The 144179-nt window shown below is 40.0% G+C and overlaps 4 protein-coding genes across 4 annotated transcripts; all 4 read right to left on the reverse strand.

The window, feature by feature from the left end:
* Window positions 1-44838: 44838 nt before the first annotated feature.
* On the reverse strand, window positions 44839-49057 carry LOC121394314. The gene is made up of 2 exons (XM_041564996.1): window positions 48807-49057; window positions 44839-47490 (listed from the first exon to the last, which is right to left on the reverse strand). Exon 2 carries the CDS (start codon window positions 46873-46875, stop codon window positions 45670-45672), a length of 1206 nt encoding a protein of 401 aa, XP_041420930.1. The 5' UTR covers window positions 46876-47490; window positions 48807-49057; the 3' UTR covers window positions 44839-45669.
* Window positions 49058-50031: 974 nt separating this feature from the next.
* On the reverse strand, window positions 50032-74139 carry copb2.S (COPI coat complex subunit beta 2 S homeolog). The gene is given in 22 exon segments (NM_001086752.1): window positions 50032-50379; window positions 50464-50568; window positions 50916-50981; window positions 52529-52709; window positions 53271-53363; window positions 54902-55116; window positions 56720-56830; window positions 56937-57144; window positions 57610-57740; window positions 57962-58105; window positions 59169-59275; window positions 59501-59589; window positions 60120-60230; window positions 60651-60850; window positions 61703-61845; window positions 61942-62041; window positions 62236-62382; window positions 62500-62648; window positions 63555-63681; window positions 66932-67018; window positions 67137-67274; window positions 74124-74139. Coding segments are annotated over 22 exon segments (2748 nt in total). The 5' UTR covers window positions 74127-74139; the 3' UTR covers window positions 50032-50286.
* Window positions 74140-78246: 4107 nt separating this feature from the next.
* rbp2.S (retinol binding protein 2 S homeolog) lies at window positions 78247-82096 on the reverse strand. Its single transcript, XM_018264810.2, has 4 exons — window positions 81948-82096; window positions 81110-81288; window positions 80483-80584; window positions 78247-78427 (listed from the first exon to the last, which is right to left on the reverse strand). Exons 1-4 carry the CDS (start codon window positions 82018-82020, stop codon window positions 78374-78376), a joined length of 408 nt encoding a protein of 135 aa, XP_018120299.1. The 5' UTR covers window positions 82021-82096; the 3' UTR covers window positions 78247-78373.
* A 9492-nt stretch (window positions 82097-91588) lies between these two features.
* On the reverse strand, window positions 91589-106547 carry rbp1.S (retinol binding protein 1 S homeolog). The gene is made up of 4 exons (XM_018265871.2): window positions 106379-106547; window positions 103469-103647; window positions 94494-94595; window positions 91589-91798 (listed from the first exon to the last, which is right to left on the reverse strand). Exons 1-4 carry the CDS (start codon window positions 106449-106451, stop codon window positions 91742-91744), a joined length of 411 nt encoding a protein of 136 aa, XP_018121360.1. The 5' UTR covers window positions 106452-106547; the 3' UTR covers window positions 91589-91741.
* Window positions 106548-144179: the final 37632 nt, after the last annotated feature.

Genomic DNA, 144179 nt, shown 5'->3' on the forward strand with positions numbered 1-144179 from the left:
GGCCATAAATGTACAGAAATATACATATTGTTTGCTATTTAGTATAATGAATCATTTACATTAAGACTGCTGTCATTTGTAGGAAAGATTTGTCTTTAAACCACAAGCCTCCCAAAAGCTGGTTGGATTGTACTATTGTTAAAGGGGTGGTTCAGCGCTTTTAGTACAGGTATCTGGAAACCCATTATCCAGAAAGCTCCAAATTACGAAAAGGCCGTCTCCCGTAGACTCCATTTTATCCAAATAATCCAAATTTTTAAAAATGATTTCCTTTTTCTCTGTAATAATAAAACAGTACCGTCTTCTAGATCCAAACTAAGATATAATTAATCATTATTCAATGTCAAACCAGCCTTTTGGTTTAATTTAATGCTTACATATTTTTCTAGTAGACTTAAGGTATGAAAATTCAAATCATGGAAAGATCCATTATCCAGAAAATCCCAGGTCCCAAGCATTCTGAACAACAGGTACCATACCTGTATGTCATAGAAATGAAAATTGTAACTTTTCAATTGGTCTTTATTTTTTATCGTTTTTGAATTATTTGCCTTCTTCTTCTGACTCTTTCCAGCTTTCAAATGGGCCATCAAAAAAACAAATGCTCTGTAAGGCTAACGATTTAGTTGTTGTTACTATTTATACCTTGTTTTTCTATTCATGTCCTCTCCGATTCATTTTCCAGTCTCTTATTCAAATAAGTGCATGGTTACTAGGTTAATATGGACCCTTGCAACCAGAATGCTGAAATTGCAAACTGGAGAGCTTCCGGATAAAACGTTAAATAACTCGAAAATCACAAATAATAAAAAATTAAAACCAATTTGCAAATTGTCTCAGAATATCTCTTTCTACAAAATACTAATGTATTATTTGCCTTTCAGGCAAGATTGGCAGTACATATAGACATTTAGTAGGAAGGGGGGTATATGAACACAATTTTCTAACCTTTCTGATTACAGAAACTACCAAAATCTATGGTACAAAAATATCTGCAGAGATTGTTCGCGCAAGTCAACACACACAAAAAACCTTTTACCTAAAGGCAATATCCGTATGTCTATGACCACCTTTAGGCTCTCCATGGCTGCTGCTGTAGAACTTCACAACCCTACTGCATGGGAAAAGCTAAAAGTTGCTGTTGAGCTTCAGGAGGTTCTCCCCCCCAAACTTCCACTCCCTTTATATCCCTTTATCTGATCCAAGTGCAGGTTACCGATGTGAAAACACAGGGGCAGATTTATCAAGAGTCGAATTATGAAGTAATGAGTTTTTTTGAACTCCCATAAATTCAAAATTAGAATAAAAAAAGACCAACTGAAATTTATTACGTTTTTTTCTGCGGGTGAATAGTCAGTTTTCGCTCCAATTCGAATCGTATGAATCGAAGTAATAGCACATTCAATTCGAAGTGTTTTAAAAAAAACTTTGATTTTCATAGTCCACCAATTGACTTCAAATAGGTTCTAGGAGGCCCCCCGATAGGCTAAAACAGCAATTCGGCAGGTTTTAGGATTTTTAAAGAGACAATACATGATAAATTTCGATATTCAAATTTTCAAATTTTTTCAAATTCAAATCGAATATGGACTATTCCCTAGTCAAAGTACACAAAAAATAGCTCTAAATTTGAATTTTCACTTCGACCTTTGATAAATCTGCCCCACAGAGTTGGTTCCGCTGCTCTCAGTCTGTGTTTTTTTTGCTGGCTGAGAGAAGTGGATAGCTAAACCAGGCCTCAAACACTGCCCACCTCCTGTGCATCCATGTAGATCAAGCAGCAAGCATGGAACAAGCTCTAATAAATCAGGGGTCCATCAGAAACACCTCTATGAACGCATTACTTGTTCTGCACTGCATCAGCACCACAAGCTACAATCATGGCCACATAGAAGTTGTCCAAACAGTGTAGTGTGGAATTGCACACCCTCCTTTTCAATGGATGACGATATGCCTGCTGCACGTAGGTGGAGGCTCGGCAACCTCAATTCTAAAATTCTGTAGAAAAAACCTCACGGCACTCAGGTCTAGCATGTTTCACAAAGAGGGTTACCACGAAACGTTGCATTGCACTCCGCTTCAATAAAAGATTGAGATTTTAACGTAGACCTGAGTGCCGTGAGGTTTTTTCTATACATAGAAGTTGTCTCAGAAGACAACTGAAACTAACATTTTATTTGGGGTTTTGCTTTCAAAAACTTGAACATTATGTCTTACACCTAGGAGTAGTAAGACATCATCTAATGATAACTTGATTGACGATTTTAAGCAAATCAGTAATGAAAAAGCATTTAAGACTGACAATAGGCAAGAAACCCTTTGGCCCTATTACAATGACAGGCATATCAGCCAACAGACCAGGACCGCATCACTTAGCCATTGTGGGCCTCGATTGGGTGGGAAAATCAAACCTGCCCTATTGAAATCTGGCTGATTTTTGGCCAGATATCGGCCAGTCTTAAAGGAACAGTAACACCAAAAAATATATGTGTTTGGATTCAATTTGAATGATTGTGAAGGAATGACAATATAATGTATGTATTTGCTTCAAAAACACAACTAGAGTTTATATAAATGAGCTGTGCTTCTGAATCAAATACAGCAGTTTTACCAGTGTAGTGCAACATTACATATTATTGTCATTCTTTTAAAACACTTTCATTTTTTGTTTTCCTGTTCCTTTAAGGACCCGAATTGGTAGCTTAAATCTGCATGTGTATGGCCACCTTTAACTGTAAGGGCAGCCAGCTTATGGCATTTTGGTACAATGAGAGGTGGGAATAAGAGATTTCTATGAAAATCACTAGTACAGGTATGGGATCCGTTATGCAAAAATCCTTTATCCAGAAAGCTCTGAATTACAGGAAAGCCATCTCCCTTACCTCCATTTTAATCAAATAATTACAAAATTTTAAAACTGCTTTCTTTTTTTTCTGTAACAGTAAAAAAGTACCAACTAGGTGATCCTAACTAATATATAATTAATCTTTATTGGAGGCAAATAAATCATATTGGGTTTAAAGTCCAGATCATTGTGAATAACAGGTCCATTACCTTTAGCTCATCTCGGGAGAAGATCACCATTTTGGGGTAATGGTGGAATGTTTTTACCACCGTGACAGCTGGCTTGCAGGCACTTTTGTTTTCCTATCAATGGATCAGTTTTTCTGGAATATTTATGAATGGCTGAACTTGATTGCTTTATACCGTGTATGTCTTCTTCTTTTATAATGAAGTATAGGGCTTATTCACAAAAAAGTGCAAGAAAACGAGAAAGAAAAAGAAAGAAAAGTAAGGTCATTAGTTTAGGGTGCACAGACCTAAGTGTAAAATTATCATTTGCCTCAAGGAGATGTCACTTACAGGGCTCACTGTGTGTAAACTTGGATCTTCTCTGATTTTTGAACGAATACCACAAAATCTTCGGATTTTTGCAGGAAACCCAGCGCAGATAAAGATATCATTGACTTATATGCAACCTTGGCAGTTCTGAGATGCCGGATTTTCGGATTCATAGCAAAACAAGAGACCTGTGGCACAGCTGATGCAATTGATCAATGTTTATTCAGCTCACAAAACAAAGCGACAACGTTTCGGGCCTCTGCTGGGCCCTTTATTAAGCCTGGCTTATCAGGCTTGATAAAGGGCCCAGCAGAGGCGCAAAACATTGCCGCTTTGTTTTGTGAGCTGAATAAACACTGATCACCAAATCAATTGCATCAGCTGTGCCACAGGTCTCTTGTTTTGCTATGTACAGTTTTTGGGCTTTGGGCAGCATTGGGCCCGATACCGGACGGTGTTTCAGGCCTGGAGCAGCACTCCATTGTTGGGATTTTCGGATTCAGACTCTTTTCATCCTCGGGGTATAATAAATCCCGAAAAATTTGTGAGTTTTTTTTTCACTACAAATTTGGATTTTAAAGTAAAAAAACAATTTTTTTTCTCGTGTTTTTGACTTTCGAAGTTTAATAAATAACTCCCAAACAATTAGTAGCTGTGATTGCACAGTTCCCTGTTCTTCTGTGTTGTGTATATGACTCTGACAGATCTATTTTAGGGGTGCTACCATAGACACATTAGACCCAGGGGCTGCCATGTCCCAGTTCAGCATATGTGTGTGTGTGTAGCAACAGCCCGTATGCAACTAAGGTGCTCAGCCTACTTTTTTGTGTCTGTATTGCTTGATAACTATGCATCACCTATCATACAACATATAGTGTCACTGTATAATTCATATATATATATATATATATATATATATATATATATATATATATATATATATAATTCAATGAATGGACCCGCACTCGTTCATATTCAGTGAAATAAATGTGTCTTTATTCACAGGGTCATTTCCATCAAACATTGACCAACGCACCACCATCGATTGAATTATATCCGGGAGGAGTGCGTTCACTGTACTGACTGAATATATATATATATATATATATATATATATATATATATATATACATATACATACAATCAAGGAGAGATGCTGTATATTAACAGGACTGTTAAAGACATACTGACAATAAGCTTTTTTAATATCATGAAACATTGTCTTTGAATGCTATTTATAATTTTGCCATAAAAGTATTTGCCTGATGCTTTTACATTACCTTTCTTACTATCCTCTTCCTCTATGAGGGGGCTGCCATATTTGTGCAGCAGTAATCCGTTAGAGAGCATTAGAAACTCTAACTGACAGGTTGAGAAGGGACATTCAGGTTGGCAAAACAGTCAGGTTTAAGAACTTCAAATAACAATTACTTACAAAACCAGAACTATCCACGAAAAACGATCAACATGACCGATAGGTAACTTTTAATGTAGATTAATATTCTGAAAATAAAATTTTTAGGGTCGGTATCACTTTAATGCTTTTTTTTATAAATATTGGACTAAATTTTGTTAATGTAATAAGTTGCTTTCTGTTTGTAGATAAAGTTATATTTTTCTTTTTTCTTTTGCCTATTTTTTATATCTTAAAAATGTGTGATTTAAAACCCTTTTTCCAGTTGGGTGGCCAACGAAAGGGTTAAGGTATGTTCTTACTGCAAACCTCCCGATAAACCTGAGTAAGACTCACCCACTCCACTAGGTCAGCTTTTGAGCCTACCGCCATCTGTTTGAAGTTAGGGCTCCTACGGCTCCTAAAATTACTTTCACCTCTAGCTTTATGCTGACCCACCTCAGTGTCAAAAGAGATTAGACTCCCGGTCACCCAGTTGTGAGCTTGTAAAGTTTGGCTGCTTGGAATGACGGTTAATTGCTAATTTTGAATATGTCACAACGTGAGTGCTTCAGGAAATATTAGGCCCCAATCTACTTAGAGGTTATGTTATGTGCAGAGAAGCCCTTATACGGATACACAGTCAGAGTTATTGCCACTAGATATATGGAGCTAGCGGTTAAAGGGAAATACCTGTAAGACATGTTTTGAGGAAAGGGTATGTAATAAAAATGGAAGAATAGCAAAACAAATAGGCTGTAAGATGACTGATTATTTCTAGGTAGAGGTTAAATACAGTAAAGCAAGGACTTACATGGGGTTGGGATACTTGTGATCTGCAGTAGGTTAAAGGGCAGTTAAGTTCAGTTCTGTATGGAAACCATTGTATGTTTGCTCAGCTGTACCAATTCAAAATATGCATAGCTGAATCACCATGTATATTTGACTGATCATAATTAACATTTGCATGTGCTTGTCCTTAGTAGAAGAATGGGGTGCCCTCCTAATATAGAACATTAACATGGGTTTGTGGAAGCTATTACAGTACAGAATACATTGATATACTGACATTATGACAAAGGGTAGAGTGGAATAATAGTAGGAAGCATAGGAAAGTGATAGAGTCAATACTTGCCCCCTACATCCCTAGAGTAGAAAGTGGCCCCCTATTTGCAGACCTAGATTTGTGGTGAGGCCACAAAGGCGCAGGCCTAGTGTAGCATAAGATAAGGGGCGCCAGACGCAGGGGTAGTTTGCTGAAGGACGCCAGACTATATGCTGTACCTGTTGGGGGCACTCCAGAATTTCTATGGTAGCAGAGGTCTTCTTGTACAGTGAGGGAATGCTCCAGGAACTAGAGACGCACCATTTAAAAATACCATGTAATATTGATCTTAGATGGAGCAGTACCCACGGCTTCTATATGACAACACACTAATAATGGGGATAAATCATTACACATATTGTAGACTCGTTAGAAAGCAATTATCCTGCAGCACAATCAGACAAACATCAAGCTGGGTATTTACACCTCGGCATATAATGTTCCCCAGTTATCAGACCTGTTTGGAAAGTGTGGTTCTGTGCCTAATTCCAGAGCCTGTCTGGGCTTCATTACTAGCAGTGAGAGAGATCAGGCCAGGGCTGAAATATCTCTGCTTGAAAGCAAACACCACTCAGGACAGAATATTATTCTCTATGCCTAGGTTGAAGTACATTACGAGTTTATTGAATTAATTATGATAAGGATCATAACGTTAAACTAGGGGTGAGGCGCTGGCTTCCTCCAAGGATCGCTCCGAGCAGTTTTCATCTGAATATTTCTGTGGACTTATTAAATCTGGCAGCTCTGAACTTTCTGGCGGAGCAGATTTCTCCCTGACTTAAAAGGGATTGGACGTTGAACGGACCAAAAGTTCTTCGTTCTGCCCTGTCTCTCAGGGAGCAAAGAAAAAAATGCAATAATAAGTGAGATAGAAGGAATAAGGCAGAGGAGAGAATGAATACCATCTTGGGGATCAATCACACAATCCCCTTCTCAGTGCAGCAGGTCAGGGTGAGAATGAGGAGGGGGTGGGATAGGGGGGTCCCTTGGAAACGTGATTGGGAGTTCACTCTCAGGCCGAGATGTGAGCCGGGAAATTTGATCTTTTTGCAAAGACTGATGCCAGCTCCTGCACAAATTTAATAAAAGGGTCTCTCCTATCGGGGGGTTTCATTAAAGTCATTTTGGGGCCCGGGAACTAAAGCAGGTTGAGAATTCAATAAATAGTTGATGCAAACCTTTGGCGCCCGTATTTTGTATGCCTTTAACTCAGTGTGTGCCGAACAATATAAGTCTGATATTCTAGCACACACCAGACATTAATGACATTAATTCATATGTTCCTGTTCCAGCTTCAATGCAACTCTGCATTTGGCAAAATAATTAGATGCAGCCAAACTGAACACCATTGCATAGCTCAATAATATATATGTATACAATTAACTAGAAATCAGCATGTCTGGTTACATAGGTTCGTTTACTAACCTAGGTGCTAATTTGCAGCAGTACTATAAGCTTTATGGACCAGACATTTGAGTTCACTGCCTGACTTGCAGAATACAAATCAAATTTAATTGCAGATTGCATTGATTGACTGCTTTTGGTTTACTACTCTTAGCGATGTAGGGGGGCAAGTATTGACTCTACTTTCCTATGGTTCCTCCGATTATTCCACTCTACCCTTTGTCATAATGTTGAAATTCAGAATTTTAGTACCTGTTAGAAAACAGGTCTGATGTAGGAAAATCTAGGAAAGGTGTGTTATTTGTCAGTGGATAATATTTTGTTTTGGAACAAAATAAATTCTCATTAAACATCTGTTTACTGCCACTGTATCTTGGGAAAGCCGATGGAACATGGCTCCATAAACTTATTGCACAAGTAATCAGCAATGATGCACCTTAAGGACTCTTACACATGGGCGTTTTTTTCCTGCACTCCCCTGCGTTGCACTTTCTTCTGTTCAGCCACAGGGGAGCGCAGGAGTAGAGTTGCTCAATTATTGTGAAGGGGGCTGTACTCACACAGACGTATGTAAGTGTCAAACGCAGGTGGGACGCAGCATGTTGTATTTCACCTGCATTCGGCGCTTCACAATAATTGAGTGCATCTACTCCTGTGCTCCCCTTCGGCTGAACGGAAGAAAGCGCAACACAGGGGAGCGCAGAAAAAAATGGCCGTATTTAAGAGAACTAACTTAACTTCATAAAGCAGAGTACAATGTGTCATAAAAACAAATCAAGCTTCCAATTTCATAATTCATCAATGTATTGTGCCCATTATTCCCTCCATAAATGATACTGTGATCATAGGTATAGAATAGCATTGCCAGCCACATGGCACACTTTTATAGTGGAAATATCCCTGCTGGAAGTGCTGAGAACTATGGAGGGCTTAATAATCTTTCTGATTGATAAGTAGTATCTATATACAGTAAGCGTGTGTAAACCGGACTATCTTTCCTACATTATTTGGGCATCCAATACTGCATAGTTTTGCCATGTATGAATACATATACATATACAGTATATATGGGAATATATTTCCCAAGGTACAAGACAAGAATATAAAGCAAAAAAAAAACAACAATAAAACATTTGATCTCTAAAGCTGGGCAAACAGGCCAACAATGCCTGCTGATTTGACCTCATTGACTTATATTTTATCAGATATCCATTAGGAAGGTAAAAAAATAAAAGAAAAATAACATTGGCGGTCAGGGCTTTCCCCCATAAAAGTTAAAAAAAAAACATTGGTGGCCAGCCTCCCCATGTTAAAAAAAACATTGGTGTCGATGGTCCCCCATTAAAGTAAAACAAAAAACATTGGTACTCAGGGCTCTACCCCTATGAAAGTAAGAAAACACTGTAGCTAGGGATTTAAAAAAAAGATCCATTGGTGTTCAGTGCAAGCAGTCTTCTTCCTCGTAGAGAACAGCAGCTTCTCCACTTTCCGTCAACTTCTGCTTCAGCTCCCCCATTTTGCTTCGGGGACCCATTCAGCTTTGGCTCCCATCTGCTATGCTTTTCTGGCCCAAAATGGTGAGGACCACCGGACATTTGCCCAAACCGCCCAATGGCCAATCCGGACCTGGTATGAAAGTATCTAAAAGGCCATCTAAAAATCTCATGATTATACTGGTTCTAGTGAGTATGTCCACAACAGCAACAGAGCAAAAAATAGAAAGGTTACATAGTTCATTTGGTTTGAAAAAGTCCATTAAGTTCAGCTCCTACAAATGAACCCAGTGCACATATATACACATATCTAACAATACATGTGCTGATCTTAAGATCAAGATATTATGCTTCTTCAACAAATCATCCTGTTATGTTTTGAGTAGCCGAGGATGACTAGAGTATAACAGTACTTTATTAGCACAGTATGTCTGAGCACAGTGACATCTACAGGCCATTTTTATAAACGCCACATATTCCCCCTATAGTAGGAAAGCATTTGGACAACTATAATAAACAGCAACATTAAACAGTATGCATTTTAAAGCAATAATTTACATTATTCACATCACATAGTCCTTGGTCCATGCAGGTAGTTTTCTGATTCTCTCAGTACGCCTTATCGGTTCAATTTCCTCAGACCTATTGCAGTTGACATCAGGAGTAGGAAAATATCCTTCATCAAATGAAGCTTCTCCAAAGTCATATCTAACAGGAGCAAGACGACTTGCATTCCACATGCGTCCATCAGACAGTTCATATGTGTATGGTCCTCGCTGGCGTCTCACTTCAAGTGGTGTAGTAAATTCAGATTGTTCTTGTTTCAGTTTTCCTGGTTTCTTACCAATGCAGATGCAAATTACGCAAACACTTTTGTAAATCACGTGCATGGGACCCAATGAACCCCATAGGGAAGCAGGGCTTGACTGGGCTTAGGAGAGTGCCACTCCCGCCCCTTTTTTGTAAGGCCCGCTGGCCGCACAGAGTACTAACCAGCGCCAGGACGTGGAAGCAGCAGGACGCAGCATCCCGCCCCCCCTCCCTGTTAGAAGGGTGTGTTTGTCGTCGCAGTTGGCGGAGGGTACCTTTACAAGGAGCCCCAGGGGAAGTTAAAATGGGGTATTTAACAGCAAGTGGAAGTAGCCTGGTAGGCCTGGGTCCTTATGGGAAAGGTAAGCAGCCCAGTTTAGGGCCGGGTAAAATGGAGGAGTAACCAATCTTACCAGTTGAGGCACAGCAACCCCCCTTTCCCCCAGGGGGGGAATATTATAAAGGTTGGGTAAAATGGTTTGTTATACAAACGGTTTGTTAAAAGTTGAAAATGTTATACATGTTAAGTATGGTATTATTTTGTTAAATAAACAACTGCGGCCATCTTTTTCCAAACCAGTGGTGTGTGTGTATCATTGGGATAGGAGGTATGGGGTTTTGCTCAGAGGGAAGGGGTGCAGACTCGACGCTGCACCTGTCATGTTGCAGACCTAAATTTTCTTTTTGTAAATGGTGCCAATATGTAGAGCGTCAACAACAGCATTAAATGCAAGTTTGGGTAGGTGCAACATGCTAAGAGATCCACCTCATCTCCTCAAGACAGGTGTACATTCCATCTTATTTATGGAGTTTATGGTTCTTCAAGCTTGGACTGGCCAGCCATGACACTGGACATGGAGGAAATCCTGGTGGGCCCCACTGCACTTATCTGCTGCCTGCCCAGGATCTGTAGGATGGAGGGGGAAGTGCTTTGCCCATGGGCAGATGTCTCCAGCACCAGGCAGTGGTGGCTACCAGAGGAACACAGAGGAGATGGGAAAATACTTGGGTGGGGGGACCTTAGCAGCAGGAGTGGGAGGCTCTTATGGTGAGGTTTTCAGTGAGTCTAACATTGTGGTTCTTCACTGGTCAGTCCCAAAAACATTTGCCACAATCCCAGTCCTGCATACAATTTCTTATATGTAAATACAGTAGGCTGGTTACTGTCATTCCCCTGTATGGTTTACCATCTAACAGTACTAACAAGAGAGAGTTCTAAATAATCTGGTGGTACTTGCCACAATCAATGTTATTATGTATAGAGCTTGGCACAGCCCCCATATCATAAGCAAGTGGAATCTGTTATCCAAAATGCTCGGGACCTGGGGTTTTCCGGATAATGGAGATTTCCATAATTTAGATCTTCATACCTGAAGTCTACTAGAAAATCATGTAAACATTAAATAAACCCAATAGGCTGGTTTTGCCTCCAATAAGGATTCATTATATCTTAGTTGGGATCAAGTACAAGCTACTGTTTTATTATTACAGAGAAAAGGGAAATCATTTTTTTTTTAATTTGAATTATTTCGATAAAATGTAGTCTATGAGAGACAGCCTTTCTGTAATTTTGAGCATTCTGGATAACAGGTTTCCAGATAACAGATCGCATACCGGTAGTAGTGTATACAGTTTAGAACAATGCAGAACAGGCAAATTAAAGTGTGGCCTGCACTCACAATACAGCAGTGAGACAGAATTTACAGATCCAGCTAATGTTTGGGACCTGGGGTTTTACGGATAAGAGGTCATTCCGTAATTTGGATCACCATATTTCAAGTCTACTAAAAATTTAAACATTACATAAACCCAATAGGATTGTTTTGGGAGTAATATCTTGTTGGGATAAAGTACAAGGTATTGCTATTATTACAGAAAAACAGTTCATCATTTTTTCAAACGTGAATTATCTGCTTAATATAATTCTTAGCTTTCAGAATAACAGGTTTCTGGATAAAGAATCTTATGCTGGTACAGGTAGGTGTAGTTTAATATGAATATTTTTCAGATTTGCCCTATATTGTGTACTTGTGTTTCAACCCTAAGCAAATACTGCTGGCACATACTCCTTTTCCTACTGCATATATATTTATGTATACATGGTGAAAATTGTACAGCACTACTGATGTATGGTCATAATAACAATAATCCTGAACCTTGCTGCACTGGGTGCACTGCATTCCTCCCCCTTTGAAACTAGTTTTCCCTTTGCTAACAGCAGAACTTGTGCTCCCTCTATGTCTGCCAACAGTGCATCCTGCTTCCTCTCTAATATCCCCTTCCCTGCCAGCCTGGCTTCCCATGCCCGCTGCACATAAAAGGCTGCTCTGAGCAACAAAGGGTTAAACCCGAAGTATGTGCAGCAAGGGAACGTGGTGATGAAATATGGCATTCCTGCGTGCAAAGTTATCACGACCTTCCTCGTCACTGCTAATTGCAGGAAATGCAGCTGTTTATCTGCACTGGGAATTTCTCCCTTTTTTCTTCTGCCATGGAGATGCCTCAAGCCCAATTCTGTTTTCTCTTTGATACCAAAGAAAAGGTCAAACAGGACTCTGACCCCTCATCATGGTCACTCGGAGCCTCTGTTGGAGTCGCCAAAACGAAAAAAGTAAATGACTGCGCACTCTCTCAAAGAAGTAAATGGGTTTGTTTATATTATCCATCTTCACTGTTTGGTGAGAAGAGTAATATCTAGTGATGGGCGAATTTCTTCGCCAGGCGCGAATTCGCAGCGAATTTGCTTGTTTCGTCGCGGCGAATACATTTGTGAACTGTTGACGACGGTTCCGATGCCGGCGCCCATTTTGACGCCGCCGAATTGTTGCTGGGGTCAAAATCTCAGTTGTGCCGATTCTTCCCCAGTTTTGCCGATTTTGCAGGAAATTAGCGAAATTCGTGGCGAAGTGAAACAGGACAAATTCGCACATCACTAGTAATATCTTCAACTACCCATTATAGGAACAGAAATCCATCCAATCTATATTTGGCAATAAACTTTTGATTTGAATGATTTTTGTTACATTTTTTACAGAAAAAAAAATTAATGGAAAACATCAGGTTCAGCGGCAGCAATAAATGGCTTATTCCACATCAAGGGCTAATGCAACTAATCCGGAGTAATTTTGCTCCTGAGATATACTACTTAGCAATTAGCGCTGATGAGACTGAAAGCAAAATTTGCAGTGGGTTAATGGTACTTTTGTGATTCTCCTGTATATCTTTGTGTTTAATTGTACCCAACAAAATTTCTCTGTATAGAAATGATCAGTGGCGTAACTAGATGATACTGGGCCCCACAGCAAATTCATTTTAGGGCCCCCAACATATCCAGGGGTTGAGCGGTTTTACCAATATATATTGAAATTGCTCATTAATTAGGGCCCCCTGTACCTCCTGAAATAATGGCAATTTAGTATTTAAGATTATCCAATGGCATAAACTAGTTAAAAGATATATTATAAATAGTAAAGCAGGGTTTAAATAAAGCAGGGTTTTACATATGAGCTGTTCTATGAAATATATTTATTAATGGCTCCCATTCAAAATGGTTAATAAATAGTGATGGGCGAATTTGTCCCGTTTCGCTTCACCGCTTCAGAATTGTCGCTGGGGTAAAAAAAAACCTTTGACGCCGGCGAATTTTCGCTGCAGCTTTGTGAATTTTTTGCAGGTGGCGAAACCAGGCCCAGATTTGGGGCCCGGGCCTAGGGCGGCAGGATTTTAGGGGGGGGCGGCATGCTGCCTAACCACACCCACATTGGTCCAGATGGTGAAAATTTGCACGAAAAAAGGGGAGGGGACAGGGGTGACAAACGGCAGTAGGCCTAGGGGCGGCCACTATGTAAATCCGGCCCTGGGCGAAACGGGGGAAATTTGCAGTGAATTTGCGCCTGCCGAATAAATTCACCTATCACTATTAATAAACACTGGTGTAACATCATGCATAAAGAGAAACACACAGCTTTATAAACATGCCCTTTCTTCTGCCTAGTTTTTCGTTAGGATGTTGGATTTTATTATTATTATTTGCATATCTTTCTATTCATGCTCTCTCCAATTCATATTCAACTTTAATATCACTACTGTACATCACACCAAATTTTAAAATGAACTTACCCTTAAAAGCTGCCAGGGGACAATTTGAGCTGCGAGGCATGCTTATCCTGTTATAATAAAAATACAGCTTGAACTCCCATTAGAATAATTATAAAAAAAAGTTGGTTTTTTTTAAACTTCAAAACAGGATAGAAGCAGCCGATGCTAAGGGGCCATGCTAGTAAGAGCGACCAGAGCATCACAGATGGAACCAACTGTTCAGCAAACAAATGTAGGAAAATGGCTACAATACCTGTTGGCACATGCTCGGTGCATAAAGCAGCTGGTAAAGGAATGAGCACCACTGGCCAGATTCCATGAGCTTATTCACTGGTCTGTACTCAATGGCAGAATGGATAATGTTCAATATTTACAGCCTGGCCAAAGGCCTTTGTTTTGTGCCAAGCACTATGGGCACTTTTACTGCCATTGATAAAAACTGTAGCAGGTATTATTGCATTGCCACGAGCAAGAACATTAATGTTAGCATTTATTCGCTTATATCGGATCAGAAAACAAGCCACATAATCTCCCAATAATCAAAGGAAAATACATGAAAAACCAGGCAATATAGTAGCAAATCAATCTGGCCTGCAGCTAGCAATTTGAAAGTCAGAGGTTGCTACAGCTCATTCTCAATGCCGATTATTATAAAGCAATTTACGGTAAATTCTTAGCTTTTCTGTACAATTCCTTTAAACTTGGCCCAGCCTAAAACCTTAAAATTGTGGTTTAGAAGGAATCAAAATGACACATGGATCACTGCAGGGCCCACAGGCATGTAAGCAAAACCGCAGTCGTGTTAGAGGATAGAGAAGGTGTTATTTTAACCACTCCAGTACTACAGGGGGGACACACCCAACATATAATCAGCATTTCCCGGGTTAAATCCATTCAGAGGAAGTATAGATTTCAACTTCTCAGCTCTATGGCGCCATTGAAAAGCTTCTTAATTTGCTCTGTAGAATTTGATAGATGAATGATTACTATTTTACCTACTTGGAAACACTGGGAATAGAAGCAAATGTGTATCACTGGGCCTTTCGTAAAGGCAATTTCACCCATGGGAAGCGTCTCCCATGTTGCCATAAAGAACCCGAAAATACCTGCCCCTCTTCATTCACTTAGAGTATTGCATGTGAAACACTTGTGTCCACCCAAGGTAATCGTGCAAAAATGCCTCTTTCTGCATTTTCGGCCAGTTACCAGGGATCACCACATGTAAAGTGTTTGCAGGGGATATAAATAGATAGAATGAGTAGTAGTCAATAGGCTAAAATATTTCACTGTCAAAGAGACATAGGGGCAAATTCACTATGCGCTGAAGCTCCTAACGCTAGCGTCAATTCGCTAGCGTTGGTCATTTTCGTTACTTCGCAAATTCACTAACGAACGCATAAATTCGCTAGTGTTACTTCGCACCCTTACGCCTGGCGAATTTGCGCAACGGACATAACTACGCAAATTCACTAAAGCCCGCATTGTACTGAACGCTACCTTTTACGCTAGACTTCCTTCGCCACCTCAGACCAGGCGAAGCGCAATAGAGTAGATAGGGATTGCTTCAAAAAAAGTTCAAAATTTTTCTAAGTCCCAAAAAACGCTGGCGCTTTTTCTATATTATGGGCGATAGACTGAAAAAGATCAAAAAAAATTTTGGGGCTCCCCTCCTTCCCCCCTACATTTACTAACTCATGGCAACTTAACTATACAGGGGGCACATGTGTAGGGCAAAAAAAAAAAAATTATTTGTTGTTTTGAAGGTTTCCCATGCATTTGTAGTGATTGTACGTATTCCTCCAAATTTGAATTTGGCGCCGTATGCAAATTAACCATCGCTATCGTAGCGAATCAACGCTAGCGCAACTTCGCAACCTTACGCTACCCCTGAGCGCAACTTCGGATTTTAGTGAATTTGCAGAGCGCTGGCGAAGCTACGCCTGGCGAAGTGCGGCGAAGTCACGCCTGGCGCAACTACGAATCTTAGTGAATTTGCCCCATAGAGACACATAGACAGATAGCAGATAAAATGTACATAGTAAAGTGAAGGTAAATATATGTAAGCATACAGATGAAGAGATAGACAGAGACAGACTAATGGTGACACATACAGAACAAGAGTTTCGTTTAGTGATTATACAGACGTGCCCTTCTAACTAAGTGGCTGATTAACTGTAAGGAATTCTTGTCCAATTAAATGAATGGAAAATATAGTTGGGTTCTGGCAAAGTAACACAATCTGTCTAGGGCCGCTGGACTCAGGGCTGTTCTATCCCGGGAAATGAAAAGAGACATCAAGCCTCCTGCCAACTGAACCTCCTTCATCTGCCAAAACTGGGATTAAAGTGACAAGGACTACTGACAGCCAACAACCTTCTCTGTATCAGTTGAGGAGAGGCCAAGATAAACATGCAGGTAAAATGAACTTGGTTGTATGTGAATAAAAATCTTCTACTACTGGCTAGGATCAAGAGTGTAAAGCCAAGAATAAAACAGACCTGGAACTGAGCAAGATAATCGATCGTGTAGAAGATGGTTTTAAGAAGAAGGTTTAAAAGTCCACTGGGCCAAGGACTGAAGTGAATAAAAAGCACTGTGGAATATGTTGGTGCTATAAATATAAAGTATAAGAATTATAAAGGCAAGCTCCTCAAGAAAAATGTATGAGATACATCATTTCTCATATGCAGCAGTTCTGTGCATGAGGATTCTCTGGTTAGGTCCTTGTCCTTCTGTCCAGGGGTGCTGCATCAGCAATTGCTGAAACTCTAGAGGAGACACTTGAGGGTTATTAATAAAAATCAATTTTTTTCGGATTTTTTTTTAAAAAAAATGTCAGACCAAACTAGAATCCACGATGCATGCAACCTTATTTATTATTAAAAAAGCACAATTTAATCGGATCGGGGACAAACTAGATAAAACCGAGCACGGACCACAGAAACTTCCAAATAGGATAGGGACCTCTCCCATTGACTTATATACAACCTCGGCAGGTCTGAGATGCCAGATTGTCAGATTCTGACTTTTCCATATTCGGGGGATATAATAAATCTTGAAAAATTTGAGTTTTTTTTTTTTTAAACTAAAAATTCTAATTTTAAAGTTAAAAAACTAGAATTTTTCGAGTTTTTGCCATTTGGACTTTAATAAATAACCCCCTTAACCAGTAAAATGCCTTTATGCAATTCAGTGCTTTTCAGACCCTTGCAAAGGGTCTGATATGTTTGAAATATATATAATATGTTAATTATATCTGCCCCACAACCCACATTTCACTGGTTCTTAAACTCATTTAGAAATCCTGTGGACGAAAGCTCTGGAGCCCTAAGAAGTGCAAACAATAGAACCCATCAATGAAGCACTCATGCCCATGGCATTTGTGCAATCTGAATTCTGTTACTCTCAGTGGATGCAATTTCTGCATCAAAAGCTGCGCTCCCTCGCTTTTGCATCTCAATTATTCGCAAACAAGGAACTTTGAATCCATGTGTCTTATCCCACCTCTTCAAACACTGTAATTGCCAACAGTAGCACAGGGTTGTTTTTATTAACGGAGGGCCCTGCAGGTGACATTTATCAGAGATTCTAAAGGGAAAATTCTTAGCAAAGAGGTTGTTTTTTTATATAACTCACATGCTGTTCCTATAAGAAGGCTGCTGATTTGGGAAAAACATGAAAAATAATTATTTTTAACCCATTTACCCAGATAACAATGTACAGATAGTCTGTGAGTGTTACTCAAGAGTCAAAAGCTATCTAAAGAGCTACATGTAAACAGGTGACAAATCTAATGCCAGGCGTGAATTTGCGGCGTATTTCCACGTTTTGCTGCTGGCGAATAAAGTCACAAAACTGCAGAGAAAATTTGCCAGTGAAAAATCTGCTACGTCCAAAAAATTTTGGGCGTGCGTCAGAATAGTCACGCACATAAAAATTTGTCATGCATCAAAATTATTCGGACACTCATTGACTTTAATACATTTGGACGCGGACACCGAAATTGACGCGCATCAAAATAATTTTGACGCCAATTGACTTCAATGCTTTTGCGAATTTTTTCGCGCATTTCACTGGAAATTGCTAATTTTTTGGCAGAGCAAATCGGGACAAATTTGCCCATCACTACTAGTAACCCATGGCAAATAATCATACATAAGTGCTGCTTGCTGATTGGCTGCTATGGATTCCTAGAGCTGGTGCAAGCTGTTGAACTTTAATTTAGTTAGATCAGGGGTGCCCAAAAGGTCAACCAGGATCTACCAATAGACCTTTAGCTGGTGATCAATAGATCTCAAGACACTGTCACCAAACAGCTTATCTATATCACCCTCCAGTTTCATGCTTTTCATTCAGTTATTTATTATGTTAAGGTTACATAAGTAGTGATGGGCGAATTTATTCGCCAGGCATGGATTCGCTGCAAATTTCCGCATTTAGTCACCTGCGAATTGTCTTGTGAAACTGCTGCAATTTTTTTTTCGAGATTTTTGCAAATTTTTCGGTTAGGCAAAACGGGACAGATTCGCCTATCACCATACATAAGAAATAGCTGTTTGTTAAATTTAGCAATATAAATTCTCTAATACATCAATATAATACTTAAGTAATATTTTCCAAGGAACAGAATGCTAACAATACTTTTATGGAGTAGCTCATAATGGGACAACATCCCTAAAAGTAGACCCTGCGTTAGTAAAGTATGGGCACCACTGCTAACTTGCCTAATTGGCTTGGGAATGTGTATTGGTGTGTTAACTGTAGGGATGGCCCTTATCCACAATTTAGGGCTCTTAGGGCTCTTACACATGAGCGTTCTGACCTGCGCTCCCCTGCGTTCCGTTTTTTGGCGTTCAGCCGCAGGGGAGCGCAGGAATAGACGCAAGTCATTATTTGAAATGGGGCTGTACTCACTCAGGCGTGTGTAGGCGCCGAACGCAGGAAAAACGCAGCATGTTGCGTCTGAACCTGCGTTCGGCGCCTACACGCACCTGAGTGAGTACAGCCCCATTTCAAATAATGACTTGCGTCTATTCCTGCGCTCCCCTGTGGCTGAACGCCAAAAAACGGAACGCAGGGGAGCGCAGGTCAGAACGCTCACGTGTAAGAGCCCTTACAGACGAGCGTTTGAAGCTGCGCTCCACTTCTTTCCGTTTTTATGCGTTCAGTCGCAGGGGAGCGCACGAGTAGACGCATTCAGTTTTTTTCAATGGGGCTGTACTCACACAGGTGCATGTAGGCACCGAATGCAGGAAAAATGCAGCATGTTGCGTCTCAACCTGAACTTCACACCGAATGGGAACCCTAATTTGAACATGCAAATAAGCAAAATCCCTCCAACAATTGAGTATGCAAAGAAAAGATGAAAGATGAAAAGTCGTGATATCAAAGGCTCGGATTTCGTTAGGCCAGGCACTGGGATTTGACTGAATCAAAATTCTACATAAGAAGACTGGGATTCAGACAAATTCTGAAACAAATCCAGGGTTTGGTGCATTCCTAGCTCACTGTCAGAATGAAAAAACCCTGAGCCTCATTTTCTTACCACGTCCCAAATTTAAAATATTGGTACAGTTTACTTTTTTTTGCCCAAATGTATTTTAAACAAGCATTCCAGCTATATTATGCTTAAAGCAAAATTTTGCTTCTCCCATCATTCACATGCTATGCATAAATAATATTGGCACAATTGCACCCCTTTGTAAATTGCTGCAGTGTTTGTAATAGTTGCCAAGTCAAGTACACAGCTTTCATTTGCATGCTATTCAGTTGGACCAAAATAATTTAGGGGTATACCCTGGGCCTCCAGCAGTAACGGAACTATGAGCGCCGGAGCCCAGATGCAGGTGGAACATCCAGGTCCCCTCATCCCCTATCGGATACAGTTTTCAGGGTGCCTCTGCATCGGTGTGAGCATCCGGAAGGCCCTAAAGGGGTGCGGGCAGAGGTGTGATTGCACCCCTCAAACCCCCAGTAGTTCCACCCCTGGCTACAAGTGCAAGAGGGTGCCCCTTATTGCTCACATAGCAATCACTAGTGCCTGGGGTAAGATGCAATCTGGATAAGCAATGCAACAAATGACTGTTCTATGGCCATACTCGCTGGCCTTCTCTGAAGGGTTTAAATAATAAAAATTAACTGGTAACTGTTATACAATATATATGTAAAAGCACATAAAAAAATGATTGGTTCTTATGAGATTAATTGCAGTGTTTTGGACAGAAAACAGCAAATAAACTGGATCCTAGTTGGTGAATTATTGTTTGTAATTGCTGCAGCTGCACTCTATCCAGGGAGTGTTTCATACATTTAGTAATTAAGCTACAAAGCAAATTAGCAGAGAAAAACAGCTTTCTCAGCCGTAGTCTTATCAACACGCTTAAGTCAACATGGGGACTTTTCGATGGGAAATTCTCCCTTTCCAGCCAATTTAAGATAATGCCATTTAAGGGTGAGAAATAAAAGGGAGAAACTCAGCAAAGTAAAAGCAACGCGTGCCAATACCTGATGGGAACTTTATTCATTGAGGTTACACATACACATAACCAATATGTACCGTTCTTGGAACTATATCTAAATTCTAGACCATAGGCAGCCATCATGTACTAGTTATTAAATACTAGGAATAAACCAACTAAGAAGCCTGGAGCTTCTGGATTCCAGGCAACAGTTGCTCCCAGAAACCATTCACTATCCTGTACTGTACATGTAGCCCCTGTCATCTGCCACTTGCACCCAGCCTGGAGCCCAGGTATTCATTCCATAGGCTGTGTATGCAGTATGTGGTGACTTACTTTGCTTTGATATTAGCCTTTTAGCTGAGGAGCTGGAGTAGATAAAGTTTATATGTATAAAAATGTGCAAACTATTTGCAAAATGTTTCACCTGTGCAACCCTATGTTACTTTTTGTTATCTAGCAGAGGGAAGCTTTGAAGTGTTCAGACCAACACTACTAAACAGCAAATCTTTATATGATTTGGTCACCCATATGGTAGGCCAAAGCAGGTTGATCTGGCCTGGCCCCTGTGCAATTCGTTGGATCATAATGATGGCCTATTTAGACTTGTTATGAGAAAAATCTGCTAACAAATCCATAATTATCCATGATATTTTTTGTCTAAATTATTTAGTCTTGTTCCACTTATGGAAACATTGCTTTTACAGAATGATACTGCCTTTGAGGCAGCACTTTCTCATGGTGGTCTCTCTCTCTCTCCTCTCTGAAATCCCAGAACCATTGGACTCAATAGGAGAGTTGGAATTATCTCCTCTCGCTGTCAGTTCAAACCTATTCCTATTTCTCCAGCCTTCTCATTTAACTCTTTTGAGGTGCATTCCCTTCAGATCTTCCACCCTTTCTCTGGGCGGGTGGCTGTCATATACAGACCAACACCAGCCTCCTCCTCTTACCTTCCTTTCTGACTGACACCTGGCTCTCTTTCTTTCTCTGTACTGACAGCCCTGCAATCATCCTTGCTCATTATGTACTATCGATGATGCTTCACAACCCCGGCCCTCTCGTCTTCCCTGCCCAACCTCGTTCTTTGAGCTCAAGTAGTGGATGAACACTCCTATTCATAAGAATGGCCATTTTCTGGATCTAGTCTTTACTAAAAATCTATCTGTCTCTGGTTTTAACAGTGACCCCTTCCTCCTTTCTGATCATTTGGTTACATTTTCCATCTATAACTCTCCTTCCCCACATGCTCCTTCCCTCACTGACATTGACATCCTGGCCTTAGCTCAGTCTTTTAGGTCCAGCCTCTCCTCCTTTAGGGAGATGACTGATCCTGACACCTTGATCAGTGAGTATAATCACATACTATCTCCATCATTGGCTCATTTGCTTCCTTACAGGCTAAATGCTCAAACCAACTCCCCTGGCTGAATTCCCAAACCAGATCCCTATGCACCTGTGCAAGATCTACTGAGCATATGTGGAAGAAATCCTGTACGCAAGCAGACTTTATTCAATTCATTCTACTGTCTTGCCTCAATTCTGGCCTGTCGAAGGCCAAGCAAGAGTACCATTATAAATAATTATAAACAAGGTTGGACTGAGCTAGTGGGACACTGGGAAAAAACCCGGGGGGCCCTGGCCCTCATTGGCACAATTTTCCGGCTCTTCTGTATTCTGTATTCAGAGCAGTGTTCTGGTTCGTAGCAACTGCGCATACACCAAAGTGCCGGAAATTGCCAAAGGGAAGGAAGAGGGCCCGAAGAATACCGAAGAGCCAGAAGATGGCACCCATGAGATCCACTGCACTTACTCTGCACCCATACATGATTAATGAATTAGGGGCACTTTCAGGGGTAATCACCTATGCTGGGGGAAGCTGGGAGGGAGGACTATGTAGGATAGGGGGTTTTTATTATTGGGGGAGTTTAGTTCTCCTTTTATGTAGGGGTGCTGCAAAGCTCTGTACTTTTTCAGTTGTTCTCCCTGTAAGTCTTTGGGAGATAAGCAGTATGTGTCATGGGATGGAGGTAGCAATTCTAGGAGCTGGATCTTGTGACTGGGATGGCAGAAGCTTTCATCATAGGCCTGTAAAGACACCTCACTAGAACTCATGTATAACAACAGCATGTATGAGGGCTGATTTACTAACAGCAATCATATTTTAGTTTTTATATTCTATCTTGATGAAAGCTCTGCGGAACACAGCATTCACTGATGGTAACCCCCACTGTGTAATTTAGGATCTCTGCTAGTATTTATGTGAACCGCAAATGCCCCATGTTGTACAGGCAGAACTATTGCTTTTTGTGAGAGAAATTTATGGCATATGCTATAAGTCAATCCTCAAAAAGCACTGCTTTTGGCCAAATATTAAAAGCACATTTTCAACAAATCTGTCTCTAGCAAATGTGAGGAATATGACGCATATCCACATGTACTGCTGGGATCAGGGAGGACTTTAAAGGTAAAGTTAGTGGGGGTGGTAAGTTGTCAGAAATTGCCTGGGTGAGCACATGCACAGAACAGAAATTCTTCAGTACCCAGTTCCGATCCTCTTCCAATCATGGTGATGTACAGTATTTCGAGAGAGTCCGAGATCTACAACAGGTCACCCACAGGGTTGATTCTTAGTCAGTAGAATGTTGAGTATGTGTTGTCATGGTGTCAAGAGCGCGCTGCAGCACTCCCGTCCGCGACTAGTCCTCATCCAAAATGGTGGCACCCATGGTCACCACGTGGGTTCTGGCGCCGGTGCGCCAACGTCAGCATACAAATGTGTGAGGTCATGATGCCGTCATTTTGGCGCCAAATTTGAAATAAAAGGAAGCCCAGGATGTCGCTTCAGTGCCCAATTATAGGATTTGTTTGTTGCATTCCTGGGTGTTCCTAAATTCCTTAATTACTGATTCTTGGACTTTTGACCTTTGTCTGAACTCTGGACTTTGATTCTTTGCTGCCAGCCTATTGAACTATTGCCTGATTCCTGACTACATTTATTATTGATCCCTTTGGTTACCGCGAACTTGAACTTTGTCCTGAAGCTTCCTCCTTGGTCCGGACTTCTCCGATAGGAGCCGATAGGCCCCTGACACAAGGATTTCTAAATGTCAAATGTAATTAGTCTGGTCGCATCAGTGGGATTGTATCTCTACCAGCATTCCCTCTCTTTAACTATAGGAAAGACTATCTTTGTACTCAAAGATCAATAATACCAATGTTGTCCTTCACCACTTCTTTTAGTGACCTTCATAGACACGTTTACATTACACAAGTCTTCAAGTTGTCTACCATTTTTTGAACAGACCTTAACCTTGATATGGATTTGGAGCAGCACCTACAGTAATTGTATTTTAGACACTTTATAAATTGGTGGGGGTGAGTATATCATTTCTTATAACCACGTGGACATCTTTTTGCTATTTATTTTTACTGATTATTTTATTTTTAGCCCTGAATGCCCTTACAGTAATGGCACAAGGGGTGCTTTGTGTGCCACAATATTATTTAGCCCCGAGAAATGATATAATGAACCCTTGTTGCAATTGTCTGCAAATGGGATAAATGCCTGGAGAAGTCTCCCACTACTACTATGTTTGCAGATAACTTACCCAAAGTGATTGTAAGGCCATTACCATTAAAGTCAGTGGGTGGTGCTTTTGGGCATTTTGGCACTCAAACGACCAATCCTTCGAAATTATCGTACGGTTAGTGGGATTCGAACAATCGTACATCTTACGATTTTTCGGCCGACATCTGTAAGGAAATTGATCGGTCAGGTCAAAAAATCTTTGTCCGCCCCAGTGCAATCTATCTATGTTTGCAGGGCCAAGCAGGCAGCTCCCCTTTGTTTTCCTGGCAAATTGGTCTTTTTAGTTGATGGTCAATTCATACGATCGTTCCGAGATAATCGTGGTCTCACGATGAATATCGGATCATTTAAAAATCTCAACATCTATGGCCAATTTTAATCATTTCATTTAGGTACAATCCTTGGGCTCTGTGTTTCTCTAGACCTTTTACTGCCAAATAAACTGGGTCCAGGCAAAGTGCTTGACATTGTTAATCACATATTCAAAAGATAAGCCAGTTATTTGCTATAAACTTACTAACATAAAATGCAACCAGAACTAACATACTGTATTAGCACGCTAGTTAGGGATCGTATTTGGAGCTGCCAAAATGTCATGCAAAGGACTCAGCTGGTAATTTTATGACAGAACTCAGTTCTCTACATAAGCTTCTCTTAGAATAACAGCCTGAATGACAGTTCTAAGGGCTTTATTTGGTATTCTATTATTAAAACCCTTGTGGGCAGGAAGAAAAAAACACACATAGCCCATTCTCATGGGGTTTCCAATAAATAGCATGTAACCTGATTTTCAAATGATATTTGATACATATTGCAAAATAATACAAATGGGGGGAGGGGGTTGCACACGATTTTACCAGCTCTTTAGCCATTTCACATTTGGGTTTCTATGGTATGCAGCGCTTGCAACATTTCACTGTATCAACGTTTATTGGTGCTTGCTAGGATTGACTCCCTAAATATTGCGGCACATTAAGAAGATCTGGATTTCCTGCCGGATAAATGTACAATGGGATTTGTAAGGTGAAAGCTGTAGGGTTTAATGTCAGCCGATCCTGATTCTCTCTGTATTTTTCTTGCAGATCTGATCTAAAGGAGAAACACATGGCGGCAAATTGAGCAGCGTCAGAGACTGGCTCAAGTTGTTAGTGTTTCGGAATGAGGAGATAATGGATCCTGACCTCATTAGCTCTAATCTTTATCAACAAGTTAAGGTTTTAAAGATTTCACTTGTAAAAAGAAACAGTGGAGTCTGCACCTCGTAAAGATCTTAATTATGGATGTGTGGAAAGAAATCCTGAAGCATCTGCACAAAATGGAGAGGAATGTCTAGTTGATCAAGTACATGTGATTGTTTGAAGTCTAGGTACCACCTACTGTTCCTTATAATCCCTCCTGCTTCTCAGCATGAACTGACAGTATGTTCTACATAGTATAACTGCTCTCCACTCTTGCTCCTATTGCTCAATATCCATGTACTTTGTACTGTTCCACCTATAGTGCCCTACAACTACCAGCATATAAAAACTCATGTTCTATTCTGATGTTAATTCAGATTCAATCCCCATCCACTATCTCAGCTATTGGCTTCTTGTTGAAACTGTTCAGAGACAATGGGCTCTCCAAACCCTTTACTCAACCTGTTTCTACAGCCAAAGCCAATGGAACAACTTTTGAAAGATATACACAAAGTAAGTTCTAAAGATGTCCACATGGCAACAAGGCAAGTCCCAATGCAATACATAGACTCTTGAAATGTCTACATCTAATTGATAGAAAATTAGTTGAATGCCAATAATTTACCTAAAACCAGCTATGCACCTAATCCACTATTTTGGAAAATTATGGGGACTGCATGCTGCCCAGTCGCATTCTAAGAGCACCAGGGATGAACAGCTCTTGAGTGCTTCAGCGCATGGGCGCGTGCAGTGGGGGTTTCGGCACTAGGACCGTGTGGCCTATGGGCTCCCGTGTAGGAAATCCGGGCCAGACCGAATCTGAATTTGCATATGCTATTCAGGGCAGGGAAGGGAAGAAGAGAACGTTGCAGTGAGTGCACATTAAGAACCTTTTACTTTCTTGTTTTTACGATTTTAAAGGGTTACTGTCATGGGAAAAAAATTTTTTTTCAAAATGAATTAGTTAATAGTGCTGCTCCAGCAGAATTCTGCACTGAAATACATTTTTCAAAAGAGCAAACAGATTTTGTTATATTCAATTTTAAAATCTGACATGGGGCTAGATATTTTGTCAATTTCCCAGCTGCCCACAGTCATGTGACTTGTGCCTGCACTTTAGGAGAGAAATGCTTTCTGGCAGGCTGCTGTTTTTTCTTCTCAATGTAACTGAATGTGTCTCAGTGGGACATGGGTTTTTACTATTGAGTGCTGTTCTTATATCTACCAGGCAGCTGTTATCTTGTGTTAGGGAGCCGCTATCTGGTTACCTTCTCATTGTTCTGTTGTTTGGCTGCTGGGGGGGGAAAGGGAGGGGGCGATATCACTCTAAATTGCAGTACAGCAGTAAAGAGTGACTGAAGTTTATCAGAGCACAAGTCACATGACTTGGGGCAGCTGGGAAATTGACAATATGTCTAGCCCCATGTCAGATTTCAAAATTGAATATAAAAAAATCTGTTTGTTCTTATGAGAAATGGATTTCAGTGCAGAGTTCTGCTGGAGCAGCACTATTAGCTGATTCATTTTGACATTTTTTTTTTCCCCCATGACTGTATCCCTTTAAAGATTTGGTTTGGCCAAGCACAAGGATTTGGAAAGGGGGGGGTGCAAAGTCGGCCCGAGCCTGTCTGATCTGCGGGTAAACCAGCGGGTCCCACAGGTATCGGGGCAGCCCGCATATCACTTGTTACAAGGTTTGTTCCCCTTTAAGTTAACTGGGACCCGTCACCCAAAAAAATTATTCAAATCCTATTTTTATCATGTTAGTCAAGCAAAGTTAACTTAAATTACGCTGTTTAAATTATTTTGTGGACACTGTTATTAAGACAAGCCTTGTATCATCTCAGAATCTTGTTTGTGCACCAGAATGGGGGACCTGATGTCCATCCCCATGTACTGGCTACACAATTAAACGGTGAACAGAACGGGGGAATGTGGGGAGAGCAGTGACATCTAGGAAGTGCTGAATGGAAAGTGAAAGTAATTGTCTGCCCCACCTCTATGCCCATAGCATAGTGGAGGGGCAGACAATATTTGATTGACAGCTGAGATTTTTAAACAAGTTTAAAACAGCTATGAATGCTTTAATAAAAACAAGAATTTGGATTTCATGTTTAATATGAAAAGGACTTTTATTATACAGTATTTTTTATCTGGGTGACATGTCTACTTTAACTTTTAGTATGATTTAGCGAGAGATATTCTAAGATAGTTTACAATTGGTTTTCATTTTTTATTATTTGTGGTTTTTGAATTATTTAGCTTTTTATTCAGCAGCTCTCCAGTTTGCAATTTAGGCAATCTGTTTGGGTCAAAATTACCTTAGCAAACATGCAGTGATTTGAACAAGAGACTGGAATAGAAATATGAGTAATCAAAAGCAGCAATAACAATACATTTGGAGCTTTACAGAGCATTTTTATGGGGTCAGTGACCCCCGTTGGAAGAAGGCAAATTATTGTTATAAAAACTATATAAAAATAAATAATGAAGACCAATTGAAAAGTTGCTTAGAATTGGCCATTCTATAACATACAAAAAGTTAATGTTAAGGTAAACCATTCTTTTAAGCTCATTGGCCCATTTTAAATCCTCACATGAACTCTGGGACAGAACTTCTAAACTGTTTTCCATCAGAGAAAACTTAAGGAGGCCATGCACGGGCAGATTAAAGATGCCAATATCGGCCCTTTAAACCGATTCGGCATCTTACCTGCCCATGTGTGGGGGCTCCCGACGGGTCCTCCCGATCGATATCAGGCCAAAAATTGGCCAGATATTGGCCAGATATTGATCGATCAAGTTTGATTTTTTGTACGATCCAGGACTGCATCGGCTAGGTTATGCAGTCCTGCGACCCTTCTGAGCACATTCGTAGTATTGTAATACGATCGTTCGGCCCCAGGGCCAAACGTTCGGATTCATCCGATATTGCCCAGCTGTTAGTGGGCAAATCAGGTTAAGATCCGCTCATTTGGTGACCTTGCCAAACAAACGGATCTTATAGTGTATGGCCACCTTTACGTATCTCAGTCTGCATGGCTAGTAACTATTAGTGATGGGCGAATCTGTGGCGTTTCACTTCGCCGAATAATTTGCGAATTTTCAGCGAAATTCTCGAAACGGCGCCGGCAACTCGTTTTTGATGATTTTGACGCTGGCGTCCATTTTTTACGCACATTCGCTGGCGGAAATGCGCCGGCATCCAAAAAAACGGACACCGGTGAATTTTTATGCCGGTTTTGCGAATTTATTCACCGGCGGCGAATCGCGGGAATACGCCCATCACTAGTAACTATCCAATTCTTTCAGGTAACTAATTAAAGTCTCTAGGTGATTACCAGGTTGACTATAAGACTAGGCCATACTGGGAGGAGAGCTAAATGATGTCACAGGAGCTTATTGGCCTAAAACTGGAATAGTGACACTATAAATTAGTACTTGGAGGTCAATGCTTGTTCAGGGCCTTTAACACATATTTAAAAAAGTTAAAACACTGACATAAGCATAGATATGTATATATAATGAATATATAATTTTCCTTTTGCAGTTTTCACTGACAAGTGTTCAGCCTAAACAAATATGTTTTAATTAACTGTATTCACTTTAAAAAAAAATATAGATATATATATAATTTCTGAGTCATAAAAATCAGACCTTGTGGTTTCATATTGCCCAGGAAAGCAAACCCACAAGACTTCATATCAGATTGCACGTATTTTCCTGTATTAGTGTGCGCCAGAGCCAACAGTCTGAAAACAAAAGGCGAGCTGGCTCCGTACTCTCAGGGGCTGCACTCTGAGTCGAGTTCTCAGCTTCATATGGGAAATCAAACTTTGCAGCATCACAAGCTGTCCTTGTTGCCAATCATATTCTAGATGAAACAGGAATGGTCCTTATTGCTCCTTCTATCACTTACAGAGAATAACTGGCTCTAATAATATTTAATTTTTAACTTAAAACCTTAGTATATCTCTAACATCTCTACAAACCACCATCCTGGTATTCCTTCTACTTGTCCCGTTCCAAAATCTGTTCTGCCCTAGGCAACCCAGCCGACTATGTTGCCCCTCCTTGTGCGCTAAAGAGTGCACACACAGTCTATACCTGCCACAGGTGGACTGGGACACCAGGGACTCACCCAAAAACCTTTGACCAGGGGCCCACCAATTAATCTTAGACCAGGTGTCCACTCTTAATACTATTTTTCTTCCTCTCCTCACTCAACCTCTATTCTCTTAATTTCTTTTCATACTATACTCTATTTTTCCAACTATTTAGCCACTATGTTCTCATAAAAATAGGGAATGGACATGAAATAGGTCAAATGTTTGGCAGCATGAGGGCCCATTGACACCTGGGCCCATCGGGACTTTTCCTGGTATCCCGGTGGACCAGTCCAACACTGCACAAGGGTCAGAAATAGGGGAAGGCAGCAGAAGAAGTACGTGTCTGGCGACCCTCTGCCTTTCCGCCCCTAGGCACTTGCCTCATATGCCTACCCCTAGTTCTGGCCCTGAATATCATATTATACTTATTGCGTCTCGCTGGCTCAGAGGTAATTTAAATATCAGGTAGACGTCATCAGATAAGGGGTATGAACATGTCTTGATCTGGCGGCTGCATTCAGAAAAGTCAATCTAATAAGCGCAGAACAATGGTGTAACTAGTTGTTACTGGGCCCCAAAACAAATAAATTTTAGACCCCCCCAACAAAACCAGAGGTTGAGCTGTGTTACCAATATATGTTGAAATTGCTCATTATTTAGGACCTCATGGGGGCCACTGTAATTCCTGGGCCTCCCTGCAGCCACAGGGTCTGCTTCCTCTGTAGTTCTGCCGCAGACTGTATCTCCCTGACATAAGCCACTGCTAAAACAGTGCTGGAGGGCTGACAGATGAAAAAATTAGAAAAGTGGCACGGGTCCATTTATATTAATCAAGTGACAGGCTTTACTTCGTTCCTGCCAGAAAACAGCAGCATTTGCATGCTATATGGTTGCAAAACCATGCACCTTTCTTAGTGCTCTAGCCTCAAATTAAAAGACACAGGATCAGATGCTCCCCAGATGGATTGTCTGAGACATACATGCATATAGTCACTGCAACCAGCGTGCTCTCAGATAACCCCGGAGAAGCAATAAGCCTACAGTGCTGTCCTTTTCTAATGTGCCCTGCAGAACATCCCCCAGCCTCCCTCTCTGCTTCTGCTCCAGGATTTTGTGCAGGTTTTGCCGCAGACTGGGATTTGGTGTTTACCGATCTGGGCAAGAATTTTTTTTTGGTAGCCTTTTTGAAATACTGTATACAATTTCTGCTGGTTTTACAGCCTTAAAGGAGAAAGGAAAGCTATGGAGGTATTTTATTGCCAATAGATTAGCTGTAATATTGCAAGCTAGAATGCTATATTTATTCTGTAGAATGTTTTACCATACCTGAGTAAAAAGCTCTAGAAGCTCTCTCTGTTTGTTTAGGATAGCAGCTGCCATATTAGCTTGGTGTGACATCACTTCCTGCCTGAGTCTCTCCCTGCTCGCTTATAGCTCTGGGCTCAGATTACAGCAGAGAAGGGGGGTGGAAGAGGAGCAAACTGAGCATGCTCACGCCCGGGGCAAGGAGGTTTAAGCTTAAAACAGGAAGTCTGATGTGTACACAGTAGAAGGAAGGAAATGCAGTGTTTCTTTCGAGAGAGGACTCAAAGCAGCATTACTTTGAGGGTTTACTGGTATATTTAAGTGGACCTTTCTGATAAAGCTTACTTAGCTTTAACCTTTCCTTCTCCTTTAATCCTTTCCCTGTCAAAGACACAAATGTTACATAGTTGGCAGGGAAAATGGCAAACTGACATTAACCCAGTACCATATATACCCGAGTATAAGCCGAGTTTTTCAGCATCCAAAATGTGCTGAAAAAGTCTACCTCTGCTTATACTCGGGTCAGCGGCCGGTACCCGACCCGAGTAGCTGAGATTGCAGTCACTTTTAATCATTCCTATACCAACAGTGCACTTGGGGAGAGACTGCAATATCCCACAATGCCCTCTGTTGGTTATATGAAAGAATAACAGTGCGCCCTCTGTTGGTTATATGAAAGAATAACAGTGACTGCAATATCACACAGCGCCATCTGTTGGTTATATGAAAGAATAACAGTGACTGCAATATCACACAGCGCCATCTGTTGGTTGTATGAAAGATTAACAGTGACTGCAATATCACACAGCGCCCTCTGTTGTTATATTAAAGAATAACTGACTGCAATATCACACAGCACCCTCTGTTGGTTATATGAAAGAATAACAGTGCGCCCTCTGTTGGTTATATGAAAGAATAACAGTGACTGCAATATCACACAGTGCCCTCTGTTGGTTATATGAAAGAATAACAGTGACTGCAATATCACACAGTGCCCTCTGTTGGTTATATGAAAGAATAACAGTGACTGCAATATCACACAGTGCCCTCTGTTGGTTATATGAAAGAATAACAGTGCGCCCTCTGTTGGTTATATGAAAGATTAACAGTGACTGCAATATCACACAGCACCCTCTGTTGGTTATATGAAAGAATAACAGTGATGGCAATATCACACAGTGCCCTCTGTTGGTTATATGAAGGATTAACAGTGATGGCAATATCAAACAGCACCCTCTGCACATGGTAGTGGGACAGTGGGACAATGCACACAGTAATCCGTTTGGCAATTCTCTGTCACCATCAACTTTGCAAAGAAGTCGGGTTGATCGCTGGGGGGGTCGCTTTGGCAGAATGTGCGCTGCTGGGAGACAGGGCTGTAGTTGTGTCTAGGCTTATACTAGAGTCAATAAGTTTTCCCAGTTTTCGTAGGTAAAATTAGGTACCTCGGCTTATACTCGGGTCGGCTTATACTCGAGTATATACGGTACCTATATTTCTGGTTTTAATACAATGTTACAGAAAAAATGTGTTGCCTGGCCAAAGCACAACCAAGCCCAACAGTTTGCCAGGGGGTAATGGTTTAAAAGGGAGGTAAACTAAAATATTTTTTTTGGTTAATGATAAGCTACTTTCCAAACTACATTTATGACACACTTATATGTAAATGCAACTGCAGTTGAAAGAAGTGTTTATCCCTCTATTTTCTGGTTCTGACTCTTAAAAACAATGTAGCAGAAATCAGTTCACCAGAAGAAGCATCAGCTGGTTTCTGCTACAAAGTTTTAAAGTCAGAACAACTAGTACAGAGAATAGCAAGGGACAGACATATTCTGATTTCGATTGAGATTTTACAATTGACTTTAAAACCACTAACACATTTTCAAATTGCCGTATATTTGAACATTGCTTAGAATTGGATTTTTTTCCATTAGGGACATTTTATTTTTGGGTTGCATTCTCTTTAACATTTTACTTCAACGGAGTCTACACACTGTGAAGAGATACTGATATGAGAGCGATATGGATTTATTTATGCACAGAGCTGTTTTTCTTGCAAGAAAGAGTTAAAAGGAGACATTGTTTGGTGAAAATGTCCTTTTAATAAGGAATAGAAAACGTAAGGCCAATCAAAATTGGGTTTGTTTTCTCTGGAGAGAGACGCTTGCAAGGTGATCTGGTAACGCGTGACATATGTTAGAGGTCAGTACATACAAATCTCAAGGGGGTCTCCTTATTCACAGAAATGTACAAAAAACAAGAGGTCACCCCTCAAGGTTAGAAGAAAAGAGCTTTCATCTTCAGTGTGCTGAAAAGTGCTCCTCGCTGTGGAGGCAGTACAGTTACTATCAGCGGCCAGGTGAGGCACAGAGGGGTATATCCAGCGTCAGACTGGGACGGTGGGACACTGGGAAAAAACCCGGTGGGCCCCGCCAGCCCCAACCTGAGCCCCGCCAAAGCTCCCCCAGGGTGCTGATCTCCCACCCTCAACGTGCTAAAGGTAAATTTCATTTATGTATGTTTGGGGGAGGGCAGTTGGCAGGCTTGGGGGGTAGGGTAGGGGGGCCACTTGGCGGATGCTGGGGCCACTGGGGTGGCATCCCCGATGGGCCCTGCACCCACCAGTCCAACCCTGGGCATATCTCCTTATGCTAGCGATGCATCACTACATTTGATGCCACTTTCTGCAGGTGGCACAGTCAATAAAATGCATTCCTGCTGTCTCCTGAATTCTCCTCTTTTTGTAATTTCTCCATTCACTCCTAGAGAGTCACTCTATTCGTTTGCAAAAAAGAAACCTGGTTTCGGTACACAATTTCCAATGACAACAAGTTTGTCTCAGAACATGAGAAGAATTTCAGTCATCACCCCCCAGGGGGTGGGCTTGGCACTGATATCTGTTATCATTGGTCCAACTAATTTTCCACAACCAATCAGCATTCTTTTAAACCCAAACAAAGGCACAGCCCCATTCACTCCACTTGCATTTTCCAAGGCACAGTCCCATCCACTGAACTTGCATTTTCCAAGGAACAGCCCCATTCACTCCACTTACGTTTTCCATGGCACAGCCTTAGAGTTACCCGGCTTATTTACACTCCTGCACAGTATCACCTGCAGTGAGTTTCTCTACATGCCCAATGGCAGAAATGGCACTGTTTGTTACTCGTGTTTTTTATAAGATTCAGTTGCTCTGATGTTTATATATCTTATCAAATATTTGAACTGTAATACTTTTTTAACAGTATTGCCAAATATTGCCAAATATGGGTGCCACATTTTGCCGGGTGCCAAAACCAACAGTAGGATATCGAGCAAGAAGAATTCAGCAAACAAGCTGAAATACAGTGAAATGCATTTATAGACCAGGACATTGACCTTACCTGCTGCACAGCTTTATACACATTTGCTAAACCTCCAATTTAAAAATTTGATGACTTTATGTCTATGTTTATTTGTTGATGTTTTGGTGCAGCAACTTGAACAGGCCCGGATTTGTGGAAAGGCCACCTAGGCCCGGGCCTAGGGTGGCAGGATTTTAGGGGGGCGGCATGCTGCCCAACCACACCCACATTGGTTCAAAATCACTGGGGATGCGCTGGAGATACAATCATTTTTTAAATTTCCTATGCACCAATCCCCATTGCTCCAGTAGAGATGATGAAAATTTGCACAAATAAAGGGGAGGGGACAGGGGTGACGAATGGCAGTGGGCCTAGGGGCGCCCACTATGTAAATCCGGCCCTGAACTTGAACAGAATTGATCCTTTCCCAACCAGATAAATTCCACCCATAATTATGCCATTTTTACAGCATCAAATATTTCCTGTAGCGCAGGAAAAATAAAGCAATAACTTACTCTGTGGCTCTGTGTCATTCAGCCAATGTTCAATTCTAACATGGAAATTACAATAGGAACTGCCAAACACCTGAGATGGCTCTGAACACAGGAACTGGCAATCTAGAAGATATACAAGTCTTACCTGTTATATTCAGTATGAGTTAGGAAAGTGGAGATCAGCAGCAGAACCCAGATCTATATGAGAGACATCCCTGGGAGTGTGAGTGGGGAGTGCTATATAGTTTCTCTGCTGGGAGAGTTGCTCTGCAACAAGATCATTTTTATGACTGTAATGTACTAACAATACTGGCTTGATTGTCTTGTTTCAGATTAACAACAATATAGAGAAATGAAAAGAAACAGTTCAAAGAATCAGCTCTAAGAGAAGGCATTTAAGGCCATAAATAATTAAATTAGTGGTGAATCTGACAGCACCACATTAAAATATATTTCATATCATATATATATATATTATATATCAACAGTGATTCATTTATTCACATATTTCAGTCAGGCTGTCACATTGCGTCTTTTAGGAAACAGGTCCAGTAGAATCTGTGAACTCAGAGACCCTCACGTTCCAAATGAAATGTCAAAGAAATGTCATAAAGAGTGCTTAAAGGGACACTGTCAGAATACAAACGGTGTCGTTTTGCTGTAAAACAATTGCATATATTATGTTGAACAGTGCCATTTTGGGATGATCTTTTTCCCCTGTTACTTTTTATGCTTGTGTGGAGCAATCCATTCTCCAACTTTTTTTGGTCAAAACTCACAATTTTGAATTTAAAAACACCAACTCGAATTTGAATGTGAGATTTTCACACCTCGACCCTGAAAGCAGCTCTAATTCGACTATTCTCCACCTAAAACCTGCCGAGTTCATGTAGAAGTCAATGGCAGAGGTCCATTAAACTATTTGAAGATGTTAATAGCAGAGATGAGCCAAATTTTTGCCAAGTTTCACTGCAACAATGTAGCCCACAGAGCTTAAAAAAATAGTCATCCGTCAAAATAAAAATCGTCACACTCAAAAGTTGAGTTTCTTCCAGGAAAAAAAACCTCAAATCAAATTCAATTTGAGTTTTTGGGTCGGGACTATTCGATCCAATTTTAGACATTCAAATTTGTTTCATAAATAAATAATAAAATTTATTAGAGTTTTAAAAAATTTCCATTACAAAATTTGACCTTTATTAAATAACCCCCTTAGGTGCATATTTATCAAGGGTCAAATTTAGAGTTTATGGGAGTGTATAAAAACTCCCATAAATTGGAAATTTCAACAAAAAAAATGACCAATCAAAACTTATTAAAAAATTTGATTTTTTAAAATTCAGGTAAATAGGATCGACCTGCAAAGTCAAATCGAATTTGAATCAAATTCGACTTGAGTTTTTTCCCCAAAAAATACATTTAGATTTTCAAAAGTCCACCAAATGACTCCAAATTTATTGAAGGAGGTCCCCCATAGGCTAAAACACCAATTCGGCAGGTTTTAGAAGGCGAATAGTCGAATTCAAATTCTAAAAGGGACAGTATGCTAAATTTCTAATTTTGATTTTTTTTTTTTAACTCGAATTGACGAGATGATTCTTCTTGCCGAACGACCGATTTTAGCGAAGTCCGACCAATCCTTCGAAATTATCGTGCGGTTAGTGGGTTTGAAATGATCGGACATCTTACGATTTTTCGCCCGACATCTGTCAGGAAATTGATCGGCCAGGTCAAAAAATCTTTGTTGGTCCCAGTGCAATCTATCTATGTTTGCAGGGCCAAGCAGGCAGCTCCCCTTTGTTTTCCTGGCAAATTGGTCTTTTTAGTTGATGGTCAATTCATACAATCGTACGATCGTTCCGAGAAAATCGTGGTCTCACGATGAGGATCGGATCTTTTAAAAATCTCAACATCTATGGCCAGCTTTAGTGTCACTGCCACCCTTTCCCCCCTAATACTCCCTCTAACATCCTTGGAAAGAAGCAGATGGCAATATAAAAGAGCAATATCAGTATGGCTGCATGCCTGGTATATATGCAGAGTGATGACTACCTAATGAAGTAGCCCTCAGACATTTGTCAACCCTTTGAAATCACAAGGTTCAAGACATACAATATCTATAACAGCAGAAAAAAAGTGTTTACGCCTGACGTTTCAGCTGGGCATCTTGGAGAACCAATTAGAATTCTCCCAAAATCTCATCTAGCTATCCTCCAGGCCGGGCCACCTCTGGGGAGTAAGCCCCACAGTTTGGGAATCCTTGCCATGATGGAACTCACACTTACACAAGTGTTGGGGTTCTGGAATCTGCATGAGGTCCCCCAAGGTACTCTAGCTTTCTCCCACACTTTAAAAGTAAGTATTGAATAAATTAACGCTGCTGTGTATGTTATAGGGACTTTCACTAATGTGCATGATGATCAATCTACTTGCGACAGCAATGTACAGCAGCACTACTGGCAATGAAGGGGATAATAATAAAGGCTAGAGAATGCAACTCCCATTAAATAGAGACAGTATTTGTTTCAATTCTGTGGGGGCAGAGTGACACCTGTTGGCAGCTTTTGGTTAATGCATCACTCAGGTTTCTACTATCAGCCATAGTCTCAATATTCACACAATTTAGACTAGAAAAATTAAACAAACCAATAAAAAAAAACAACATATGTCTGTATATAGGAGTCACTGCCTCCTCTCCTGGCTACATAATATATGTGTACTATAATTTAGATGCTAAAAAGTTTTTTCTATAAAGGTCGCAGATTCCTAACAGGCTTTTAATGCCAGGGGTATAATATCCTTTATGTTCTACAGTGTTCATGTATTTCAAAATATTAGTTACATTCTAAAAGAAATGATAACTATTTGGAACAACTTTCTGAAATGACATGCCCTGTCTTAAATCAAGCCTATATCACTTCTTCTATCCCCGCTGCTAGAATGACAGCAAACGAGTTAGTGACACAGAATGTGCTTCAGACATTGTGTTTGGGCAACTGGAGACCTTGGTCCTTGACATTGTGTTTGGGCAATTGGAGACCTTGGTCCTTGATCATTTAGCTTCTGTAGAAATCTGTCAGCTGGAGCCGGGGATGATTGTCCTTCAGTATCCATGTATCTCACCATAAAAAGGGAAAACCAAATCTGCAGGAAAGCATTTCTTGAGTGCCCATTGCTGCAATCTGCTTCTACTGGCAATAGGCAGTGTCATGTAATATACTTCTGCTCATACTAGGGATGCACTGAATCCACTATTTTGGATTCTGCCAAACCCCCGAATCCATCATGAAAGATTCAGCTGAATACTGAACCGAATCCTAATTTGCATATGCAAATTAGTGTTTGGAAGGGGGAAAATTTTTTACTTCCTTGTTTTGAGACAAAAAGTCCATGATTTCCCTCCTGCCCCTAATTTGCATATGCAAATTAGGTTTGGGTTCGGCCATGTAGAAGGATTTGTCCAAATCCGAATCCTGCTGAAAAAGGCTAAATCCAGGCCGAATCCCAAAACGAAACCTGGATTCGGTGCATCCCTATTTTTTAAAGATGCAATTTTCATAATATCTAAATTGTAACTGCATATTATATATATATATATATAAAGGTATTAGGTTAAAGAATAAATAAAAGATATCCACCAACTTTATTTTTTAGAGATGCAATTTCCTTCTCAAGGTCTTTGTTGGCATCAATAAAGTCACTGTGTCATTTAGCAAATTCCCCATTTTCCGTTTTATATGACCAGCTCGCACCTGTTTGGTTTAATTCATCTTAATTATGAGACATCTTTTTTTTTTATTTCCTTCAGTAGGAAGCCTTTCAGATACTGCAGTCGTTAACTGCCATCGTTTTACCCTCTGTTAGTGGAAGCTCGGGGTTGTTAGTGGACTTGCAGAAGTAAAGGATTCACTTGGACGCATAAGTTACCTGCACCATCTCTTTTTTTTTATGGTCTATGACCGCTGAGGGAAAATGTAGCCAGAGTTCATTTGCAGTGATATACTGTAGAAGCAAGATGCTGAAGGAATCTGCTAAGCACAAAGTTTGATAGCAATATCCCCCTCTCCTCTTTTACACCTAGGGTCGGCTTGGCCTGGCACTGCCCTTCCCTCCTGCCTATGTGTCTACCTGTTCTTAGCCTGCTCCATAGAAAAACTCCCTGCATCTTATATTTTGTTATGCACTTTTTTTTTTTATCGCCCAATATGATACCAACTACTATATTAAAAACACATTTGCAACAATTTATAACAGTTAAAAAAGATCAGGTTAGAAAAGCCCAGGTAAACCTGATCTTTTTTAACTGTTATAAATTGTTGCAAAAGTGTTTTTAAGATAGTATTTTGTACCATATTGGGCGATAAGCTGATTAGGTCGGCTGTACAGATACTTTGTTTCAAAGGACTTACATGAATAAAGTTGCAATGCTTCAAACGGATGGGCAACTTAAGGAGGCACTTTAGAGGAAACGTCACTGCTCTTGGAAGAAGCCTGAACGGCGAAACGCGTCAGTGGTGACGTAGCAGGTGTAGAAGCACACGGACTGTGAAGCTGGGGCAAGCGCAGTGGATCCAGGCGAACGCTGAACAGACACGCTGGATGCGCAGGAGAGACTGTGAAGCTGCCAGCAGCAGGACTTGATTTTAAAACGGATTTTATGCGAACGAATATTCCATGCTTGTGAGTGTAAACTTTTACTTACTATTAAAATTATAATTACGTTTCTACACATGCTGCCTTCTTATTGCCCATAAAGGAGAAAGGGGAAAAGGAAGATTTAACTTGGGAACGGAATTCACGCTGTGATAAGCTCTGTTTTACTGGCTTTATTGTGAGTATAATATACCTCCAGAAACACTAGGGGGCCGATTCACTAAGGGTCGAATATCGAGGGTTAATTAACCCTCGATATTCTGCTAGGAATTAAAATCCTTCGACTTCGAATATCGAAGTCGAAGGATTTAGTGCAGATAGTTCGATCGAACGATCAAAGGAAAATTCCTTTGATCGAACTATAAAATCCTTCGAATCGAACGATAAAATCCTTCGAATCGAACGATTCGAAGGATTTTAATCCAACGATCGAAGGAATATCCTTCGATCCAAAAAAGTTAGCCAAGCCTATGGGGACCTTCCCCATAGGCTAACATTGACTTCGGTAGCTTTTAGATGGCGAACTAGGGGGTCGAAGTTTTTTTTAAAGAGACAGTACTTCAACTATCAAATTGTCGAATAGTTGAACGATTTTTACTTCGAATCCTTCGATTTGAAGTCGTAGTCGAAGGTCGAAGTAGCCCAAAAAAAAACTTCGAAATTCGAAGTTTTTTACCTTCGAATCCTTCACTCGAAGTTAGTGAATCGGCCCCCAAGATTTTAGGTGGACAGGTTCCACCCCATCTTTCTACGGATCCCTTGTCTGCTGTATTTAACCCACTGTTCACGATAACAAGTTTATGGGACACATATAATGAACATTTGAAAACTTATATGGTGTTTTTTTTTTGTATACTATAAAATACTACACTAGATTACTTTTCTGTTTTTTTTTCCCCTCTCAAATCACTTTGAGGTATACAGCGTTTTTTTTTTTTTGAAATTTATAATTTTTGGAGGTGGAAGAGAGCCTGGTAATCGCTGGATTGGGAACACACTGAGTTTGGGACTCGTTTTGTATTTATTGGTTTGGTTTATACAACTGCCTCCCCCCAGCAATATCCTTACTATGGTGGTTGTCGTGGAGAGCAGGTTTGGCAGTGATAATGGATGCAGTCAGGACGGGTGGTGTGGGAGGAGAGCTGGCGAAGGCAGGATGGAGGGCTGTCTGCAAGGAAAGACTGAGTATGACTGGTGAGTCCACCTCTGCACGCCCACGTCGTCCTTACTGAGAAGCAAGCAGTACAGCCTGTGTTGAGGTGCCAAACACTATCAGATCCGCTCGTTTAACGAGGTCGCCAAATGAGCGGATCATAGCCTGATATGTCCACTAATGGCAGGGCGATATCGGGTTAATCCGAACGTTCGGCCCTGGGGATTACACTGATGTGAACGAGTGTTGACGGCATCAACTAGCTGATGCGGTCCTGGATCTAAGAAAAAAAATCGAACTTGCCCGATCGATATCTGGCTGGTATTTGGCCTATTGATCAGGTGGACCCGTCTGAAGCCCCCACACACACGCAGATAAGTTGCCAAACTGGTCTAAAGGATGGCCACCTTTAGAAAGTCTCAGCGGCTCCTACAGAAATCTATCCGAGTCGCAGACCAGAAATATGGAAAGCGGAGGATCAGAGCACTATTGAGGATTTTATTCTATTTCAGATGAGTTGATTTGTTTTTGTCCATAGTCAAAATATATGCTACATGTTCCCTTTAATCTTTCTAGGCAAGATTTGACCTTAATGTTCTCTCATTAATTCCCAACATAGCAAAAACATTGGTGATTGTGTCTTTCCATGTCAGGTTGGATGATGCCGTCCATTTAGTGCGACTCTATCACATGCTGTATCCAGATTAGGAATGTGCAAGAGCGTCCCAGGGAGCTGATGGGGTTGAATTGATTAAGGCGAGTCTAAGCATGCTCACCTGTATCAGATAGTTTGCTCCACACTTAAGCCTTCTAATGTTTATGCTTCTTAATATCTTGCAAATCTATGTGAAGATGGAGGCTCAGAAACCTGGATACATAGAATTGGCTCTGCATGAGTTTTAGGAATCTCTGCATCGCAGCTTCACCAGGATCATGAAATAGCCCACTAACATTGATTTCTATAAAATAACCAAAGGCCCAAATTCTTCCAACTGAGGGAAAGGCAATGCCAGAGGGAATGTGCAAGGGGAAGCAGCTGCTCTACAAGGATTTGCGTATAATAAACATGATCAGAGCTCACCTTGTGTGTATTTATTATGTTTCTTGATAAAGATACTTTATGCTTCTCAGTACTTGTCTAGTATTTGCCCAAAAGCTTTTCAGAGGCCACCCAGTAGTGCATGTGTTGATTGAATTCTACCACATAGTTGGTGCAGCTCTAATCCAATCTTTCATACAGACAGGAGGGAGAGCCATGTGCTGACTGGAAGGAGTGACCCAGTCAGTGGGCATATGGCTCTCTCTGCTGCTAAGAAAAGAGCTCTTAAAAGAAAGAAGAATAGAAAATTAAATCTATGTTGATTGTATGATGGATGCACTCAATCCACGCAAAACAAACCCCCAGTTTACGTAATCAATAATGATCTAAATGCATATGATTTTAAGAGTTCAGATCTAGTTCAGCCAGACACTTGGAGGCACATTTATCAAAGGCCAAATTTCGAATTCATGCGAGTTTTTTAAACTCTAATAAAAAGAAAAACTCAAAGGCTAGTAACAAGTTCAAATTGGTCTCTTCTGTTGACTTATACAGGTATGGGACCTGTTATCTAGAACGCTCAGGACCTGGGGTTTTCCGTATTACAGATCTTTCCGTAATTTGGTTCTTCATGCCTTAAGTCTACTAGAAATTCATTTAAACATTAAATAAGCCCAATAGGTTGGTTTTGCTTCCAATAAGGAATAATTATATCTTAGTTGGGATCAAGTACAAGTTACTGTTTTATTATTACAGAGAAAAAGGAAATCATTTTTAAAAATTTGGATTATTTGGATAAAATGGAGTCTATGTGAGACAACCATTCCGTAATTCGTAGCTTTCTGGATATCGGGTTTCGGGATCCTATACCTGTACATAAATTCAACATGTTTTAGGTGGTGAATAGTCTAATTCGAATTTTTAAAAGGACCATGGTTCGATAAATCTGGAAATTTGAATTAAAATTCGAAAAGAGTTTGGATTATTCACAATTCGAATTTGAGAGTTTTGATCATAAAAAAAAAAAAAAGTGAAAATTCGACCCTTAATAAATCCGCCCCTTGGATTCATCTGAATTCTGCAAAAAAAAAAAAGGCTTGGCATACAGCAGAGAAGTGCGTAAAGGAATGGGTTTGTAGGTCACAGTGTTAAAAGACCAGTAACATCAAAAAATTAAATTGTTTTAAAGTAATAAAAATATAATGCAGTGTTGCCCTGTACTAATAAAACTGCTGTGTTTGCTTCAGAAACACTACTATTGTTTACATAAATAAGCTGCTGTGTAGCCATGGGGCAGCTGTTCAAAGGAGAAAAGGCTTAAAGGGATCCTGTCATCAGAAAACATGTTTTTTTCCAAAATGAATCAGTTAATAGTGCTACTCCAGCAGGCTTCTGCACTGAAATCCATTTCTCAAAAGAGCAAACAGTTTTTTTTATATTCAATTTTGAAATCTGACATGGGGCTAGACATTTTGTCAATTTCCCAGCTGCCCCTGGTCATGTGACTTGTGCCTGCACTTTAGGAGAGAAATGCTTTCTGGCAGGCTGCTGTTTTTCCTTCTCAATGTAACTGAATGTGTCTCAGTGAGACATGGGTTTTTACTATTGAGTGTTGTTCTTAGATATACCAGGCAGCTGTTATCTTGTGTTAGGGAGCTGTTATCTGGTTACCTTCCCCTTGTTCTTTTATTTGGCTGCTGGGGGGGAAAGGGAGGGGGGTGATATCAGTCCAACTTGCATTACAGCAGTAAAGAGTGATTGAAGTTTATCAGAGCACAAGTCACATGACTTGGGGCAGCTGGGAAATTGACAATATGTCTAGCCCAATGTCAGATTTCAAAATTGAATATAAAAAAAATCTGTTTGCTCTTTTGAGAAATGGATTTCAGTGCAGAATTCTGCTGGAGCAGCAATATTGACTGATTCATTTTGAAAAAAATGTTTTTCCCATGACAGTATCCCTAAGTTACACAGCAGATAATCTCTGTAGAACATAATGCTATCTGTTATCCATTATTTATCCTGTGCCATATAGCCGTTTTTCAATTTCTTCCATTGCTACTCAACAGCTTGTATATATGAACTATAGTAGTGTTTCTGAAGCAAACAGATCAGTTTTACCAGTGCAGGGCAACACTACATGATATTTTCATTACTTTAAAACACTTTTAGTTTTTGGTGTTACTGTTCCTTTAAGAGAAGCCAGAGTAGGAAAAATAACAGGGATAGCAGAAGGTGGAAATTGCAAAGGGAAGCCACATTCAAAAATAAAAAGGGTTGGAGAGCAACAGAGGCATGCAAAAAAAAAGGAGATTTTGTGTACTCACCGTTAAATCTCTTTCTCTTCAGTCGCTTGGGGGACACAGGGACAGTGGGGTATAGCTGGAACCACTAGGAGGCAGGACACAATAAAAAAATAGAAACTTGACCCCTCCTCCTCCTGCTATACCCCTCCTCTGTAGGCAGAGACACTCAGTTCGTACCAAGGAGAAACAGGAGGTTATCAATAATCAACAGAAAATCTGATAACTAATTACAAGAAGAACAGTCTGAAGCCAAGAGAAGGCCTCTATTCAGGGAGGGAAGCCCTGTGTCCCCCAAGCGACTGAAGAGAAAGAGATTTAACGGTGAGTACACAAAATCTCCTTTTCTCTAGGTCTGCTTGGGGGACACAGGGACAGTGGGGACGTACCAAAGCTGTCCCCTGAATCTAGGGCGGGAAGTAGAGGCCTACGTGGAACCAGCCACTGCAGCCTGAAGTACCTTCCCGCCATAGTGGGTGTCAGATGCCACAAGGTGCCAAACTGGTAAAATTTGGCAAAAGTATGGTTCGAAGTCCACGTTGCAGCCTTGTTCCGCTGAGGCTTATTTTCGAAAAGCCCTCTGGTGGAATGTGCCCTGATTGATCTGGGGGAACCTGACCCTGTGATGAATAGGATCTCTGGATGGCCTGCTTTATCCATCAGGATATGGTGGTCTAAGGACAAGGAGTCCGATAGACGGATGTCCTCAACCCGGTGCAGGTAAAACTTGAGGGCCCTAACGGGGTCGAGGGTGTGCAGTGCTGCTTCCTTCGCATTGGAAAGGGATGGGCAGAAGGTAGGAATCGTAATTTCCTGGTTGAGGTGGAAAGTGGAAACCACCTTGGGAAGAAAAGAGGGAGAAGTATGAAGTACTGCCCTGTCGTTCCGGAAGGTCAACAGAGGAGACCACAGGATTGGGCAGAGATCTCAGATACTCTCCGTGCTGAGGCAATAGCCAGCAGAAAAAACTGTTTTCCATGTGAGCCACTGAAGTGGAATAGAATACATGGGTTTAAAGGGAGCGTGTTGCAGGGCACGTAGGACTAGGGTTAAGTCCCAATTTGGCACCGGTGAAAGTACCGGGCGCTTTATGTGGGCCATTCCCTGAAGAAAAATCCTAACATCTGGGAACAAGGCAATAGGTCTTTGGAACAGGATGGAAGTGCCGAAAACTGAGATTTCAGTGATCCGAGGGACATGTGCAGGGACAGTCCCTCCTGTATAAGGCCAGAAGGAGTGGAGTGGAAAACTTCAGTGAATTGAAACCATTACATTGGCACCACCAATGGTAAGTGAACCAGACCCAATGGTACGTCTTGGCGGAGACCGGTTTGCGGGCTGCACGCATGGTAGAATGACAGTGTCAGAGAACCCCTTCCGTCTTAGAATCGCAGTTTCAGTAGCCACGCCATCAAATTGAGGGTGGCAGGACAGTGGTGAAGGATTGGACCCTGAGAGAGAAGGTCCAGGATGAGAGGCCAAGGTTCCTCTACTGAGAGATGTACTAGATCCTAGACCCAGGATCTACAGGGCCATGTTGGACCTATGAGGATGAGAGAATGAGTTCTCTCTGAAGTTTCTTGATCTTTCTTGGAAAGAACGCAAGATGGAAGTCCCAGGGAGAGGTGAGGGCGTCTGCCGCCAGAGGGTCCCTGGACCTTGCAAAGAAGAGAGGAACTTTACGATTGTGATCGACCTCTGGCGTCCCCCATCTTTGAGTGATCTTGTGGAAGATGTTGTCCTTTACAGGCCACTCGCAGGGATCTAGGGATGTCTGCTGAGAAATCTGCTTCCCAGTTTAAGAGACCTGGAATGAAGATGGCTGACAGGCGAGTTGGATTGCCTGTATCTCAAGAAGGTTGATGTGAAGACATTGTTCCGATAGAGACCAGCGACCCTGCGCTGACCGACCCTCTGCACTGCTCCCCAACCGGAGAGGCTTGCATCTGTGGTGAGCAGTCACCATTGTGGATCCCCTAGGGGTCTGCCCCTGGTCAGGTGACTGGTTTGCATCAACCAGAGAAGAGAGACTCGAGTCCTGCGGGATAAACGAAATTCCAGGAGAAGGGATTTGTGCCTCCAGGCCGCAAGAATATTCGACTGAAACTCCCTGAGGTGACATTGGGTGAAGGGAACTGATTCTATCATCGAAACCATGACTCCCAACACCTTCATGTAGAATCTCGCAGTGTGGGACTTCGAGAGGAGAGACCGCACGAGGGTCCGCAAATGCTGGACCTTGTCACTGGGAGAGTTTGTGTCTGGGTGTTGAACTGCATCCAGAGGAAGACCATGGATTGGCTTGGGGTTAACGAGGACTTGTCCAGGTTGATGAACCAACCAAACTCCTGTAATCGAACCATGGTGAAGTGCAACGCCTGCTGGGCCACTGCAAATTAAGGTGCCTTGATCAGGAGATCGTCCAGATAAGAAGTTATGGAGATCCCCCTGGTGCGGATTAGAGCAGTGGCCACCGACATGATCTTGGTAAAGACACGAGGGGCCAAGTTCAGGCCAAGGGGAAGGTCTGTGAGTTGGAAGTGGCGATTTTGGAAGGCAAATCGCAAGAATCTCTGATGGGGACAGAAAATTGGGGCCGCGATGACAGACCTGAGGAATTCCAACTTGAACCTTCGCGGTCGAATGAAAGTATGGAGTTCCTTGAGGTCCAGGATTGGCCGAACAGATCCATCCTTCTTGGGAACTACAAACAAGTTTGAGTAATAGCCTCGGAATCTCTCCTCAGTCGGAAAAGGGATGATGACCTCTGAACGGATAAGCTTGCCGATCGCGTCGTGCAGCGCCTGAGCCTTTTGATGCCCCTGAGGATATCTGGACATGAAGAACCGGCGGGGCGGGAGAGAAGCGAATTCTAGGTGGTAGCCCTGACTCACGACCTGTGTACCTAGGCGTCTTGAGTCAGATTCTTCCAGGAGTCGGCAAACCTGCAAAGTCTCCCTCCCCCTACGGCTGAGTCGCTGAAGGGAAGAAGGGGTGAGTAATGCAGACGTGGACTTGCGGGACTGCCAGGATGGCCTGGACATTCCACTGAAGCGTCCTCTGCAGGTGATAGAGTGTCGTGAGAGACTTTTTTGAAGACAAGTCCGCAGTTTCATCCAGAGAGATCTGCGAACCGATACCGACAAGTCGGCTGAAGTTCTGCTAATCACCTGTAGCACATCGAGGGAGGCTTCACATAGGTAGTCAGCCTCCTTGATTTGCGAGGCCAAATGAGCGAGTTCTTCACGGGGGACCCTTGTGGCAATCGCTCGGCATAAGGCGTCCGACCAAGTTTGGACGGCTCTACTTACCCAAGCCGAGTCTAGAACAGGCCGAAGGGAGGTACCTGAAGCAGAGAAGAGGGAACTTAGAATGCCCTCAAGCTTCTTGTCCATGGAGTCCTTGAAGGAGGCTGCATCAGGAACTGGTAAAGCAGTGTCCTTAGATAGTCGAGAGACAGGCGCGTCCACTGAAGGTGGGGAGGTCCACTTTTCCGTTAGTTCCTGTGGAAAAGGATATAGTTTGAGAAAAACGGCGGTTAGCCTGGAAACATCCCTCTGGCTTGAACCATTCCTGTTGTATAATTTGCTCGAGTTGAGCATGAGAGAGGAAAGGAAGGTGAGGACCTGCTGCGGCGCTTAAACAAGGAGGTACTGCAACTAGGTTCAGGCTCCTTTAAGTGAAGGGTCTCTAATACTGAAATGAGGGAATCAATGGCCTCGGAGGAGAGTTTGGGGGGATTCCCCTTACTCTGGGTCGGAACTGTGAGATAGTTCACCATCAGACAGAGCCGGATCCTCCTCGGAGTCAGGCGGCAGGGATGAAGTAGTGATGGACTCCGCCTCACACTCATCCTCGGAAGGAGAGGGGGCTCTACATTTTGGAGGCTTAGGCCGAGGCTTATCTAGCCACGGTACTCCACCAATTTAGGAATGCCGGCGGCAAGCTTAGATGCCCATTCTGGGGGAGGCTGGGGGTCCAGGGGGGTGGAGTCCCGGGGCTGGCCTGATGGGTCCCCATGGGAGGCTTGGCTTACCTGAGTACGGAGTTCTGACGTTTCCGAAACTGCATCAGGTGGCTTGCACGTGGAACACAGAGGGTCCTTGTGACCAGATGCGGCATTTGGCACAAGCTAAATACTTAACCGATGAAGTAGTTGCTGGCCTGGAAAAAAGGTTATCACCTGTACCTTCAGACATGGTGTACACAAGCTGTTCCTGTAAGAGAGGAATTAAGTTAACAATATATATAATGTAGGTTATATATATATATAACTGAAAATGCCTCCCCATGGTACTGCTGGGAGTAAAGCCTTGGAGGGGAGTAAAGGCTGATAAGGCAGTAATTACAAAGCCTGCTGCCCTGTGGCAATAGCTAAAAACCCCATTGTGTCAGAAGTACTGCCCTGTTGTGTTCTTTGAAAAAACAGGGGGGGGGGCTGCGCTGCAGAGAAGCTGGGAAAGAGTTCTGCCCAGTGTGGCGAGTCTGCTAGTAATGGAACCTCCTCCAGAATCAATGGGAAGTAGCTGCCTGGGCGCACAATGGAGAGTGCGAAGAATGGCCCCTCCCCTAGCAGTGACATATGGTGCAGACGCACGCCTTAGAAAAATGGTGCATAAGGCACTGGCGCGCACTTTTTGGGTTGCACACAGGGTGCATGTACAGTAGGTGCAAAATCTGCCCCAGCTGTTGCCTCCCCAGGTAGAGTGAAAGACAGCCTTGGTGAAGTCTCTTGTAAAATAGTGGTGCGCAACTGGTGTTAAGCCCACAATAACTCACTTGTGTTTCTGACAGTGAGGACAGTAGGAAACATAAGTGCCATTCCCATTCTGGACAATTTGTAGAGATGATTTGGCAGCTGTGCTCTCAATCTCAGTAAGCCACCCCCGCTCCAGGTGTAGGAAATTAACCAATTAGCTAGAGAACTGAGAGAAAGCAAGTGAAAAGGCAGAACTTGCTGCTAGGTGCTCTTTATTGCACACAACATGTTTCGGGCCAGAAGCCCTTTATCAAGTGCCTGTGTGTTTGGTGGAGGCTGATTAACATACTGCCTGGGTCTGAACTAGTGACCTGCAGGTTGCAACAAAAGGTGGCCATACACGGGCCGATAAAAGCTGCCGACAGACCGTGTCGGCAGCTTATTGGCCCGTGTATGGGGGCCCCCGACGGGCTTCCCCGATCGAGATCTGGCCGAAAGTCGGCCAGATCTCGATCGGATGGGATTAAAAATCCCGTCGGATCGCGGCCGCATCTGTTCGTTGATGCGGTCCCGCGATCCGACCGCCCGTTTGGTGAACGCTAGGATCCGATCGTTGGGCCCTAGGGCCCACGATCGGATCAGCCCGATATTGCCCACCTCAAGGTGGGCATATCGGAGGGAGATCCGCTCGTTTGGCGACATCGCCAAACGAGCGGATCTATCCGTGTATGGCCACCTAAAGTCTCCTATACTGCTGTGCAAGGCAGATGGTTTGTGCAGAGGGGGAGGGGGGCTCAGAGAGTGAATAGGCTGCTATTAAGGATATATGCTTACCTTAAATGAGCCACGGCAGGAGTTCCCAGACTGTAGTGTAGGGATCCTTGGGGCATATAAGGAGGATTGAGCAACAGGATGAACCTGGCTATACCTCAGCCCTGTGTCCCGGCCAGCGCATCCTCTCTCTGTATGTCAGAGGGAGGGAATCAATGCTGGATGGTCAGTGCAGAGCACAAGAGACCCCGGTGACATCCTCAAGTAATGGATCAGACTACTCAGTGTAGCTGTCTAGCTCCATATGATGTGAAGGAATTGTAATGAAATAAAAATAAAAGAGCAAAATAAAACGAAACTGAGTGTCTCTGCCTACAGAGGAGGGGTATAGCAGGAGGAGGAGGGGTCAAGTTTCTATTTTTTTATTGTGTCCTGCCTCCTAGTGGTTCCAGCTATACCCCACTGTCCCTGTGTCCCCCAAGCAGACCTAGAGAAATCCTGGGGTGCCAAATAAGGGCTGTGATTGGCTATTTGGAAGCCACTATGTGGACTGGCAGCCTACAGGAGTCTCTGTTTGGCAGTACTTATTGTTTTTATACAACCAAAACTTGCCTCCAAGTCAGAAGTTCAAAAATAATCACCTGTTTTTAGGCCACAGAGAGCAACATGTTACTCATGAGCTACTGGTTGGGGATCACAGGTATAGAGAAAAAAGAAAGGAAAACAAACACAAAGGAGAACACTGGGTGAAGCAAGAGAAAGAGTAGGATAACATGATATTGTACATATACTGTGTTTCCAAAAGAAACATCCAAATCTTCAGCATCAAACACTGGTAATAGGATGGCCGATAGTGTAGACTTTCTACGTAGCAGCATTACGTCAGTTTATCACCGATGCCCTGATTTCTCTCCTACTCCCCCTACAGCTTCCCTGATTTAGAATTACATGTGACCCCACTGGTCTAAACTCTTTTGAAGCACTTGTTATGCCGCCATTTTGCATTACACCAGCTTTTTTTCAAATCAGAATTAGTGCTAAACTGTAGAAATGAGAGCACAACGAAATGCCCACATGCAAATTTAGATGGAATTTCGAATGAACTGTAGAAATGCGAGGTTATACTGCTGTATTCTCCAGTATGAATGCATAATGCAGCCATACGTAATATTTGATATTTGCAAATTTAACTTGGGCACACTTGCAAGGAGACCAAATGCAGATCATACCTATCAAGATTGCTGGATCCAACACAAGTGCTAAAGGTAGTAAAACACCAAGCTAAAGATTTGTAGCAGTAACTTTTATTCTTACAGTTAATGCTGAGAATCAAAGTGTATGTTAGACAAAAAGAACGGTGAGAGACACTAACAAAGAAATGTACAAGAGAGGCCATTATCCCCTTAAAAAGATGGTAGTCCAGATAAAAGCGCATAAGGTATCTCATCTTTGTGGGAACCTAAAAGCCTATATATTCCACGGATGCAACATAAGGAGAAGATACATTTTGGTCACTTAAATAAAATGTTGGGCATTGAAATTATTAATCAGAAAGCTCATCATCCAAGTTGATATCCGTGGTGTCAATGTCATCCAGCTCCATGTTGTCCAAATCCTCATCTAGGTCAAATAATGCCTAAAAAAAGCAGCAAATAATTTGAAAGCAAGAATGAAAATACACATTTATATCTTTATCATATGCTTTTCTCCTGCCACTCACCTTATCCATGTCACTTTTAGGTGCAGGAATTTCTGGGGCTGCTACTGATGGAGATGGTACTGTGATAGGGATGGGAACTGCTTCTTCACTCTCCTTTTCTACGGTCTGTAGAAGCAAAATATAAAAAGTTTTACAGTGTATATAATCTTCTGTTTCCACATCCAACCAACTGTAATACTGGAATGGCTCCCCCTCCAATATACTGTATACTCAGAGTCTCCTTCTCCAAAAGTCAATTTCTATCGTTCTGCCAAGGAACATAGGGCTCTGGAGACATTCCCAATATTTCACACTGCTTTTTTTTTTTTTTGCTTTCTCTCTATATGCCACGCGTCATGGAGAATATATATATATATATATATATATATATATATATATATATATATATATATATAATTGGATAGTAACAGTGGTTTCCTGCTTTCTTTGATACTGTTTGTACCACGACTTACTGTGAAGGCTGATTCTGGTGGATCAAACCCCTTTGCTTCAGACAAGACATTTCTCTCTTCATTTGGCTAAAAGAGTAAGTGAAGGATGCAATATTACCATAAATGTATGTACAATGGGGAGTTACTCAACATTTGGCAGTCTGGCTATTAGGGATGCACCGAATCCAGGGTTCGGTTCGGGATTCCGCCTTTTTCAGCAGGATTCGGCAGAATCCTTCTGCCCGGCCAACCAGAATCCTAATTTGCACAGATTAGGGGCAGGAAGGAAATCGTGTGACTTTTTGACCAAAAACAAGGAAGTAAAAATGTTTTCCCCTTCCCATTCCTAATTTGCATATGCAAATTAGGGTTCTGATTCAGTATTTAGCCGAATCTTTCGCAAAGGATTTGGGGTTCAGCCGAATCCAAAATGGTGGATTCGGTGCATCCCTACTGGCTATCTATCCTAGACTTTTATATTTTTTGAAAACCAAAGAATAAATTAAGCTGGCCATAGACGCAAAGATCCGATCGTACGAAATAACGTATGATCGGACTTTCCCATCTCCCGACCCTCCACTAAACATTCAGATCAAAGTCTTACCATTCCGATCAAATAAAGAAGTAAAAGAACAGATCAGCCGATGTTCTGCCCCTGACAGCAATCGTACTATAGTTATGTCTGACAAAGCTAGTGACAGTCTCCCACTGAAAATCGTATGATCGGCAATACACGCAGAGAAATTATCCGCAGCCGACAGAAATTTTCTAACCTGTCCTATCGACTGAACGACCGATCTCCGCCGGACGAAAAATGTCGGGACTCTTGACACATGGTCCTAAAATCGTACGAATCCTCGATTCATACGATCGGATCATTTAGTCTATGGCCAGTTTAAGATTATACTAATCTGTACAAACCCTCTCTTTAAATACTTTCTAAAAGGGAGGACTTTGCATGCGTTGTTATTAAAGGTTTGAACATATTGTGGCGCTCTAGATAAGAAATTACCCACCATATCCCTCCAACATCTAACGCAAGTAGGTTCCCCAAAGCTGCATTATGAAACATACACAATGGAAGTCTAAGTATAGAGACATTGACACAAGGTCACCCAATTCCGTTTAGAAGAAAAGAGGTTCCGCCTAAATATTCAGAAGGTTTTTTTTACAGTGAGAGCTGTGAAGATGTGGAATTGTTTCCCTGAATCAGTGGTACAGGCTGATACATTAGATAACTTTAAGAAGGGGTTGGATGGCTTTTTAGCAAGTGAGGGAATACAGGGTTATGGGAAATAGCTCATAGTCCAAGTTGATCCAGGGACTGGTCCAATTCCCATCTTGGAGACGGGAAGGATTTTTTTCCCCCTCTGAGCAAAATTGGAGAGGCTTCAGATGGTTTTTTGGCCTTCCTCTGGATCAACTGGCAGTTAGGCAGGTTAAAAAAAGTTAAAAGGTTGAACTTGATGTTACTATGTTACATTAAAGTAATACAAACAACCATCTGTGAATACTGACAGGCCCAGTACAAAGAAAGGATTGCACGGTGCTGAAATGGAGATCTACCTTATACATTTACCACCAGTATAAACATTGTAGAAATCAGCACATGTAGGTATATCACTGTTACTTACAGTCACATGACGATATTCCTTAGCTGGGAGCAGCATGCTTGTTTTCTGCTTTAAAAATGGCTCTGCAGCATAGGCTTCCTTTAGACCAGGAAAGAGGTTTTCGTATTCAGTGGGGTCAGCCAAAGAGTCTGCTGCCTTCTGGTTGACCTTGCCTAGGCTCTCTTTCCATAATTGTACCACCCTGGAGAGTGCATGAGAATAACAGATCTGAAACATACACTCCCCCGAAACATGGCATCCTGCAACCCCTCAAATACTGAAAAAATGTGAGGTTAGTGGCTATTTGCAACTCAACACTACTGTATGCTGATTTATTCCCTTCAACTCACAGCACATAAGAACTGCCTAGAGAATACTACAAACATCACAGGTATAACTATTAAATACATGTTTTGTAACAAATATTTGTTTACAAGGAACATAACTACATAGCAAAAGTCAAAAATTGTGAATTCTTTCTCCCAAATAGCTTACTCATGCCCCAACAGGCACAAAACATGTCAGGCCATCTCCTGTATGTCCTAATAAATGGATTGAACTTTTAATTATATTTTGGTCATTATTTTAGGGAGAAACAACTCACAATTTTTGAGTTTTGCAATGTGCTATGCACCCATGGACTGGGGTTAACTGTGAGTATATCTGACAACTTTTACTATCAATTCCATTATTGCACATTGTTTTATAGTGGTGCCATTATGGGCTAATTGCATCAACTATGCCTATCAAGGTACATTACTACCTGGACACCTGACTTGGCAGGTAGGTCCGTGCCAGAAAAGCTGCCTCGGGCAGGCGGCCTGTAGAAATGAGCATCTCCAAGCAAGTGTCCAATCTAGAAATAAAATGCACAGCAAATTAGGATAAATAAATGTCTAAACTGTAAAAAATGTGTATTTATAATATGAATACAAGCAGACATTGGTACTACAAATATTTGATATATTAATATAACTGTAAGCTGTGAAGGGCACCAATCATAACTAAAATCATTTCCTAAGTAAATACACTATGTGAAAGTTCAAGAAATCCGATTTTTAAAACAGTTAGAATTGTTTGTATAATGTAAATGATCAGCTCACTATTCCTTCTGCAAGATCTCCCCTATCTATATAACTATATATGTAGTTTGATTAAACGTGTTTAGGTTGCACTGGTCAGATTGTTAATATGTGTTTGATTTTGGCTGTGATAGGTGCCCTTTAAGGAGCAGGGACATCATTCTTCTTGTCTCTAACACCTCACTAAATCCTTAACTAAGTTGTATTTCAGGTAGGTTGGGAGGCGGCTATAAATCACTATTAACCAAATAAATGCAAACCCTTATTGCACTCCCTAACAATTTGGCCTCTTAGTGACATCACTGTCAGTTTCCTGCATGTTGTACATGCATAACCTAAATTTCAACTCAAAAAATATCTCTATAATCATGCTATTGATAAAAATGGTTTATTATATCATATTAAAATACAAAAATAACCCCACATGTAGCCCAGCGTGTTTCATGCTTTCCCAGTAAAGCCTATGATTAAGTGATTAAAGGGCATGCAAAGGCAAAAAAATAAAATCCCATTTTTACTTTCTTTAATGAAAAAGAAAACTATCTCCAATATACTTTAATTAAAAAATTTGTACCGTTTTTATAAGAAACCTGACTGTATGCAGTGAAATTCTCCCTTCATTTACTGCTGTGGATAGGCATTGTCAGATGGTCCCTATCTGTTGAGCAGGGAAACAATCATACTTATGAACAGCAGGGGGAGCCCTCGCCTTACATCCCGGCCATGCAGAACTCAAGCAGCTTTGTTTATGACGATCCCTAAGCAGCCCAGACCACACTGAGCATGTGCACAGTCTTAGTCTTGCAAAGATGTTTAACAAAGTTACAAGATGGTGACCCCCTGTAGCCAAATTTGAAAGCATAAATTATTTGTGTGATTAGGCTTGGGGTGCAGTAAGTTCATGTTTATATTTAGTATACAAAATACAGCATTTCTAGCCTTATTCTATTTTAGAACACGTTGGGCTAAATGTGGGGTTATTGTTGTATTTAAATATAATATAATAAACCATTTTTATCAATAGCATGATTATAGAGATATTTTTTGAGTTTAATGCTTTACCTTGTTTTGGTCACTAGAGCTCTCTATCATGCTCCAATATATTATACATTTAACGCTAAGGGACTGAAGCTAATATTTTTTTTATTTTTTATGATTATAACCTAAATTTGGAACAGAATGAAAAAAAATTCTCACACCTCACATCACAATGAGGACCACAAGAAATTCAAAACCACAAGTGATCTCTCTGACATTGACAAGAATAGCGTCACCATATATGATTGCCGTCATTGGACATGCTCTTACTTACTTTCCTAGTAAGAAATAGCTCAGGAAAGCCACGTTGTTTTTGCCATCTTTCTCTGCTCCTTCAGCCAGCTTATTTACCATGGTGGCATTTCCTGAAGAGGTGGCTAGGAGTAAGAGCCCTCCATAATCCTGGGCACTATGTAGGCACTCTTGAGCCAATCCAAATTGACATTTGCTGATGGCCAATTCTGCCAGCTGCTTCCACTTCTGCTCGGACTGTGGAAGAAAAGAAGAGGAACTATAATATAATTTTTGCTTGGTAAAGCTAATCAGCGAAACGCAAGTTGACGAATCTCTTACTCTAATTGCTTTTACCAACCTATCTTTTTAACGCACAGTCCGGTCTGGGTGATATGCGGGTGGGGGTTTAAGAGACCTATTTGCTCGGTTCAATCCATTTTTCTTTAACAATACTTCCTTCCTTTACAAGGGGCAGAGGATTTGTTTTTTAGGTTTAGTTCAGCCTCTCCACATAACAGGGCAAGCTAAATTACGACACCACAGTCCCGGTTACCCTGCCTACTCCACCTTTGTGGTATCCCAGGTCTAAAAAATATTAGGCAGAAAGTTTTTGGGACAACTCCATCTGCATTTTCCTGTTTCTCTGACTATACTCTATGAATTTGAGCATATTGGTAAAATAATGTATCCTATTTAATGGTCACATTATATTAGTTTAAAGCTATGTAAATTAATTCAACTATTTTGATCCCCATCAATTTATTTATTGATATTTATTGCACTTTAATCTTTTTCATCTAAATAAATTTATGAATTAAAAATACGCATGTCTATTGCTCATTAAGGTAATTAATTTATACTTCATTCAGCACTGTATTAAGATTCAAACATTTGATGAATGTTTTAATTAGCTATCTATACTGATCAATTGGATTAATTCCACTGCACTTTAGTTTTAAATCCTTAGGATATTAGGATCAAGGTTACAAATATTGAGACAGAGATGAGTTGAATAGTATTAACTATACATATTTATATCAAAAAAAGTGATCTATTCATAACTAAATTGGTGGTTAAAAGCGGGGTACTTTATTTTTAATAAATTATAGCGATGAATTATAATATGTATAATATGATCCTGGGAGAAACTACGTAGAAAGCATCCTCCAATAATCGCTCCCATTTATGTCTTCCAATTACATTACACATCCAATAAACTCAGTGTACCCAATTGATCAATTCACTTAAAAAGTATAAAAAAAAAAAAAATAGATTTTTAGATTTCTGTGAAATAACTTATAAAGTGCCAGTACTTTTTAATTCATTAATTCGATTGTCTCCCATTACATATTGCACATCAATTCATTACAAGAAATAATTAACTATAAAGTGACCAGTGCCAATAATCCAGTAAATTAATATGTTAAAAATAGGTGTCTCTTAGTTTAAGTATCCCAAGTTACTCCTTGATTAAAGACAAGGAAAATTGAAAATAAATAGTTGGTGGAGTTGCTCCCACAGAATCTATCTCAGTTTTCTCTAGTGCCTGGGAGCACCACAAAGTGGGAGACGGCAGAAGCTGACGGGGTGTTGTCTTAAATTTTAACCTTTCCTATCCTTAATTGGAAAGAGGCTACTATACCCTGAAACAAATGCTGGGAAAGGCAGCTGGCATAGGTGTGTACAACTTAACACAGAATATAAAAAGTATAAAAGTATCAAAATAAGATCTGAGATTTTTATGAGAATCTCCCAAGAAGACCCGGACAGTTCCACCTTGGCATGTTTTAAATTTGGAATGAAGAAATGCTGAGATAGTGATAATTATAACTGAAGCCACTAAGTGTGGTTAATTTACCTCTGCTTCCACAGCTAGCTGGTAGGCAATCTTAAGTTCTCCCAGCTGCAGTGCTAGCTCAAAGCGATGTTCAGGATCTGTAGACACAGCCAAAGCCTGTTGTTTGAAACCCTGTTTATAAAAGAAAAACAAAATTGAGACAGAGGGTAACTGACACTGTAGAGTGTTACCTCCAAAATATTAAGAGAACCCAAGGCACGATTCCCCCAGTATCCACCTGTTTTTCCAGAAAGTGAGCAACTCGAGTCCTCTGCTCTTTGGGGATAGTTGGGATTACTTTGTCAGCCATGCTGAAGTCTCTCCTCATGACAGCTGTCTGATATTCCAAGACTGATACCAGCAGTGAGTAACTGACAATATTAAGCTCTTTGTCTCCAAGATAGAGGCGGTTATCTTTGGGTATGTAACCAAGCAGGTACATGGTTCTGTGGAATGAGATATTAAAATTGCATTAATGTTCTAAAAATTATGTGGATCTGAAAAAACCTCCAAGATGCACTAAGGCTTATTTATTAACCGATTTCTGTTTGCGACCAAGCCCTTTTTCTGCAGGATCTAGCTGAATCCAAGTACCAGGCCAAACCGAATGAAAAATAAATAAATAAAAATCACATGACTTTTTGTCACACAAACAAGATCAAAGATTTTTTAACCGTGTGCAGTTCTCTTTGCCCCTTGTTTCCATGGGGTTCCAATTAGGTAAGGGGTATATTCGGTATTTGGCCGAGTTAAAGGAGAACTAAAGCTTAACTAAAGAAGTAGGTAGAAATGTTGTACATTATGTTTTGGGCTTCTGTACCAGCCCAAGGCAACCACAGCCCTTTAGCAGTAAAGATCTGTTCTTTATCCTCTTACAATGGTCACATCTCCTATGAAGCAAAGTTACTCACCTATCTAAGTGTGCAATGGTAACAATCTCTCCTCCCACATAGTAGTTGAGTCTGTTCACTGTGCTTGTGTATATAAAACAGTCTCCAACCCACAGACCAGTTTTAACTATTTCCTGAATTTCTCCTAGGACCTGGAAAGGAGGAAGACGAATGTGAGTCTTTTAAAATAATTTTCTTCCATATGCAGTGGCTTTAATTACAATTTCATTTTACCACATTGTGAGAAAGCTGCAGAAAAAGTGTAACAGCAATGCTTATGGTTATGCATGGAGTAAAATGAGAATTATAAACAGATTATAATGTCAATAAGCAAATTGTGTAGGGGTAAAATGCTAGAAGTATTTTAACTCACCTCAAAAGCATCTTCTATTCCATCCTCTGAAACTCCCTCATGGGTCTCCTGTGCTGTGGCTACTTTCTCTGATACATATTTGAGGATGAAGAAGGATTCCTCTGTAGCAATGCATACAAGCTCCCCAGAATCCGACCAGAAAATCTGCAGTAGAAACCTATATTAGAATGCTAATTCCTTTAATCTAGGCTCAGTTCTTATACTTTCCCCAAAGCCAGTGTCTCCCAAACTTGTCCCATGTCTGCTATTTATATATAGTCAGGCGCTGCTCTATCTGTTTATAGATTCCTTGCCTACTTTCCCTACCTGAATGATCCACAATAGCACTGGTCAAAGGCAGTCCTGATATTGCTCATACAGTGTAGACAGGCAAGGCATGGCACTCTACAGACATCATATTCTTGAAACAAGTTGTAAATATAATAACCATTAACACATGGGTTAATGCTTATTGTTGTTAAATTGTTGCTGTGCATATCAGTCAAATATTATTTTCAAAAAGATTCAGAGGCACTGCAATTCCCTGCATAGTCAATTGAGCAAAGGATTGTGGGAATTGTAGTGCATCCTTGAAGGAGTGGTTCACCTTTGAGGTACATTTTAGTATGTTATAGAATATCAACTTTTAAGTTGGTCTTCATTGTTTATTTCAATTTTTTGCCTTCTTCTTCTGGCTCTTTCCAAATTTCAAATGGCTTACTGACCCCATCTAAAAGCAAATGCTCTGTGAGGCTACAAATGTATTGTTATTGCTACTTTTTATTAGGGATACACCGAATCCAGGATTCGATTCGGGATTCAGCCTTTTTGAGCAGGATTCGGATTTGCCAAATCCTTGTGCATGGCCGAACCAAATCCGAATTTGCATATGTAAATTAGGTGTGGGAAGGGAAATCACGTGACTTTTTGACACAAAACAAGGAAGTAAAAAACATTTTTCCCCACCTTTTCCTTTCCTGACCCTAATTTGCATATGCAAATTAGGATTCAGTTAGGTATTCGGCCGAATCTTTCACAATGAATTTGGGGATTCGGCCGAATTCCAAAAAGTGGATTCGGTGCATCCATACTTTTTATTACTTATCCTTCTATTCAAGGCCTCCCCTATTCATATTCCATTCTCATATACAAATGAATGCATGCGTGCTAGGGTAAACTGATCCCTAGCATTCCAAATCATCCTTAAATAAAGGCAGATGAAGCTCACGTGTTTGGGTTGGATTTCAATCCTGCGGATGAGCTCTGTATTCTCCCAGTCATAGAAAGCCAAACCGTTAACAGACCGTACACCAAGAAGGAATCCACCATAGATACCTACAACAAGGAGACAGCAAATACATTTTTTCATGCAAGTTAAACCTCCCCTCCAGTTTATATCTCCAGAGCAGTACAGTTTCAGTAAAATGGGAAAGACATAAGATCGGTATTTTCAATGTAGTACTAGTTTAAGAAAACACAACGCAGAATTTCCAACTTGTATATAGTTGCACTTCAAAATTGGTACAGATGAATAATTAGAGGTAAATGTCTTTGGCTGACCTTCTGCCCCAAAGTCTGGTTTAAAGCTCTTCTTCTCCTTAAAGTTCTTGAAAATCTTTACCACGCTGTTGCTTTCTCGAATAGCATATCTGTGAAGAGTTTAAAAAACCTGCATGAGTATTGCCCTTGAATCGAGGCCAACAATCTTCAAAATAAGTCTACTAGGCGCATTATGTATATATTTCCAATGATAACCTCAATAGAGCTAAAATGTATAAAGGAGTCAAGCAGTCCCGCACAATCTTCATTGTGAATCCTCCCCCCTTTACCTGCCTGTATGTTTTTGAAGTGTGGGGAGAAATTGGAGTACCTGTAGGTAACGTTCTTGCTTAAGTGGGTTTTTACAGCCTGCCAGAAAGCATTTTTCTCCTAAAGTGCAGGCACAAGTCACATGACTTGGGGCAGCTGGGAAATTGACAATATGTCTACCCCCATGTCAGATTTCAAAATTGAATATAAAAAAATCTGTTTGCTCTTTTGAGAAATGGATTTCAGTGCAGAATTCTGCTGGAGCAGCACTATTAACGGATTCATTTTGAAAAAATTTTTTTCCCATGACAGTATCCCTTTAAGTTAATGCATAGCAGCTTAACAGTTAAGACTTTTGTGTAACACTCACTCAGAAGAGTCGTGAGCCCAGGCAAATTCCTGTGCTGAACCAAAGCTCTTGTTACGCAGTGCCATAGCAGTGTAAATAATGTATTCTCCATCTCCACACACCACTACAAATCTAAAATAGAGAAAGCAAAGGTTAGAATTAGTTAACAAAAACAGATAAAAATAAATAAATAAAACTTTCAGACTCTCATCAAACATTATTACAGAACTACTGATAGGTGCTTGTGTGGGTTTGCTTTCAGCACAGACACCCCAAAAACACAACAGCAGGTTAAATTGTTCTTTATAAAATTGACCACAGTGATGCAGAATATAGCACTATATAAATAAATATTCAGTATAATCAAGTATTGACTCACCACACATATTGACAGAAATTCATTGTAAATTGTACCAGTACAGGAGAGCTAAATTATAATCCTTAAAAAGTTAATTTCCCTTGCCTAATGGATTCTACATCAGTATGACATGTAGCTAAGACCTGCAAATTGCACTAGCACTAGGTTTATTCTTTGAAGGGTGCAGTGTTTACCTTCCATTAGGGTTGTGTTGAATTGTCTGGGGGTAGATTTCACAACTGCCCATGTCCTTCACAGCAAGTGGAAGCCTCTCCCCATCCTTAATCTCTGTATCCCCCATGGCCTTCAGATTTGCTTGCTGAATCTCAGAGTGCTTAGCCCAAATAATTTTCCCATTGGCATCCATGGACATTGCTGGTTCTTCACGGCCCAACTACAGTACATAGCAGAAAAGAGATAAATGATAAAGACTTTGAAAGACTGCATGTATAAACGAGCTAATCCAACCAATTTGGTGTTGCCAGTAATCAGTATTGAGCAGTTACATGAATTCAAATTAGCAAAATTACAAGGGTACCCAAATTTTTGCAGTCAGTTTTTCACATTTGATTTAATTTCATACAACTGAATACACCTTCACTAAAAATCTATGTTCAGAAAACACCCCAATACTCAGATGTTCCTGGGAAATTAAAGACATACTACTGTTATCTTTTTTTCATTTTCATTTGACTACAACAAAGAATTAAATCATGTATATAACAGGGCAGGAAACCAACGTGAAGATAGACATTCACAGTAGTTTCCAAATCTACTCCCTATTTAATACCACTGCACATTAGTAAATGTTCAAACTGCCAAGATCCTTACCTAAAATTCATAGTAGTGTGCACAAGACAGTTATAACATAAACTTGGACCCCAGAAATATTTTAGATAAAAAAATACTGTCACAAAAAAACAATATAGATCATATTTAAAATAAGAAAAACATTTTTTTGGTTTGAAACTATAAAATTATTTATTTGAAACTATAAAATTATTCATTTTCTATCTAAGAGGTGAAAACAGCCATGCAGGCTGCTGGGGCTTACAAACACTTCACAAATATAATAATATCTTGGTGAAATCAAAGTCTTTTTTAATTTGAGACAAGGTAAACCCAGAGAGGGCAGTCCTATCAGCATGACTGTGGATTTGGTAAGTATCTGCGGTACAAAAATTCTAAAAATTCTATGTTTTTTGCCAGGAATGTGGCATCAAGTTTAGTTGAAGTGTTCATTCACCTTAACAATGATGCTGCCTTCATCATATCCAAGTGCCACATTGTTGGAGCCTCGAAGTCCAGACACACACCATACCCTTTCCATGCCATAGTTTAGAGTACTCTCAAGGCGGTAAGTGCTAGAGTGCCAGATTCTCACCGTACCTAAAAAATATTAAAAGGTAAAGGACCCAACAAACTAGTGCCAAAATGATATATATTTCTACACAATGAGGAATTATTGTAGTTATATGTACATACCATCTTCTGAGCCTGTGATGATAATTGGAAGCTCAGGGTGGAAGCTGACACAAGAAACATTCTGCGCATGACCCTCAAGTGTCTGAACACATGTTTTGTTCTGGAAAAATATAAAGCAACAGAGATGTACACTTGTTGCCGGGAATATATTATTTGTACACGTCAACACGAAAATACTAAAAAGTCAAAAAAGCACAGCTATATACTAGGTGAGCAAGAGGAATACTGTACATATTAAATGACTCATGAAAGAAAAGCTTTGGCATATTATCCCACAATAATTCTGTCTCTTACCTGGTAATCCCAAATCTTCACCAATCTGTCATCAGCCCCAGAAATGAGGTAAGGCTTGTCACCTCCACTGTAATAATCAATACAGTTGACCCCTTTCTCATGTCCCTCCAAAGTAAAATTCGGAGAAGAGGAACCCAGCTGCCAGACCTGCAAATTACACCATTAAACTAAAATAACTTCTACCAAATAATTTCTCTATTTAAAGCAAATACAACCAACCAATGTATGGCAACCACTTTAAAGCCTCACACAGATTGTCATTACCTTGATTGTGCGATCCAAAGAAGCACTGGCAAACTGGTTGTTGTCCTTGGGATTTATAACAATCTGCATGACGTAGTGTGTGTGACCTTCGAAGACCTGGGAGCATGACCATTTCTTATCCCAGTCCCACAGTTTGATCAACATATCATCTTGGGGGTGAAAAAAAAGTTTGTTACAGAATCTGTTTCAATTTAATTTTAAAGGATGATCTAAAGCTCAACAAATAATTAAGGGAGAAGCTGATGAGCAGCTGTTGAGAAGCTAAGACTAGGGGTCATCACAAATTATCCAGCAGAAAATGAGGTTGACGTGTAATATAAGATGATGCTACAGGGCTGATTATTAAATTCTGATGCCAATTGCACTGGTTTCTGTACTGCCATGTAGTAATTATCTGTATTAATTACTAATCAGACTTATATTGTAACATTTCTATTCTATGTATACTGTATGTTGTGAGTGGGTCCCTAAGCTCAGTAAGTGACAGCAGCACAGAGCATGTGCAGTAAATCAGCAGAAAAGAAGATGGGGAGCTACTGGGGCATCTTTGGCTATGCCCATGATTAAGTGCCCTTGTGGGTACGAAACACGTATGACGGATGGAGATGCAAGTATACATTTTTTAACTTTGGCTAATAAAGAGATTTTTTAACTAAAAACAATGTGGTCCTGTGGATGCCTTTGAGTGCCAGACAGCCCTGTTCTTTTTGACAAGTTTTCTACCAAACTGGCCAAAAATTATTTTGTGAGGACACAAAACAAATGTAAATAAATTGTGAAAACAAAATGAATTCAGGTATATTATAAATAAAATCTGACAGGCTAGTGACCCTGACCATTTGTATCTGGATTGAGCAGACCAGACTCAGTTGTCTCTTTGGTCTTTTGTCTCTTGCTTCGGGGGTCAAAAAATAGTCCTGATCCATCCCCTTGATTTATTTCTTAATTTACATCTTTGCATCTGGAAGATGTCCACTGACATGATGTGTGTAATTTATATAGAAATTGCTTATGTTTTAGATAAAAAAGGCATTCTTCGTCAGAAATCATCTTACCACTGCTCGTCAGAATGAAAGGCTGTGTTGGGTGAACGGCAATGCATCGTATATAATCAGAATGAGCTTCAAACATATGAACTCTCTCCAGAGTGTTGTAGTTGAAAACCCTTATCTGCATGTCATCCTTTGGAAAGAACAAAAACAAGTTTACACAGTTCCTAATTATCCTGTGTGATAATTCTTGGTGATTTAGAGGTAGGGGCTACATGTGTGTCTGACTTCTTTTGGTACCTGAGGCTGTACAATATTTTCCCAGTTTAAATAATTCAAACTGGACAGAAAAATATAATTTCCAAATGCTGCAGATTCAACATTCTGTAAGAGATTATACAAATATTGTACGTATATTTTACTACTTAAAGGGATACTGTCATGGGAAAAAACATTTCAAAATGCATCAGTGCTGCTCCAGCAGAATTCTGCACTGAAATACATTTCTCAAAAGAGCAAAAAGATTTTTTTATATCTAATTTTGAAATATGACATGGGGCTAGACATATTGTCAGTTTCCCAGCTGCCCCCAGTCATGTGACTTGTGCACTGATAAACTTTAGTCACTCTTTAATGCTGTACTGCAAGTTGGAGTGATATCACCCCCTCCCTTTCCCCCCCCAAGCATCCTAAAAAGACTATGGGAAGGTAGCCAGATAGCAGCTTCCTAACACAAGATAACAGCTTCCTAACACAAGATAACAGCTGCCTGGTAGATCTAAAAACAGCACCCAATAGTAAAATCCAGGTCCCACTGGGACACATCCAATACATTAAGTAGGAGAAACAACAGCCTGCCAGAAAGCGGTTCCAGCCTAAAGTGTTGGCTCTTTCTGAAAGCACATGACCAGGCAAAATGACCTGAGATGGCTGCCTACACACCAATATTACAACAAAAATATTCAGGAATTAAATGTTATATTGTAGAGTGAATTATTTGCAGTGTAAACGGTGTAATTTAGAAAGAAAAAAAAATACAACATAAAAATCATGACAGTATCCCTTTAAGTCATTATGTAGAGAGTGACCAATAAGATAACTCTACAAAACCCATAATGTATAGAATCCTCTTTACTCACTACACTTATATAAAGAGGAATAAGATACTGCAATAAAAACTTTAATAAAACATAAAAAGCAAACCCACAGTACTAAGACACTGGGTGATGTTCTGTGTTTGTCTTTTTCTCCCCTCCATCCTTATACCATCAAAGCTCTGGAGGTTTTGTATTGGTATTGATTATATTTTTTATTTTTATCTTGATGTTTGTATCCCATTGCTATGCTTTATTATGTTTTCCACTTTAAGTATATGTCCGCTCACAGATATAATGAAAGAAAATCTAAATGAAAGACACTTTCCATTGTAGAGTGATTAAAATGCATTATGGAAAAAGAATCTTGGCTGGAGGAGAGCCGACTACGGATGCAATGTTTCATTGGTATGAGTCATTAGGGAAAGAAGAAGAAATTGCAAGAGACAGAAACTGCTTTCAACATAAATTATCACAACATCAAACTCATAATTTATTTAATGTATATTAGAATGTTTCTTTAAATTACAGTCTCTTTCATTATTCAGAAACAGTTTTTGGGTGAATGTTTCCTTTAATGAAAGCCACCTACCTACGTTGATAATTGATGTATCCTATTTAGCTGTATGGAAAAATGTATTTGTTTGTACTTATCTTTAGCTATAATAAGTATTTATACTAGTTATGACTGTAGAATTACAGTGATATTTTTGGGCATTCTGTTTACCAGATTGACCTTACAGTTCACAGAACTATGATCTATAACAAAAAAAAAACTGTGACTATGTAACTAAATGCAAATTATGTTTCATATACAACAGCCAGTAATATATTTCTGGGTTATCCAAGATTTAACAGAGTAAACAATACTCTCCCTACTGCTATGTTCTTTACAAAAAAAAAAAATTATATATATATATATATATATATATATATATATATATATATATATATATATATATATATATATATATATATATATATATATAATGGAATTATGCAACCATCACTGATGGATTATATTATCAAGATACTTACTTCTAGTTTAAGCTTCTAATTTGAGTGAGTCAGCTATACTGCTTTTGGGTATGCTTTTGGGTATGCTTTAAAGCAGTGATCCCCAACCAGTAGCTCGTGAGCAATATGTTGCTCTCCAATCCCTTGGATGTTGCTCCCAGTGGTCTCAAAGCAGGTGCTTATTTTTGAATTCCAGGCTTGTAGGCAAGTTTTAGTTGCATTAAAACCAAGGGTACTGCCAAACAGAGCCTCAATGTAGGTTGACAATCCACATAGGGGCTATCAAATGGCCAATCACAGCACTTATTTGGCACCCCAAGATTATTTTTCATGCTAGTGTTGCTCCCCAACTCCTTTTACTTCTAAATGTTGCTCATGGGTTCAAAAGGTTGGGGACCCCTGCTTTAAAGTTTGAAACCCCCAATGTTAGAACCATCTTTCAAGAACTGAAAACATTGATACATAGTGTCCTTAAAGGAATTGTTCAGTGTAAAAATAAAAACTGGGTAAATAGATAGGCTGTGCAAAATAAAACATGTTTCTAATATAGTTTGGCAAAAATGTAATGTATAAAGGCTGGAGTGACTGGAGGTGTAACATAATAGCCAGAACACTACTTCCTGCTTTTCAAAGGAATAACTGTTCCTTTAAGAGTTCTCTTAAGAGTTAAGTGAGCAACATCTAAGCAACTTCTAAGATCAGTTGATCATTTGTGTTTGGTTAGTTTACTAAATTAGAGGGTTGTTAACTTTAAGCTGATAACAGCCAAAATTAGCCTTAGCTTAGGACCTAGTGGAAAATATAGGCACATATTTTATATATATATATATATATATATATATATATATATATATATATATATATATATATATATGTATGTATATATGTGTATATATATATATATATATATATATATATATATATCACGTGGGTGGATTTTAAAGAGTACAGAAATGTCAATAAAAGAAGCAAAAGTGAAGCTTTAAAGGAGATACAAACCCGTAACATAAAAAACCCCTAAAAAACTCGATTCGAGAAAAACTTGAATATCAGGAAGGCTGCAAACAACTCCAAATTGATCCCTGGACCGCTTCCATTAACTTAAAAAGCAATTCTCGATTTCGAGATCTTAAAGGGCCAGAGTATGATAAATCTCGAAAATCGAATTAGAATTTTTTTCAAAAACTCGAATCGAATTTGAATAACTCCCTAGTTGAATTTGACAGTTTTAAATTTTCAATTCGACCCATGATGAATCTGCCCTAAGTGTTTTCTACACAACACAAAAATAATAAAGGAAAATGCATACGATTCAGATTATTTCCTACTTACAGCTCCTGTGACAACCCAGTTTTTTCGGGCCACAAATTTTGCTGCTCTCACTGGAAGGTCACAGATTTCAAAGGTTTTCACCAACGTCTGCAAAAAAATAATCAGTAAAACAGTGAACAAAACTGCTAAATAAAAAATGTGAAGTACTGCTTTATGCCTCTAGGTATTGTAATACAGAGCTGAATATAAAAGTGTTTTGTATTACCTGTGTTTCATGATTCCATACACACACACTGCCATTGTATAAACTAGCCAACATCCATGGCTCAGTTGGGTGCAAGTCCACACTCTTCACTCGGTCAGACCGAGCAGTAAGTTTTCTCTTGATGTCAAGTCGCAGAGGCTAAAATTGAGCAGGAGAAGATACATGCCATAAAAAAACTGCATTGCGTAAACTGAAATCAGTTAATCTTGGTTGGTAGATAAAGGCTGAATTATAGTATAGCACATAATCTATACTGTTTGATGACTTGTGTTAGTACTAGGGATGCATCGAATCCACTGTTTTGGATGCGGCCGAACCCCTGAATCCTTAACGAAAGATTCGGCCGAATACCGAACCAAATCCTAATTTGAATATAGGTAGGAAGGCGAAAACATTTTTTACTTCCTTGTTTTGTGACAAAAAGTCAAGCGAGTTCCCTCCCCGCCCCATATCTGCATATGCAAATTAGGATTCGGATTTGTTTCAGACGGGCAGAAGGATTTAGCGAATCTGAATCCTGCTCAAAAACGCTGAATCCCGAACCGAATCATGGATTCGGTGCATTCCAAGTTAGTACCAATCAGCTCAGTGTGCCCCATGGGAAATGGTATTTAGCATGGGGTGCATTACAATGTGTTGGTGATAGAGAATTGCCAAACGGATTACGGTGTGCATTGTCCCACTGTCCCACTACCATGTGCAGAGGGCGCTGTGTGATATTGCCATCACTGTTAATCTTTCATATAACCAACAGAGGGCGCTGTGTGATATTGCAGTCACTGTTATTCTTTCATATAACCAACAGAGGGCATTGTGGGATATTGCAGTCTCTCCCTAAGTGAACTGTTGGTATAGGAAGGATTAAAAGTGACTGCAATCTCAGGTACTGCTCGCTGACCCGAGTATAAGCCGAGGTAGACTTTTTCAGCACATTTTGGATGCTGAAAAACTCTGTTTATACTCGAGTATATACGGTAACTAAATTCAAGTTTTTTCTCTGAAAAAAACTTGAATGTCAGCAAATTGGTCACTGCACTTCTCCCATTGATTTATACAGTAATTCGGTAGGTTTTAGATGATGAATAGTCGAATTTGAGGGCCAGAGTATGAAAAAAAATTCAAAAAAATCTAATTAGAATTTTAAAAAAAACTTGAATGGAGTTTGGATAATTCCCTAGTTGAATTTGATAGTTTTGACCATTAAAAAAAAAAAATCAAAAGTTTGAATTCGAATTTTCAATTCGACCCTTAATAAATCTGCCCCTTAGTATGATGTAGCGAGTGATATTCTTATAGAATTTGCAATGTGTTATAATTTTCGATTATTTTGTTTTTTATTCAGCAGTTTTATTTTGCAGTTTCAGCAATCTGGTTACTAGAGTGCAAATTACCCTAGCAACCATGCACTGATTTGAATAAGAGACTGGAATATGAATTAGGAATGCACCGAATCCACTATTTTGGATTCAGCCGAACCCCCGAATCCTTCGCAAAAGATTCGGCCGAATACCGAAACAAATCCAAATCCTAATTTACATATGCAAATTAGGGGTGGGAAGGGGAACATTTTTTTACTTCCTTGTTTTGTGACAAAAAGTCACGTGATTTCCCTCCCCGCCCCTACTTTGCATATGCAAATAAGGATTTGGTTCTGCTGGGCAGAAGGATTTGGCCAAATCCGAATCCTGCGGAAAAAGGCCAAATCCTGGCCGAATCCTGGATACGGTGCATCCCTAATATGAATAGAAAATGGTCTGACTAGAAAGATGATGAATAAACAGTAGCAATAACAATACAACTCTGGCCTTTCAGAGCATTTGTTTTAGATGGGGTCAGTGACCCACATATGAAAGAGTCAAAAGAAGAAGGCACATAATTCAAAAACTAAGGAAAAGGAAAAAGTAAGCGCAGTTGAAAAGTTGCTTAGTATGTATAACATACTGAAAGTTAACTTAAAGGGTATGTAAAGTCTAAAATAGAATAAGGTTAGAAATGCTGTATTTTGTATACTAAATATAAACATGAACTTACTGCACCACAAGCCTAATCAAACAAATGATTTATGCTTTCAAAGTTGGCTACTGGGGGTCACCATCTTGTAACTTTGTTAAACATCTTTGCAAGACTAAGACTGTGCACATGCTCAGTGTGGTCTGGGCTGCTTAGGGATCGTCATAAACAAAGCTGCTTGAGTTCTGCATGGCTGGGAAGTAAGGCGGGGGCTCCCCCTGCTGTTCATAAGTATAATTGTTTCCCTGCTCAGCAGTTAGGGACCGTCTGACAATTCCTATCCACAGCAGTAAATGAAGGGAGAATTTCACTGCATACAGTCAGGTTTCTTATAAAAACAGTACACATTTTTTTAATGAAGTATATTGGAGATATGTTTCTTTTTCATTAAAGAAAGTAAAAATGGGATTTTATTTTTTTGCCTTTACATGCCCTTTAAAGATGAACCATCCTATTAAACATTACTGTATGCTAAATATAAAGACGGAATGAAGTAACTTGGGTTTTTAACATGGCATCCACCATTGTTTGTTTAATCACTCCCTAAAAGACTTGCGGTGGTATTTGGGACTTGCCTCCAACTGTGTGAATGTAATGCCACATGGTAGAATTTTAGAAAAAAACTGTTTCCATTATAACGCACAACTAGGGTTGCCACCTTTTCTGGAAAAAAATACCAGCCTTACTATATTTTTATCTTTTTTCCCTATTAATAACATCGGATCAACCATCATTTTTACCGGCCAGGCCGGTAAAACACAGGTCAGGTGGCAACCCTACACACAACTCACATAGAAATATACCTGAATGTGATTACATAGAGCAAAATGGGCACATAATTCCTTACACTACAACTTCATCTGAAACATGTAGGAAGATTGTATGATGTGAACAGACCATGCAACACCCACAGGAAAGTACTGACAGTTGAGGCTGCTATTTGCCTTTTGAACCTGAACAAAAATGCCAATGTGCATGAGGCCTAACAGAAAATCAATTTACTGAAATAAAATAGAGGGATAGTTCACCTTAACTGTAATTATGCTACAGAATGTCCTATTCTTAGCCGCATTTTACTTAGTCTCTATTTTTGATAGATTTAAATGTATGCCTTCCAATTCTGCCTCTTCCCAGTGTTCACTATTGCTCTGCAAGGCTACAATTTTATTTTTACTTTTTATTACGCATGGTTCTACTCATGCCCCCTCCTATTCATTTCTTGGCTCCTCAAAAAAGTCAAACCACTCCCCGTTTGCTAGGGTAAATGGGACCCTAGTAACCAGATAGCTACTGAACAAAAATATGAAAAGCAGTTGCAAATTGTCTCAAATATCAATCTCGTTGTCATAATAAAAGCTAAAGGTGAACTACAGTTTTAAACCATCACATCCATATACATGCTGCTTATACTATGTGTAAAAATGTCTGGTAGTTTCCCAAGCATACCCAAACAAAGAACCAAAAATGTCTGTTTACATAAGGGATGCACCGAATCCACTATTTTGGATTAGGCCGAACCCCCGAATCCTTCGCGAAAAATTCGGCTGAATACCGAACCGAATCCTAATTTGCATATGCAAATTAGTGGTGGGAAGGAGAAAACATTTTTTACTGCCTTGTTTTGTGACAAAAAGTCATACAATTCCCCCCGCCCCGAATTTGCATTTGCAAATTAGGATTCGGTTTGGCCGGGCAGAAGGATTTGGCCAAATCTGAACCCTGCTGAAAAAGGCCGAATCCTGAACCGAAACCTGGATTCGATGCATCCCTAGTGTACACAAACATATTCTTAAAAAGAACTGTACAAGTGAAGCTCTACACTTTGAAACTTGCCATGTCAATTCAATTCAGCAGATGTAACATGAACGTCATTCTGTATCTGTGTCAGATACAGAGAGAACAATGTAAAGTCAAATGCACCACTAAAAAGGTGTCAGTTTGGTTTAATTATCTTTAGAGGGGTTGTTCACCTTTGAGTTAAATTTTAGTATGACATAGAGAGTGATATTCTGGGACAATTTGCAACTGACTTTCATTTTTTATTATGTGTGGTTTTTGAGTTATTTAGTTTTATTCAGCAGCTCTCACATTGCAATCTGGTTGCTAGGGTCCAAAATACCCTAGCAACCATGCATTGATTTAAATAATAGACTGGATTAAAAATAGGAAAGGCCTGAAGAGAAAGAGGAGTAATAAAAAGTAGCAATAACAATAAACGTGTAACCGTACAGAGGATTTGTTTTTAGAGGGGGTCAGTGACACCCCTTTGAAAGCTGGAAAGATTCAGAAGAAAACTGCAAAACATTAAAAAAACTATAAAAATTAATATATAATGAAGACCAATTGAAAAGTTGTGAGTAGACTTGGCCATTCTAAAACAAACTAAAAGTTAACTGAAAGGTGAACCACCCCTTTAAGTATGAATTTTTAAGTACTCTTAATATGTGAAGAAGCTATGCTTGATGTCTCCTCAACCATTTAAAGAATTCTACTGCATTACACTTCATTTCATTGCTTAAGGGGAATATATGTAATTTTAAGCAACTTTGCAGCATATTTTCATTGATGATTTTAAAAGTTAAATGGGTTGTTCACATTCTACACTTTTGTCAGTTCAGTTGTTTTCAGATTAATTACCGGATATGAAGACTTTTTTCAATTGCCTTGCATGCTTTATGCAATGTTTGCATGTTATTTTTTTTTCCCAAATGGAAGAAGTTTAATACTCCTGTCTGGCGCTTCAGTCTGGCAGCTCAGTAATCCAGATTCTATATATATTCTGAACTGTTACAATTTGCTACATTTGGCTAAACTTTGATGAGTTTCTCAGCAGGGACTAAAACACTGATGTTACAATTTTAAACAACTTCTCCACAGCTTGCATGCAGGAACTACATAACCCACAATGCATTGCACTGTGATGTTCCTTTCCTTATTGAAATCACGTGTACAGGGAATTGTGGAGTTTGGAGTATACAGGCTAAGGACAGATGGCTGTTGATACAAAGTAACAGTAGTCAGCCAGCTCAGCAAAGTAGTCAGAGAGATCAGCAGGAGAGCAGGGGCTAGGCGTAGGGAACTGTCAGAAACCATTAAAAACATGAAAAGTCTGCATATTTTTTAAGTGATATATTTTGCAAAGTTGATTGAAATTACGTTTACTTTTCAAAAAGCTTAAGTTATGTTTTTGTGGAGTTTCCCTTTAATGTAGCAACTAATGTATCATTTAGAAAAGTTTACAAAATTGGCGAGCCCCTTCCATAGCTGCTTTAGAAAAGACACGAGAAGGTGAAAAATTAAACTTTACGCTTCAGTATTAGAAAAACAATCACAAATAGAAGGTGATTGAAAAAAGTCTTTACTTCTTGGGAACTATCTAAAACAGGGGAACTGGGAAAAAAAGTTTTAGAAGGTGAACAACCCCTTTAAAGGAGTTGTTCACCTTTGGGATAAATTTTAGCATGATGTAGAGAGTGATGTTGTGAAACAATTTGCAATTGGTTTTCATTTTTTATTATTGAAGATTTTGGAGTTATTTAGCAGCTCTTCAATTTGCATCTTAGACAATCTGTAACTAGGGACCAAATTACCCTAGCAACCTTGCATTGATTTGAATAAGGGACTGGAATATGGATAGGAGGGGGCCTGGATAAAAGGATCAGTAATAAAAAGTAACAATAACAATACATTTGCAGCCTTACAGAGCATTTGATTTATTTGTTTGACGCCCATTTGAAAGCTGCATAGAGTCAGAGGAAAAAGGCAAATCACTATAAAACTGTAAAAAAATAAAAAAAAAATATTATGAAAACCAATTAACAAGTTGCTTAGAATTGGCTGTTCTAGAAAATAATAAAAGTTACCTTAAAGGGATCCTGTCATCAGAAAACATGTTTTTTTTTCTAAATACATCAGTTAATAGTGCTACTCCAGCAGAATTCTGCACTGAAATCCATTTCTCAAAAGAGCAAACAGATTTTTTTATATTCAATTTTGAAATCTGACATGGGGCTAGACATATTGTCAATTTCCCAGCTGCCCCTGGTCATGTGACTTGTGCCTGCACTTTAGGAGAGAAATGCTTTCTGGCAGGCTGCTGTTTTTCCTTCTCAATGTAACTGAATGTGTCTCAGTGAGACATGGGTTTTTACTATTGAGTGTTGTTCTTAGATCTACCAGGCAGCTGTTATCTTGTGTTAGGGAGCTGTTATCTGGTTACCTTCCCATTGTTCTGGGGGGAAAGGGAGGGGGTGATATCACTCCAACTTGCAGTACAGCAGTAGAGTGATTGAAGTTTATCAGAGCACCAGAGCACGAGTCACATGACTTGAGGCAGCTGGGAAATTGACAATATGTCTAGCCCCATGTCAGATTTCAAAATTGAATATAAAACAATCTGTTTGCTCTTTTGAGAAATGGATTTCAGTGCAGAATTCTGCTGGAGCAGCACTATTAACTGATTCATTTTGAAAAAAACATTTTTTCCCATGACAGTATCACCCCCTTTTTAATGCCATTGCAACTGAAAGTCAGATTTGTTCATCCCTTTCTGTTCCCTGGTTCTGCCTGACTTCTGAAACACTGTCTGGTCTGGTAATCATTTGGCTTCTGCTACATTGTTTTAGGAGTCAGACACAGAAGTGCACAAAAAAATATAAACATGTTTTGGGTTGAGCTCCACTTTGAGGCCCCATTTGTAGTAATTGAAAGAGGCTGCAAAAAGTTGTGCATTGACCAGCATTGAGGCCACATAAGGGGGAGCATCTCATGTAGTAGTGCCAGAATATGGTATTTGTGGGCTCTGCTTTCAGAGGGTTTATACCACTCCATCTGCCACTATGTGCAAATGAGACTTTAAAAGAGATGTAGTAATGTAATTACTAATGAGACGGTAACGCAGCCCTTACGAACCATGTGTACAAGGAGAAGTAATGTTAAAAACAACATATAAAGCTAATCTTACGCAGCCTTACTCACCATTTCCCCGGTTCCTCGGTCTCCTGTCTGACTGACGTGGAGCTTCCGGGACCAAACGGAAGTCTCGCAGCACCTGCAAACCATCTACATCCGGCGGCAGACAAGCCCTTCATTTAGCAAAGTAACTCGCCATCTTTTGGTTGGCAGTGAAGCCAAATGCTTGTGACGTGGCGTGTGTTTTTTTTTTTTGCTTGTTTCCAAACTTCGGGTTCCAGGGAATGTAATAAATGTAATAAAACTGCTCATTTTATGTTACGGACTGCAAATAAAATTCACTCAGTTTATGTAGGAGATTTGAGTTCTCCCATAGCAAGCGCCGGAAAAACCGGAGGTATGAAAAGGACTTAGAATACGTGTGAATAAAAAAATTATTTTTCAGGCCCCCAAATGTCTAGAGGTTGACATGTTTTACCAATATTTATTTAAATTTTATATGAATTAGTGCCTCTGCATAGGGTTGCCACCTGGCTGATATTTTACCGCCTGGCCTTTTAAAATGATGGTTGATCCCAATGTTATTAAGGGAAAAAAGATAAATATATAGGAAGGCCGGAATTTTTTTCCAGAAAAGGTGGCAACCATCGGCCTCATGGGGCCCCTATACCTCCTGTCCCCCCTGCAGTCTCAGGGGCTGCTTACTCTGTAGTTACGACCCTGATAGCAAACAATAAGCAATTCGGGTTTATCTGTCTACTTAGGGAAGTATAAGGGCAGAGACAGACAAGAAGATTCAGGGAGATAAGTCGCCCGGCGACAAATCGCCTCTTTTTCAGGCGACCAATCTCCACGAACTTCCTCCCCGCTGGCTAGAATCTAAATCGCCGACAGGATGGCATACCTCCCAACTAGGGTTGCCACCTTTTCTGGAAAAAAATACCGGCCTTCCTATATATTTATCTTTTTTCCCTATTAACATTGAGATCAGACATCATTTTTACCTGCCAGGTGGCAACCCTACTCCCAACTGTCCCGTTTTTAGAAGGACAGTCCCTCTTTTGACAGCTCAACCAGCAGCCCCGTTTTTTTCTGCACTGAACAGCCAGAAAAAGAAACAATGTTTCTAACTTAATTGGCTTTTGGCAGAGAGCTCAGAACAGCCACAGCAACAGATAAGATACTTTTGTAACAATTTCGAGATAAGCAAATATGTAATTGTAACAATATAAGATAGCAGGTCCCTTGGGAAAAGTTAAACTCACAGCTTAAAGGGCAATTCACCTTCATTAGCAAAACTGTAATAACTGGAAAAAAAGCACAGAAATATGTTCAAACTTTCATAACATAAATAATACATTTTGTAAAATGAACATGGTAATTAGGGAGTGTGGCCACAAAAATGGGCATGGTCAAAAAGATTTGCCACGTTCCGTGCAGCGTCTTTTTTGTCCCTCTTTTTATTTCCAAAATGTTGGAGGTATGGGATGGTACTCAGATCCCTTTGTTTTCCGAAGTCGCCTGAAGTTACCTTGTGAGGCAACCCAAGGGTCGAATTTCGAGGTGATGGGAGTTTTTTCAACTCCCATAACTTCGAAATTCGAATAAAAACAGACCAATCGAAATGTATTAAAAAAAATCAAAGTTTTTAACTTCGGATGAATAGGCTGTATTCGAATTGTTCAAATCGAAGTTTTAGCGAATTCGATCGAACTCAAATCGAAGGATTTGCCCCAAAAAACGTAGATTTTTCAAAGTCCACCAATTGACTCCAGAAAGGTTCTCGGAGGGCCTTGAACAACATTTCGGCAGGTTTTAGATGGTGAATGGTCAAAATCAAAGTTTTAAAGAGACTGTACATGATACATTACGATATTCGAATAGTCAAATTTTGGCCTATTCGATAGTTGAAGTACACAAAAAAAGCTCGAAATTTGAATTTTTTTACTTTGAATTTGCACTTCGACCCTTGATAAATCTGCCCCTTAGTCATGAGCCCATTTTGCTATTGCTTACATTTTAGATTACTGCCTCTATAGTAATGCTCTTTTAGCAGGTAATAAATAGTTGAATTGATTTCATTTGTGGCTTGCTACACAACACATTAGTATATATTATGCACTAATAGGACTGAAAATAGGATTGAGGTTGAAGAGACATTCTCTGTATATGTTTATAATCTACAGTCTGGTCATTTCCCTATGGGACCAAACTGTAAATTAAATCCTTATAAACAGCGCGTTCTGACGTCATAACGTGCCGTTTATAACAGGGGTCCCCGGCCGTCGAATTTGACGCAGTGTTTCTGAATTTGACGCGGCCGCATTCAAATTGAAAGCCGACGAGCCCGAATTAGACGCCGGCGCACCCGATTTGGACACCAGCAACCAGAATTGGACGCCGACCCCCCTCACAACATTTCACACAAAATGTAGATTATAATGCATATTGTACCCCCTATTGAAATCTATAAAGATATTATAAGTCACCTCGGAGTTATGTGAACTGTATAAAAGCACTCAGCCTTCTGCCTCATGCTTTTATATGGTCACATAACTCCTCTGTGACATAATATCTTTATTAATTACAGTAGGGGGTACATTATCCACTATATAAAGTATTTCACCATTTTTGGTGTTTTATGAGTGCTACTCTCTTGCATTTGAAGCAGAACCAGCAGTTAAGTTTTGCAACTATTAATGTCTGCTATTAGGTGTATGAAGTGCAGTTCAAATTGCAGCCTTTGTAGCAATACACAGGCTTTTATCGATGCCCATAAACTTCAATGCATTTGGCAAATTTTTCGCCCATCACTATATGTGATAGATTGCCTTTATTAACTGCTTGGCGCAATGCCATCCCTTACATTCACTGAAGACAAAGGGTATGCCCTTTCCTTATTACATGAACGAATGGGATGTGAGGCTTGCTTATAAGTAGTATTGTGGGCTGATCAATTACAGGGTGTCTCATTTCTGCAGAGGCAGCACTTTGATCAGCTGTAGGAAATGTTTAACTTACCGCATATATTAGATGTTAGGAACCATATACTCCCAGATTTTGTCAGGCAGTTTGAATGATTTCAACCGTATGTGTATTGCTGTGCCCCGCCCAGGGCCGGCCTTAGGCCAATTGGACCAATTGGGCCCAATTGGGCCCCGCACCTCTGGGGGCCCCGCACTGCCCCTTTCCTTTCTATTTTGTGCCTGTATGCCCTTATTTTCCTAAATACTTGCTGTGTCAGTAGCCAGCAACACTTTGTCTAGGGGCCCCGCCAACATGGTCCCAATTGGGCCCCACATTTGATAGGACCAGCCCTGGCCCCGCCTTATCCTAGCACTCTTTATATACCCGTGCCCGACTCACTGTGACATCATGAAAGGGATGGGGCATGCACAAGTATATAAAAAGGCGCGAGCAGAGGTGGAAGTTGGGCAAAAGAAGGCCGCAAGCAGGGAGAACGGAGGCTAAACCGCACATCAACAGTATCTGTCCCCTTCTATTCATTTTTAATAAATTCATATTGAAAAGTTGCTTAGAATTGTGTTTTCTTTTATTAGGAAAAAAATCTTTTTTTGGGTTGACATATTCTTTAACTATATTTAAACAATTAACCTACAGATACTCGGAGATTTTTAATTTTCATCTGCAGATGCACTGGAATATGATATACAACCCCATGAGCAGCGCCGATCCTGGGGCTGCGGCCGCCTGAGGAAGCAGCCCAGTTGCTGCCCTCCCTCTCCGCGCTTAAAAATCAGCATTGGAGCAGGTTCTATCCGACGGGAAGGCTTTTCGGGGATATAAGTCGCTCGAAGAAGAGGCAATTTTGTTGCCGGGCGACTAAATGTCCCCGAATCTTATCGTGCGCCCGTACCCTTATAAACAAACTGTAGTCATTGACGTTTCAGTGCTGCGTGAGAGGAAAGGGAGTGGGAAATAATAGCGACAAAGGGGATGGAGCAGTATAGATATTTAGGATATTTAGAATCACTGCTACTGTATATACACACAGTTGTGAATATAGATGACCTTGCCAAATGAGTGGATCTTTCAATGTATGGCCAGCTGTATTCCTGTTTGTATTACTTTAAACTATGACTGTGTAAACCTTCATTTGCCCCAGACAATTGACAAAACTTACAAAACAAAGCTTATGATGTTAAAAAAAAAAAAGAAAAAGACTCAGTAAAAATATTTTTGTTTTATTTGTGAACTTTCCCTGAATGAAGGAAAAAATACACAGTAATGGTGTATCCGCTCTTTACAAAGCAAAAATAACATTTTATGGCAGGGCAGGGTTTCTTTTGCAGTTTTTAATTTTTCTTCTTATACACTTGGTGGCACACTTGATCTTCACAAGTTAGATCCTGAAATGAGGAAACAGTATGTTGTAAACTACCATTTTCTGACGGTTATTATTTCCCGATTAAAATAATCTTAGAATTATAGGATCCGTTATCTGGAATACTTCCAAATAAGGGATCATCTGCTAAAAATAATTTAAAGGGTACTTCATCTTTAAGTTAGCTTAAGTATGTTATAGAATTCATTTTTATCTTATATAATATTAGTATTTTAATTTTTTGCCTTTTTCTTTTGACTCTTTCCAATTTATAATGGGGGTCACTGACCCCATCTAACAAACAAATGTTCTGTAAGGCTACAAATGTATAGCTGTTACAACTTTGTATTACTCCTCTTTCTGTTCAGACCCTCCCCTTATTATATTCCAGTCTCTTATTCAAATCAATACATGGTTGCTAGGGAAATTTGGACCATAGCTACGAGATTATTGAAATTGAAGAGCAGATTAAAAAGTGAAATAACTAAAACACCACAAATAATAAATGAAAACTACAAACTACAAATTGTCTCAGACTATTACTCTCTACATCATACTAAAAGTTAATTTAAAGGTGAACAAGTAGTGAGTAGTGAGTAGTCTCCCTGATGACAGTTCAGTTCTTCACTTCCTATGGGATGCTACACTGTGTGGCTAGTTAGAGCCGTCCATACTTACAGTGCATTATATCTCAAACATTTGTTGGCCAGATTATGTTGTAACACTAATTATACTGTAGTTTTACCAGAAAAACAGTCAATACAGCCATAATCTCTGCAATTCCTTGAATGCAATGTGGAACTTTGAAAGTATGGAAATTTGTCGCTGCAAACTTTATTTAAGAAACTCGCAGAAACAAGATACCTTATGAGACATGAACCTGATAAGCTATACAAGTTGAGTGTGCGTTTTTATTTATTTTTTTTTACAAAGGGGTGGGGAGAAATACTCACAAAAACCCATATACTGCATTTTCATTTGGGTAGGAGGTTTAGTTTATTGGTGTCAGCTTGTAGAGAGGTTGTTGGAAAGTAGTTTTCTACCAGAACTGGCCAACCTTTGCTCTTCATGAGAAGCCATCAGCTGACCTTATGTACGGTCATGTTGGCAGTTGCTAGGTAGGGATGCACCGAATCCAGGATTCGGTTCGGGATTCGGCCTTTTTCAGCAGAATTCGGATTCAACTGAATCCTTGTGCCTGGCCGAAGCGAATCCAAATTCTAATTTGCATATGTAAATTAGGGGCGGGTAGGGAAATCACGTGACTTTTTGTCACAAAAGAAGACTTTTTTCCACTTTTTCCTTTCCTGACCCTAATTTGCATATGCAAATTAGGATTCGGTTCGGTATTCGGCCGAATCTTTCACCAAGGATTCGGGGATTCGGCCAAATCACAAATAGTGGATTCGGTGCATTCCTAGTGCTAGGACTCTTAGGCACGAATTTGGCAGGCGCTAGGACCGCGGGAAGCGGCCTTAGGGCGCCAAAGACAGAAATCTTGGCCTGGTTATTTTTACTACTTTATTTAATCTAAATGGTTAGTGGTAGGCCAGTAGATTGCAATGAACTATTGTTCGCCGTACACCAGAATAAAATCTACAAGTCTATGGCCATTAAAGGTGCAGAGAGCAGTAGGGGGTTACAGTCCAGCCCTGTCCTTACTGCCTGCCCTAAGACATATTGGAGGGGTTATTTACTTTACTTTAACCCCTGGATGCAAGTACAAAAGCAACTAGGGGATGCAGAGAGCAGCGATGGCCTTACAATCTGCCCTAAGCAGGCTGCGCCTCCTGCTGCTCTGTATCTTGTACCTTTGAATGATGGGCAAGATACAGGGCAGGGGGGGGATCTACATTCTTTCTGTACTCCCTCTCTCGAATCAAACACTGACTAACGCAGTTCGCAGGTCCATGCATTCCAAAATGGCCATTTCTCTGCAGGTGTTTGCACAATGTCCCACAGTGGGCAAAAAAAATATAGATTGTGGCTTTTTTCTGCATTGTGCACACCTCATGGGGCATTGTAAATTACCCCTAAGCTCTGTAACCCAAGTGATTGCAATTTAAATATGTCCTCTCACCAGGTAGAGTTTATCTCCTTCAAACCAGTGCTTCCAGCCACGGTTGTTCTTCTCTCCCTTCTGCACACAAACAAGGTTGTCGCCTTCCCAAGTTACTAAGGTCTAAAACAGCAATAAAACAACTCTTAGAGTAACACTTGAACCAGACATGAGCATTTTAAGTTCATCCTCGCTTTTCTTGCTGTCTGTGGTTTTTCATGCTCTGTGCTCTACGGTTTATATATTTAAAACAACTGAAGGAATGCAAGGGAGAGGCTTTTAGTTTTTTTATTCACATTAGACAAAATAATTGGGCCTTGTACCAAAGATAGTGTCTGCAAAAGCAAATGTTTTTAATACTGAGCCAAAAGTGGTTTATCTAGACCAGCGTCATACTTACACTCTTGTAGGGCACACAGCAAAGGAATCCTAATAATATCTTGCTAAAAGGTCTCATGCAGAACCATAACAAATTATAAGACAGTTATTGTTTCTGGACTTGGGGGAAATTATTATTATTAGCCCATTTATCCCAGTGGTTGTCTCTAACAGATCAAGTTAGTTATGTTGGATTTACCTGCCATCAGCATTCTCTGCACTAAGCTAACTTCTGCTCCTTGTCAACAAAGGATTCTGCTACATACATACCTTTACCACTCTGTTGTCCAGACCCTTTGTGTGTTCTTCAAATTCAACTCCAACGGTGAAGTTGAGCTCGTAGTTCCTGAATGTGCTGAGGGTCTTTGTTTTGAAGTTGTTTCCATCTTGAACAAACTCTTTAGTCTGGGTAAGATGAGCTGCAATCTTGCGGGTGGCAAAATCGATGTCTGCATGTAACAAATCAGAGGAATGGGGACTAGTATATTCTTGTTGCTTGAATACGACTATTTTCTTTTACACAAGACGCATACTAAAGTTCAACCAAGTTCTACCATTTGCATTTGTATTCTCAGCCCACTGCTGCATTTTTAGTTAAAGGTGTAGTTCTCCTTTAAATTTACATTTGAGGAAGACTGTGATATTTTAAGCAGTGTATTTATTTTACTTATTTTTTGTGAATTTTGTTTAGCAGTTCTCCAATTTGGCATTTCAGCAGTGACCTGGTAGCTAGGGTCAATTTAACCTAGAGCCCAGGATTTGGTTTGAAATAAAGACAGGAATACGAATGTGAGGGCTTATGTGGGAAGATATGTCATACAAAGTAACAGCAGAATTGTAACCAAACAGGTTACAGTGCCTTGGTTGTTGGGGTCAGCGACCCCCCATTTGAAAGCTGTAAAATAGCAGAAAAAGAAGGCAAACAATACAAAATCTATATTAAAAAACAAAGGCCAATCGAAAAGTTTCTAGGAGTGGGACATTCTATAACATACGTAGTAAAAGCTTAAAAGTTTAAAAAATAGAATTTAGGATTTTAGCTTTACATGTAATCATAAAACAATAACAGTTTTGTACTTAATACATGAACCCTTTGGAGACAAAATACCTAAAGCCTTCATGTATCCATCAAAGTTTTCATTCTTCTCCATGACCCAAGTGCCATTGTAATCAGCAGGCATGATGAGACAGAGTGGGTTCAGACACAGCACAAGAACCGTGGAAACCTCGACTGCAGAGAAACTCTTCTTAAACACTGTTTAAATACTTTGGAGGAGAAAAGATTGCTCAAACTCTGATAAAAATGGTTTAAAAGTCACTGATAAGCAGCCAGGAGACATTATCTACATTCATAAGGCCATAGGGCAAGTCTAGGACATTAAACCCTTCATGAATTTACTGTGTTATTAACCCCCTCGGTGTAATATAGATGGCAGATATTAAACGTCAGTGCTTAAAGGGGACGTAAACTTAATAATACGTTTTTACCTAATGACGGAAAGTGTAATTCTATGCTTCTTTCCAATATTCATAAATTACAAAATGGCACATAAGTGTTTTATAGCTAAAATATGCAGGTACTATACATATTGGGTTGTAGGGGGCCAAATTGATGTTTTCTACAATGGCAGAGAAAACGCTCCATTTGCCATTAGCTTAAAGTGGTGGTTCACCTTTGAGATAACTTTTAGTATGACGTAGAGAGTGATATTCTGAGACAATTGCAATTGGTTTTCATTGTTTATTTTTTGTGGTTTTTGAGTTATTTAGCTTTTTATTCAGCAGCTCTTCAATTTGCATTTTAAACAATCTGGTAGCTAGGGTGCAAATTCCCCTAGCAACCATGCATGATTTGAATAAGAGACTGGAATATGAGTAGGAGAGGAGCTGAATAATAAGATCAGGAATATCAAGTAGCAATAACAATACATTTGTAGCCTTACAGAGCATTTGTTTTTTAGAAGGGGGTCAGTGACGCCCATTTGAAAGCTGCAAAGAGTCAGAAGAAAAATCAAATAACTATAAAGCTATAAAAAATAAATAATGAAAACCAATTGAAAACTTGCTTAGCATTGGCCATTTTATAACATACTAAAAGTTGCCTTAAAGTTGAACCACCCCTTTAAATGAAATTGCAACTGAAAAAAAAATGTTTTGCATCACTTTCTGCATTTTGACTCTTGAAACGATGTAGCAGAAGTCAGCTCTTCTACACAGGGCAGCCATCAGGGGGAGACAGGGGGGAGAGTTGTAGGGGGCTCCGAGGGTAAGGGGGGCCCGGCCACGCCACACTTACTTGATTAGCCGGGCCCTTTCTGAGAGCTGCTGACTTCGGGAAGGCATGGACGTTTAAGTGGCCCTGGCCACCAATTTTCTTATAATGTGGGGGGGGCCCTGGCCACCAATATTTTTTAATGGGGGGGGGGCTGACCACAAATGTTATTTTATGGGGGGCCCTGACCACCAATATCTTTTTATTTTTTATTAACATGTGGGAACCCTAGCCACCAATATTTTTTTTGTTTTTTTACTTTGTGGTGGGGGTGGACCTGTGGGGTGGGGAGGGTGGACCTGTAGGTGGGGCTTGTGGTGGGCGCAGCCCAGGGGGCCCAGGAAATTTTGTCGTATGGGGCCCTGTGATTTCTGATGGCGGCCCTGCAAGTCCTACAGCCATGACTTTCCCCCCTCAATTCCTTGCATGCTTCTGTACAGGTTGTTTAAAGGGTGGTTTAACTTTAATTTAACTCTTAGTATGTTATAGAATAGTAATAATTTTTTTTCATTTTTATAGTTTTTTAATTAATTGCCTTGCTCTTTTGGCTCTTTTCAGTTTTCAGATGGGAGATCACTGACCCTATCTAAAACAAATGTTTCATAAGGCTTAGGCTACAAATGTATTGTTATAGCGACTTTTTTATTACTCATCTTTTTATTCAGGCAAACTGGAGAGCTACTGGTCAACCTTTTTTTTAAATTTAGATTTAAAAGTAAACTTTAATATGGTGTAGACAATTATATTCTCAGGCAATCTACAATCAGTGTTCAGTTTGTTTTTATTATTTATTTTATTCTCGATTTTTATTTTGCAGGTCCAATTGGAATTTCAGCCACTATCTGGTTGCTAGGGTATAATAAAACCTAGCAAAGAGGGAGTGTTTGTATACCAGACTGTAAGATAAATAGGAAAGTGCATGTATAGAAAGATAAGCAATAACAATCTCTTCAATATGGGGTGGAAGAGACAATCAACAATCTCACTGCCAATGGCAAATGACAAGTATCCCAAATACACTCTGGATAAATACTTACCAGTTGGTCTTGCTATGGTGCAAAGGGAGAGCTGGGCCACATAGAAGAATAAGGGCCCTTACTCATGGGCGTTTGAAGCTGCGCTCCGGTTTTATGCGTTCAGCCCCAGGAATTCTTTTCAATGCGGCTGTACTCACACAGACGCATGTAAGCGCCAAATGCAGGTAAAATGCAACATGCTGCGTCCCAACCTGTGTTTGGCGCTTACATGTGTCTGTGTGAGTACAGCCACATTGAAAGGAATTCAGTGCGTCTACTCCTGTGCTTACAGGGACCGGGATGTTGCGCTGATGGCCGCCAGAAGAAAGGGACAGTTTACGCATAATGGTTCCACAATATCACTTTTTCCAGATTATTCTATCGCAGTACAGCGGCAACGAGCAACATTTCTGGGAGTCGAGAGGCGCCTTCGATCGGCTGGCTTGGTATACTCAATGGTATTTCCAGCAAAGATGCGCATTGTGGCAGACAACTCTACCCATTTCTTCACTACTTTGGTTGATGTTGATAAGTGGCTAGATGGCAGAGGTGAACGGACGGCCTCACCCAGCGATCAGGGTGGAAACCATGACTGAGCACTGCAGAGTGGTAAGATCCATGCCCCCCACTATCTTCAGTTTGGTCCCTTGCCCCCCTTCTCTCCCTCCCCTGATATGGCTTACTTGCCCTTGTACAACCAGGCCCACTCCCAGTTCTGAATCCACTCTTAAGAAGCACTGCCCATTTTGATTAAAAAAAACTCCCTTTGAACTTATATCTCTGCGAACTGATTATTATTGTAGATAAATAATTATGCACTGCAACATACTTTGTCAAGAAATGTTATTAGTAAATGTATATGTACTTCCACCCTTCTCCATATCTCTGATGGAGCATATATTCTCTGCCCTTGCCACTTTCCCGTCTGTCCCCCTTTGCCTATTGGGTGACTTTAACTCCACTCTGGATGCCCAAAAGGACAGGCTGGGCTTTACACCACTGAGCACTCTACTGCTTTGAGTGACTGGGTAGAGAATGTTGGTCTAGTTGAGCTTTGGAGATGGAAGCATCCCGATACGTTGCAATACTCGTGTCACTCTGCTACCCACAAAACACTTTCCCGAATAGATCTCGCATTAAGCACCCCTGATTGTGCGCAGTATGTCCAGCCAACTGAATACTTGCAAAGGGCCTTCTCGGATCACTCCCCACTTGCACTTACATTTCGTGAGGGAATGGGAAAGACCCATAGCTGTTCGCTGTTAAGTCCTCTTTGGCTCTCAAATCTGCAAGTGCTTGAACAGAGTCAATGAGATTACCAAAATTATTGGGAAATAATTCTGGGTCGGCCTCATTTGGTACTCTTTGGGATGCATCTAAGGCAGTTGCCCGGGGAACATTGATACACGTTATCTCAGTAGCACGCCACATCACCCAAAAAGAGGTGTCAGAAGCATCCGAGGCTCTCGTCCAAGCCGAAGCTGCATATGCAAGAAGCAGCCTTTCTTGATAGCCCCATTACTAAACAAGAAGTTCAAGATGCCATAGCAGGGCTCCCCCCTGTGGTACAAAGCCCAAGGCAATAGTGCTCTTGATAACTTATGCACAACACTAGCAGACGCCATTGAGAAAGATACCCTGCTCCCATCATTCGATTCTGCATTAATAATACTTATATTAAAGGAGGGAAAGGATCCAGAAAAGTGGGATTCTTATTGCCCCATATCCCTAATAAATACAGACACGAAAAATATTTGCCAAAATTCTTGCTACTAGATTACCGAAAGTGGTCACAGCTATAATACACCCTGACCAGTCAGGATTTATGCCTCAAAAGTCAACAGCTATAAATCTCAGAAGACTCCATACCCACCTGCAAATTGATCATAATAATAAAGGCTCTAGAGTAGTGGTATCCATTGACTCGGCAAAGGCTTTTGATTCAATTGAGTGGCAGTACCTGTGGGCAGCAATGCAAAGTTTGGCTTTGGACCAAACTTTATCAAGTGGATCCGATTGCTATATAAATCTCCCTTGGCGCAAATTAGAGTGAACAATATTAACTCAAAACCTTTTCAGCTATCACGGGGAACGGGACAGGGGTGCCCTCTGTCACCCCTTTTGTTTGCAATTGCTATAGAGCCACTAGCCCTCAAGATTCATCGTCAGAAGAAATTCAGGGCTTTAAATTGGGCACTTTAGAGGATAAACTAGCCCTCTATGCAGATGACCTATTACTATTTCTTGGTAACCCTGACCAATCGCTTGTGAGTGCTCTGCATATATTGGATGATTTCCGAAATTTCTCAGGACTAGCTATAAATAGGGAAAAATCTGTAATTATGCCCCTTGACACCCTCCCAGCCCAGACTGACACCATTATGGGATTGAAGCGTGTAACAAGCTTCAAATATCTGGGCATTCATGTTTCCACTGAAACCAAGTCCTTCATGGCCAATAATCTAGAGCTTTGCTTTAAACAAGCACTCTCACCCTGGACTAGACTACCAGTGACTATCTGGGGCCGAGTTAACATATACAAAATGGTATACTTGCCAACATTTTTATACGCATTGCTTAATGTGCCTGTCCAAATTCCACGGTCATTCTTTAAAAAAGTCCCCTCTCTACTCATCTCCTTTCTTTGGGCCGACAAAGCGCACAGACTATCCTGGGTGGCTTTAACTGCTCCGGTAGACAAAGGTGGTCTTGGTCTCCCACATCTTTTTTTTCTACTATATGGAGAAATGCCAATCTTTAGGTACCCCAAAAAAACATCACAATCAGCAATAATTTTGTGACACTTGCCAAAAGACTTTATTTACCATGATACCATTTATTTACCAAGACTCTATTTACCATGAAGTTCTTCTCTCACAGGCCGGTGCCTTTTTTTTTCAATTAATAGAACCAGCTTGGGAAAAAAAGTAAACTATCTAACTAAATTGGGATACCTAAAATATTAGTGTGCTGCAGCGAAGCCACTTAGTTGCATTTTGCATGTATCACTAAACTTCATTTTAATTCCTGTTTTGAGCTTATGCCACTTTGATAAATTCCCCCAAGTTTTACCTTAGTCCAATCAAAGTGATCACAAAAAACATTTTGTTGGGGGGCAGGTGCATAGCTTTAACTCCCCAAAGTTGTGACCCATGGTTCAGCCCTCTCCTCTTGCAAATTCTCAGCACAGACACAGGACCATAATAATGGATCCTACCAGGTCAATACCACGCCACTTTCCCCTTTGGTTCCTTCTTAACAACAGGGTCTTCTCCATTAGGGATGAGGAACCTATAAACATGGGGACCCAGGAAAGTGCTCTTTCTGTCTATTCCTCTATTGGCCCTGATGCAAACCCTTCACAAATATACTTGCTGGTTCTACATGTACAACATTGTATATAAGCACCTCCCATAGCAGTGCAGGGCACCAAGGATATATGAAAAAACCTAACATCCTGCTAAATCTTGTTGTTCAATTTTTAGTATGATTCAAACAGAGATATTCTGAGAAAATTTGCAATTAGTCTTCATTTTTTATTTATTTATTTTAACTATTTAGCTGTTTGTTCAGCAGCTGTCACGTTTGAAATTTCAGCAGCTACATGTAGATCTATGCACTTTGTCCTAGATTTTGTCTTATTGGATGCGACTGTTGAATCGATTGTGATTCAGAATGCACTGGGCTCTATGCTGTCATCTCAAATGAAGCGAAATTAACAGCTTTATTAAGGGAATTTTTATTGTATATTGTGAATTTGTCCCAAAGTAAATGTACATATACTATGAATCAGCAGAAAAAAATATGGGAAGATACTGGAGGCATCTTTAGAGGTACAGATCTTCTCTGCTAAAGGAATTTGGTCACATTGATCTGTGTTATGGAAACTACAAGTGTAGCATATCTAGCTTAATTCTTTGTTGAGTTTTACTTATCTTTGAAAACATATATATATAAATATATATATATATATGCTGGTGCACACAGGGAATTTTTTCAAATAAACTATTCATTATTAAATCAACGTTTCGATTGAGAAAGGCCCCAGCAGAGGATCGAAACGACGATTTAATAAAGGATAATTTATTTGAAAAAATTCCCTGTGTGCACCGGCATCTCCTTACCTGTATATTGAAATTCTGGGAGCACCAGGGTATATAATTAATCGGCAAGTGTGTGCAATAGCCTTGGAATGTGTGTATACATATATATATATATATATATATATATACACACACACACACACACTGGTATCTATTTTCAGATAGAAATGAGAAATATGATGGCATGTCATTAGAGAACAAGCAATTATATTTTCACTCTCGTTAACTGGACTTTGCTCCTTTTCATATACAGCCATGAGTATGTGTGTATTGGCCACGGTTGTATTTTGAGTATTTTTTCCCCTGGTTAAGTGCCGCTCCCTATCATATTTATTATTTTACTTGGGTGGGTTATTTCTACCTTCAGTAGCTTGTTTATTACTAATCTACAGTATGTAGGCTCATGATCGTACATTCAGTGAATCCTTTTTCATCTCTTTTGATTAATCTATTTTATCTTGTCAGAAGCTGGACATATAAGAGGGCTTATTTGTTTCCTTTGTAAATCATCCCAAGCAAGTTTATGAAGTAAGGGATGAAAGTGTTCACAATTAGTGATGTCCGAATAAATTCGCCAGACACAAATTTGCGTTTTGCCGTGCATCAGAATTGTTGCACATCAAAATTGTTCAGACTCCCATTGACTTTAATGCATTTGGACCAAATAGTCCCATGTATAAAAATTGACGTGCGTCAAAATTATTTTGACGTCCATTTGCGTTTGGCACAGATTCGCCCATCACTATTCACAATGTCCAAAACAATTATTTTTCGCTTTACATCTGTCATGGGTACACTCTGACATAAGTGTTTAAATTCTTCCAGCACATTTTGAATGTGTACCAAACTAAGAAACGGTTATGTAGATGTACCGCCCAACTGTCCCGCTTTCTGCAAAACAGTCCCGATTTTGACAGCTGCCCGCAGTCAGTGCTTCTCTTTGATATCCTGCACTGACGCCAGAAAAAGATACAACATTTCTGAAACTTAATTAAATAAGAGGCTTTTTGGCAGAGAACCTGAATACATAGCACCTGCACTTACATTTGTAACAATTTAAGATAAGCAAAGATAAGCAAGTCTCTTGGGAGAACCGAGATTCACAACTTAAAGGGCAATTCACCTCATTGTTATAACACGTAAAACTGCTAGAAATATGTTCACACTTTAATAACCTACCAAATTTAGTAAAATGGATATGATAGTTAGGGGGTATGGTCACAAAATGGGCATGGTCAAAAAAATGTTGCCACTTTGCAGGAGGCAAATCTTTTTATCCATCTGTACACTTTTGAAATGTTGAGAGTTATATGTAGAGGAGAGGTGGGTGCATTTCAAAATAGATATGCTATGCCCACCTAGATATGTCTCTCAACCTCCTGTCATGGGACGTGCCATCCAGAATGCTCAGGGCCTGGGGTTATCTGGATAAGGGATCTTTTTGAAATTTAGATCTCCATATTTTAAGTCTATTAAAATAATTACATAAAACCAATAGGATAGTTTTGCCTCAAATACAGAATAATTATAAGGTACTGTTTTATTATTACATAGAAAAGAAAATGTTTTTAACATTTTGAATTTGATCAAAATGGAGCCAATAGGAGTTGACCTTCCCATAATTCAAAGCTTTCTGGATAATGGGTTTCCAGATAATGAACCCCATACCTGTGTGTAGATATTTCAGGGAGAATTGGGGGTGAAAGATCTTGTAATGGTTCTGATTCCTTCGGGGACACACAAGACTATTTTCAGATCATCCATCTTATGAACCCATAGGCTGAATAGTAATACCTTGTATGATTTGGGAACACAGGCAGATGGCCATGTTGCATGGGGCAAAGAAAGTAGAATGACATTAGTTTGCCATCATTATGCACAGAGCCTGTTTCATATGTTTTCTATTCTGCATCTGATTCCTTTGGCACATTCCTTCCATTTCTGAGGATTCTGTTCCATTTGTTTTTTTAAAAAGTCTTTATTTTGAGTTTTCACAAAAAAGAGGCGTACCGAAGAAAAGAAGGAAAATGGGAAAAGGAATAATCATTATGCAATAAATAATCTAAACAGCAAGATATAACCCCCAGTCGTGTCTTAAGTAACCTCATTTACTGGCTTTACAAATAATTATCAATAATTACCCGTATGGAATACAAGTGTTGTTATACTTGAGAGGTTCATGGTTCCATGAAATTTATCCAAGTATTTGGGTTTGATTATTAATATCCAAACAAGAGTGAGTAACTTTATTAATTATAGAAATTACCAATGTCCAAAATTGTTCCAAAACTGGACATGTGAGCCCAATATGGGAGTGAGAACCTTCTTGTCATTACACCTCCAGCACAACCTGGACAAGGTCAAACTCGTTTTACTTAACCTAACATGGGGTATAATGCCATCTAGTAATTAATTATTATGTGGCTTCTCTAGCCTTCGATGCCCTGGAAGACTTAAATGTATTAGTAAAAATGATATTCCACACAAATGCTATAATTTTTACATTTAGTTATTTTTCCCATTTAATACAGATTTTTTTCTCTTGTGTAGATAATTGAACTAAAAGTCATTTATAAATCTTTGAGAGAAGTTTGGTAATGTTTAATGAAGACATTAACATCTGTTACCAAAGTGTTAGGATCCTAGTCCAATCTTCCATTCTAATTGTTTGTATGTAAAAATACAATTGTCTATAACCCCATAAGTCCCTTGGGTGCCGACCCCAACATTATTGTCAATTATAAAGTCCTTAATTCTTGTTGGCCTATTATCCCAAGAATTCCAATTATTAAACCAAAAAATCCATCTATTAAACCAAGAATTCCATCTATTAAAATCTATTATTCTGTTGCATTTTACGTGCCATATGTAAGAATTAATTTTTGGTGCCAGATTTGCTTTGTTCCCAAATGCCAGCGTCTGGGATATGTAGATAGAGTAGTCAGTACTACAAGAGATAAAAGCTGACATTCAGTAAGTAAATGGATCAAAGCTCTCAGTAATGTTCCCATGTCATAGTAATTAGTTTCACTGCTTTCTTGGTTTTAAATATAGAAAATATTTGGCGAATGATGAGTGGACAGTTCTCTATTTATTCTAACAGATCAGGGATTTATCCAGACAATAGTGTGCCTTTATACAAGAACTGCTTTCCTTGAAAGCATCGGGAGCCAAAAGTGTTTTGTCCTCTAATGGCCCTCTAAATAGGGCTTTGTCACTTGTTGCATGCAGCACAATGTATTTTATTTTACAGTCTGTATTTCATTATCTCAACAGAAGAAAACAATACAGATAGGACAAGACTCATATCCTCCAGAAAGATGCTAATATTCCAGAACAATCAAAATACACACAGAAGTCAGACTAGTGTTTTTATTAATGGACCTAAAGACACATTATACAACACAGAAACTCAACTCTAAAACATCAATGCAGCAGAACAAGTTGGGTGGGGGACTCGGGTTTATTTAATCTTCTACCAGGGGGGTTGGTTCATTGTGTGCAGTCAGCATCACTGTTGTACCTTCTTAAAAACCTGTTTACAGACAACATCTCCTACTCGCATTTCCTGCAAAGAAAGAAAGCTCATTTAGGCAAGCTTATTGAGAAACCAAAACCACAGGCATTTCCCATTCATTTCTATTGCAACAGCATATTTTCATGGAGATTGTTTTCCGTATGTGATCATGTTTTTGGAGCCCATTATAATTCATTAAAGGCCACAGTGAAGAAAATATATCTCTGACTACATCAAGAGTAATTACACACTCTGGCACCAGTGCAGAGCTTTTCAGACTTTTTTGGGATCAATCCAATCTTTGCAGCTATTTCCCCCCCCCTCCTTTAGCTTATACAAAGGTTACACATTTATGAACACTGTTCTGTCCGTATCTCTGCTTCATGGTTATGCAAGATAATATGGAAGCAACGGCTCCCAAATCTAAACCTAACTGGCATTCAGGCTGGGCATCCTCATTCACAGAGAGGAGAACCTCCAGGGTGCTAGCATAGAGTTTAGGAGCAAATGGTACAGCAATACCTATGTTCTCTCAGCGCTGAAAAGTAGCTCACATGTTCCTCTTCAATTTTTTAAAAATAATTGCATGAACTTTATTTTATAACAGTGTGTGGCTTTCTTCCTAGCACTCCTTTTTGTTAAAGAGAATTATCTTCTTGAGATTTCTTAATCCTAAACGTTTCTTTGTATTGGCTTTGTTTCCTCCATTTTGCTTGTTTCAGTGTGTAATGGGATTAAAACATTTCAAAGAAGGAAAAAGAAAGCTGGTGGAATATGGAGGAGAGAATGGTACTTTTGTGTAGCTCAATTTCTAAAGCATAAATTTATACAGTGCAACATTCTGTGAACCCACCCACCCCCTTAAAGGAGAACTAAACCCTAAACAAAATAATTTCGCTGCGCGTCAAATTTTTTTGACGCCCATAGACTTTAATGGGCGTCAGCAACATTTCGCCAGCGGCGAATTTTTGGCGAAACGAAACAGGTCAAATTCGCCCATCCCTGGAAATGAATAATAATAATAATAATCTATCAAGCACAAGATATTTTTGCCCCACACCCTACAGTTTCAGCTATTATTAAATTCAATTTTTACGAACTTAAGTAGTCAAGATTTTTCAAATGCGAAAATCTCTGATTCTCAAAAAAAGAAAGAGTACAATGATTTTAACTGATTACTTTGTTTTCATAGGTTTTTTTCAAGACTTTTCTAAATTTGATTAAAAAAAACCAAAACTTAAAAATACTTGAATTTGAGTTCTAATAAATCTGCCTCCTAGAGTTCTCAGGTCTGTTGGTAGTTATTTGTATCATTACCCAAAGGCAGCGGTTATCAGACTTTTCAGTTTGAGACCCCTTTGTTGAGGACCCCTCTGGACTTGTAACAAGGTGAGAGATAGATAAAACATTGTTAATATTGACATGAATATCTATGTCAAAATAACCTTTATGTTAGGCTTGCAGAAGTAAATAGAAGAGTCAATAGGCATTCACCCCAAATCTTTTAGATTGTAAATTCTATCAAGAAGGTCCTTCTTTATGTATTGTATCAGTTGTATAATTGTACTGTATAATCTGCATGTTTGATGTTTACACCCTTCTGTAATACAGCCCTGTGGAATATTTTGATACTTATAAATATGTGTTGATAATAATATATAATGATACTGTAAGATCCCATCCAAACTGGACTTCAGTATAGATCCCCAACCCACTGCTCACTAAGGGTATGCTAGTGTCTTCCAGTCCACCCAGATGGCTCATAGTTTGGGAATCACTGCCCTAATGGTAATGACACATGGGAGCACTGTTCCCTCTAAGCTTTGCACTCATGCACACGCACACAAATTTTGAGGTCAGGACCACACAAAGAATTGTGTATGAAAATGCATAATTTTGATGTCCGCACAGGATTCTAAAACGTGTACACAAAAGAGATTTTTTTCGGCACAAAGCCAAGAACAAATTAGAGGGAACGTTGCATGGGATATTTTGTCCTTCACTGCCATCCAACAGAAAACAGTAGCAGTCATTCTCAGATGAACCACCCCTGTCCTATTGTCACCCCTTCTCATGTTACGTATGGAGAGTGCCGTGACTGATGCATGGGGAGCATTGACAGACAGACCTCTGCAACATTTTGAAATAGATGATCGTTATGCCCAGTGTAGCACTGGCTTAAGATTTTGCCATAAAACCTGATTAGAAACAGGAAGGGTGCTATAAATATATAGCTATAGCCGCAGAAAAAGCGGACCCTGCGGTTGCAGGGGGGCCCAGGAGGTTTAGGGGGCCCCATAAGGCCCTACTTAATGAGCAGTTTAATATAATTCTAAGAAAAATCTATCACTGAAAAGAATGTCTATTTATCAGGGACGTAACTACAGAGGAAGCAGACCCTGCAGCTGCAGGGGGCCTAGGAGATATAGGGGCCACATGAAGCCCTAATTCCTATTGAATTTCAATAATTATTTGTAAAACATGTCAACCTCTAGACATTCTGGGGCCGAAAAAATAATTTGCTGTGGAGCACGGTAATATCTAGTTACGCCACTGCTATAAATGCAGAAAAACAAACCTCAAGTGGCAGTTTCTACCATTTTAGGCATTATTACGCAGCATTTGCGAGCATAAGCGAAATAATTTTTGAACTCGTTTTTTCCTTTTTTCAAATTGTAACAACACTGACAATGATGAAAGAGAGCAAGGATAAATCTTTTTCAACAGGACATGAAAAGAAATGTACCAAGTGCAGTTCATCTCCTTGCACCCACTGTGTCCAGCCTCGTCCCACCTTCTCACCCTTCTGCTCACACACCAGTTGATCGTTTGTCCAGTTAACTGTGGTCTGTGGGTAGAGAAACACAATGACAATAACTTGTTTGGCTCTAATCCAAGGGTGGTTTCTTCTGCATTTTACTCAAAATGTGAAAGTAATTTCTCAAAGGGCCATCTAAGGCAGAGACACATAAAGACCATTATCAAACGATTCTATAATAATATATCGTATAAACAGCTCATGTAAAAAAAACACTGCTTTATCTGAAACCATTTTCATGAAAATAAATTTCTTAGTACTATGTACCATTGGATAATAGCATTGGATAGAATATTACCATTTTAAGTACTAAGGAATGCCCCCTGGGAACATATGATTCATGGTGCACACAAACAAACCAAGGACACACACACATGTTAGGTCACATGAGCCAATTAATGGGCAAAGTTCTGTCTTCTACTCCCGCACTTCTTCTTGTTACAGTTAGAGCTGCAGTATTTCTGGTCAGGTGAACTCTGAGGGAGCACAGAGAAGATCATAACATGTTGGCTCAATGTAAAAGGTATAAAAAGCCAGTATTTACTAAGATTCTTTAATAGGCCACTTAATACTATGTATACTATCTGTTGGTCAGAATCTTACCAAACTGGCATTTATATTAGTAAATACTGGCTTTTTACACCTTTTACATTGAGCCAACATATTTTTATCTTACTGAAAGAAATTGTAATTTTAAGTAATTTTTTAGTATATACAGTATTTATTTCACAATTTTGTGGTTATTTCTAAATGTTATTGTTTTGAAAGCCCCTTTTTGTTCTCTGCACTGCCAATGTTTTATTTATTTTTTTACTTGTAGGTGTCCTGGTCACCAAATTTTTTTTGGAGTGTTCTAAAAGTGTAAGTGTGCCCTGGCCACCAATTCTTTTTGTTAACTTGTAGGGGGGCCCTGCACAACCAATTTTTTAACGGGTAGGGGGGGGGCCTGGCCACCAATGGCACTAATGGTTATTTTTTGACCATGTCTGTGTGGCCTGTGCACTATGGGGTGGAAGTGAGGGCCCAGGAATTATTTGTTTTGTTGGGCTCCAAGATTTCTGGCAGCCCTGCTGCCACTCATGTACACTTCAATTTAGTGAAACCAGGCCCTAGCCCTTCCCAACCCAGACAAGACCCAGACCCACCCTACTCCCTTAGATAATGTCAGAAATTACATCAGAAGGGGACAATTTTCAGAAAACAATTGCTACCAATATTGGGTCTAGCTTTCTGGAGGCCAGCTGCAATACACAAAAGTAAAGGCAAGTGTGCTTCAACTTAGCAATGACAAACTGCACCCAAAGTGGCGGCCATTTGTCGTCCCGAACTGTGGTTAACCTATGCATTTTGCAGTGCCGTAACTAGATGTTACTGGGCCCCTCAGCAAATTAATTTTAGGGCCCCCCAGAGGTTATCCTCTTTTACCAAAATATTTTGAATGCACCTTAAATAGGGCCTCATAGGGCCCCCTATACCTCCCAGGCCCTCCTGCAGCCGCAGGGTCTGCTTCTTCTGTAGTTACGCCCCAGGCATTTTGGGACAGCATGTACATCACAATTAAAGATCTTCTTGGCTTTTTCAGAAAGGCTTCCTGGCACAGACTATGAAAAGCTTTGCATAATGGCAAGATCTAATTTCCGAATTGCGAGCTGTGCGGTGCCAGAAAGAATTTGTAATACCTTGCCTCATGCCAAATTAGAAATAAAAAGCCATTTATACCTACAATGCCCTGCTCAGCAGATTTAAGATGGTAACATGTTATCAAGTGAGCTTTGCCCTTACAACTCCTCTCCTGCCCTTTGGAAGCGGCACAAGCCTTAGAAAGTTTTCACTGCAAATGGAGCTGCAAAGGGTAAATCTCCTTACTGTGCATGGGGGGATTCTCTGCAACGAGTTGTATTTCTTTGTGACACTGGCAATTTTTAAGGACATTTAATTCCAAAATAATACATTTTGCACTTATTGGAATTTAATAGCACCAAGACCAAACTGTCTGTTTTTTTCTTTTCCTAGGCTGTTGGAAAGCTCCAAGCTGAAGATCAAATACCAAAGGTCTCATCTGATAGCAGGCAGCTTTTTAATCTGCTAGGATTTTATAAACACAGTCATTGTAAAATTAAAGTGATATTGGCTACAAACACAGACGTGGATTGCATGGCTGTTAACTCTTAAAAGGGAACAGTTGCTGTTAAGAATGTTTAATAAATCTGTATGACAAATAGTTTGTACAATATATTTCTTATGGTTTATATTCAGCAATCCATTTTAGATTTTCTTAGCCCAACTTTTTTTACTTGTACCCTCAAGGAACACACTCATGCTGTGAGTCGTGGACAGATTTTTCTAGCAGGGAAGCATGTTAGATTGAGGAAGCACGATAATAAAACATTTATAGTCCAAAAATAATAAAACCTATTTAATGAAAGATTAAATGGGTTGTTCACCTTTGAGTTAACGTTTAGTATGATGCAGAGAATGATATAATGAGACAATTTGCAATTGGTTTTCATTTTTTATTATTTGTGGTTTTAGAGTTATTTAGCTTTTTATTCAGTAGCTTTCCAGTTTGCAGTTTCAGCAGTCTGGTTACTAGTGTCCAAATTACAACCAGGCACCGATTTGAATAAGGGATTGGAATATGAATAGGAGAGGGACGGAATAGATAGAGGAGTAATAAAAAGTAGCAGTAAAAAAAGTCTGTGGCATTACAGAGCATTTGATTTTTAGATGGGGTCAGTGATCCCTATTTGAAATCTGGAGAGAGTCAGAACAAGCTGGCAAATACTTGAAAAAAAAAACATAAAAAGAAATAATGAAGGTTAGTTGAAAAGTTTCTTAGAATTGGGCATTCTAGAACATACTAAAAGTTAACTTAAAGGTGAATTACCCCTTTAAGTATCTGCTAGAGTTCAGTAGATATTTTATAAGTGCATCACAGCACATCAATTTCACCAGTGCAGGGCAACAGTACATTATATTTTAATAATACAAATATTTTGGCGGTACAGTTCCTTATAATATATATAGTATTTGTTTTGTATGGCAGACTCTCCAAGGTGCCTGGTGTGCATAGCTTTGAGCAAAGATTGACTCCAAACATTTATAATAGACTAACTTCTCAAAGGCTATTTTGAAACCTAAATTTGAGGAAAAATGTCATGAATTCTGTATGCATTGGTGAGTCCCAGCCTACTTTATTCTGTAATGCACTGCCAGAGCAAACTCATTTAGCAACAATATTGTGATGCAATTTTACCATAACATAACAAGCTCTGCCATGAACATTGAGGGTACCTTTTAATACCCAGAATATGTCATAGTTCATATTCTGCCTTTCCCATCATATAAAATACCATATGTGCCCCTCTCAAAACTAAAGCTTAACTAAAGAAGTAGCTAGAAATGTTGTACATTATGTTTTGGGCTTCTGTACCAGCCCAAGGCAACCACAGCCCTTTAGCAGTAGATATCTGTGTTTCCAAAGATGCCCCAGTAGCTCCTCATATTCTTTTCTGTTGATTCACTGCACATGCTCTGTGCTGCTGTCACTTATTGAGCTTAGGGACCCACTCACAATATACAGTACACATAGAAAAGAAATGTCACAAAATAAGTATACAGATAATTACTACATGGCAGCACAGAAACCAGTGCAATTAGCATCAGAATTTAATAATCAGCCCTGTAGCATCAGCTTATATTACAGGCCAACTTCATTTTCTGCTTGATAATTTGTGACGACTCCTAAGCTTAGCTTCTCAACAGCTGCTCAGAGCCCACTGAGCATGTGAGTGTCCCAGACACTTTCCAAGATGGTGACCCCCTGTGACAAGTTTGAAGTCCTGGATCATTGCTGCTATTGAGAGGCTGAAACTTTAGGCTGGTGCAATAAGTTCAGTATATAAAATATGGCATTTTTAGTCACATTTATAGTTAAATATACCATCATAGCTTATATTCTTCTCTTCTCACATTTTATCAAATTTTAACAGTTAAATTAGCAGACCCCTTGGCCTGTTGGGGGGGGGAGCGTTTGCAGCATGGTTGTGGGCACTGTATTAGATAATGATTGTATGTGATATTGGGATTCTAGCAGAGATATAAGATATAGCTGTGTATTTAGGCATAGTTTCTACATAGATAGGCACAACTGGTTTTGAGACCCCAGATCCACTGCTTTCCAGGGTACAACCGTGAGAAAAAGGTGCTGCCTATCTAATGTGGAAATGTGACCCCCATTTGAAAGCTGGAAAGAGTCAGAACAAGAAAGCAAATAATTAAAAAAACATAAAAAAGAAATAATAAAGAATTGCAAAGTTGCTGGCCTTCTATAACATACTAAAATTTAGGTTAAACATGAACCACCAGAATACTATTTGCTATTCTTATGATACCATAATTAATTTGTATGTGAAATATCAGAAAGCCAGAATTTTTTGATTTTCCCCTTACGTGAGAAAAATTGCGTTTAGCAATGAAAAGGTTAACAGTCTCATACGGAGTCCCATACAGATCTTAGCGAGTGGCTACACCTACACGAGTAACTGTAACAATAGAAAACAACTGACCAGAGATCTGCAAGCTTGGAAAGGAATCCAATGTTTACACTGACTATAGGGGGTGGCATCTCCCAGAATTCTGTGCAGACCAAAGCCAGATGTTTTCTGTATAGTGCTGCCAAATGTATCCCCCAAATAGGTCATGGACTTACAGACGTGCACATTGGAGGACTTCTTTCCAGCTTTGTAGAAATGAAGGGAAGGGTCAGACTGATTATGTTTCTAAGTTATAACCTTCTTTTCAGTCCCATTTTAGATTCAGGGATGTGTGTAGTGGTGGAAAAGCTATTATTTATATGTAGCACTGTAGCAGCTAGGAGGCTGTGGAAGTTGGAATTAAGCCTTAAAGGAGAACTAAACCCTAAAAATAAATATGGTTAAATATGCCATATTGTTTACACTGAACTTTGCACCAGCCTAAAGTTTCAGCTTGTTAATAGCAGCAATGATCCAGGACTTCAAACTTGTCACAGGGGGTCACCATCTTGGAAAGTGTCTGTGACACTCACATGCTCAGTGGGCTCTGAGCAGCTGTTGAGAAGCTAAGCTTAGGGGTCGTCACTAATTATCCAGCAGAAAATGAGATTGGCCTGTAATATAAGCTGATGCTACAGGGCTGATTATTAAATTCTGATGCTAGTTGCACTGGTTTCTGTGCTGCCATGTAGTAATTATATGTATTAATTACTAATCAGCCTTATATTGTGACATTTCTATTCTATGCGTACTGTATATTGTGAGTGGGTCCCTAAGCTCAGTAAGTGACAGCAGCACAGAGTACGTGCAGTGAATCAACAGAAAAGAAGATGGAGAGCTACTGGGGCATCTTTGGAGACACAGATCTTTACTGCTAAAGGACTGTGGTTGCCTTTGGCTGGTATAGAAGCACAAAACATAATGTACAACATTTCTAGCTACTAGCTTCAGTTCTCCTTTAATGTGCAGAACTAGGGGGAACAAGGGCCCTTTTTGAACTCTACAGTGAAAACAGGGCACTCCCACTCTAAGCCAGTGGAGACTTATGTGGGTGCCAAGAACCTATGGGCAACAGGAGTTCTTTACAGTGGTGACTACACATTACAGCAAAGAAAATTTAATTCATTAAATACTGTATACCCCTAGTTAAAGGGAGACTTAAAATTATGTACAGTATCCATACCTGCCAACTAGAACTAGAAAGAAGGACAAAAAGATTTGCCACGGCAAAATTTTTGACCACACCCATTTTGTGGCCACCCCCCTAATTACCATGTTCATTTTACAAAATTTGGAAGTTATGAAAGTTTAAACACATTTCTGTGGTTTTTATGTGCTTTTACAGTTTTGCTAATGAAGGTAACTGCAAGTCACAGTTTCCCCAAGAGACCTGCTTATCTTAAATTGTTACAAAAGTATCTAAGTGCACCTAACACATATTCTGGGCTCTCTGCCAAAAGCCAATTAAGTTTCAGAAACGTTGTATCTTCTTCTGGCTGTTTAGTGCAGGAGATCAAAGAGAGAGTTGGGACATTTCAGTAACAATCCAGGACTGCGGGTTGAGCTATCAAAATTGGGACTGTCCCGCAAAAAACTGGACAGTTGGGAGGTATGCAGTATCTTTAAAATGATCTTACAGCCATATGGGCTTTGATATTACTTCCCCAGCATCCCTGAACACTATTCACTAAAGACTGGTTGTAGGCACGTATTAGATAATTAATGTATGTGATATTGGGATTCTAGCTGAGATATAAGATATAGCTGTGTAGTTAGGCATAGTTTCTACATAGATAGGCACAACTGTTTTTGAGACCCCAGATCCACTGCTTTCCAGGGTACAACCGTAGGAAAAAGGTGCTGCCTATCTAATGTTGTAATGTATTTGTAAGGGGATTGATAGTTTAATTACCTTTTATTCTGCCTGTCCCTGTAGAGTTTTGGACACCTAAATGTGATCCTTAGTTTTCTTTTCCTTTGTTAAAGTATTTAGTTTAGTAACTGGCCAGGAGGGGTCACTGTTCTGTTCAAAGGGGAGCCAACATGTTGATCTGCCCCTTTCTTGGGATTCAGCCTCCCTGGTAGGGGGATGTAGGATCAGGCCTGGGCGGAGGTCGGTAGGTGAAGATAGCGTGAGAATAGTTTTATTATAGCTCACTCCAGGAGTGATAGATAGGTTCAGGTTAGCTAATGAGCAGTCTTAGATCCACCGACGAGAATTAGGTTCAGGTTAGCTAATGAGCAGCCTAAGCGCCACTGATGATAATTAGAAGCATAAAACCTGTAGATTACAATGGTGTTTGATCTGTGTAACCTGTGCCTCTTCTCCTTTTTCCAACTTGAATGGCTGACCCCATGGCTATACAGCAGGTTTGTTTATATAAACTATAATAGTGTTTCTGAAACAGACACATAACTTTTACCATGGTGGTCCAGTGGGCCAGTGGGGATGCTTGCCGCGCCTCCGGCGGGGACGCCCGCAGCATGGTGCTGCCTCTTTGCCTGCCGATAATCTTCTGCCTTAGGGGGCGCGCACTCAAGGTTGTTATAGGCGCATTGGCGCAGGCATGATTAAGTCAGCGCGCAATGACGCGAGATTCAAACTGTATTTAAAGGGACTCGGGCACTATGATGGTTGCCCGTTGTTAAGTTCATCTTTTGAGAGTTCCTGGCTGCTATCCTGAATTATCCTGTATTCTGATTCCTGTTTTGACCCTGCCTGCCTGACTTTCCTGATTTCTGTGATCCCGACCTCTGCCTGGTAAACCGACTATTCTGATATCCGTATTCCGACCCAAGCCTGTCTTGGTCATTCTGATTGAACTCCCGGCTTTGACCCTTGTCTGTTTGACTACGCTTTACGTCTGTTCCTTGAAATGTGATCTTCTGCCTAAAGACTTTGTTTAACGATCGTGCCCCTCTGCTCATCCAAAACCTTTAGCTTGGCTCCTCTCTTTATAAGACCTGGCGGCATCCAATTAGCCAAGGGCTCCTCCGGAGGTGAAAGGCGGCTGTTAAAGGCAGAAGTAAGAGCCCAGAGCATGGAGCCTAGCATTGTTCTGGATTCTGGGTGCCTATCGTGACACTGTACCAGCCCAAGGCAACCACAGCCCTTTAGCAGTAAAGATCTGTGTCTTCAAATATCTCCCACTAGCTCTCCATCTTCTTTGCTTCCAGTTTTTCACTGCACATGCTCTGGGCTGCTGTGAGTTACTGAGCTTAGTGACAGACACACAATATACTGTAAATATATTATATACATGTTACAATACAAGTCTGATTTGTAATTAATTGAGATGCTCATTAAATGGCAGCTCACAAATCAGTAATATAATCAAGATATTAAGTCTTGTAGATGTTTTTGATTGCTCAGGTCAGTGACCCAGACACCCACATAGCATTTTAAGTTGCAGGCTAGAAGGAAGACAGAACTTCCACTTTAAATGACTTGTACATACTGTAGGGTTTCAAATATGTTTTTGATGCTGAACACAGTTTGCATCATGTATATTGTAAGATTCATCCTATCTATTTCTCTTAACTAGTGATGGGTGAATCTGTCACATTTTGCTTCAACTGAAAATTCGCAAAAAACCAATAGGGCATTTCAGATAAAGTTGTGCTGGGCTTAGATGCTCCCAATGTCATAGGCTGAAAATAATTTTAGGATCCAGCCTAGAAAAGCGAAATCCTGCATTAATGCTTGGGAGTAATGTGGGGTGTATTCATGTCAATTTCTGAGCTGAGGTAGTCTGAATAATTAAAGGACTGACTCAAAACACAAACAAAAAGTTATCCAAATATTGCATAAAGGGCTTATGTAGATATAAGTATGCCAGCTAAATACAAGGTAAAAAAATAAATAAAAAATAATCAGGAGATATCTATAAAATTCAGAATTACAGGAAGGCCATCTCCCATAGACTCAATTTTAATCAAATAAATACATTTTTTTAAAATGATTTACCCTTTCTCTTTAGTAATAAAACAGTACCTTGTACTTGATCCCAGCTAAGCTATACTTAATACTTATTGGAGGCACAACAATCCTGTTGGCTTAAATTAATGTGTAAATAATTTCTTTTATCTGATTTAAGATATGGAGATCCTAATTGCAGAAATACCCCTTATTCAGAAAACCCCAGGTACTGATCATTCTGGATAAGAGGTCCCATACTTGTACATACAGTATATATATGTTTGCTTTATGGTGTTACTGGTCCTTTACATACCAAGCATAGCGTATTGGGGTTTATAGGGGTTGGAAAAGGTCAGTCTTGATTCTTTTTTTGAGTTCCATTGTAATTGTAATTTGCTGCATAAGGGATCCTTTGTGGTGAAATAGGCTAATCAGGCCTTAATTCTTACCATGCATTTGCGATCATCCACTCCAGTCAAATCCTCCTCGAACTCCTTTCCCACATCGAACTCCATGATATAATTTCTGAAAGTGCTTAGTGTTTTGATGATCATGTGATCTCCATTCTGAATAATTTCCTTGTCTGGCTTCAGCAGGTTGGCGATTTTTCTTATTGCAACATTAACGTCTGAATGGGAATAAAGAGAGGGAAGAATTATATCTCCATCAGTGATGCAATGCTCTTGCAGCTGAATGGAAACAAATCCCACCAACAATGTTCCAGTATCTAGTGGAAGCCTTCCCAGAAGAGAAGAGCAGTTATAGTAGCAAAGGGAGGACCAACTTCACATTAATCCCTTTTTTTTGCCAGCTGTGAATTTTATTAATTTATATTTATTTTTTTATATTTATTATTTATAGCTACAGTTAAGAAGTAAATGATATTGTGAACAGAAAATTTACTAAAAAGGGATAAAAAAAAACCCCAGAACCGAGTTGGTTGACTTCCCTTTATAAACACTGAGGCCACTGACTGGGTCATTGCTTGAGTACAGCACTTTATGATAAAGAAACTATTTTCTATTTCCGCACAGTGCACACAATTTGGTTCTAGCAGGTAGAAATAGAATCTCCTCTTGTTTGGAAAATGCCAGCATTACTGGGCTGAACAGCTCTAATAATGACAGTAAAGGTGGCCATAGACTTAGAGATCCGCTCTGTCGTCAAATGTCGGCGTTGTCGTCAAACGAGCGGATCTCTCCCCAATATGTCCACATTGAAGTGGGCGATCGTGTGCTCTAGGGCCCAACAATCGGATCATAATGGATTCAATACGGGTGGGTGGGTCGCGGGGCACTATCCACAATACGTTTGTATATACTCCCTGTTTCTGCATGGGCTTCCCTTACTCCAAATACTCTCAATCATAAAACTGGCCATAGTGTGTGTGTGTGTTTAATAAGGGGCTTAGATTGTAAAGTTCCAGTGGGGCAGGGACTGATGGGAATGATATATAATCTCTGTAAAGCGATGTGGGTTATATTTGTGCTATATAAGTAAAAGCTAATAACAACAGGGCCACAGTCAACTTCACTTTCAGGGTGGCCTGAACTGCTTGGAAAAGCAAAAACAATGCTAGAAAGAGTCCGAGTCCCCAATTAGGCTGAACACAAAGGTAGGGCTCCAAATTGCCATTCAATCTCATTATTAAAGGTTGGGCAGCACATTTAATGGATCACACACAGGCGTTTTATACTAACTGGGTGACACAACAAAAACATCAACAAAGAAACCCCTCAATACTCTGTAAAATCCTGTGTATTATAAAGACTTGTAATCATTTGCTTGTAGCCGAGTATTTATTCTGGTATAAAAAGGAATGCTGCCGCTTTTTATACCAATTTTGAGACCAGATAATTTTGCAGATTGGATTTGTCCCATTGACTATAGGCCATTTATTTTGCACCACTTTTTAGGTATAAGTCTCTACCCCACATAACCCACAATCTAAAAATATTTGGAAAGAGCAATGCCAGAAGAATGGCTTAATCCCCATTTAGCCCAGGTTCTCCCATTATGTAGAAAGGTAAGGCTGTCATCTGTTTTGCTTTTTAAGTGAGAGAGATATTTTGAAAGAAAAGGATATTAATTGCCCAGTGTGATTAGCAGTGCCATAAAAATCCAGGGCAAGCTGATTTACTGTGCAGAGGACTAAGCAGGAGCAGCAACCAAGGTGATTATTTCTTAAGTGCCTTTGTTTCAGCATGATTTCATCTTTAACCCTTTTGGTGACAGAACGTCCGGTGTCTCATTTCTGTTTGGTGCCTTGTAGTCCCCCGGCAAGCTTTCACTGGTCATTAGGGCCAAACCCCCACCCCATTTGGCTTATATGAAGCTCTTGAGCCTATATGAACCGTTTTGATACCCAAAGGATTAAGAAGAACCAACTTGTGGACTGCAAACACTTGTGTGGTTACAAGCGTCTATAAATATGTCCAAGTATATCATAAAATGTAACTGACTTTTATTTAAGCATATGGATTTTATATTATAATGACATGGTGGCGGAGGTTCATCTCAGCTTGTTTTGAATAAAGCTCTGCTCTCCAGCTGTTGGGAAGTATACTTTAAATCATATCTAGCAAGCTGAGGATGCTGGGAGTTGTAGTTCATCATGGTTTGCTTTAAAGGACCAGTGGGCACCTTGTGTGTTCCTATCTCTTGCACCATCGCTTCCAATTGTTACCATTGTACAATGTTAACAGAATCTATATGTCTATAAAATATACATCAGATGAATATTCTATATTATGTGGAAAATGGGCCAAGCTAATGCAGCAGGGCTTAACAGACTTTTTCAATTCCAACCCCACTTTTTTGCTCAGAGCCCCCCAAATTCATAATAAGGTTAAGGATATGTGAAAAAACTGCTGTCCTTTCCATATAAGTGTTCATCCCAAGTCTCACACTAACTGACCCCCAGGCCAGGCTTTCAGGAGTCCTGTAGTAGAGCAAACCGGCAATTGCTATATCATTTTTACGGTTCTGAGTCCCCAGGGGTTCAGCCCCTCATTTGGGAAAACACTGCAATATGGTAAATTAATCCACTGGGATAAATAAAATATAAAAAAGAAAGTACAACTAGTTTATACAGCAAAGCATGACATTACTGTTCTCCACTCTTAAATCAAAATTGTCCTAGCTGCAACAGGCTTCTGGGAATTGTAGTTCAGCAACACTTGGGAGGGCTGCAGTCGCCCATAATGATATCCTAATAATGTTATTCTTTTACTCAGTACAACAATCTTACCCTTTTAAATAGTTAATATGTAATGATATCAACCTAGAGGAATTCCAACAAAGCGGAGGCAGCAGTATGGCAGACATATCAGCTTGGGGTGACACTGATACATACTCACCCAGAGCCTTCATGTATTCTTCGAAATTCTCATTGCTTAACATTTTCCAGTACCCATTGAAATCAGTAGGCATGTCTGCTGGGCGAGTAAGTGGAAAGGAAGGAATGTGCTGCTGAGGGTTCTGTGCAGTGTGTGTGTGAGCCCTGGCTGCTAATGCTTTATGGGTTACTCAGACCCTGCTGTTGTTTGAGCCCCTCCTAACTCCATCAGAATGCAAAAAGTTACCTCCCACCCGCTGGACATCTCAGGCGCTCCATGACTGCCTTCTGATACAGTGCTTTCTGAATGCAGGTGCTAGAGCGCAAGCTTAGCAGATCATTCCAAAAGTCACGGATGCTTCTAATAAGACTGATTTATCAGCACATATTATTAAATATGCTTAGGAAGGATACTCACATGTACAGTTTGCAGATAATGCTCTGGCTGGAATCAAACCCAGTGCACCATTGTTCTAGAACAGTAATGCTAACCACTGCACTACTGTGCTGCCCATTGACTTTAGGATCCCGCAGCCTTCCACATTTCCTGATATATCTTATATTTTACCTGCTTAAAAAACAATAAAACAAGGAAAGCAATATAACTGAAAGCATTTTCTTGTAGCCCCTATATACATAGATATACAAAACATCTTTTTATGTACAACAAGCGGGTACCAGGGTATGCATATTTGTTGATTGCACTTTGTTCCTGATGAGGCATCATAGTATGGTATTGTTTGCCCTGTTATTATGCAGCACTCAATCACATTATTTTTTGACTTGCGTAACCCCTTTTTGGCACAAAGCAGTTTGTTCTTAAAGGAGAAGGAAAGGCTTCGGATACTTGGGGGCAGGCCCGGACTGGCAATCTGTGGGTTCTGGCAAATGGCAGAGGGGCTGCTATAAGGTTCCATAGAAAGTCAGTATTTAGTGGGCTGGGGGGGCTGTTTGGGCCTCTATGTGGACTGATGGGGCCTCTGTGTACCTGAAATGCCAGGGCCTATTTTAATTCTCAGTCCGGACCTGCTTGGGGGTGCCAAATGTTAGGCACCCCAAGTGATTGTATTGACTTACCTAAAACCCCAGGCCGGTGCTCCTATCAGCAGAAAACTGCACTGGCCTGGGGTTAAACCAGTGAGCACCACAAAGCGATCCTCTTCCGTCTTCCTCTTTCCTTCGCGCGGCTGTGCATGCGGAATAGAGTGAAAAGTTCTAAAAAGAAAAGTTCTAAAAAGTTAACTAAAAAGTCGGCTATTTTTGTTCAACTGTACATACGTTTGCTCTGGGAAATCTGAAGAAAGAAGATGATGGATCGCTCCGTGGTGCCCACTGGTAAGTGTAAGAGCCCTAAGGCCGTGTACTATAGGCCTAAGCAGAGCAAAGTGTTTGTCTGGCAAAAAGTGCAGAAGCCGATGAACCAGCCTTAACGCTTAAACGTGGGAGAAAGCCCATGCATAACTGGAAGAATAAACCCTTTCAGAGGCAGTCCAAATGTTTTTTTGCACCTGAGGCAATAGTACTTGGTCCAACTCTTCATATTCACTGCCCGCAACACCCACCCTGCCAGACGTATAGAAATTTACAACAATTCCCTGCCCAATGTTGATCATTTATCCCTCACGTTAACCCAGCTCTTCCCTAGCCCCCTTGCCACTACAGCTTGGGCATTTCTGATACTCATAAAGTGATTCCACCCAACCACCCCACTCTTTATGTGTTGGTAGCAAAGGCCAAGAGGGTAATGCATCATCATCATCATCATCATTTATTTATATAGCGCTGTCAAGATACGCAGTGCTTTACTGCAGTTATAGCAAACAGGGAATAAATGGTGGCTAACAGACAAGGATTACAGAGTACAATGGGGTTTACAAACTAAAAGGTTAGGGTACAATTGAGACATTAGGATTATATAAACACTTTGTCATTTTTGATACAGCAATGATTAATTAAGGTACAACGAATAGGCCTCTTTAAACAGATGGGTCTTTAAGGAGCGCTTGAAAGTTTGGAAGGAAGGAGAAAGTCTGACAGCTTGTGGCAGAGAGTTCCAGAGAAAAGCAGAAGCCCGAGAGAAGTCTTGTAGACGAGAATGGGCAGAAGTGACCAGAGGAGAAGTGAGGCGAAGATCAGAAGCAGAGCGTAGGTTTCGTGAAGGAGTGTATTTGGAGATTAGAGATGAAATATAGGGAGGGGTTTCATTTCATTTCAATGCATAGGGTCTCCCCACCTGTTGTGCTCTAGGCACATGTCTCTTCTGCATACCCCTAATTCTGGCAATAAAGCCCTTGCAGATGGTGCCCAGGCCAGAATCAAATCTACATTAACCCAGCACTGCAAGACAGAAATGCTACTACATCCTATTGTCCATATTGATAATGATATAATGATAATGAAACAGGGTATTGCTAAGAATCAGTTTTATGCACTAGGGGTCTGATACTGGCATACATAGACTGTCCTGGGATCCAGGGTTGACTTCCATCAGCAGCTGAAGAGCAGATGTTCTGCAAAGGAATTGGCAGGAGGTTCCCCATAGAGCAATACAAGTGATTGGTCCCTTTTTAACTATTGCCACTTGATACAGTTCCTTGAATGTGTTTCTACCATGAAGACAAACAATGTAAATTCTGACAATAACACATTTGCTGACAATAACACATTAACCTGCGCCATGCACACCTTGCCAATATATGTATCTTCATCAGAGAGAAGGTAAATAATAAATGTATAATTCAGTGTTTGAACATGATGGATGAGATGTTATTTAGCTGTCTGTCTGAGTTTGTGCTTGGCTTGATTCTGTAGAAGTTCATGAAAACACTTACAAGTTAATGGGCTACTGAATAACTTGTCCCTGGTGTTGGCGTGGGTCTGTGTGCTTGCAAATGAAATTACACTGTCACCTTTATTAGGGCAAATCTATTTGTTAGACTGAAATCATATTGCATTAAATACATAAAATAGGCTAATACATATTATATGCATAATAAGAAGACACACACAATATTGCACTGCTATCCATAATTACATATTTCAGAATGGAAATACTTGCAACAAACAAAGGAAACTGTTAAAGCAGCGCACATAGTGCTCAACAACACCATCTGGTGGATAGAATCTATGAATTTCAAGTACATTTGGTTTATTTGTACCTTATGTATAATGAATTATACATTTTTAGCCACACTACCACCAGCAGATGTCCTGGTGAGCCATCTTGGCACATTAAGAGCTCAGCCTGTGTGAGTGCAGTGTAAGTAGAGGGCAGCCTTTATTTAGTGCTTAGGCCAAGAGTTTAATGTGCTAAACTAAACAATAGGGCGTAAGCTGATATACGGCATGGCAGGTCAGCAGGGTAAACCAATGGAAGGAAAGCCACTTATAGCTGATATATATCCATGGCTTACACAGTGGTCACTGTCACAATCGCTTGATTTGCAGTCTTCACTGGTAGCAAAACGGTTTAGCTCATTGCGACTGTTGTTTAAATCAAGAAGGAGAGTTTCTATGGAACTCTCTTGCTCAATCAATTAACCAGGTTTTTTTTTTTTTTTTATTAATCTGCTTCCTAAAGAGGCAAAACAGGTTTTTTAGAGTCTATTCTTAACCCCATGTGAAGCAGACAGTTTTGGGGTGCTTTATGTTTGTTTATATTGTACAACCCGTAGTGTAATATGTTCCCCTTTTATAAAAGAGTGTGACAATAATAATGCTAGGACTCTCTTTGTGGGATATTCTCATAAAGCATATGTAATGACCAACACTGAGCTACGGAAATTAGTGAAAGTTAGTAAATATGCTGATGTAAGGTCCCTAGAGTATACTTTTCACAGGGCCCCCAGCTCAAACCCTACGCAGTGTAGGGAGCTTGGGTGTGCTCGTGCTTTGCCTGTCACCTTCTCTCAGTTGCACCCATCTGGACCCATTAAAAATATAAATAAATTTTAAAATATTCTAAAAGTGAAATCATTTAAAAAATAAACCTAGATGGGCCCCTGATCACACCAGACCCCTAGGCTATAGCCTAGGTAAGCCTATGCATTAATCTGCCCCTGTAAATATGTATGGGTTGGTAACAGCCCTTGAAGATATGTGCTGATATGATGATCTGTTGAACTGAATGACTCTGGTTGGGAGCCAGGGCCAACTGGATCTGATCACAGGGCAGGGGCAGATATCGGTAACATCTCACAATATGGGGGGCATTGCCCGTGAGGGCCATGCTACTGCTCTAAGGAGGTAGGTTTTTGTTTCAGTTTTCAAAACATAAAGTTTTCCCCAGTCCAATTGCCCATTGTAATCGGTTAAATGTCTGTTTTCATCATCTTAACCATTGCTTGGTTGTTTTTGTTTACTAGATTGTCTGAAAACTACCCATGTGATTATATAAACCTCACATCACTTTTGCAAATGTTCTTCAGCTCCCGAATAGCTTTCTGGCTTTGGATAAGACTACTGTTTAGCAACAAGGGAAGAAAAGGCTTAACATAGCTTTTGTAAAGCACCCCAAGCCTAATGAAGGGTAAAGCTAATCCTGTAACGCACTTTTAGTAGACGGATGAGAATTAGCCCCCCCCCCACTAGGAAACACTGAGAAATGACTAGATCTACTGGCAGAACAGAGAAATCCAAGATATACAATAATCCCAAGAAAGAATTTGTGTAATCAGATCAACGAGATTAAGGGAATAATCTGCACTGACAGTGGCAGGGAGCTCTGTTATGGGGAAATTATACGCAATATATATATAGGCAGTGTGTTGCTGCTCTATAATAGAACGATGTATAACAGAAACATTTCTTTCAGCCTTAAGGACAATGCTGTGCTGAGTGATTAGTTGCATTTTCACCCCTAATCAAAATTCCACAGCTCTGTCCCTGGCCACTGGGGATGCCCACATGAATTGATAGAATGACTGTTGGATAAAGTGGGTTACTTTACTTTCAGAATAACCCGCAATTCGGCGCTGACCAAGACTGTATTGGTTAAACATGTTTTTTAAACACACTGGGTAAGAGTGGCAGTGGGTGAGTAGTTGAACTAACGTGTTTCGTGCCTACAATACCGGCACTTCATCAGAGTCACTTCTCGTTGTTTCGAAAAGCAGATTCGGTAAAGTGAAATACACATTATACATACTATATGTATGCCTCAGAGAAGGAGCGCTACATATAAGTGTTAAAAAGGGTGTATGAGATTTATTTAGAAAAAGATTTTATTTAGGCATTCTTGACAGCACACCTGTACTTCATTTCATGATATCTTCTCCCTTCATTTAACCAGTTCGAAAGCTTCCATCCTGGGCCCTGGGTTCCAAAATACAATGTCTCATTTTATTTCACTTTCTTGGATGTTCTCTCAGTGTAGGCCTCTAATATGTGTCAGTAGATCCAAAACAGTAGAAATGTGCAGTGTGTAATGATATATGATAAAGGTGCCAGAAGTTTAGTTAATCTTGAGTGTAACTATGTTTATTTATATTTTATTACTGATCCATGTGTGTTCTATTAATGTGTTGTTCTAATGCTGTATATTGACCTAATACAGCATTTGATTGATGGAAAGAACCCAACCCAAGGGCTGGTTTGGTCAGTTAAGTAAAATACTACAAGAAGTTCCATTTCAGATTTGGGCTCATAGAGGGGCCTAACTGACTATCTTGAGCCTCCAACTATATTATTATACCCCCCCCCCCAATAAGAGCAGGGGACAGGCTGCTGAGATGTGAACAAGGTCTCCACTGCTGAAGCAATTAACTTCTTATGGAGAGAGACTAGCTAAAAAGCCAGCAGTTAGTTGGGAAGAATTTATAGCTGCTCCAACTATTACTTTCCTTGCAGGTCACAATAAGACCATATTATTCTTCCTCATGACAGGGTTATGCATAGCAGAATTGCCAAAATGTACAGCACTGGACAACATGGATTAATTACTGGACACAATCCCAGAAGTTAGATCACTTCCCATTCCACAAGCCCTGCATGTAGAAAAGAGCATGAAGGACATAGGCGGTCTGTCCATGAATACTGTGCCAACTTCTCCACTCACTGGCTCTCAGGCTGTAGCAGTTCCCAGTGTCCCCTAAAACCCACAGACTCCCAGGAAATGCTGGGGGGATTCTGTAGGTCGCTAGAAGTATTGCAGCTTCTCCCAACATAAAACTAGAGTAAAGGAGGAGACCTAAAGGTTTATGTGATCAGTCAGTGATGGAGCTTGTACTGGAGACACTTCTTGCTGTCCCTGCACACTCAGTGCCCTTCTTAATTGCCCTAGAGCACTTGAGTTCCACAGGACAAAAGTGCTGTTTAAATAATTCCCCTGCCCCTAAATACATATAAAGTGACACAACTGCCAGATGTAGCTGTCATGTTGTTTTTGGCATGCTGTAATTATGCCCCTTAATGTAACAAGACACTGCTGTGTTTAACATTGCCCCACATTGCATTATTACTAAACGAACACAATATTCTCTAGATAGTATTATCTTGCCGGGCCCCACAGCTAATTATTTTTCAGGCCCCAAAACTGTGTAGAGGTTGACCAGTTTTACCAATATGTATTGAAATTGTATATGAATACCTCCTGGGCTCCCTGCAACCTCAGGGTCTGCTTCCTCTGTAGTTACACCTATGATTCTCTGCCTATTGAAGGGAAATTAAATCCAGGCTTAACATACGTGCAAAACATATTTTAATGTTTTTTAATTTTAATGTCACTGTTTGTAAATGCATATAGCTGCCTTACCATTAAATTTGTACAGCAGCCCAATGTAACTGTTACAACTCAAGTTAAGCCCCCCCACCAAGATCTTCCTTTCCTTTTTACTTTTTCCATGTCTGTCTGTCTTGTCTTCTGTTCTGTGCTTCTACCAAAGCAACTGAACAGAGTCAGGGCCACAATTAGAAATCACAGGGCCCCCGTACAACAGAATTTTCGGGGCTCCCTGGGCCCTGCCCACACTAGCACCCAAACCCCACCCAGATCCTGCCCACTCCATCCAAGCCCTACTCCATCCCACCCAAAGACCACACAGACATCAGCGCTAAAAAAGTAACCCCCCCCCACACAAGTTATAAAAAGTTATTGATGGTCAGGGCCCCCTTATAAGTTTAAAAAAAAAAACATTGGTTCCAGGGCCCCCCTTACAAGTTAAAAAAAATTGGGGCCCCAAATTTTTTTTTAAAATAGAATATTAAAATAATACATTGGTGTCCAGGGCATTAAAAAAAACACACACATTGGTGTTCAGGAGAATTGAACTTGTGGCTTCAGCACTTCAACTTCGCCTCCTTTCGTGACTTTGGGTCTTTTCGCAGCTTCAGACTTAAATTTCGGCTGTTTTCGTGGCTTCGGGTCTTTTCGCCGCTTCGGCTATGTTCGTGACTTCGGATCTTTTCGCCACTTTGGGAGTTTGGCTGTTTTCGTGGCTTTGGGTCCTTCTGCTGTTCTCGGCACTTCCGCATTTCGGCTGTTCGCGATGGCCGCACGCACGGCTTCGGCGCTCTCAAGGGGGGCCCAGCTCTTTTCAAAACTACAGCACTGTTGGGCCCCCCTTCATGCCCGGGCCCCAGACACTTGTCCCCCCTGTCCCCCCTGATGGCGACCCTGCACAGAGTGGTCTCAGCTGAGCATGCAAGTTGTCTGATATGGCGGCAACGGGCCCCAAGCAATGAAACTTTAATATTAGTGGAATTCCACCCAAATAATTATAACATAAGTAAACTGCAAAAAATCTCTAAATGATTTTTAGGTTATATGCAAATGTAATTGCTAATGAAGCAGTCTCTGTCTCTCTCTTGTTGTTTTCTTCACTGCTGGTTCTGACTGCATGTACCATTGAAAAGCTTACTGGTAATCAGCCTCCCCCTCCCATTTCCACAAAGCCTTCTATGTTCTGTGATTAACAGTCCTGTAAAGAAATGTGCAGGGGCATTGCAGGAACTGGAGTTTTGGTTAGAGGGGAGCTGATTTCTAATGCCCTGAATCTTTAGTTAGGCAAGTAATGAAGAGAACAGAAAATGACAAATAACTATTGCAATTACTTCCAACTAAGTTAAAATTATTGAAATATTTAATTAATGTATATTGTAAAATTGCTTGAAAATCTTGAACATTTTATTTCTCATTATTGTAATTGTTAAGCCCCTGGTTATTGTAAGTAACCTTATCTGACCCTCCACTCCCTACCTTTTTCTCCTAATAATGCACAACCAGATCAGTGATTATTACACAGAAAACAAATGGGGTTTGCAGGAGCCTAAACTCACTGAAGTCCCCTTGGTTCCCATGGAGAGCCGGGTATATTGTTTCACTCTTAGATACCGAGGAATGAGATCAACCTGCAAAATGAATTAACTCCTTCTTTTCCATGGCTGGCTATGGTAACTCAGCTCATGTGAACGTCTCTACCGTGCAGATAATGGATTTCATCCGTCTGTAGTGGGTGTATGCATTGGTGACAATATAGGCCCCAGGCTTTGTAAGGCCCCATAGATCAGTAGCTGTATGCAAAGGGAAAGGCAACCACCTGTAATTCAAACTGCAACTCCCAGAATCCACAGGCAGCTGAAGGTTGTTGGGGAATGCTGGGAGCTATTGTTTTAATGACAGTTGGATCATAGAATAACCAAACAAGCATATACTGTATATGCAATATAGAGAATAATTAGAGAATAGAAGTAAGAGCTGTAGTTCAGTAACAGTTGGATTATAGAATAGATGAACAAGTGTATATATACAATATAGAGAATAATAAGAGCATAGAGTATATTATTTTTAAAACACATATTTTAGGGTTAGCGTTGCTAAGTAAAATGAATATATTGGCATTTTTGACAGGTGACTCAGTAGCAACTGCACCAAATAACCAAATAATATTGTTATCAGCAGGGCAAGGTCCTAAGCTGGCAGAAGGCCTGATTGAAACTGATGTAATCCTTTCTGAGCAAGTACCATCAATTTGCTACATGGAGTCGCTCTACTGATGCACTGAACTCACTAATGGTATAATGTAGTGATGAGCTAATTTATTTGCCAACCATGGTGCGTGTTGTGTGCAAATTTTTTCACAAAACTGCCGCAAAAGTTTGCTGTAGAAGATTTGCAGAGAAAAAATGCACAACAGAAAAAACGCCCAGTGACTTTAATGCATTCTGAGCGAGAAAAATTGTCACATGCAGAAAAAAATTGTTGCACAGAAAAAAATGTTGACGCCCATTGACTTCAATGCGTAATTTGGTCCCTAGCAACTGGATTGCTGAAATTGCACAGTGGATTGCTGCTGAATAAAAAGCTAAATAACTCAAAAAACACAAACATTAAACAAAACCAATTGCAAATTGCCTTTGAATATCACTCTCTACAATCTACATCATGCTAAAAGTTAATTTAAAGAGGAACAACCCCTTTAACAGATAGGAAAATGAACTGTCTAATAAATATTAGGTAGTATAAGTCCCTAGTCAATAGAATCCAATGTTGTGCGCACTTCACAGATCAGCAGACAGTGGTGGTTTTAAAAGACTTTATTTCCCCGACAGATGTTGGGGAATTAAACTAAATTAAAACCACCACTGTCTGCTGATCCGTGAAAGTGTGCGCAACATTGGATTCTATTGACTGTCATGTTTCCCAAAGCTGTGGGTTCGGGGCACTGCACCAGGGACTTCAAGCGGTGAGTGACCTGCATATATTGAATGTCTGTGAACACAAATTGAATAAGCGATAGGTCCGGGGCATTTGCATCTGGGCCCACCCAGTTACAGGGTGAGCGGTGGCAACAATTAGCCAGATTAAATTAACTTCACAGAAGGGGGGAATAGAGTTTGAACGCAACCAATTTTTGTTGTTGTATGGTTTATGTACTAGTATAGGTCCCTAGGGCACATTATATCATAAAAAATATGTAATAAATGGAGCAGCGATAAATAATGTGTAAGGATATACAGGGATGTGGCCTGTTATCAAGAATGCTCTGGGACTGTGGTTTTCTGGATAAGGGATCTTCCTGTAAATTACAGCGAAACAGGGAATCATTTTTCAAAAGAATTATTTGACTATAATTGAGTCTATGGGAGACAGTTTTTCCCTAATTTGCAGCTTTCTACTGTTCTACTTTCAACTGTTGGCTGAAAATATTATCCCCAACCAAAGGTGAAGGCCTGCACTCCAGTAGTTTTTTTTTTAAATTTGTGCAGGCGGCCATGTCGTGCAGAGCACATGGGTATAATGAGCTTCTGATGTCACGCACGTAATAAGCAAGTTGCGGCATTCGCTCATTATGCGCATGTGTGTCCCCAATATGGCGCTGAAACTTGGAGCTCCCTCCCGGTGCAGGTGTCCTAGCGATTTGGGGGGGGGTAACTTTTTTTTAAAAAACAATCTACTGTTACCCCCAACTGGAGTGCAGGCTCTATTAGCCTGCGCCTTTGGTTGGGGAAAAGATTTTTGTTCAACAGGTGCCCTTTAGTGATACATATTCTAATTGGATGGAGTTCTCTGTTGGATTCACTTTTATTTCAGTTTTTTCGTTAATTACTTGCAGAAGGGCATAGAAAGTAATGCATATGCATTTGCTACTGAAAAGTCAGAATTAGATTAAAGGGGTAGTTTACCTCCCATTGCAATGTTTTAGGACTTAGGAATGATTAGGACTTGTGCTGAACAAACTGTTGCTTTAGTTGGGAAATATGCTTTTTTTTTTTATTTCCTTCACTCTACAGGACAAAATCTAAACCTGAATCAAAGCCACGCTCTACTTCTTGAATAATCAAAAATCCTCAGTCTAGTGAGAAGCCCTTTCAGGTGCAATTCTACATCGTCAGAGGGGGTCTGAGGGAGGTGCATCAATCGCGAGGGTTGTCATATTTCGCCGTCCCCTTCTCCAGACAGGGGCAGGAAGTGACATCGCAGAGGCATCATTGTGATGTCAGGGTGGAGTGATAACATGATAACGAGGAAGTGCGCGGTGTTTGGGGCACGAAACACGTCAGTTTGCTGTACACCCACCACAACTGTACCACCGTGTATTGTTTCAGTAAAGCCGCATAACAAAAATTATCACTCTGGCCTCCCGTGGATGAGTATGTCAGCGCTGCGAGCGGGTAATATTACTATGGAGTGATAACATTGCAGGGACGGGACTATGACATGATGATCTGTGATTTTCTAATTTGGAAAACCAGACAGGCAGTTCTGACCCAGGCAGCCCTTCGGAAAACTGTGCTGTCCAGGTCAAAACCAGACCGGTAGCAACTGGCAACCTTATTGCTAGTGTAATTGCTCTCTCTGCACTAGAGGAGCCAAATTTCTGGTTGTGGGCACTGCCGTCTGAGGCAAGTTTCTCACCTTTCCTCAAGGCAAAAGTGCCCCTATGAGATTCAAGGGGTAATGATCCCTTCTGTGTCACACATCACTATAGCCTGTTTTTCAGATAAGAAGTAAATTATATTTACACAATTACATTATTATTATACTCATGGGTTATACACCCAGTAGTGGGCACATCTTATACTATAGTATGTAGAAAAGAAATTGGCCGTATAGCCACTTAAAGTGATATTGACACCGAAAAACTATTCTTCAAAATATTAACATACATCAAAAGTTACCTAAAGGTCATGTTGATAGTTTTTCATTGATCAGCCTGCTTAATTCTTATTTGAGTTTGCCAACATGGGGAATCAGACAGGTAATGTAAAAGCATCAGGCAAATACTTTTATGACAAAAAAAGGGGTTAATTTCTGGTGTCAGTATCCCTTTAATGTCATCTCCTGTACTATTCACAAACCCAGTTCTGACTATATATATCTGCAAATCTACCATTTTCCTATTACTGAGTTCAGTTTTATGGTACCGTAATCATTTAAAAGGCACCTACCTATCTGTGGAAAATTGTTTCCACACCATAAGCTTGGCAGGGGGCATTTTTAAAAAAAATAGTATCGTTTCCCCCAACCGGAGTGAAGACCCTAGTAACCCGCACTTCCGGTAGGAGGAAACAATTTTCCTATGATAGCTGCACTTTAAGATATATGTACAGTATATTTTATATATTTAGTTTATATATACATATACACAGTAAAAGATGTAATGTAGATGTATTTTCCCTTTATACTCATTTTGACTCAAGGTAGGTACAAAGTAAAAGAGATTTCGATCGCTACAGAAATTCTTAACAATGAGAACATTTAAATGATGTCATTCTCCCCTGCGCCTCTTATCTGAGCAGATACTTTAAACCTATAAAAAGGAGTCAAAAAAGAAAAATATGTATTTCAATCATGAGTGGCACAAAACATGCACAGAACATTCAATGTGATTTATTATTACACGTGGCACTTGTTTAGGATTTATGTCGCTGCAAACCTTATTTTAAGTTTATAAAATATGTAAACAGTTATAGATGTGTGGGTTTCCATTGTACATACACGTGTTGTACATGTAATAAAAGTTTTATAATAATAAAAGTCCACACTATAGGATATATGAGAGAGTGTATGTAGAAAGCTGGCCAGCAGATATTTTTTTGTATATTAGTTGATTAATAAGTGCAATATAGTAATATACTTATGTTGGAAAACAACAGACAGAGATTGTTCCAATGCATGTTACTTAAAGGAATAGTTCAGTGTGAAAATAAAAACTGTGTAAATAGATAGACTGTGCAAAATAAAAAATGTGTCTAATATAGTTAGTTAGCCAAAAATGTAATGTATAAAGGCTGGAGTGACTGGATGTCTAACATAATAGCCAGAACACTACTTCCTGCTTTTCAGCTCTATAACTCTGAGTAAGTCAGCGACTTGAAGGGGAGCCACATGGTACATTTCTGTTCAGTGAGTTTGTAATTGATCCTCAGCATTCAGCTCAGATTCAAAAGCAACAGATATGACCCATGTGCCCCCCCCCTCAAGTCTCTGATTGGTTACTGCCTGGTAGCCAGGGTAACCAGTAAGTTTAAACCAAGAGAGCTGAAAAGCAGGAAGTAGTGGAAGTAGTGCTCTGACTGACATGTTATACATCAAATCACTCCAGCCTTTATACATTACATTTTTGGCTAACTAACTATATTAGAAACATTTTTTTATTTTGCACAGCCTATCTATTTACCCAGTTTTTATTTTTACACTGAACAATTCCTTTAATGCAGGGAGGGTCTATTGTTACTTAGCAATGTGATGTCATGTTTGACCTGTAACCCTGTGTGATTTTCTTCTTCCTCTTCCTGTGCATGCTCTCTATGAAAAGTTCCTGTTGCAGACATTTTATGCTGAAGTGTTTATGCTGAGTTCTATAAAGCAACTAAGTTACTGTTCACACAGGAGTTGTCTGTCCTCACTTACAGAGAAGCTGCACATGCAGTTCAGATCAGGTCTCTGCTAACAACTTCTTGGGATAGTTAAGAAGCTAGGCTGTCCAAGAGGAACAGAGCTGACAATCAATGGGGAAACTGAGCCAAAACATAACAGGCTTTATGAGAGGTGCTATACAAACAATGACACCTAACAGAATAAATGCAGAGGACATAAATAATTAAGTAACAAATATGAGGCTGCAGCTGCTATGGAGAACGGCAATCAGGAGAAAGGCACAAAATTAGCAGTTATTCATATATATCAATCACCATTACAGGGTAGGGTTGCACCCCCAGTTTTCAGAAGGGCTGCCAAGGTCGAGACAGTCTGCGTGGGGCAGGATCCCCCTTGATAGACATGGTATCAGCCAACTGCTGATCGCTATTTCATAGCCCCACTCCATGACAGATCTCACCCCACCTGCAATGTCACTAGCCTGCTCCTGTGACTTCATGACCATGCCCAGATCATGGGCCATAGAAAGGTGGAAACCCTATTACAGTGACTTGTTTTTGCCCTGACTGAGGGTAAAACTCTGGGGGGAGGGGGCAAATGTCCCCCCTGAGGACACCTATATAACCCTTTTATTATAAGCACCAGTGCATTAGTCTTTACAGGGCATGTAAAGTCTAAACTAGAAAAAGGCTAGAAATGCTGTATTTTGTATACTAAATATAAACATGAACTTACTACACCACAAGCCTAATCAAACAAATAATTTATGCTTTCAAAGTTGGCTACAGGGGGTCACCATCTTGTAACTTTGTTAAACATCTTTGCAAGACTAAGACTGTGCACATGCTCAGTGTGGTCTGGGATCGTCATAAACAAAGCTGCTTGAGTTCTGCATGGCTGGTAAGTAAGGCGGGGGGCTCCCCCTGCTGTTCATAAGTATGATTGTTTCCCTGCTCAGCAGTTAGGGACCGTCTGACAATTCCTATCCACAGCAGAAAATGAAGGGAGAATTTCACTGCATACAGTCAGGTTTCGTATAAAAATGGTACACATTTTTTAATTAAAGTAAATTGGAGATATGTTTCTTTTTCATTAAAGAAAGTAAAAATGGGATTTTATTTTTTTGCCTTTACATGACCTTTAAGGAGGGCTGTAAATATAGTTGAAGTGTGCTTCAAAAGCGGATTAGGCTCCTTGCAGCCCCTGGTGCAAGCTGTACCCCCTGCAAGGGCAAAATATGCATATATCAAATAAAGCAGCAGCACGCCGGTATTGTTGAAAAAGTGAAAAACTTTACACAAATGCTATAGGCAACGTTTCGGGCTACGCAGGCCCTTTGTCAAGCCATTAATTAACAGTGTCTAAATGTGCTTAAATACCCACAACAGGGAGGAGTCACACCATTCCACCTTCATATTGCCCATGAGTCACAGTGAGCTATTTTCATGCCAAATCACATTCAATATACCAAATTATCCCATATGTTAAGTGTCTCATACTCATATATTGTTACATAAAAAAGTGGATTGTATAAAGTGTTATATAGTAACAAGTAATAGATAAAAATCTTTTTATATAATGAACAGTGACACAATGTATTAAAATCATTTTAAATAACCATTGAAACATAAGGATCAAGGACAGGAAGCCTTACTTTGCATTATCTCAATATTAGACCTCTTGATTTTACTTATCTCTGGCTCCAATGCTGAATTCAGGGAACTGATACCCCAGAATTACTTTGAATCAGGAGGTCCCATATCTTTAAATCTTACTGTCCTATAACACAATAAAAATAGGAATTAAGGAGGGCTAGTCCTCTCTTCATCAGGAAATGTGCAAACAGAGACTAAGGTGCATACTTACAAAAGGTCAAAACGTCAGATTTAATTACATTTACCAAAAGCTATGACTTCTGCAATTTACTTAAATTTGTGTCAGATTTTGTCATTTTACCTTTTGCACTGAAGATGAACGTTTACATCCTTCCTGCAGAAATCATTAAGTTACTAAAAAACTTTAGAAATACACCAGTTTATCAAGAGGATTCAGTGATGAGACTAGTTTAGGTTTATCATCTTTTCAATAACAGAATACCATACCGGATGTGGTCAGTGGTATCACAGGGGTGGGGCAATGATGTAAAGAGGTGGATAGTGGGGGCTGATTCCAGACAATCAAGACAGGAAAAGTAAGTTTGCACAGAAATTAGGGAGGATTAAGTGCTGGATGAGAGAACATTGAGGCTGTCTTGGAAGACATGGTAGAGCCCCAACTGGCTGCCCTCAGAGTCACACATATTCACTAAAGAGTTCATTATCCCCCACTGCCAGTGACTAGGGTAGGAAGAAGGGGCAATGGTAGGGGGCTCTGGGATGTACCTGCCTGCAATCCTTATCTAAGTTTAGCACACTAAATCTCCCTGTTCCACAATGCACTGCTGTCTACTAGGAAGTGTTTGGCATGTGAGTGGAGGCCGTGTCCCTGTGTGGTGGGGTGATACGAGACAGGGGCTTTCCTCCTCTGTAGGCCTGGCCCTGTCCACTGCCTATTATACTCAGTAAGAGAAGGATCTCTGACACACTGTGCAGAAGTTAGCATCTGGGGCTGCCGATGTGTACCTTATAATGTGGCAGATTTAAATGTTTTAGTCCTTTAATAAGAAAATATAAAGAGTTCCTGGGCATGTTTAATAAACTCAAGCCCCCCTGTGTTTAACATGTGTGCAATTATTAGGGCTTGTGCTAATCATTTTGTTGTTTTAATCACAAAAAAAATCTATATCTAATATTTTTTGTTATTTTTTGAGAAAACAGGAAAACGAAAACTACTCCTTGTCTGGTTCTTGCGAGGTAGGGAATTAGATTCCCAGTGCACAGTTAATACCCCTGAGTAATGGGTTTCTGCTTATCTGTGCTACTTTTCCAGGGGCAAACTTGGAGAAGTTCAGTCAAATCAGGGGGGCAAGAAGGAGAGATGCTATTGTGATATTGTTGCAATGGTACATGTAGTCAGAATCAGCAGTGCAGGAAATAACAAAGCATAGGCATTGAGAATGTGTAATTGACGTACGTTTGAAAGCTGTTAATAATGAAATGGTCTTTCCTTGTGCAAATAATTAATTAGAGTGCAAAGAAAGAGGAGGGTTGTATTTGTATGGTGCATCATAGTTTGCATATACTATACACTCATTGTTGCTGAAGAACAACCAGTCCCCTGGCTAATGAAATAAACAAACCACTTGAGATAGTTCCCTGCACTAGAATGGCAGGATTTCACATGAGATTAGATGCATTACCCTATGATATCACAAGGTGGTGATCTTGTACAAGGCTTCACTTTGCTTCTCCAGAGATCAGGATGGACAGATAAACAAGAGCATGCAGGGATTTAACAATTCCCATTTTGCCCTTATTGCTCTTTTTTAGTTTCATATGGCCCTTAAGCTGGTCATAGACACAGAGATAAAGTTGCACGAAAAAAAGTTTTGTACGATTTTCGGACAGAGAGTGGAACGTCCTGACATATTTTGCACCATGGTGATCTTTTGGGCCAAGACGGGCCCCCTGCCCCCCACCATGCGAGCGCATGCACACCCGATCTTGGCCTTGTAAGTGCATGCGCAGTAGGTGAGGGGCAGAGGGAGGGGAGATGACAGAAGGGAAGGGAGGGTCTGGAGAGCGAGGAGGGAAGGGACTGGAGAGCGATGGAGGGAGGGACAGAGGAGAGAGCGAGGAGGGGAGGGAGCACAGACTAGGGGTAGGCAGAAGACACTTAACAGGTACCTGCCCAGCACCCCTCTATCGTTGCGCCCTAGGCAGGTGCCTCTTCTTTCTACCCCTAGTTCCCTACTGTCCGCTAACGATAATTTCTCTTCATGTATCTGACAATATCAATGGGTGACTGTCACTACTATTTGTCAGACATAATTTTCATATGATTGCCGTCATGGGCAGAACATCATCTTATTTGTTCTTTTGCTAGTTTATTTAATCTGAATAGTTAGTGGCAGATCAAGAGGCAGTAGTCATTTGTACGATAAGAGGCTAAAATCTGTACATCTATGGCAAGCTTTAAGCTTTTGTTTTTCCTTCCTTCTCTGGGCCTCATCTCTCACCACATAACATTACTTCTTGGCTTTCTGCAATGGGATGTGCATTAAACATACAAAATACCCTAATGCTGTAGGTTGCAATAGCAGTATGAGTCACATGGAATGCAGGCAGGGCTACACCAATCATTATTATCTCTAGACAAGTAAGATGTGTAGTGTAGGGTTAGTGTTGCCTTGAAGCCCCCTAAAAATAATCACAATAGGTAAAGGTGGTGCATCTGTTGTAAGAATATGAATTTAAGGTTCCCTGTTACAGCACTACCCAGATGGGTGTTAGACTCTGAGGTTATTAAAGGACCAATAAATCGTGTTTGTAAAGGAGGTGTATATACATTTTCTGTAAAACACACTGCCATAGAATGTCAGAAGAAGCCATATTTATGTGCATATTTATTATATTTTAAAGCTACGACTGCTTCTTATCAGACCTCCAGTAGGCAGATTATAACAGTGGAATATCTGATTGGGTTTATCCTGAAATTACTTGCAAACAATTTAGAGTCAGATCAAATGCCCCAGCTACACAAGCACGTACCAACAGTGGTCCATCCTCCACTTGATAAAAGGCCATATATAGGCTTGAAACGTTGCTGAACAGGTCTGCCATGAGAGTTTGAATAAAGGCATTTTTTTTAACTACGTGGTGCTGTGCTGAAAAATTCTAATTTTGCTTATCCTGAAATTAATCATATTTTAATTTTTTTTTTTTAAATTCATGTTTATGTAGCGTTGGACAGGATTCTGCTCAGAATTCCTGCATTTTAAACATGCTGCTGTATTTTTTTTCTTTCCTCTAGCTGAGCATTGTTATCCTTGTCTCTCTTTGTCAACATATTTTTTTAAAAGAGAAAGAAAGCCAAAAATGAGTCTTCTTCTTTCTTAAAAATTCCAGCGCCGATGTTTGTGCAGGAGAGGTAAAAAAAGCTTGCTTTTTTGTTAAAGTTCATCTTGGGGGTCAGGGGCTCCACACCCCCCCTGGGCCCTTACCCCAGTCACATCCCTATACACCAGCCCCCCTCCCCAGTCACATCCCCCTGCACAGCCCCCCCCCTGCACAAATACCTGTTTTTCTCTTATTATGGTGCGATCAGGGGGCTGGTGCATACCTCCCCACTGTCCCATTTTCTGCGGGACAGTCCCAATTTAAATAGCTCAGCTCTGAGTCCTGGGTTTCTTACTGAAATGCTCCAAGTTTCTCTTTACTCTTCTGCACTGATACAAGCAAAGATACAAAGTTACATCACAGAAATCCTTTTAAAGGAACAGCAATAAAAAAAAATGTGTTTTCAAAGTAATAGAAATATAGTAGTATCACACTGCACTGGTAAAACTGGTGTGTTTGCTTCACAAAGACTACTATAGTTTATATAAACAAGGTGCTGTGTAGCCATGGGGGCTGCCATTCAAGCTGGAAAAAAGGAGAAAAGGCACAGGATACACAGCTTATAACAGATAAGCTCTGTGGTATTCAATGGAATTCTTCAGAACGTATCTGTTATCTACTTTGTATCCTGTGCTGGAATGGCTGCCCCCATGGCTACACAGCAGCTTGTTTATATAAGCTATAGTTGTGTTCTAAATCAAAACACATCAGTTTTACCATTGTGGGTCAACAGTACAATATATACTCAATCCTTTAAAACACTTTCAGTTTTTGGTGTTACTGTTCCTTTAATTAAAATGAGTATTTTTGGCAGAGAGCCCAGAGCACTGAAAAGCTGCACTTAGATACATTTGTAACAATTTATAATAAGCAAGTCTCTTTTGAGAACTGTGACTCACAGCTTAAAGGAGAAGTAAACCCTTGCTACTAAAATCCCCCTACCCCCCTACCCTACATAGACCCTCTCCCTGCTCCCCCCAGTCTAGGTGCTACCTTTTGGTAAATACCTCTAACTCTTTACTTACCCCTCGGCGCAGATTCAGTGCATCGGTTTTCACGGCAGCCATTTTCTTCTTTTTGGTAAGTAAGTGTTGCATCGGCCCATGCGCAGTTGGAGCAATCTTCTGTTTCGCGACAACTGAGCATGCGCCGAAATTCACGGAAGTTGCCAAAGCGTTGGAAGAAGACCTGAAGGTTACCAAAGCGGCTGTATATGGCGCCCGTGAACTCCGATGGACAGAATCTGCAATGGCAATTTCATTAGCAAAACTGTTATAAGGGTAGTGGGTAGGGTTGCCACCCGGCCGGTATTTTACCGGCCTAGCCGGTAAAACACCTGCTAAGGCCGGGGCCGGTATTACAAATCTACTGGCAATGCAGTTGCCAGTAATTTGTAATACCCTTTAAAAAAAGCCCTCGGCCTGCCCCCAATTCGCGCAGAACTTACCTTTTTTGCAGTGTTCTTGACATCGGGTCGATGTTGCTCCACCCTCTTTCGCGGCACGCTACGTAGCCCCACCCACTTTTGCATCATGACCCGGCCCCTTTTTGTGCCCGCCCCCACCGGCCGGTAATTTTTTACAGTTCAGGTGGCAACCCTAGTAGTGGGACATGGGAAGATTTGTAGCCCGTGATTTTTTCGATGTTGGTGACAAATCTTCCAAAAATCCCTCTCTTTTGGTTTTGGTGGCTGAGGTCAGTAACCCCCATCTCAAAGCTGGGAAGATGAAAAAGAGGAAGTCAAATAAATCAAAAGCTAAATATAAAAAATAAATAATGAAGACCAGTTGCAAAGTTGCTACAAATAGGACATTCTATAATATATTTAAAGTTAAAGGTAACCCACCCTTTAATCAGCTGCCATTTAATATGGCTGCTTGCTAGCATTATATAAACTAGTCCAGGCTCAGGCTATACAAAGGTTTCATGTCTCGTGATAAAAGAAACAGGATCTGATTTATTATAATACCGCATTTATCCTACATTCTTTTCCTGGGGTAGATAAAGTGCCATTCCTATACACTATGCCTGCCTGTGATCACACAATTGGAAACCTTTATCGCAACTAATGACGTTATAGGATTTGGCCTTAGACACTTGTCTCGCTGCTCCACTAAATGACAAGTGAATAACATCTATCAATAGAAACTAATAAAATTTATAATCTTTGCTAAATCCCATCAGCCGGGGGTGAAATGGATTAAAATGAAATAACTTCTTCAACGCACAGGAGCCAGCTAAGAAATAGCTTGTCATGCTGCATTTACTGCTGCCACCTAAGTCTGACTCATTATTATTATAATAACATATATTTAGAAAGATTCCAACATATTCCTCAGTGCTGTACAATTAATGGGCATAGACAGGCCCGGATTTGTGGAAAGGCCCGGGCCGAGGGCGGCAGGATTTTAGGGGGGCGGCATGCTGTCCAAACACACCCACATTGATTCAAAAACACTGGGGATGCGCTGGAGATACAATCATTTTTTAAATGTCCCCATTGCTCCAGTGCAGATGATGAAAATTTGCCCAAATAAAGGAGAGGGGACAGGGGCGACGAATGGCAGTGGGCCTAGGGGTGCCCACTATTTAAATCCAGCCCTGGGCATAGACACTTAATATACAAATTACCTATGAAAAACTCATAACCAATTAAGAAGGTAAAGAGAGCCCTGCCTGCACTCTGATTAAGAAACTAAAAACTCCAATAGACCTTGAACAGCAGAAATATTATTGTAAAATAAGTCATTCCTAATACAATATAATATTGAAATATGTTGTTCCCTCTTAGCAGATAATGAACAGAAAAATATTAGCATTAGCAGATATAACTGAATCACATTCCGTCAGGTGCTGATTTATCTTTCTGACTTGGAATTATTCATAAGCAAATGCACGTACATAGTTCCAAATTACACTCTTTGTTCAGCACGTTGGTGTATCTTGTAAACAAGTCATCTACAGATTTTTTAGTGACAGATTCCCTGTCCTAAGGGTTTTTTTTTTTCAGAAAACATAAAGTTTTGGCCCTTAATAAGTGATATCCAACCTGATGCCCTCAGTATGTTAGCTGGGTTATGGGAGTTGCATCTTTAGGGTCACTGGGTGTCCAGGCTTGTTGTCAATTAATCATTTTATATTTAGGACTAGTGTATGAATACCTAAACCTTTATTGTATGTTGAGTCTTGTGGCTTCTTCCTTATCCAAATTCATTTTAGTAAAAAATGTAAACTATTAAGAAATAAATACAATAAATACAAAAGCTTTCAAGGTCATGGCGGAGGGGGGTCACATGATATCCAACCACAGTTGTTAAACAGTTGACCATTGTTACACTGCGTCACCTTCTCCCTACTACAAGCTTTAGATGCTGAAAACAGTAAAAAAGTAAAACAAATGGGTGCCAGTGTTTCTAAATCATAACTGAAAGTTTGTTGTACAGCAAATCTACACCCAGAGTACACTATAAATGATTCATCTTGGCAATATATAAAGAATTGAAATGGTTAATCTCACTAAAGACAGGGCCAGATTTACAAATTGTGTGCCCCTAGGCCCCCACAGATGCTCGCACCCCCTCCAAGCACTGTAACATGTAACCCATCCACTGCTCCTACACAATCTTCTTCATTGGGGACTGTGGGGGTGGAAGATTTAAATGTCTGTCAAAATCTTCTGCAAGTGAAGCCGGGCAAAGCCCTGCGCATTTATTGCGTCAAAGTGTTACTTTTCACGGTTGGACTCCTTTGTCAGACAGATGTGTCTAACCAGCACAAAGCAAAGCAGTTCCATATCAGAGAGAGTGGGGGAAAGAGGAGCATTGTTTCTCTATGTCAAAATCTTCTGCTCAGTCCCCAGTGCCTGTCCATCAATACTGGCCTGACTGCAGATGTCAGCTTCAGCATACTGGATAGCCAATGGTGCTCCAAAGTAGGGTTGCCACCTGTCCAGTTTTGACCCGGACTGCCCGGTTTTCAGAGGGCTGTCCGGGTCAAGAAAGTCTGCCTTATTTTCCAAATAAGGAAAACCAGGCAGGATCCCCTTTTATTGACATGGCGATCAGCCAATTGCTGATCTCCACGTCATAGCCTGTCCCATGATGTATCTCTCGCCACCCTGTGATGTCACCAATCCACCCCGTTGCGTCCCTGACATGCCCCTGCGACATAACTGTCCCGCCACAAGAACCCACGCTTGTCCCGCTTGCATGGAGTCCGCAGTGCCGGTTCATCTTCTTTTTATTACTATTAACTGTCCCGCCCCCTCCCCTGATCATGAGCCACCGAAAAGTGGCAACCCTACTCCAAAGAAATATGGTCTATCCTAAGTCCAGCCACACTGAGGTCCCTACTCTGCTGTGTGTCAGCTGAGGAATACTAAATAGAATTACTCTTGCTCACTAATAGCCCTGCCCTTACACCATTTCCCTACACTATTGCAGGATGCTACTTTCTTACCTCATGCCATGTATCTCAACTTCTGTAAGGAATGGTCACCTTAGGGTTCCTCAGGGTGATCTGAGTGGTCTCTGTGCAAACCCTCCATATTCTATTTTTACAGGTATTCTGCATACTAGGAAAGGCTTGGTTACATTATTTTGCAGAGTGCTGCCACTGTGCATTATGTTGCATTGGGGAAACAATGATTCGGCTGGCTGGAAAGAATGAAAGTCTTGCTCTCAATGCAGCACCTCTAGGACTCCCCGGTAGAGAATGTGTTGTTCCGAGGTTCTCATTCAGAGAAACAGTGCTCAATATTTTTCCCTTAAACTTTAAGTTCACTGAATTAACAGTAATGACTGCTGTCCCATAAAACCTCCAGTAACCATAAATTAAATGTGGCAGTGAGTAATTCACATATTAAGTCAGTAAATGACAAACTAATAAATTCTAACCCTGAAGGTTGAGCTATTCTTACAATATTGTTTTGGCTGTTCCTGAACATTTGCTCGATTTTTCATCGGATACATAAAGAAAATGCTAGGTGGAAAAAAAGAAAGAAAAATGGATTTCATTTCAGTAATTAGCCAGCCGTGCCTAGAGCAGATGCACATGGCTGCTGTGTTGTAGCAGCTCACTCTTTCTCCAAGGGAATCATATTCAAGAGGTGTAATAAAATAACTTTTGTATTGCAATATATAGGCACAGAGTTATTATATTTGTTTATGTTTAATGCATGTCCCATTACGCCTAGGGGAGTTTGAAGGTTTAATGCTAGAACAGTGTTGATATGTAGCCCTGTAGCCTGTATGTCCAGGTGGAACGATGGGGGGGGACAAGAGAAGGTCCCCTTAAGGCAGGTACACCTAACCTTTTCCATTTTGTACCACCCTAAGCAAATGTCTGTGTTTGGATGATGGTTAATACAAAGGGGGGTTGTGGGAGCACTCACATTGCTAAGTAAAAATATATATAAGTATAAGGGAAGTGCTACCGACATAGCCAAATTGCTCAGTGCACATTCCCTGGGCCCCTGTCTTAAGTAATTCAGTATAAATGCAAATGCATGTGTTCACAAAGACAGGGGTTTTTTAGTTACAAAGTTATGATCATAAAGTTGATAAGCAACCATACCACGTCAAGGTAAAACCCACACGGTGGTCCCTAAATTGTTTACCTCTGGTCATAGTATAGAGGATCCTGTGCCTCTCTGCATAGTAGCATTAGTTAAAGTAGAAGTCTGCTGAACCTTGGTTTCAGTCTGAGGGCTAGATCCTCCCCCGCTTCTAGCTTACAGCTTTTAAAAGGGAGAAAACCCCAGGTGCCAAGTATGCTAGATAATAGGTCCCATACTTGTATCATTATTTTAGGTCATGGCACACAGTTTCAGGTGGTTTGCCTCTCAAGTGTTTAATAGCTCCATGAATGGCTGGTAATTGCAAATGCTTAGACCAATGTGCTCCTGGGTCAGGTGCTTTCTGAGCCAAAACCATGTGCCAATTGAAGGGCTAATTCTGAACACAGTTATGGAAACCAGAAACCTTAATGCCGTTATGAATCTACCAGTTATTTTCTTGTCTAATCCCTATACAAATCAATGCTATAGGAGTACTAGTACAAATAAGGGCCAGTTCTCTGAGCCTCATCCAAGACATTTAAGAAGATTTCTTTCCTGTGAAACTTCTCCAGTGAATCTTCTATGTGTTGCTTTGCCTTTAAGTAGGCTGCTGATTATGCTGTTGCGTTTTTTGATCTGCATAATCTTCTCTGAGCTCTAGATCCACAACACCAGCTTTATGAATTTTCCAGCGTAGTTTGCTTTAAGTTTATCTCCCAGCCATAACCTGCATATATTTAAGCATTCCCTTTCTGGTTTAGATCTAATTCTAAAGAGTTTTACTAAGGAGTTGGGATGTTGCCACTAGCTGAAACTTTGCAGTCCAGGACCTATTCCATTTCTCAGCTATTACATCTTTGTGCATTCAGTTCCATTGCATGAATGCATTTCAGTAAGAATTTGTGAAATTCCTGTTAGCAATTAAAAAGAGTGACATCGAACCATTGGAAAGATTATTTTTCCACCCCAAATGTGGTGGCAGAACATGTGGCCTATTGGAGCAGGTCTTATCAATTTGGGAAACATGTGTTATATGAATTCAATAGTGCAGTGCTGAACATATACAGGTATATGTGAAAGTTCAGGAACCGGAGATCATTTAAGTGTAATACAAAGTTTATTTAATACAAGCTGTGTGGATTCTGAACTCACATAGAGACAGAACCCTAAATAAAGAGATCATAGGTTGTAATAGACTTGGGATATACAAGTATGGGATATGGGAGTGAAAGGGAATTACCAGTGGGAGAGCATAAAGCAGTGGTCCCCAGAATTTTTTTTTTTACCTGTAAGCCACATTCAAATGTAAAAAAGAGTAGGAGAGCAACACAAATGAAAAGTCCTTGGGGTGTCAAATAAGGGTTCTGATTGGCTATTTGATAGCCCCTATGTGGACTGGCAGCCTATAGGAAACTCTATTTGCCAGTATACATGGTTTTTATGCAACCAAAACTTGCCTCCAACCCTGGAATTGAAGAATAAAAACCTGCTTTGAGGCAATTGGGAGCAACAGCCAAGGGGTTGGTGAGCAACATGTTGCTCACGAGCTACTGGTTGGGGATCACTGGCATAGAGATATCACTCCACAGCAAAGAAAACAAAGAACTGCTCTTACAGCCAAGTAGATGGCCCTGCCCTCAAGGTCAGGTTACTAGTGACAAGGCTAGTTTGAGAACAGAATCCATCCAAGTCAGGGGGCTCACGGGGAGGGGGGGGGCAAATCTGCATACACAGAATTTTATTTTTTCTCAATGGCTGTGAGCCTTCTAAGAGAGGCGAGAGATGTAAATGTAATACTCTTGGAATGTTCTCATATAACAGTTCTTACACTTTTCCTACCAGTGCACAGACGGGGTTTTGCATGAATGCAGCACCATATAGCTCAGAAGAGGAGCAATCATGCCAGTTACTGTCTATTATGGACTTAATAGTGCGCACATTCCCACACATCAAGAACATGGCCATGAGACAATTGGACAGGTAAGGGCCATTGAATAAGCTGCTTTTTCAAAGGAAAAATGCAGCAGAAGTATAAACTGTCTGTATACTGTTTTTTTCTATTGTAGCCTGGACAGAAGCTTAAAAGCCACTACTTTAATTCACCAGGTATTTGGCACATTTCAGATATGAGTCTGGTGTTTTACAATCAGGTGTGAGCAAGAGTCTCTGTTTTATTTAAAGAACTGGGATCCAGCAAAGCCTGATCACACATACAACACATTTGTGAATGTGTATCATGGCTCAAACAAAGGAGGTGTCTGAGAACTCAGAAAAGAGTTGTTGATGCCCATAAAGCTGGAAAAGATTACAAGACTATCTCTTAACTGTCTGGACTCCACCAATCAACAGTCAGACAGATTGTATACAAATGGAGGAAATTGATACGCTACCCAGAAGTGGTTGACTATCAAAGATAACTCCAATTGCAAGGCATCCAATAGTCCAAGAGGTTACAAAGGAACCAAGGGTAACTTCTAACCAATTGAAGTCTTGTCTCAAATTGGCAAATGTTGTTGTTCATGAGTCACCATCAGGAGAACACTGAATAGCAATGGTGTGTATGGCAGAGTAGCAAGGAGAAAGCCACTGCCCCCCCAAAAAACAAAAAATTTTGCTGGTCTATCGTTTGTGAAAGATTGTGTGAAAAACCAGAAGGATACTGGAATTATATTTTGTGGATGGGTTTGGCTTACATGAGAAGCATTATATTTGGAAAAAGACAAACACTACATTCCAGCATAAGAACCGTATCCCATCTGTGAAACGTGGTGATGGGAGCGTTCTGGTTTGGGCCTGTTTTGCTGCATCTGGCCCTGGACAGCTTGTCATCATTGATTGAACAATGAATTTTGAAGTATAACAGAGAATTCTAAAGGAAAATGTCAAGACATCTGTTCATGAATAGTGATGGGTGAATTTGTCCTGTTTCGCTTTGCCACAAAATCTGAAACAGCAAAAAATTCACGTAATGCGAAATTTTGATGCCGGCGGCAATTTGCATATTACATTTGACGCGCATTAAAGTCAATGGGAGTACACTTAATTGAAGCTGGCATCCAAAAACTTTGATGCCGGTGAATTTTCGCTGCAATTTCGCAAATTTATTAGCCGGCGGCAAAACGCTGAGACTCGCCGCAAATTTGCACCTGTCGAATATATTCACCCATGACTATTCATTAACTGAATCTCAAGAGACAGTGGACCATGCAGCAAGACACACAAGTCGTTTTACCAAAGAATGGTTAAAGAAGAATAAAGTCAATGTTCTGGAATGGCCAAGTCCTGACCTTAATCTAATTGAAATGTTGTGAAAAGACCTAAAGTGATGGATTCATGTGAGGAAACCAACATCCAAGAGCGGAAGCTGTTCTCTATGGAGGAATTGGCTAAAATGACTGATAGTTACCACAATCGTTTAGCTGCAGTTATTGCAGCACAAGGGGGTCACACCAAATACTGAGCGAAAGTAAGTGAATACAGATTCACTTACTTTTGCCACACGCAGATATGTCATTGGATCTTTTTTTTTCAATAAATACATGGACAAAGATAATCATTTTTGTTGCATTCGTTTAACTAGGTTTTAGGTCACATTCATATAAAAATATAAAAAGGGTTCGCAAACTTTCAAGCACTGTATATAGTCACCTGCTTAACTGGGTACTAATGTTGCATTTTATATTCTGTCAGAATTCAAACAGTATTACCGAGGACCCAGATGAACATGTAAAGCAAGAAATCCTTGAAAACTTTGTTGCAAATGCAGAAGTAAGTTTATTTTTTACTCTAGGTCAGACTGCTATTTTGCAAATGTTTGCTCAGAATTGTTTAATTATCAGTTTTATTGCCAAATATTAATATCAAATACCAGAAAACTGCTAAATATCTACCATACATCATAAGCCACATTGATGCTGCCGCCTCCATTTTTTGTGTAAAGTATAAAGATTTCTCCCTTGATGTGAATAAAATGAATGATAAATGTGTGACACCTGTAGACATAGCAATTCCGAAGCAGCAGGCCGACTGGTTGTTCTGTATCAGGTATGTGCTCTTCTATCTACACTCCCTCTGGAGAGACTATATAACATAAAATTGTGTAACGGATACAATAGCACTACATGAAAAGCCACCCATGGCACTTGGTTGAGCCATTGATGATTTCTTTCTTGTTTTAAAGATCCAAGAATGACCAGACCAACAGAATACCATTTAATCGGATCCCAGCTAAACCCAATTACCAACAACCAACTGTGAGCCAACCAGCAGGCTCAGGGGCAGCCTTTTTACTAAATGTAATGAGGAAATTTAAACAAATTGTAAAACAATATGCACTCCCCTATTGTTTAGAGAATGACTGTTGGGATTGTTTCTTTAACGGAAACATTGAAGTCTTGCTTTATGGATTCCTTACAGTTGTGTTTCAAGGAAATTAGTTTTGATACCAGGGTGCTGCTAGCACTGCTAGTGATGCAAAGTGTTTAGAAATGCTGCAATACACAGTTGTTGAGAAATGAGAGAATCAATTGGTACAGAACACTGATAGTAAAGGAAATGGCCTTAACATCCCATTCACGGATATCTCAAACAGCGAGACACAGTGTGCTTTCTCAACAGGAAAGTCAAGTTTCCAAGAGACAATGGACAGTGAGGCATAATTGTATACATTATACAAGGTAATATCCAAACTTGTGTTATATAATTAGCACTTCCAGTTTGGTTAGCAAGCAAGGAACGTTTTGCATGCTTGTGCTGCTCTCCAACTTTTTAACATTTGAATGTGGCTCACAGGTAAAAAAAAAAGGTTGGGGATCCCTGGCTTAGGCCTACATTATGATCAGATTGTTATCTCTGGTTGACTTTGCTAAAAGGTCTGATCTTTCCATGGATGCCCAGCTTAAGTCTACACATGTCATGGGTATGATGCTTTAACTGCAAGATAATAAGATAAGAAAGAGCGTGGTCTGTAACCCTGTTCAATAAGGCAAGATGTGTGGGAAAAGAGCCTTTGGGGGTTATGTAATAAAAGGCACTAAGTTTGCCCAGGAGCAGTAACCCTTAACAACCAATAGGATGTTTGCTTTTAAACAGGATGCTACAGAATGCTACCTTCTGATTGGTTGCTATGGGTTACTGCTCCTGGGCAAACTTAGTGCCTTTTTTTACATAAACCCCTTTGAGTTTATAGAAGCCTTTATTGTAAGAGTGAACAAGCCTGAAAGTGTAGAATAGAGGGCAGAGTAAGGTAAGATAAGGACAAGAGAATCTGCTGGATGGCTGGGCTAGAACATGTATTTTCAGTCAAGATTAGTGATTGGCAATCTGATCTGTTTCGCTTTGCCAAAAATTTGCGAAACTGTGAAAATTCACCAAAATGCATTAAAGTCTATGGGAGTTAAATTTTCTTGTTGCACAATTTTTTCCCCCATTGGACTCTATGGGCATCACTTTTGCGGCAAAACGCTGCAAAAAAATTTGCTCATAACCAGTCAAGATGTGTCCGTGTACAGTAAAGTTACACTGTGGCAGCTAAAATACTGTACGTAGCTGATGGACATTAGTCAAGAAGAGGATAAGGTTATTACTATATTGTGTCTTCTGAACAAGTTGCAAATTCTAGTATAGTGTGTATAGTAAGGTTATACTGTGGGACAGAGCATGCAGCATGCAGAATGATGAGAATGACAAATGCACATATGCCTTGCAATGATCGTCAGCTCAGCATAATATATGGTAATGGCTTTTTCTGAGGACTTTCTCTCTGCGTTCTTGACATGTTAAATGACTGCCACTTTCACACACATTACCAAGCCCAATAAACCCCCATGCTTAATAGGAATCCAAACAGGCCATGACAAAGAAGGATCACTTTGCCTCTTAACAGCACCCAGTGAACACAGGTACTAAATTGATCTGCATATGTGAGATTGGAGCGAATAAATCTTCTTTAAATCTGATTATTTAGTGTCTGTTATGGGCATTTTTCTGTTTACTAAAAACGAAATTGTGTCAAAATGTTTATATCTGCTGCAAGGTCCATCTGTCACCTGAAAAGTGTCTCTGCCCAATCATTACCATAGAACAATGTTGAGCGACGCATTTATGGTTTATAAACAATTTACTTTTGCAGCAGATTGAGAATTTGGGATTTTTAGCACATTTCCTTGCATCTACTCATTGCCGTTTTCTTGTTGAAACATTTTGGGAGCTCAAAGGTCTCGAAGAGCTCAAAAGAAGAACAATGGGCTGGAAGAAACTTGAACGAGATTTTACCAATCACACTTCCTTCAACAACGTTGATACAAATGCATTTTTTAACACTGCCCTCTGTGCACTGGAAACTAGTCTTAACAGGATCCAAAATTATATTATATGGATCATCAAATATATCAATTTCTCTGCCAGTACATAACCCATTCACCAATAGATAATATTTTAGCTCTTTAACAAACAATTACTGTATATTTTGCTTTAACAGTGGATGACTGGTCACATGTCCACCACTTGAGGTATCAAACAAGCCAAATCGACTGTTGTGCTATTTCACTGTTGTGCTACTTCCTATGGCTTTCGGTATGATATTTGGGGGGCTGCAGAGTCATATCTCCCTCAGTGCAAGAACAGAGTTAAAACTCTGTAATTTTACAAAGGACAATTTCTGTCTTTCGGGGCCTATTGATATTCATGTCCAGAACAAATGCAAATTCTCTTCTCCAGCTACTATCTGTTGTGATGTCTCTGTGCCCCTGCGAGTGCAGAAACACTACTGTCTTTATGCCCATAATTAAAGGCTGGCACAAGAGCACAAGCAAACCAATGCTGATGCTGGTATCATGTCGCTGAACCGCTAATAACATGAAGATTTTAGGGGTCATGTTTGGTGCAGCATAGGGCAAAGTGCAAAGAATGCTGCAATGCTTTGCACCCTGTCCTGTCATCAGCAAATGTGGGTACAAGTCCTTGTGTTCCATTCTGGAGTGCAAAGTCCTGTGTTTTCCTGATATATACAGTATCTGCCATCCACAGCTGCTTCTGTTTAAGGTCCTGGGAGGTGCAACTTGAGATCTATCAATTAGAGAATAATAGAGGCAGCAGGTTTTAGGTCCAACACTTAAACCAACCAGAAGCCACAGGAATGGGTGTATATTATGGGTACTGTATACTAGAGATCTATTCATATTCTTATTACTCATCAAAGAAAAGCACTTTAATACTGCCTGGTCAGCTGATTCAGTCTACCTGCAGTCTTTATTTGTTACAATATCTGCCTAGCAATGAGCCATATGGAAGTCACAAGGACAGAAACCCTCACCATATGCCATCTTTGTCCACAAAAATGTTAGGAGCACTTGTAGGTAGTAAAGTGAAGGAAATTACACTATAATTCAAAATAGAAACCCAGTTATGTATATATATTTACAGAACACAGTGCCTAGCAATGTGTAACAATCTATTGACATTTGTGGCAGAACCCCTGCCTTGATATAACAAACTTACAGATGAGAATCAATTGCTGTATATTAACTAATTTGCTGCCAGAAATTCAATTCATTAATCACATGCTGCCAGCACTTCTGCTATTTAAAGAGTAAAGGTAACAATTGCAATATGGCTGTAAATCTAAACATTGAAATGTTTACCTTTCAAAATAAAGTGTCCTAAACTGTTACATAATGTGAGTGTTTGGCATACTGAAGAGTTCGGTAGTTAAACTCCCAGGTAATTACCACATCTGGACACACGATAATGCTCAGAATCAGAAGATAAGATTTATTGAAAGATGCACCAAACTGCAGATTAGCAAAAAAGCAATCACACAGGTCCGGACAGTGGCTCGGCTCTCTTTACAATGTGTAATACAATTTTATATCAAGATCAAAACATCATCAACATTTTGGATTACGTAACATATATGATTCAATTTCACAGGTTAGTACATCACATATTTAATTATTGCTTATTTCTCATAGGTTTTTTTTTTATACAGACATTATCTCAGTGCCTAAAAGAAATTAAAAATAAAACTCAAGAAATTGCAGACTTAATATCCTTGAGACAATTATCTGTTTTGATTAACTGTGTTTCAATGTCCCTGATAGTTTCATTGCTTCTTGATAAGAACCACATACCACAGCAAACACTTTCTGTTCCTATTTTCCAAATTAAAGCAATATCACAATTCAGCAGTATTAAGATTTGACTCTATAATAGCAAGCATAAGCAGCTTGACCTGTCTTTGAGGCCTGTTGATTATTTTCTTATCTTAACAATAATAATATACTTTCCACTAATGAGTAAATTGTTTCATTCTGTTTTATTTCCAAGAAGATGTATTGAGAGGGGGAACAGTGCAGTTGAATTTGCCCTTGAGAGTGCACTTGTCTTTTGCAGAGTAAGGCAGGCAACTGCCTTATTTAAACAACAGTTGTTGACCATGGTACTGAAATATCAACATCTATTTGCACTATGTGTATATATATATATATATATAAAACATGGAGGAGCACACCCTAAACTTATATAGCAACTTGCTCCTGTGCTGGTAAATATGAGTAAATAAAGTGACATTGTACTGCCCTCAACGAAAATACTTGTAAAAAATCTGACGTTTCAAACACTAAGGGGCAGATTTATCAAGGGTCGAATTTCGAAGTAATGGGAGTTTTTTTGAACTCCCATAACTTCGAAATTCGAATAAAAAAAGACCAACCGAAATTTATTAAAAAAACGAATGTTTTTTTTGTGGCTGTATTTAATCGTTTGAATCAAAGTTTTAGTGTATTCGATAAAATTCGAATCAAAGTATTTGCCCCAAAAAACTTAGATTTTTCAAAGTCCACCAAATGACTTCATGGAGGACCCCCATGGGCTAAAACAGCAATTCTGCAGGTTTTTGATGGCGAATGGTTCGAAGTCGAAGTTTTAAAGAGACAGTACGTGATAAATTAATTTTTTTACATTTGAACCAAATGTTGGCCTATTCGATATTCGAAGTACAAAAAAAATAGCTTGAAATTCGAATTGTTTTTACTTCGACCCTTGATAAATCTGTTCCTTACTGTGCTATTTCTCTTTGTTATCCCTGAGAAAGAGCACAGCTGGTGTTGAAACATCAAATTTTTTCAATAAATCTTTATTTTTTCACAAGTATTCCCATTGAGTGCGGTATTATATATATATATATATATATATATATATATATATATATATATATATATATATATATATATATATATATATAGATATATAGATATATAGATATATATAGATAGATATAAAATGGTTTGTATGTGTCATCAAACTCTCAGTCTTGGGGCAAGTTTTATTTCATTCCAGTCTTACCCAACCTAGCAGTTTTCTGGCACCGCTACACACCAACATAATTGTCAATTTTAAAATTCAGATATCAGATATATTTGGAGTGGTTAACCAATTTTAGCTCTCATGTAAGGCCACATATAATCACCTCTCTAACACACACACCATACACAAGTTGGCAAAGAACAGTTACATTCCTGAACCCTGTTAATTGACATAACCGCATTCATTTACACAGTAAGAAGATTTAGGGTCACTTCTTACATTTCACCAAAATATATTGAGATTACTCTTATAACACAAGCAAGAAATATAAAATACATCCTAATGTTTAATATTTTGCTCTGTGTTTCTGAATACTTCACAAAGAAAATGAAGATCTCTTTTTAGTTGGTGCTTCTTGAATTCCTGATTGGCCCTGGGCTGTATTTTTTCTGTTGCCAATGTTACAGCTGTTAGGAAGCAGTGCCCTGGGCGACTGACTCCCAAAATAGAATCCTGTACAAGCTCCATATTCCCAAGCTCCCATTTGTATTTTATTCTGTATTTAAAGGCTTGTTTGGGCAGTGCTACTATGGTGACTCAACTGCTCACACTGGCATTATTGACCTCAGAGGAATCTCACCATTCCACTCTTTTTTTTTTTTTGTGTGTGCGTTTTATCTCTTTTTGTTTTTTTTTCCAATATGAATCATATAACGTGTGGAAGCTAATGTGCACAAGCAGGTATTAATGAGGCTTCCCCAGGGTCTTTATTAATCATGCCTGGAGTGCTGGGTTATTTAGAATGTCTGAACATGGATTCATAGAGCCACTGGTACCAAGAAACAAATGTGCTGTATGTGCCTATCTGTATATTTTATTTTTAATAATAAACTTTTAAACTGTTAGGAACAGTTAGGAAGTCACTACTTAACTGCCAATTACTATATAAAATTAAAAATGTAGGAACCCCAGTAGATCAGTATTCCGCACAGGAATTATTTGGTGTACAGCAGGTCTTTGTCCTATGCATTTTGTGTTTCTTGTTCAGTCCTCCTATGGGCCCAATATGCAAGTCAACAGGACAAAACATGCCCGAAATTCTCTAGCTCTTATACATGAAACAATACAGTCTTTCACCTAAAAACAGTTAAGTGCATTGACAAGGATATTACCTGGCCTATACACTGGTACTGTATTTTGCCCAGTTCTCTAGTTCTTAATAAACACTAAAAAAAACTGAAACTGATATTCTTGTTATTTATGGCATTGTTTGTATACAGTATGGAGTCATTTAGCACCACTAGGCAAATTTATACCTAGGCAGTAACCAAAAGTAATCAATATTTTGCTTTCACTGTTCTACCTGCAGCTGGATGGGGAAAAAAATAAATTGCTAGTTGATTGCTAAGGATAACTACCCAAGTTCAAATTTGCTTGTATTAGTAATTCAAATTATAGTTACAGACCTTTACATAGTTACATAGGTACGGTAAGTTGGGTTTGAAAAAAAAGACCAAAGCCCATCAAGTTCAACCCCTCAAAATGACACACACTTCTACCAACCTATATATACAGGTATGGGACCTATTATTCAGAATGCTCAGGACCTTGGGTTATCTGGATAATGGATCTTTCCGTAATTTGGATCTTCATACCTTACGTATCCTAGAAAATCATGTAAACATTAAATAAACCCAAAAATCTGGGGTCGCTTCCAATAAGGATTAATTATATCTTAGTTTGGATCAAGTTCAAGGTACTGTTTTATCAGTGCAGAGAAAAAGGAAATAATTTTAAAAATTATTTCATTACAATGGAGTCTATGGGAAATGGGCATTCTGTAATTCAGAGCTTTCTGGATAATGGGTTTCCGCATAACGGATCCAATACCTGTGTGTGTATGTATGTATATATATATATATATATATATATATATATATATATATATATATATATATATATATATATATATATAGTTCCCCTCAAAGCCGCACCCAGCCCGAAAACCTGTGTGCAGCCGACCCTCTGACACTACTAACGGATCTTCCGTGTGACTTCAGTGATGCTGGGCTGGGGGTGGAGAGATCTTCCCATAGGCTGAAGTCCTGTTTTCATTTGTTATTATCCTATGGAAGGATCGCACCACCCCAGCCAGCGTCACTGAAACAGCACAGAAGATCTTTTAGCAGTGTCAGAGGGTCCGCTTAAAAAAGGTTCGCAGGGCTTTGTGGGGAACTATTCCGGGTGGCAGCACATACTTGATACTGCCCCCAGGGAGTGCCTGACTTTGGAACCATTTGTACAGCGTCTCTGACAGAGTTTAACAGGGGTTGTATACTGAAACATCCAGCCAGAATCAGTTTTTTGCAAGCTGTTGCAGCTGTGGAAGTACAGAGAGAGCCCATCCTGTTCCCTGCCAAGGTGCTAGAGACTCAGGAGATGAAAGGTGCCACTGGTGAGATTGATACTGCTGCAGAGCTGCCTGTAATCTCCAGTGTGACTGCCTCTGAGAGCACTCCGGTGAGTGAGCCACCCAAGGGAGGATACTGGCAAGGATACAAGCGTGGGGCCCCAATTTGAGGACAGGTTTTGTGCATTTACCTGCTACGTGGGAGCGGCTTTTAAGTTCCAAAGGTAGAGGTACTTTTGGAAAAGGTAGCGCTACCTGTGGTATAAAAGCTCTGGGGAAGGGACATTTCAATTGAACTGAACTGTGTGGTTATTAACCCCTTCCAGAGGATTGGGACTTTGATAATAAAAAATACAGTGTTGGAGAAACAGTCAGGTACCTAATAGTGTGTTAGGTAGGTCCCACGTGTCCCCAGTTCATCAATGTATTGTGTATTGCCCAAGTTCTTTCACTACTGTTTTATAAAAAGTTTATATCTGTTTCATTTGCAAACTGTGCGTTTTATTTGTCCTAGTGGAAATTCCCTGAGTGGAGTCACTGTGCTGTAAATCCCAGTACTTTTCATACGCAAAAGGGACTCAGGGCCCCTGGATTGCCAAAGGTTAATTGTGATTTAAAGAGACAGTATCCAAATTAAGGTTACACTTTCACAACCCAAAAACCTACAGGCAGGTCAATTGGCTACTGATAAAACAGACCTTAGTGTGTGTGTAAATTGGATAGGGATATAAAATTGTAAGCTCACTGGGACAGGGACTGATGTGAATGATGTACAATCTCTGTAAAATGCTGTTAAATATGACGGATTACAGGCATAATAATGATTCATCAGATGAAAATATTATATAACCAGTTTGAGGGTTATTTCTAATGTCTGTACTGTTCAAACAACACCACCCCCAATTGAACCAGTAACATGTGATTTTCTTTTAGGCTACAGTATATCTAGAATAGGGCATCTGGTTCACATCAGAATGCAAAGTGTCTTTGGTTTAGAGTCAAAGCAGTCTAAGCATTCTAAGATGTTACAAAAATGCACATGCAACCCTCATATGAGTGAATTAACACTTGGTAACCAGACTCCCCCCCTTCCAATCAGTAGGGATGTAGCGAACGTCGGAAAAAAAGTTCGCGAACATATTCGCGAACTTGCGCAAAAACGCGAGCGGTTCGCGAACGGTTCGCGAACCCCATAGACTTCAATGGGAAGGCGAACTTTAACATCTAGAAAAGACATTTCTGGCCAGAAAAATGATTTTAAAGTTGTTTAAAGGGTGCAACGACCTGGACAGTGGCATGCCAGAGGGGGATCAAGGGCAAAAATGTATCTGAAAAATCTGCCTGTGTGTGCTTGGAAGAGATAGTGTAGGGGGAGAGCTGTTAGTGATTTCAGGGACAGATGATAGTAAGTTTGCTGGCTAGTAATCTGCTTGATACTGCTCTGTATTGGAGGGACAGAAGTCTGCAGGGATTTGAGGGACATTTTAGCTTAGGTAGCTTTGCTGGCTAGTAATCTACTGTTCTCTTTAAACAACTGCCATACGTTGACCTTGTAGGCATTGTTTGCCCAGTTTTTTTGGACGCAGCCACTGAAGCACAGTTGCCATAAAAAATATGCCATATAAATGCTGAAAATAGTCATTTTTTGCCATACGTTGACCTTGTAGGCATTGTTTGCCCAGTTTTTTTGGTCGCAGCCACTGAAGCACAGTTGCCAGAAAAAATATGCCATATAAATGCTGAAAATAGTCATTTTTTGCCATATACGTTGAGTCAACGTATGGCAAAAAATTACTATTTTCAGCATTTATATGGCATATTTTTTCTGGCCTCTGTGCTTCAGTGGCTGCGGCCAAAAAAACTGGGCAAACAATGCCTACAAGGTCAACTTATACACTACTACAGCGATGGATACGGATTACGTAAAATATATTATGGCTGCTTGAAAAAAGTCACTCCGGTGTTTTTTCTGGAGACGGTAATATTATGGATATTTAGACAGAATGTGAACAAGGTCACACAGCTAGATGGCGGGTTGAAGAAAACAGTGTGCAAATAATGCCTACAAGGTCAACGTATACACTACTACAGCGGTGGATACGGATTACGTAAAATATATGAATGCTGCTTGAAAAAAAGTAACTCAAGTGGTTTTTCTAGAGACGATAATATTATCAATATTTAGACAAAATGTGAACAAGCTCACACAGCTAGATGGCGGGTTGAAGAAAACACTGT

The sequence above is a fragment of the Xenopus laevis genome, chromosome 5S (assembly GCF_017654675.1).
Source record: "Xenopus laevis strain J_2021 chromosome 5S, Xenopus_laevis_v10.1, whole genome shotgun sequence".
Taxonomy (NCBI): Eukaryota; Metazoa; Chordata; class Amphibia; order Anura; family Pipidae; genus Xenopus; species Xenopus laevis.

Bases quoted from the DNA above. Each gene is read 5' to 3' on its own strand.
- LOC121394314 (XM_041564996.1), bottom strand. From the start codon at position 46,875: ATGCTCAACTCGAGCAAATTATACAACAGGAATGGTTCAAGCCAGAGG.
- rbp2.S (XM_018264810.2), bottom strand. From the start codon at position 82,020: ATGCCTGCTGATTACAATGGCACTTGGGTCATGGAGAAGAATGAAAAC. The intron at 81,289-81,947 runs GTATTTTGTCTC...TGTTACATGCAG, and splicing joins TGGATACATGAAGGCTTTAG to ACATCGATTTTGCCACCCGC. The intron at 78,428-80,482 runs GTGAGAGGACAT...TCCTCATTTCAG, and splicing joins AAGGAGATAAACTCTACCTG to GATCTAACTTGTGAAGATCA.
- rbp1.S (XM_018265871.2), bottom strand. From the start codon at position 106,451: ATGCCTACTGATTTCAATGGGTACTGGAAAATGTTAAGCAATGAGAAT. The intron at 103,648-106,378 runs GTGAGTATGTAT...ATTCCCATTCAG, and splicing joins AGAATACATGAAGGCTCTGG to ACGTTAATGTTGCAATAAGA. The intron at 91,799-94,493 runs GTACATTTCTTT...CTTTCTTTGCAG, and splicing joins AAGGAGATGAACTGCACTTG to GAAATGCGAGTAGGAGATGT.